Genomic DNA, 144179 nt, shown 5'->3' with positions numbered 1-144179 from the left:
ATTTATCGTTAGCCATTGAACCAGTTTGGTTTGGAATTAACAAAAAACTGGTTTGATTAGATATTGAAACTACACTGACTCGAAGCATTGTGTTCATGTTTTAGTTATTTGTTTGACCATTTTCTTCTCATTATAAGGAGATGGAGGGCCAAACACATCTATAATATAAGAAAAGTTGTTGTTCTTGAGTTCACAAAAATACTCTTTTGTTAACTTAATCTAAATTAATATTTTGGGGGCAAAAAAAGTTTATTTTTTTAAATTTTTTTCCAACTCACTTTTTCACTTTCAAACTCACTTTTTACTTTTCACTTTCCAACTCACTTTTCCCTTTTTATAACTTTCTTATTATTATTTCTATTAAATTATTAATAAAAAAATTCTGACAAATAATTTTTTAATAAAAAGATTATTATAATCATTTTAATTGATTGTTAATTTACATTTAAAATAGTATTTAATTTGTAAAAATTAACTTTAATAGTTGAATATTAATAACGAAGAAATATAATTTGAAATAATTTTTATTTTTAGATACAATATTTTTTTAAGAAAATAATAATAATGTTAGTTTAAAAAATATTTCAATTAAAATAAATTTAAAAATATACTTGAAAAGGTGTGCTATTGGATAAAATACAAAAATTTGTGTCACTTATCATTAACTAATATGATTCAAAATATTATTATATTAATATATGCCATTAATAAAGTTTATACAATTAAAATAATGTTTCCACAATTAAATATTAGAAAAATTATTTGTTATTGATGTTATATCACAAATATATGTTATCAAAATAAATAAATAATTAATATGTATTAGAAATATAAATTTTAACTTTAACTTTAAAATTTAATGTAACTTCTAAAATTTAAGAAAAGTAAAGCTAGAGTTCACTCCTACATTAAAGTAATTTTAAAAATTTAAAAAAGTTAGGCCAAAAGAGCTCGTGAATTTTGTAAAACCTTTCCTTCCAATTTGAGCTTCAAAACAAGACTGAAATTTGAAGATCTGCACCTGCACGTCGATCCTTTTCTTTGCATGCGTATGAATATTGAAGATATTCGGAAGCTTTTTCAGATCAAGATGGATAAATTGGGAACATTATTGGTTTTCAGTTTCATAACGTTCTCTCTATTACTCATTTTCAGTGTTAAACACCAAATATCAATCTTCAATTTTGTTGCCGGATTTTCCAATCAGAATGTTACTTCTTCTTCAACTGTCTTGAAACAAGGAACTTCAAATATTACGGTAGGTGAGATCAATTTTTGTTTTATCAAATGTCTTCAATTCATCACTAATTTGTATTCTTTGATAATAAGGTGTTGGGAGATAAAGATGATCACAATGTTGTGACAGGCCAGACACAAACAATCTTAGATATTGGTAAAGCTTTAACAAACTCACTTCAAATTTACTGAATTATCTTAGTTGGTGTTTTTATTAATTTCAAAACTGTGCTAATTTTATTTCAACATCTACAGCTCCAAAAAATCATTCTCTTGAAGACCAAAAGAAGAATACCATTGCTACTGACCAATTACTTGACGGACTTCTAGTTTCTGCATTCGAAGAAGCATCGTGCTTAAGTAGGTATCAATCTCATTTATTCCGCAAACCTTCCCCTTATAAACCTTCCGCATATCTCATATCCAAGCTACGAAGCTATGAAAATCTTCATACAACTTGTGGACCTCGTACAGAATCATACAATAAAGTCATGAGAAAGGGCCCAAAACTTGGCAAAAATGATGCAGGCACAAATTGCAAATATCTTGTCTGGACAGCTTCCAATGGCTTGGGGAACAGGATGATAACCTTGGCTGCGGCGTTTCTCTATGCTATCCTCACGGACCGGGTTTTACTTGTCGAATTTGGGACTGACATGTCTGGTCTCTTTTGTGAGCCATTTCCTGATTCCTCATGGTTATTACCAAGGAGTTTTCCTTATTGGAATGATCAGACACATATTGAAACTTATGAAAACATGCTAATGAATAGCAAGAAAAACAGATCAAATGGGCTTTTGCCGCAATTTCTCTTTCTTAATCTACAGCACACCCGTGATGGTCATAACAATTTCTTTCATTGTGATCGAAGTCAAGGTCTTCTCCAAAATGTTTCCGTTCTAATTTTGTCGTCGGATCAATATTTTGTCCCTTCTCTTTTTATGATTCCATCATTTACGCAAGAACTAAACAAAATGTTCCCTAGGAAAGACACCGTTTTTCACCATTTGGGGCGTTACCTTTTCCACCCGTCCAATGAGGCGTGGGAACTAATTAGCAGGTTCTGTGAGGAACACTTATCCAAGGAAAATGAGAAAATTGGTTTGCAGATTAGAGTATTCAAGACTCACCGAGCACCACATGAAACCATTATCAAAGAAATTCTAGCCTGCACCCTTCAGCATAAGCTGCTTCCCGAATTTGGCGTGCAGAAGACAGTAGCGGCATCTGTTTTAAAGAAGCAGACATCAAAAGCTGTTCTAGTGGCATCTCTATATTCCGAATATGGCGAGAAGCTGAGGACTGTGTATAAGGCAAATACAACTGTGACCGGGGAGGTAATAAATGTTTATCAGCCAAGTCATGAAGGGCGTCAAAAATCAAATAATGGCACGCACAATATTAAAGCATGGGCAGAAATATATCTGCTGAGTCTGTGTGATGCACTGATCACAAGCCCCAAGTCTACTTTTGGGTATGTTGCTCATAGTCTTGGAGGTTTAAAGCCATGGATTCGTCAGAGGGCAAAACGGGAAACCATCCCAAATCCACCTTGTCGACGAGCCAAGTCCATGGAGCCTTGTTTCCATTATCCTCCAAAGTATGATTGTAGGGCCAACAGCACAATTGATTATACTTCCCTTTTTCATCACATGAAGCATTGTGAAGATGTATCTACAGGATTGAGGTTGGTTAATGCTGATCATTAGGTAACAAACTATCATCTCACTACTTAACTTCAAAATTCTATGTCAACCATTTGTGTAACATCAGTTCTATATCTTAGTTACTGCATTTTGTGCTACTAGTTTTTGCTAATAGATAGCACTGTGATTATAATTCTTTACTCTTAATAAGATATGGAGTAGTTAGTTCTGGTGCAAGTTGGGATAAAAACATTATGTTCTTAACTTGTCCATTTGCTTAGTGTTTAAATGGTTTTAAGTCGGAGTTTGCAAAAAAAATTGGTTATCCATAACAAAATCAATAACCAAACCAGCCCATATTTTAAAAACCCAATCCCACTTGGTAAACCTGTTTACTGCATGGATAAGGATTTGTGAATATTATAGTGACTATTTGTTTGAGGGCAGAACATGCATTTTGGTCATGTGAAAGACAAATTTTGATATAGTGCAATAAACTAACAATTAAACTAAAGTAAATTCACATGTTAGAAATTTTAACCAGGCACCACTAATTAAACCTAGCACCCCCAATTTTTTATATTGGCCAAAATGCCACTCTCATTATTTTCCCTCTCTTATTTTGACTTTTGGATAAAAAAATTCACCCTCAAAATAGCAGTGAAACACAAAAATCCGGTAGTTTGTTTACAAAATATGATATCACTTTTAATCGGGAAATCCAAAATTTTGTCTTTTTTTACCGGATTATTAAAAAATTGATATATGGTTTTATTGATTTTATAAAAACATGGTTTTGAATTTTTCTAATTTTTTTAAAACATCCTATAAACCAGTAGTTACCTGGATCATATTTAAAATATCCCTAACTTATCAAGATTCAGACATTTTTAGGCCTCTAAAAAAATTCAATAGTTCAAAGTTGAATGTTAGCCTTAGGAGCGCATGAGGTGGTTAGATCTTCTAATTTTACCTTATTATTCATTAATAATGTTGGAGCTTCTAACTTGCCACCCTCCAAGTTGAACCTAGCACCCATTTATATTTTGATAATATCAAAAATATCTCTAGTAAAAAATTGTCCGAACTAAATTTTTGATAGAATATATAAATTTTTTTGTATGCAATCAAATTTCAAGTAGTTCAATTGAAATTTCTAGAAAGTGCCAATTATTTTTGGAAATTTCAAAATGTGTCATTTCATATATGAAATTTAGCTTAATTATGAAATTTCTGGTAGTTCAATTAGTCAAAAAATTTAATGACTAGAATTATGCTAACAATTTTGTACAGTCATGATTGCATTGACAGTTTTATGTGGTCCAGAATAAATCTAAAGTTGTATAAATAGGGTCATAAATTATTGAGAAAAATATCTCAAAAGGCCTTTTCCTCAACTTTTCGATTAAGGAAAAAGTGTACTTCAATGGAGACAACCCTCTTGTTGAGTTCAAACTTCCGGATGGAACCACATCTCTCGCCAACTTGACAGACAAGTTGAATGAATTGTTGCCTGATACCGATAACAGAAAGGTGAGAAAGATCGAGTTTTGTGAAGATTGAATTGATACAAATGGAATGGTGAAATACAACCTTATTGAGTTGAAGATCGATGAAGATTTGACCCGTAGGCTAACTAAGGAGTCGATCGAGTTTGATGCGAAGATTTTAAGATCTATCGACGACATAATCAAGATTCTGAAACGTCTAAAATCATCTGGTAGTGTCTAGGTTTTCATGTTTCCTTATTTTTAATTTATGTTTGTTGCAAAGTTTTAAGTTATGTTCATCATTGAAACATGTAATCGACAAAATATTACCCCCTCCATCCCAAAATAAGTGTCATATTTAGAAAAAAAATGTTCCAAAATACTTGTCACTTTAGATTACCAATGCAATTTTATATTTAATCTTCCAATTGTACCCTCTAATAAAAATACTCTTAATTTATTATTTTCTCACTTAACATTAATGCTAATTTGAATACACCAATAATTAATCAGGATAATTTGGTAAAGTCACTATTCTCTCTCTTTCATTTATTTATATTTCTTAATCTGTGTGAAATGTTCAATTGCGACAAATAATTCAGGACGGATGGAGTATGTAATAAAAAACATTGTACTAAGTAGTCTGAGTCACAAAATATACAAATAATAAAACTATCAAATGAAATAACTAAATACCCCCCCCCCCCCCACAGGCTATGTGTGTTGTCTGAGATAATCCAGTAAAAATATCACCATCTAGGTTCAAACCCATGAGGTTATCCATAATAACTGTTAGAACAAGATTGAGAATTTATGTTCAGAATCTGGTATTGATGATAACAAGCATATATTTTGTGAGTAACAATTTTATTACTATTGATCTCATTGAGTGTGCAGATACTATGATATAAAGTCTTATACGACAACATCAGACAGACACAACATCAGAAGTTCTGGTATAAAGAGCAAGAGTTCAACAAGACAAGCTTCAAGGACTTAAACAAAAATATCAATATATGAGGAGATACGTTACAACAAGAAGATCACATGATTAGAAGATCAGAAGTTCTGATAAGAGCAATGCAGTAACATACAAAAAGCTACAACAGCTAAGGCACACGTGGACAAGAAAAGAAAATACAATTTTAGCATACAAAAGTTCAGAATCAAAAGAAAAGCCGTTACAAACATCATCATTAGCAAAAAGGTTGCCAACAAGTTAATGGAACAACTCCCAAGGTTTATTTAATTAATTAGGATAAATATTTAGATAACATATTTAAGTTAGAATTTAATTTTAAAATAATTAATTTAATTAGTTTAATTAATTTAGTAATTAGTCTCAGGTTAAAATTGAAATAATTTAATTTAGGAATAGTTTAATTAATTATGATAATTAGTTTAATTAATTAGGTAAATTAGGATAAATAATTAGGGTTAACTTTTGATTTAATCAGGATTAGGGTTTCCCTTAATTAATTAAGTCTAACTAATAATTAATTTAGTTTTAGGTTTGTCTAGTCTTGACTTCAAAACCATAGATAACTTAGAAACCTTAAGGTAGGGTTTGTCCATTAACTGTAGGCTTAGGTTTTCACCCTTAGGTTTTCAAGCCATTAGGCTAACCACTAAGATTTAAGATTTATCACCATAAAAACCTTTAACCCTTATTTTCTTTCAATGCGGTCTTCTCTTCTCATCTCTTATTCTAGTGTATGTCGCATGCCTTTAAATTGTTCGTTTATTCATTTTCTGCCATTTAAATTCTAGAAAATGTGTATAGGCTTGCAAGTTTTTTTGTAATAGTTTAGGTTTATTTTCTGCCTTTATTTTCCGCCTTTTATTTTTCTGTCCACGGGTTTTTGGCTATGTAATCCCCCAACCGAAGCCTTGTAATATCGTAGGACTTTATTTTCCGCATTTATATTTCTGCCTTTCTTTTACTGCGTGGTTAGTAATCTAGGGAGTGATAAGATGGCCAATTGAACATAAATCACTAATTATAAGATAAATATCTGAATCCAACTCACGTGATTGATGCACCCACACACCTTTAAGGTAATCCCTATTATTGCTGCCTTTCGATTAAAAAATAGTCAAGTCCCTCGGATACGAGGATACCTTAGCAATGTTGTTCTCAGTTCATTATCATCATCAAAGATCATAAGTCCCTTCGATGTTGCCTACAAATGTATATGATCTTGTCCCTCGAGGTTGCCTACGATAAGATGATGATCGTCCATTTCGAATGCTAAGGTATCCTCATTGGTTGCCTAAAATGACTATTATATCCTTCCCTGAGACTTCCCACCCTCTTTATGGTATGGATAGCCTTATGGCGAATGATAATTCTCGATGACCCTTTTCAAATCCAATGAAAAGACTACCTACCCTTCTTATGGTATGGATAGCCCTTTCAAACGAAAGACTTAAAGAACAGAAAGACACCCTTTTTTCAAAATACTTTCAAAAAGGCTACACTTATTTACAAGTTAAAGTCCTTATTCAAATCTTTTCTAATCACACACTACACCTTTTTCAAACAAACAAACAAGTGAGCTAAGCAATTAAGAGCCCAGGGATAACCATGGATACAAAGGGTGCTTACACCTTCCCTTTGTATAACCTACCCCCGAACTCAATCTCTTTCAAAGGTCTTTCCTGTTCTTTTTGCCTTTCCAATTGGATAAAATAAAAGTCGGTGGCGACTCTTGCTATCCGCAACATTTATAAAAGTCAGTTCTCCACCGTATTACAAGAGGCAAATCACCTGAGGAAGGTGGACTGGAGGTAGCCATATTCAGAAGGTGAACCAGGATAAAAATGAACGTGTCTTTTACTTTCTGCACAATTCAATTAACTCTGAACATTCACGCAGAATATCTTTAGAACTGTACTGAGACAAGTCAGAAGTTCTGATGATATAAAGAAGTTAAATTGAAATATCTCATTGGTTATGCTGTAAGTATCAGATATGCCTAAGAGGGGGGGGGGTGAATTAGGTTTTAAAAAATAATAGGTTTTATGAGAATACTTCTACTAATTTTTGGTTAAGTGTTTGAAGGTTTTTGAATGGTTCTTTTCTTTTATTGGTAATAGTGATGAAAGCGATAAAATGCGGAAAGGTAAAGAACGCAAGGATATATACTGGTTCCCCTCACAATCCGAGAGTACTCCAGTCCCCTTTCAAACACGAAAGAGATTTCACTATAGTTAGAATTATTGTACAAGCCTATGTTTACTATCTAACCTATAGGGTGATCAAAGGTTCTTAACACCTTTAAGATCAAGCAACACTAATGTGAATGAAAAACAATCCTCTTCAAACACAACACTTACTTCCAACAATCCTGGATAGTAAGGAGAAATAATCTTTTGAATTTTATACAAGAGTTTATGATGAAAGATGGAGAGCAATATCAATCTTAGATTGATCTTCTTCTTCAAGTAAACAATTCTCAATAAGTATATAAGTGTTCACAAATGAATGTATGAAACTTTAAAGATTTCTCAATGAAAATGTGCACGATAAGTTTCACCAAAAATTCTGGTTTATATGAACACTTGAAGATATTGAAAGATGAAGAATTTAATGCTTATGAATTGTTAATGAAGAAGGTGATTTATGAATATGAAAGTTGCATAATACATAGTGTGTTAAACACCCTTTGGAAAGGTTATATAATCATGAAACAATGCAATGGTTATGTTAAAAGAATACAATTTCGTTTGGGTTTAAATATGCAAGAAAAAGACACACTGGTTCAGTAGGAACCGGTTCCAGCCTCGGACAACCCGGTTCTTGCTGAACGTTACAGCAGAAATTTGAATTTTAACACATGGGAACCGGTTCCTGCCTGGGACAACCCGGTTCCTAGTAGTAAAACCCAGAGCCATAGTTTTGCTGAAAGCTGGAACCCGGTTCCCAGCTAGGGAGGAACCGGTTCCTGGAACCTTTCCTTAGAATTTTGATTTTGAAAAAGGTTTCAAATGTTTACTAAGGTATGAAACTTTTATAGTATGATATGAAATGCATGTGGAATATATTTGTGAACATTTATATATCAAAGTAAGAATTATTTATACCTTTGACGCTTTAGCTTGATTTAAATCTTCACAATTCTTCAAGACTTGAAATGGTGTGAATTTGCTTAAGACTTGATATTCTTTTTGCACATCCTTTATGAAAGTTGGTATCCACATTGTCTTCATCAAACCCAAGTATGATTGAGAAGCTTGCAATTACATATGCAACTCCATTCCAATCATGCTTCCACAACATTAAAAGCATATCTAGAAGATGAGACACTAAGAGAAAGAAAAGAAATTAAAGAAAGGGAATTTCTAATTGATAAAGAACACAATTCAATCCCCCCTTTCTTGTGTTTTTCTCCACCTTCAGTTGGTATCAGAGCATGACTCTGTTATTGATCTTAAGATCAAACACTTAACTGTGTAGAGAGATCCAGAAGGAGAAAAACCACACTGAGTAGAAAATCAACTTCATATTCCAACACTCAGTATAATCAGAAGATGTCAAGGAAAGATCTCAACACTCTGAGAACCTCATCTACATATTTAAAGGAGTTTTGTGGATCAACGTCAGAAGTTTCACAAGATGCTCAAGACATCATCAAGAAGAATATGTGCTCAATGGAAATATCCAAAAATAAACAAGTGTAGTTGACCCATTCCAAGTGATCTTCTCAAATTCATCAGTGCAAATCAGAGGAAGAAGACAAGGTAGAACAAGATGTTAGAACAAGATTTGTTCTGATCAATATTCTTGTTTTGATGATAGCAATATATATGAATTTTGTATAAGACAATGTGGTACTCTAATCCTTTGCATTTTCCATTTCAGGAAATATATAAAGAGTATGCACAATTCAGCGCTCAGAAGCACTGACTCAGAAGGTTCTGGATGACTACATCAGAACATGCTCTGGCAAGACATCAGAAGATGGTCAAGCAGAATCAAAACATGGACTACGAAGCATCAGAAGAACATGAAGTCAGAAGCAGAAGCACTGATGTTCTGAATGGTATCACGCTCAAGCACTTCAAAGTCATAAGACAAGAAGATGCTCTGCACCAAGATGATTGACTCTGATATTCAAACGTTGTATTCACAAATCCGAGATCAGAAGCAAGTACAAGATGACAGGCTATTAAGTCTAATCTCTGACTGACAAAAGGAACGTTAGAAGCTACAAAAGGCAAAGTCAGTAAAAGCAGCAAAAGCATGGCTCGAGGTAGTTGACAAAAGTGTGAAACATTAAATGCAGCATTGTACTACTCACGCAATGCATTAAATGCAACCCAACGGTCATCTTCTCAAAAGCCTATAAATATGGAAGTTCTGATCAAAAGCAGAAAACCAACTCTTGCAAAAATACTGAAACGCTGTTGAAATCAAAGCTCACGAACTTCATCTTCAACCTCACAAACTCTTGTAATATTTAGTGAGTGTTAAGCTTAGAACTTAAGAGAAATATCACTGTTGTGATTATAGCTTGATAAGAAGCCATTCAAACTCTTGTAATCTTTATTTTACATTGATTGTAAAAGGTTCCTAGAGTGATAAGTTAGATCAGTAGACTCTATAAGACTTAGAGGTTATCTAAGTGGTGATTTCCTAGAGTGATCAGGTTGTGATTAGTATACTCTAGAAGACTTAGAGGTTATCTAAGTGGAAAACCATTGTAATTAGATTGATTAGTGGATTAAATCCTTAGTTGAGGTAAATCACTCTAAGGGGGTTGCAGCGGTAAAAATGTGACTCGAGCGTTATCGCGCGCTCGAAGTACAACAGAGTCGCCACCGAACTTTATTTATTCCAAGAAGGAAAGGGAAAATATCGATAAAATCCACGAATAAAAAGAAATGGATAAGATGGTCATCGCAACCAAATTAGGGTTCGAGAGTCGGTTAAGCAAGGGGAAGGTGTTAGCACCCCTCACCTCCATCGTACTCGATGGGACCCATTTAGTTAGTTTCGTGTTTGAGTGTTAGTGTAATGTTTGTGTTCTTTAGCTTATTAATCGAGAAAAGGTGAAAGAAATGTTTTTTAGGGTTTTTATTATTGTGAAGAAAAAGAAAATATTTTTTATTATTATGCTCGCCAAGACGTTTGTATCTTGTGCCTACGTATTCCCTAGTGCAATGGGAAAGTCAGAGCAATCGTAGTTCGGGCGAAGAATCACGAAAAGTTTTTTGGTTGATTTTAGCGAGAGGTACTCGATCGCTTTCAAATGGAAATACTACACGCACATGGATATGAGGTCACTACAAGAATGGATGACTAAATCAAGGTAAGGCAAGATTTTGGCCATCATCGCATTCGAGTGGAAGATATTCGATCTTCACATGTGGAAGTAAGTTTGCATATGAAATTGACTAAGTGTCTCGTTTATGAAAAGAGTTTTAAAAGCCATAAGGCAAAAAAGGTTTGAATGAAATTGGAGATGTGTTTTAAAGGGACGTTTAGCAAAGGATTGAGCATAGGTGTTCACCTAACGCATCTTTACCCAAGGTATTGAACAGGAGCGAGCCCCATTGTCACTTGTTGTCCTTGTAAATTAATGTATTCAAAAGATCAAGGTATTCAAGAGGTGTTCACCCCTTGTCACTTAACCTCTTGGTTTGCTTAAAGTATTTTGATTCAAAAGATCAAGGTATTCAAGAGGTGTTCACTTCTTGTCACTCGATCTTTCGATTAGATTAATATGTTTTAATTCAAAAGATCAAGGTATTCAAGAGGTGTTCACCCCTTGTCACGTGTTCTCTTGATTTGCTTAGTGTAAGGTTTAAAAAAAGTGTTAATCCAAAAGAATCGAGGTATTCAAGAGGTGTTCACCCCTTGTCACACGATCTTTCGGTATGGTTAAAAAAAAGTTTTCAAAAAGAAGAAGCTCGACGTTGGATCGAGAATTATTTGTAACGACTTGGCGTTGGACCAAGGTTTATTTATTTATTTTTAATAGGAGACTAATTAATTATTAGAGTTGAAAATTAATTTTTGTTCATTAAAGAATTAATTAAATTAAATAAATAAACTACAGAAAGAATTGAATTAAGGAGAAATTGGGCTAAGGGGTGTATAACTCGCTGGAGGGTGAGGCCCACTAAATCAAATAAAAAAAACTATCAGCAAGAAATACAAAAACTAGTTGGGACCGGACCGGGTCGGGTCAGATGGAACCCGAATCCGGCCATTTAACACACCAATGGATTTGTTTGAAGAAACCTAAACAAAAAAAGAAGAAGCCAGCGGCTCCCTCTCCCTCACTCACTCGTTTTCTCTCTGTAACACCTCTCATCTCCACTCTCGCTTGAGTTTTCCTCTCACGAAGCAACAACAACAACATGTAAACTTGAACTCACCCGATCGCCTCTCTCACTCTCTCTCGCCGTCCCGCGTCTCTCTCAAGTTCAAATTGATTTCACAAACACAACAAACTGATAAAGTGCAAAAGCAATCAAACAAATACCCCAACACCCATTCATCCCCAAATTCAGACCCCAATCCATAAAGATTACAGGAAGATTATATGGTGTTGCAAGCATAAAACAAAAAGCTAATGAAAGTAAATACTCTTTACTTTGTTCGAATCTTCTTCTCCTGAGTATGTTCGTTTCTCTTCTGGATTCGCTTTTGAAATTGTTCTGACTCTGCTCCCTGCGGTTCTTGTTTTTGATTTGTTGTGTTGAGGGATGTGAGGTTCGGTTTGTGAGCGTTGAGTTATTGCTGAACTGATGTTTGCAAATAGGTGAAGGGTGAGCTTTACGGGGTGGTGGTTGCCGTGAAATTTGAGAGTGTTATTGGTTGTGTGGGTGGTGTGAATACGAGTGAGTTTTGTTTACTGTGTGGTATTTACGGTGAGAGTATATCGTGAGTTTATACAGGTAGGTGGGAGATAGGTTTTGGAATTTGCAAGTGTTTTCTGAAACTTGGAGGAAGATTGGTGGTTTCACACTATGCAGAGCTTTTTCTATCGTTTTTTTTCGTGTGGATTCCCCCTTTGCTGTTGTGATGATGATAAACTGAAAAGCTTGTTTATTTCATTTGAGAAGTTGGCTATTTAAAAGCCTTACATAACAGAATTAGAGAACAATCTGCACTAGCCTAAAAAATAGGACTTCCTAAAGACTAGGCAACTTATTAACAACACATAAAATAACTCCTACAACCTAGAAAATAACTCCTACAAACTAGGACATTAACGTTAACAAATTCTCCCTTAAACTAAGTAGATTACTTAGTTTACTTCACATACTCCAAGTAAATCTCTAAGTTTCTGAAACTGTTCCAACTTGAGAGGCTTTGTTAGAATATCAGCAACTTGATCCTGTGAGCCACAATGAACTAAACAAATTGCTCCTTCCTTGCATAAATCTCTTAGAAAATGGAATCGAACTGCAATATGCTTACTTCTTTTGTGCATAACCGGATTTTTGGATAATTTTATTGTTGAACTATTATCACAAAAAATGGTTGTGCATTCATCATTTTCACAGCCAAGTCTTTTAAGAACCATTTTCATCCACATTGCTTGACAAGCACATGCCGCCGCTGCTACGTATTCAGCCTCCGTCGTTGACAGTGTCACAATTGGTTGCTTTCTAGATGACCAAGCTACTGCTCCTGAACTGATCATGAAAGCATATCCCGAAGTGCTCTTTCTATCCTCCAAACATCCTGCGTAATCGCTATCGCTGTAGGCAGTCAACATGCTACTTGCTCCTTTCTGATATAAAATGCCAAAGCTGGTAGTTCCCTTCACGTACCTTAGCACCCTTTTTGCAGCATTAAGATGAAGTTCTGTAGGTTGAGACATGTACCTACTAATTAAGCTCACAGCATACATCAAATCTGGACGGGTTGATGTTAAGTAGATCAAGCTTCCAACTAGCTGCTTGTAGAAAGTGCTTTCAACCATAACTCCATTCTCATCTTTTGAAATTTTGAAACCAGGAACTATAGGATTTAAAACAGCATTGCATTCTTCCATTTGAAATCTTTTAAGTACATCACATGCATACTTCTTTTGGCTAATGAAGATTCCATTTTCCAATTGTTGCACCTCAATACCAAGGAAATACCTCATCTTTCCTAAATCCGACATATCGAATTCCTTCATCATTGACTTCTTAAATTCCCCCATCATTGATTCATCATTCCCACAATATATTAAATCATCAACATATAAACTTACAATCAAAAGTTTACCTTGGATGCTAGTTTTAACGAACAGAGTCTGCTCGCTGGAGCACTTCTCAAATCCCTCCCTTAAGAAATATGATTCGATGCGACTAAACCAAGCTCGAGGAGCTTGTTTGAGTCCATAGAGAGCTTTTCTAAGCTTGTACACTTTATGAGGTTCATCTTTCTTTACAAAACCAAGGGGCTGCTCTACATAGACATCCTCCATTAACTCGCCGTGCAAAAATGCAGATTTGACGTCAAGTTGATAAACCTTCCATTCTTTTTGAGCAGCCAGTGCAAGAATAATTCTGACAGTGTCCATTCGAGCCACTGGTGCGAAGACTTCAGCATAATCAATTCCATATCGCTGCACATACCCTTTGGCGACCAATCGGGCTTTAAATTTCTCCACTTCACCGTGCTCATTCAGTTTTGTTTTGAAAACCCACTTTACTCCAATCTGCTTTGCGCCTTTTGGTAAATCAGTGAGGAACCATGTATTGTTCTTTTCTATGCTCTTGATTTCAACCTCCATAGCTTTCTTCCAATGTTCACTTTTCATAGCTTCTTCAAAATTATCAGGGTCTGAATTTGTACCTACAACAAAATTAATTTCATTATCTGAAAAACCTTCTCCACTCACATAATCATTCATCCAGGTAGGTGGCCTCCTGTTTCGTACTTCTCTATCGGAGTGTGAGGAAGTGCTGAAAATTGACGGATGTGTTGTTGCATCACTTGTCTCAATTTCATCTTCAAAAACAGCAGCATTATCATGGAAATTTTGATGTGCAGCCTCCAAGTCCCCATCAATTTCCTCTTCTACAGTTATTTTATCTTCACTTTCTCCCCATTCAAGCTCATCAAGTATCTGCTGCTTATCCCAATCCCATTTTTTCTTCTCTTCAAACACAACATCCCTGCTAATTACTACCTTCTTTGACACGGGATCATATACTTTGTATCCTTTTGATTCATCACTAATTCCCAACAGAATCCCACTTATACTTTTGCTTTCCAACTTCGTTCTTTTTGCATCTGGTACATGTATGTGGCACACACACCCAAAGACCCTAAGGTGTTCAACTGATGGCTTTGCTCCACTCCAAACTTCTTCTGGGGTTGTATCTTTTAAGGCTACAGTGGGGCATCGATTAAGAACATAAACTGCCCACTTCACTGCTTCAGGCCAAAAAGGTTTTGGAATACCTTTTTCAGACAACATGCTTCTTACACAGTTCATCACTGTACGATTTTTCCTTTCAGCGACTCCGTTTTGTTGAGGAGTGTACGCCGTCGTCAGTTGTCTTTTAATTCCATTGTCTTTACAGAAATCGTTGAACTCAATAGAGGTGAACTCCCCCCCTCGATCTGTTCGTAGGCATTTGATAGAAAGACCGGTTTCTTTCTCAACAAATGTCTTAAATATTTTGAATACAGCAAATGTATCTGACTTTGCATGCAAAATATACGACCAAACTTTCCGGCTATAATCATCAATTAAGCATAACACATATTTTCTTTCACTATTAGAAATAGGTGAAATTGGACCACACAAATCAGCATGAATAAGTTCTAACCTTTGTGTTGCTCTCCATGTGCTTCTTTTTGGAATGGGCTCCCTGTGTTGCTTTCCTTTCAAACAGTCTACACAGACTTCATTTGAGATTGTCAAATGAGGCAAACCTTGCACCATTTTCTTACTCTGCAACATTTGGAGATTTGTGTTGCTGATATGTCCCAATCTGCAGTGCCAGAGGTGTGTGAGGTCCTCACTTGCTGCATTGAAACATACCTCCTGTTTTGGTTGGAGGGACATTGACAACATCTTGGCTACCAAGATGAACATCCGATTTGCCGTCATTTTAGTTTGAATGATCAAACCTCTCTGTGGATGAAAGATTTTGCACATTCCAGCTTCTATAAGGATGGAAAGACCTCTTTCCTGGAGTTGCCCAATGCTTAGAAGATTATTTTTGAGTTCAGGAACACAAAATACATCACCGACAGTGAAATTAGCATTATCAACCTCCATTTTGATGCTTCCTTTGCCAGAAACTTGCATTCTAGTGTCGTTGCCCAGCTTCACAGTTTGTTGAGAGACACTTCCAAACTCATAGAATAGAGTTTTGTTACCACACATGTGATTACTACAGCCGGAATCCAAGAACCAGATGTCTTCTCGCTTTGCTCCAATTTCATCGACATAGGCCATCAGCAACATCTCCTCCTTCTCGTCTAGCTCTGCATAATTTGAATGCTTTCCTAATGTAGGGCATTCATATTGGAAGTGGCCATAATTGTGACATCGGTAACATTCAACATTAGCTTTGTTTAGATATGTTCTCCCTCTTCCTCGACCTCCTCTAATTTCTCCTCTTCCTCTGCCTCTCCCTCTTTCAGATCTCCCTTCATGAGTCACCTTCAGCAATACTTGTTCTTCTCCGTCAACATTCTTCATTCTCTGCTCATGGATCAACAAGCTACTTTGAAGTTCATCAACGGTAAGAGTGTCGACGTTGTTGGATTCTTCAATGGAGCAAACGAAATAGTTAAATTTTGGTACAAGGGATCTGAGAATCTTCCCTGTAATATCCCTTTCTTGTACGGTTTCTCCACACGCTTTCATCCGTTTGGCAATGGAAAGAGTTCGCCCAAAATAGGCATTAACAGTCTCTCCCTCCTTCATTCTGAGTATTTCAAACTCAGACTTCAATGTTTGCAATTGAGCCCTCTTCACCCTCGTGGAACCCTTGAACTTTTGTTTCATAGAGTCCCAAATCTGCTTGGAAGTATCATCATTGAGTATGGTCTCCAAGATTTCTCTATCAATTGCTTGATAGAGATAATTCTTTATCTTCATATCTTTTAACCGTTGCTCCTCTATCACCTTCATTTGTGCTTCTGTCGCTTGAGTGCCTTCTGGAACTGTGTCGAGTCCCTTCTCAATTAGCGTCCAATATTCCTTTGCACGAAGGAAATTCTCCATCAGTTTTGCCCAGTGCTCATAGTACCCATCGAATCGTGGAATTGCCGGTTGCACGAACTTTCCGTTGGTACTGCTACTCTCAGCCATCTCTACTCTCACACGGTGTTTCACTCTTTGCTGAAGCTTTTTATCAGGCCCTAATCGTTGAGCTCTGATGCCAAATGATAAACTGAAAAGCTTGTTTATTTCATTTGAGAAGTTGGCTATTTAAAAGCCTTACATAACAGAATTAGAGAACAATCTGCACTAGCCTAAAAAATAGGACTTCCTAAAGACTAGGCAACTTATTAACAACACATAAAATAACTCCTACAACCTAGAAAATAACTCCTACAAACTAGGACATTAACGTTAACAGATGAATCTCTGTTATATAGGCTGAGATTAGGGTTTTAGATGTAGAATTGGGGGGAAATTTGGGATGAAATTTGAACTTTTATGGAAGTTGAATTTGGTGTTTTCTTGATGCAGGTTTGTTATGGCAACTTTGGTGAAATGTTTGGCTTGTTCTTGCAGCAATTTTGGGACAGCATTGTGCAGGTTTTTTGGACTAATTTTTTTATTGTTTTGTGCATGCTTCAAAAAGATGATAGTGATGGTGCAAAGGAACGTGAAGGACCAATTTTTTGGTTACTTTTCTTTTGACTTGTACTATATACAAAGACACAAAATACAATAAAAGTAATAATAATAATGATAATAATAAAATAAGTAAAATAGTTAGTAACAAATAATCAATTAAATAATAAAAAATAAAAAGTAAAAAGTAAAAAAGACAATCGTTAGTAGTAATAACCAAATTAAAGGATATAAGAATAAAAGAAAGAAATTAAAATTATAATGGCCAAAAGAATTAAAATGAAAAGATATTAAATATATATATATATATAATTTTTTATTTAAGAGTTAGTAGACATAACATGAGAAAACGCAATGATGCAAATGACATGAAAATCGTAGGGTAAAAATTGGGGTGCGACAGGAGTGGACTGGAGTAGTTTCGTTAACAACGAACCAGGATAAAAATAATTGTGTTCATTGTTTTTATCTTAAGAGTTTTTAAAGTCACACTTATTCAAACCCCCTCTTTCTAAGTTTTTTTCTATCCTTCACAAGATTGTAAAGCTAAGTCTCTGAAGCAAGGAAAGGAAGAACTTCTGCTCAAGAAGTAGCTCTCTCTCAAGAAAGACAGAAGAAAAAGTTATCTTCAATACGATCAGATCTTTCTAAAACTCTCTCCTTTATAATTTATTTTTAATATACATAAATCTTTCTTGCATGCCTAGTTATAGTTGTCACCTACTCAGCTACCTGTCATATTCTCCATGCATGTGCTGTATCTCTGAGTTAACTTTAATTACTGCATTCATTTCGTATTTATTGGCTAAACAACCATTTCTTAAATGAATCTAAGTCAAACTAAAATCTGTCTATAGACACTAACGTATGTCAGTATCTCTTGTCTGCTCCTGCATGCTCACCAAAGTTATGAGAAAAGACTAGTCTCTTAAGAGTGCTTTAGTGTCCTGTCATAGTATAATCGACATCTTTTCTTTATCATTTACATATACTAACATGTGATCTAAATCAGCTCTCAAACTTTTTCATCTATCAACATTAAGTATCCTTCATCCCTTCCAAATCGTCCTCATCCTCGTTTCAAATATGTCTGCCATGACTTACCAAGGAGATGAAAATCATCTGAAGGTCATCTCAGAGAAGGACCCAAATCTTTCCTTTCTCTTGGAAGATGCAAGAGAATTAATATGGAGCTGTCAAGTCCAGTACTGGGCAAACTACTTTACCATGCTCCGAAGTCCTGTTTACCCTGGATTGGTAAAAGAATTTTGGAAATTTTCCAGAATAAGTGATAATGGAAATACAATTCTCTCCGAAATTTTCAAACTCCCCATTTTTGTTACCATCCCATCAATTGTTAAAGCCATAGGGTGTGTCTCAACTGGAGCCAGTGTTGAAGATTTTCAATCTGACTTAAGATTAGTAAAATCCTTCAAAACCCTGTTTGATGACTCTGTTCCTTATGAACCAAACAATCCTAAACATCTCCTCCAATATCCTAAGATCTGGTTCTTATTCTCCCTAACAAACCTTCGTCCTAGAATGGCATTAAGAAATGTCATGACTCATGATGATAGAGTGCTGGTATTTCTTCTAACACAACATCATAGGATTGACCTCCCTAAAACTATTTTCAACCATCTCAAGGATGTAACACTCCATATTTTCATAATTTAATTTAAAATTTATTTAATTGAATTATGGAAAATTATTTGGAATTATTGAGAGCTATTGAGAAATTAAGCAAATGGGCTTGAGTTGTAATTAGTAAAGAGGGGGGGTGCATTGGTAGGCCATATTACTAATTAAAATAGTTTTATTTTATTTTTCACAAAATAGAGGGATTGGGAGAAAAGAGGAATATAACCAAGGAGAAGAGAAAAAGCTTGAACGTGAAAGAGAAGAGAAGCAGAGAAGTGCGACAGAGGAAGAGCGAAGAATCAACCTTCAGGTAAGGGGGGACTCTTCCATTTATCTTCTATTATGGGGTTATAGGTAGTAGGATAGAATTGAACATGTTGTTTATGTCAATTGAGTTATGCTTAGGTTGTAGAAATGTTAGGTTTTGGGAAAATTGATTAATAATGTTGTATTGATCATGTATGGTGTGAATTGGATGATTGAAATGTGTTATAAATGTGTTAATTTGTGTTGGTAGTTGATGTTTGGTGTTATAATACATTTGGGTGCAAATTGGTATGGATTCGGGTCTATTCGGTGTTGGAAAAATGGTGTTTTTCTGCTACAGCAGCGTAGGAATCGGTTCCCAGGTGGGAGGAACCGGGTTCCCGTAGTGAAAACCAGAAGCGAAGGAATTCTGTACAGCAGGAACCGGTTCCCATGTAAGTACAACCCGGTTCCTAGTAGTAAAAACCAGAGAGGAGTTTCTGAAGGATTTCAGGAACCGGTTCCCACGTACGGAGGAACCGGGTTCTGCGTAACTTTTTCTAAAATTTCTTAACTTTGAAAACTCCTAACTTTTAAACCGTAAATTGGATTTTGGTGCCGTTTTGAGCATAGTAAAGCTAATCAAATGATTTGCATAATAAAATAGTGTTTTGGGTCGTGATTCGAAATTATTTTAAAAACACTCAATTTTATTTAGTTGTGGTGGTTTATGCGTACATGTACATTAATGAATGTTTACCTGTTATGAAGTTGTGGTTGTAATTGGTGTTTGTTATACATATATTGTTGATGTAAAATATGTATTTTATTTGGTTGAGAATAACATAACTGTGTGTGGCTATTGTTTACTGTATTGGTTGATGATTATGACATTTGGATGGTTTATGTGGATGATGAGCATGTTATGGTTGATACATGCATTTCATAATCATTATGTGGCTGATCCTTGACGATGGTGGATCAGTGGTAGCTAATTCCCATTGTGTGGAATTAGTGAGTGGGTGTCGCCGTATCCTTGACGATGGTAGATCGGTGAGATGAGTTATCCCAGATTTTGGTACCACATGCATGTAGTTGCATTGCATTAGGCTACTTGTGTTATTATAACATGAATGGAAGATTGTCCAATGTTATAATACGTGTGATTGTGTATTGGTTGTGACTAATTGTGTGGTTTTGAATCTGATTCTAACTGTAATTGGGTGAATAATGTGTGATTGATATTTTATTATCTATATCCTATAACATTGGTTAAATGTGAATGAGACTCACCCTTACTGTTGTTATTTTTCAAATTAAGGAGTAGCTCTTGTACTTGGTGAGGATTAGCTCGTCAAGTAGTTCGTTAGAGTCAGTTGGGTCCGTGTCATGCTCTGGTCGTGTAACACTGGGGACGTTGTTTAGAGTTACCTGTTAAACTCTTTTTATTTGGGTGGATTGCTTATGTTGGCGTTTTAAGTCCATGACTTGGTTGTTTTATTATTCAGATGTTAAATATAATTCCGCTGTGTTAACATGATGATCTGAATAAGTTTGGTTTGACGTTCTCTTTTATGGCATGACATGAGTATTGTTCAATTATATGGAAGTTGTAATGCTCTTTTTTCATGTTTACTCTGATTATTGTTAAATATTTATGCGGGGTATTAGAAGGGTGTTACAAAGGACACCATCAAAATATCCAGAAATCAGTCAAATTTTCACATTCTTTATGGAAGAGTATTATCTGAGCTAATCATGAACAACGATATATGGAGATTTGTTGGATTTGCAGGACCTAAGCGGGAACTTATTTCAGAAAGGTGTGACAGAGTGAAAAAGATTGAAGAACTCGAGGACTAATTTCTCTTACGGAGAAACTCACTCAGAAATTTTGATTAAGTCACACAGTGTGCTTAATCTTGGAATCAAGTGGAAGAAGTATTAGTTAAGTCTAGGTTTGTAGTAATGTGTTTATCAATGTTGCCTCTATATCTTAACTTCTAATTGAAAATCCTTTCTGCTCTAACCATCTTTTGAACAACTAAAGAAAAAAAATAAGTTATCTCCATAAAATCTATTAAAATTCCAATAATGAAAATGTGTTAGAAAAACCCAACCACATTCGTTTTGTCTAAACTAACACACAATCAAAAGCATTTATTACTTTTCTTAGAAACTATGCAGAATACTTAATAATAACCTCGAGAATATGAAAAATCAAACCCTTAGACTTCCCTCCACGCGTCTCTATGCAATGATTATCTCTACACTCTAGGTTCATCTCTTCTGTAAATCATTACCCTAAAGACCTAACCATCACTCCATAAATCTTTCCACTCCCCGACTCTCTCTATAAAATCCCTCAGCCTTCAGCCCAAGAACCTCACTGCTCCTCTCATCATAGACATTCCTCCCTATCTAACCCAGAAAAACTTCTGTTCCATGGCTGTCAAAACCTTCCTCGGTGCTACCAAGCGTTCTCAGACATTTCTACAATAAACCAAAGAATCTAAAACCCATAAGCAGATCCTGGGCTGAATTTGTCATGACAAATATTATTCCTCGAGAAACCTGCAAAAATGTTTTGTCTTCTCGAGATAGACACCTTGCTCGATGTCTCTTTATAGGTCACAAAGTGAACTTACCAGCCATCATCTTCACTCATCTGAAGGAAGCTATTAGGTTTTCCAGAATGTCTCAAGAAACTTTCTATATACCCTATGGGCGAGTTATCTCTGAGCTAATTAAAAAAGCTGGAATTCTTGCTCACCTTAGGCAAACCGCGTTAGCTAGGAGTAACATTCTGTCTAGATATAGGTGTGAAGATTTTGTGTTTAATTATTCGCAGCTGTAATGTTTCAAAGTATTTTCAAATATTTTACTTGTTAGAATTGCATGATATGCTTATTAAATGCTCTATCTTATTAATGAAACAAAAGAAATATCTGAATCCTATAAAATAAACATATAAAAGTGGAATTAAAAGATATACATCTAAAAGAAGAAGAAAACTTGAAAATAGATATTATGGAATTATAACATGTTCTGATATAATATTTTGACTTGACACAAATGAAACTAAAATTCTGAATACATTCCTAACTTGTGTACCAGAAGTATTTGCTTTATAAGAAAATCTAAAACTTAAAGGAATTCTCCATTAGAACTTTCAAGTGATGCTCACATTCATAGCTAAAATATCTATAAATATTCTGAAGAAACAAACTGAAGAAATTATTTCAGGGGGAGCCTTAAATCAGATATTAATTCATAGGGATGTACTTTTCAGGGGGGGACTATACATCTCAGGGGGAGATTTTTTTTTAATCTCATTCAACCCTCTTAAACGCTTTTTGATTATGACAAAAAGGGGGAGAAATAATAGTAGATTTTGATGAAATATAAGTTGCTTGATTGAACATATAAAAAGGGATGAAATATACTTGCTTAATTATTATCATCTCATAAAATTGTTCCATCAAAATACATGATTTTTGTCATCATCAAAAAGGGGGAGATTGTTAGAACAAGATTGAGAATCTATGTTCAGAATCTGGTTTTGATGATAACAAGCATATATTTTATGAGTAACAAATTTATACTAATGATCTCATTGAGTGTGCAGATACTATGTTATAAAGTCTTATACGACAACATCAGACAGACACGGCATCAGAAGTTCTGGTATAAAGAGCAAGAGTTAAACAAGACAAGCTTCAAGGACTTAAACAGAAATATCAATAAATGAGGAGATACGTTACAACAAGAAGATCACATGATTAGAAGATCAGAAGTTCTGATAAGAGCAACGCAGTAACATACAAAAATCTACAACAGCTAAGGCACACGTGGACAAGAAAAGAAAATACAATTTTAGCATACAAAAGTTTAGAATCAAAAGAAAAGTTGTTACAAACATCATCATTAGCAAAACGGTTGCAACAAGTTAATGGAACAACTCCCAAGGTTGATTGAAGAAATAACCCACATGCAGCGCGTTGAAAGAGGCAAGTTTAATCAAGGAAACACGCTACCAACTTCATCATCACGCTAAGGATAAGATTCTGCCAAGAACAACACTTGTCATTCATGATTCAATCGAGACGAAGCATTAAAAGCAATATTCAACAAATCTCAACGGCTAGATTCCAACGGTAACTCATCAAGCTATATATATATATATATATATATATATATATATATATATCAAATTTAAAACTTGAGTGTGTGCCCATTTGTACACCAAAATGCATTGAATATGCATCCAAAGTGTGAACCCATGATGCAACTATAGAGTGCAGAAAAAGAGAAACCTTGAGAGAAAATCTGTAGAGAGAAGCTGACATGAAAGTATAAATGAAGAAATGTGAAATCATGTATCAGAAGTTACACAAGAGGCAACACATACTCAGTATGTGATAAATCAATTTACAGTATTGCACTAACTATAAGCCTAAGTGAAGAAATCATAAAAGAATTGAAAAAGAAATCTCTGTTGTTTAGCAGTATTCTGCACTGGAGTTATTAGAAGTTCACTAATACTTGATCAGCTCATACATTGCTCACATTGAATGACTTGAGAAACTGAATACACTGAGTTGTTGCTCGAAGAAGTGTTTCATGTTTGCTTATGATTATTAAATGTGTCATCAGCTGTAACAAGCTTCATGATCAGTATTCAAGAAGAAGACAAGCATTGGAAGAAGCAATTCAACATAGAGTTGTTGCTCTAAATCCGCTTGAAGAGGAAATTGTAACACCCTTCTAAACCCCGCGGAAATTAATAAAATAATTCAGAGTAAAACATGAAAACAAGGGTGCCACAATTCAATTTAAAACAAATTATCATAAATCAATTGTCATGCTTCACTTAGGGGAAAATCATCCATTTAACAAAATCATGTTTCTATACAGCGGAACATTAATCAACAGATAAGCATAACATCACCTATGCAATATCTCACAAAATTACACCAATAACAACAAAATAGAGTATCATCATAAACTCTAAACTAACGTTCCCCCAGTGTTACAATATCAGAGCATGACACCGACGCTATACCAAATAAACTGACTCATGAGCTAATCCTCACCGAGCCAAAAGCCGCTACTCGCCAATCTGAAATCATCAAAGTAAGGGTGAGTCTCATTCACAATTAACAAATGTTATCGAATCATAAACAATAACACATCATAGTCACATTATTCATCCAATTTCGTTATATTCAGATTGTCAGGAAGTACTCATCAACACACAACACAAATAGAATACATTACGAAGGGCAACACCATAATTCATCCAAACAAATCATAACCATTACACAATCATCACATATTATAACATTGGACAATCTTCCATTCATGTTATAATAACACAAGTAACCTAATGCAAATGCAACTATATGCATGTGGTACCAAAATCTGGGATAACCCAACTCACCGATCCACCATCGTCAAGGATACGGCAACACCCACTCACTAATTCCACACAATGGGAATTAGCTACCACTGATCCACCATCGTCAAGGATCAGCCACATAATGATTATGAATGCATGTATCAACCATAACATGCTTATCACCCACATAAATCAACCAAATGTCATAATCATCAACCACCACAATAATCAATAGCCATACACAGTTATGCTATTTCTCAACCACAATAAAATACATATTTTACATCAACAATATATGTATAACAAACATCAATTACACCCACAACATCATAACAGGTAAATCATTCATTATACAGTGCAACAACGATAACACCCCTCACAATCGTGTACCAAGTACAACAAAGCAACTCATCAACGACAGAGTATTTACCTCATCATTCCTCAAAACACATGATAACCATATTTACCATGAACAACACCCATTTTCACAATTAACAGAAGCAACCATATTATCACAACATACATCATTGCACATATTCAATTATGCACACAACAACCATTGCACCTCATCAGCTATGCAAAACCAGAATAAACCACATTTGAAGAAAATGATACTTTTTAAAATAAAATCAAGTTGTTATTGTTTTATTTGTTTCATATGGTAGAACATTCAATTTAAGGAACAACGTCCAAAACGGCGTCTAAAACGGACTTACGGTTTGAAAGTTACACATCTTTAACTTTTTACAAGAAAACAGTTATCGCTACAGCACGCGGCGCAACCAGAGTTCGCGGCGCGACCTGAAGCATACAAACACGTTCGCGGCGCCAACCTATGCACGCGGCGCGATGCGAGAAAACAAGTACGCCTTCGCGGCGCGCACCTACCTTCGCGGCGCGAACTGGCAAAAGTCAGAGCTTTCATCGCATTTGACAGCATTACGGGATTTACCCCAAAATCCCCAAAACCAAACCAAGTTATGTTATGAACCTCAAATACCACCATATCAGCCACATACATGTTATAACACAAATATAACACCCAAGGAGGATCATTTAATCATCATAACAATCCTATAATCATACAATTCATCAAATCATACAATTCCCCTCAAAATCATCCCAAAACCCCAATCCATCATACAACCAATTGACACAAACAATGCATCTAAATCAGTCCTATTATCTACAATACGATAAAAGATATTAACCGGAAGAGTCCCCCCTTACCTTAGCCAAAGATCTTGATTAGCCCTCTTCCTCTTCTGTTCCTCTTTCACGTATCAGCTTTCCAATCTCTCATCTCCTCTGCTCTGCTTTTCACGTTCCTTTTTCCTTTTTCCCAATTTCCTTATTTCCTTTATTTTATGAAAACATAAAATAATTAGTAATGGGCTTACTCCCTTAGCACCCCCATACTACTAATCTCACCATTCTAGCCCAATGGCCCTTAATCCATAATTTTCCAATAATTCAACAAAATACCAAATAATTCTAAATAATAATTTAATTTCCGATTAAATTAAAATTAGAAAATATGGGGTGTTACAACTCTCCCCCACTAAAAGAGTTTTCGTCCTCGAAAACATACCTCAAGTAACCAACTCGTATAAGAGTCCTTCACCTGAGTCTCCAGCTCTCAATTAACATTACCATCAGTCAATCCCCAAAAATCCATCTAACATAACCAACAGGAAACATGTTTCATACATTCAAATCCCAGTTCTTGCGTCGCATTTGACTATCCAAAAGTATACCACTCGCTTTATCTCCAAAAAGGTTAACAACAACAGAACATTGAGGTACAACCTATACAATACGCTCAACAACCGAGTAATACAATTAAACAATTTATAGTATGATCACACTTGATCAACAATACAGTAATGGATCCCTTCTACCAAACATACCAACCTTAGACACGCTTTTCCATCTGAGCGATAAGGTAATACTTACACTTTTCACCAACCGCTTCCTTCAAGAAACTCAATACTCATATTCCTACACCATTGAATTCCAATTATCTGACTCCTCTTAAATCACACCAGTAATTATCCAACACGTTACATTCCGCTTTTTCCGCACTACTCTGTCTACTCATCACAATCATCTATACCAAATAGATTTCTGAGTTTTACCCGATTCCGACTCTCTTTACTCATTCGTTTCAAGAATCATTCTTCATCATTCATGGTACTAATCTACCATTTAGCAATCCTTACTCGCATCCAACGAACCAATTCCTGATTTACTTCCTCTATTTAAACATCCTAACCATCAGAACAAGTACACATTCATCAGCCTCAGTATACCATCGCTTACAAAAAAGCTCAACTAAGTCACTCTCTCTACTAAGAATCAGATCAACTCCGTCCTTCATAGAGTGTAATTCCTCATTATATATGGAATTTACAATATCACCTCAATAACAGCACAAAATTATTACAGCATCATATATTATCAATCCTTCATTTTAATTTCGCCGAATACATACTCGTTAACTACGTACAACCGTAATGACATATTCATCATCTCAGAAATTATTCAAAAGAGTTATAATTCTTCGACACGACATCCTTACATCCACTGGATTCTAAATCCAACATATAGATCAATACATATTCTCTATGTAGGCTTCCGACATATTAATTCCTTACTTCTCGCGAGTAGTACTCATAACACTACTCCACATCACACTTTCGCTGCGCGACTCTGATTACCCATCTTAAGTCATCATCCACCATGTTGCACTCTTTCATATTCACTTCTTCATAAGTTCACACAACATAGTGAGTGATTATTCTCACGGCTTAGTATTCATCACATCTTAAACCATTAAGGTAACAAAACAAGCTTATCTCTTCTATATGATTCCATCTACTACCAACAAGAGATTTAGGGTGATCAAGTCCTAAATTTGTCAATATTAGTTGACAATCATATTTAAGCATAAACCGTCGTTACTACATAATAGTGTCCATTTCCGAGTTTGCACCCAAACTCATTAACATCGTCATAGTTCAATAATCCACTACGGTGTCCTTTCTTCTAGAATATTCTTCCGAAGCTCAAAACATCAGTTACACAAATCCAATCACTCAACCTCATTATATTATTCCCGTCGATTCTGAATTCACCGCCTTTACCTTGGTAATTCAAAGTCAACCTATCGATCAACTCAACATCATCTTTCTGACCTTCTCTAATCTCGTTAAGAATACCACTAGTCATCTTCTAGCATACTCAATCTAACACTATTAGGATCACCTTCACATACCAACTCAAGTCTCTAAATTGTCCACTTAAATCCAACTCATTCATCCTTAGCACCGACATATTTAAAGACTTCCTACGCAACACAATAGCACAACATTCATAACTCGTGGTTTTAATCCAAATTCTATTACATCCTTCACGTCCAATTATCATCCCACTTGAAATCTCAACAAAGTCTCCCTCACGTCAACAATGTTAGAAATTCCCTACAATCCTTCTTTTATACTTATCGTTACCTTGCCATCACAAATACGATTCCAAGGGTTCTAAAGTTTGTCCCATCTTTACTACTAATTTACTCATTCACTAAAATCCATCGGTATTCAAATCATCTTTGTGACCGAACATCTCATCGACTTATTCATCAACAACATGTTCTACTCCACGTCGTTTCAAACAATCGCGGTAGTAGGCATTCTTATTCACAAGTTTCACGCTTCTATAACCGACTTCAGAACCTCTCCTCATAGGGTCACTCTACCGTATTTATAACTCTTCCATAAATTAGAACACAATCCCTTCTCCTCGTAGGTTCAAACGGCACATTAATCCGACACTCGGAACCCAAGATATGAATTTTCCAATCATTGTCCGAAAATGCAACACTGACATCATGCAGCGACACTCTATACAATATATCCAAAACTCCTCAATTGGTAAATTCAATTCTTAAAATTACTTCTCAAAAAAACCTTCCAAGTATTCCTTCGATCCATTCAACACTGACACTGACATCCCGTGCAGTACCAATAAACAAGTCTAGTTATAAGAACAAGAGTAACCGTAACTCTACCTCTTTCCAACGTCATCCTGTCACAATTAAATATTTTACAGCTGCTGCAACTATTTTTATAACAAAGTTCATCTCGTTAGCTTTCCGACGCTTCAAACGGAACTCAAATCGGATGTCCAGAACTCCAGTTATGAATTTTCGAAGTTCCGCAGCTATTCAGCAATTTTCCTGCGTTTTGCTTACGAAAATCTCTCTCCAAAACTCATTCTCTTCAACTCTATCACATTCCAAACAGCCCCTTATCATATCTCTTTACTTCCAAACATCATTATAACTTGAGCAACACTTCCCATCGCCGAAGCGCAATTTCTGGAACATTACTACATCAATCCTCTTCGCAAACTTGCAGCTGAACCTCTTCTGAGTCGTAAGGCTACTCAACTGACAGCTTCGCAGCACACCAGCAGAGCTGACACATTGCAACTTTCCAATTTCCTTCTCTTACAATAACTGTCAATTACCTCTAATCATCTTCCTTCAAGATGTTCCAACTCAATTCCTAGTGAAGTCTTAATTCCAAGTCACCTTCAATTCGGAAAACAACAAACTCCGACAACGCTCGCACTGTTGCCAACAACAGCCTACTGAATCAATCTTCTTGCAACTGAAACATAACCGAGAAGCGAAGCTTCTCCCCCACTTGTTTCAATCCAACACCTGCAACAAACAACCAAGTACCGACAGTGATTCACTCACATGTCGCGTACCAAGGAATAAAATGCCGACAATATACAACTGTCGCGCAACTCAACTGACTCAACAATTGGCCGGACGGACCGACCTGCTCTGATACCACTATTGTAACACCCTTCTAAACCCCGCGGAAATTAATAAAATAATTCAGAGTAAAACATGAAAACAAGGGTGCCACAATTCAATTTAAAACAAATTATCATAAATCAATTGTCATGCTTCACTTAGGGGAAAATCATCCATTTAACAAAATCATGTTTCTATACAGCGGAACATTAATCAACAGATAAGCATAACATCACCTATGCAATATCTCACAAAATTACACCAATAACAACAAAATAGAGTATCATCATAAACTCTAAACTAACGTTCCCCCAGTGTTACAATATCAGAGCATGACACCGACGCTATACCAAATAAACTGACTCATGAGCTAATCCTCACCGAGCCAAAAGCCGCTACTCGCCAATCTGAAATCATCAAAGTAAGGGTGAGTCTCATTCACAATTAACAAATGTTATCGAATCATAAACAATAACACATCATAGTCACATTATTCATCCAATTTCGTTATATTCAGATTGTCAGGAAGTACTCATCAACACACAACACAAATAGAATACATTACGAAGGGCAACACCATAATTCATCCAAACAAATCATAACCATTACACAATCATCACATATTATAACATTGGACAATCTTCCATTCATGTTATAATAACACAAGTAACCTAATGCAAATGCAACTATATGCATGTGGTACCAAAATCTGGGATAACCCAACTCACCGATCCACCATCGTCAAGGATACGGCAACACCCACTCACTAATTCCACACAATGGGAATTAGCTACCACTGATCCACCATCGTCAAGGATCAGCCACATAATGATTATGAATGCATGTATCAACCATAACATGCTTATCACCCACATAAATCAACCAAATGTCATAATCATCAACCACCACAATAATCAATAGCCATACACAGTTATGCTATTTCTCAACCACAATAAAATACATATTTTACATCAACAATATATGTATAACAAACATCAATTACACCCACAACATCATAACAGGTAAATCATTCATTATACAGTGCAACAACGATAACACCCCTCACAATCGTGTACCAAGTACAACAAAGCAACTCATCAACGACAGAGTATTTACCTCATCATTCCTCAAAACACATGATAACCATATTTACCATGAACAACACCCATTTTCACAATTAACAGAAGCAACCATATTATCACAACATACATCATTGCACATATTCAATTATGCACACAACAACCATTGCACCTCATCAGCTATGCAAAACCAGAATAAACCACATTTGAAGAAAATGATACTTTTTAAAATAAAATCAAGTTGTTATTGTTTTATTTGTTTCATATGGTAGAACATTCAATTTAAGGAACAACGTCCAAAACGGCGTCTAAAACGGACTTACGGTTTGAAAGTTACACATCTTTAACTTTTTACAAGAAAACAGTTATCGCTACAGCACGCGGCGCAACCAGAGTTCGCGGCGCGACCTGAAGCATACAAACACGTTCGCGGCGCCAACCTATGCACGCGGCGCGATGCGAGAAAACAAGTACGCCTTCGCGGCGCGCACCTACCTTCGCGGCGCGAACTGGCAAAAGTCAGAGCTTTCATCGCATTTGACAGCATTACGGGATTTACCCCAAAATCCCCAAAACCAAACCAAGTTATGTTATGAACCTCAAATACCACCATATCAGCCACATACATGTTATAACACAAATATAACACCCAAGGAGGATCATTTAATCATCATAACAATCCTATAATCATACAATTCATCAAATCATACAATTCCCCTCAAAATCATCCCAAAACCCCAATCCATCATACAACCAATTGACACAAACAATGCATCTAAATCAGTCCTATTATCTACAATACGATAAAAGATATTAACCGGAAGAGTCCCCCTTACCTTAGCCAAAGATCTTGATTAGCCCTCTTCCTCTTCTGTTCCTCTTTCACGTATCAGCTTTCCAATCTCTCATCTCCTCTGCTCTGCTTTTCACGTTCCTTTTTCCTTTTTCCCAATTTCCTTATTTCCTTTATTTTATGAAAACATAAAATAATTAGTAATGGGCTTACTCCCTTAGCACCCCCATACTACTAATCTCACCATTCTAGCCCAATGGCCCTTAATCCATAATTTTCCAATAATTCAACAAAATACCAAATAATTCTAAATAATAATTTAATTTCCGATTAAATTAAAATTAGAAAATATGGGGTGTTACAGAAATGAAGATGGTCTTATAAGAAGGAATTAATTTCAAGAGTTGAAGCTCTAATATCCTTACTCTAATAAGAAAAAGACCTAGCTGAAAGAAGCAATTAATACAAGAGCTGTTGCTCTTAATCTGCTTTCAGAAGAAGATGAAGATCACTTGAAGAAGCAACTCAAAATAGAGATGTTGCTCTAAATCTGCTTTCAGAAGATGAAGATCAAATCAGAAGCAATCAACAATAGAGTTGTTGCTCTTAATCAGCTTAAGATTTGAAGACAAAGATCAGCATGAAGAAGCACTTACTATTTGGAGCTGATGCTCATATTCTGCTTATCAACAGACATGCAAGGATCTCATCCAGAAGTTGAAAACTAGAAGACTGCAAGATATTTTGTTTCTTGTAATAATATGTAAAAACACATAGAGTTGTTGCTCGTAGTGTGTTATATCTTAGAAACTTCTTATAGAATGTTTAGGCACCAGAAGTGACTTCTAGTCAGTGTGTCATACACTACAAAAAATCGCATAAATTGTGGCGGTTAGTTTAAAACGCCGCAATTTACGGATGGTTACGGTGGTTTTAGTAGACGTCGTAATTTTAGTAACCAAATGGCAACTATTTTATTTTATTTTTTATATAGATAACTCGCAACTATTTTATTTTACTCATATAATCTATGGTTCCATTTCAAGCCTTGTATACATTTTATGATTTATGCTTTCAGAGTCTAACTATTTTTGTACACAGGAAGTTTGAAATATGGTGAGTGTCCATGTCACTGACAAGTTGGAAGTCGGCATCGACTTCCATAATAGAACTCCAAATTAACTTTTTGTTTATGTTAAGCTTTATAATAGCGGCTAGTATAACTTTCAACTGGTCTGAATTTCATTATGAAATGGCTTCACCAAATTAACTCAGTATGAATTAATGACTCGCCTGTGGTGCTATCATATGAATCCAGCGTGTGAGACAAATGAGGGTGAGGGAAGATGAATTTGAAGGGTTGAATATTCTTTTGGTGAAACCTGATCTTTCTCATGTAGACATCACAAGGCTATTAAGAGATTGGGGTACCTCTGAATGGTAAATCGGTCAAGTAAAACAACATGGTATGATATTTAGAAGTATATATTCAATAGAGGATTTGAGGTGAGTTGACCCAGGTCGGGACGACTCTCCTGGAGCAGTCTTATCTGAGTTCGATGTTTGTTCCCGATCAATTCAAACTGTTCACGCTCAGTCCTGTCACTCGGAAACGCCATTGGTTCGATAAGTTTTCTTCTCCTTTTTCGATTTGTAAACGGAGAATTAATCTGATTCAGAATTTACTATTCATTAATATATCTGGTCTGTTAATCCATATCAGTATTGATATTCTGACTTCCAAGGTTCTAATATATAATTCTAGTGAACTCAAATTACATGTTTAGAACAAAGGCAGCAAGGTTTTAATAATTATTGGGAGCATGCTTTTGTCAAATACTGATATGGAGAATGTATACAATATGCATCCCAGTAGCCATTTTTGGTTTCATCAACTATTAGGAATTAAGTGATGTTTGCCCAAAATAGGATTGGATAGCGTTGCCGATACCGATAATGAAAGATAAGCGATTCTTACATATTTTACTAATCGATCGCAATTGACCGTCATGATTGTATGTGATGTTCCTCTTTATGGTATCTATAAATATTGCGAGTTATGATTAGTTGATAAATCGCTTCCATGTCAACTGTGAGATCAACGGATTTTGGTCCTTCCTGCCTCTGATAATACTCGACAGGACCGATCCATGCTTTACGACGAGATCAGTGTGTTATGAGGAAACCTCAGGAAACCTTGCAGTTATTCATTAATAATGGCTTTGCATCCGTAATCCAGCAGAAATATATTTTGATTAATCCAAACCAATATTTAGATAATAGCAACAAATTAAACACAATTTTGAATTATAAGCAATAACAATGAATCTTTGATGTTTGGTGTCGACGATGAGATCTTTCCATTGCATCCCTAACTGCTATCATATCTTGTTCCAATAATCGAATTGAAGTCTCGTGGAACAATCGGTGCAATTGTTCGTGCGCGAATGCTTTGGAGATAAAGAACTCAAAGGAGTAGCAATATCAAAGAGTCAATTGGCTTATAAATGACTTATGTAGATTGCAGAGAGAAGGTACTTTTAAGAAATTTACAAGATATATCTAAAGAAATATAAAGGAAGAGGTAATCAATGTCATCTCTTCTTTCTTTTTTTTTTTTGGTATTGTGTCATCTCTTCTTTCTGTATGTTGCTTTAGTACTATATTTCAACATTGACTATGCAGTTGATTATTAACATTAAATGTGGTAAAATTAAAGATACAAAAGTCCAAACTTACATTAAATGTGTGTTTATCGCAATGTTTCAAAAAGATTCTACAAGTTATTTTAGTAAAACTGATTGTTCTTATTGTTTATTTAATATACTACTAAAATCTTTTCATACAAGCAACGTTAACCCGTAATTTTTTTAGTACTATATTTTTTAGTTGAGTATCAACAGCATCATCAGCACCAGATTCTTTGACGAATGTCTCCAAATTCTGAATCAGTCCAAATGATTTTTTTGCACAAAAACAAGATGCAAGACTTTTATGAAGTTCATGAACTACATATTTATATAAAAATGTTGATAGATCAACATACATTGTCAATGCCCTCTTGTTTTTTACTTGGTAACCTTCCACTTGGCACACTGAACAATTTTTTAGTCAGGCCAGGAAAAATGTTATCAACATGCTTACCAAAATAACAAGGACAAAATGTACCTCATTAAGGTTCTATCTCAGAAATTTTTTGTCATTGAAGATGGGTTCTCATATTCTCTCGAATCCCTAGTTATTAAACTTAGAGGCTATGAGTTTTCGATAAATAATTTGTTGAAGTCTGATTTTCCTTCGCCAATATTCATGCGTACCATTTCTAAAAAGCCTAGGGAAGCATCCTGGCCAAAATGTAGAAACATTATTTCAATAACAACAATCAATAATAACAATTCAGCATCATAATTCATAAGAAACATAAGCGAAAAATAAAAAGAAATTTGGTTGAGGCAATTTACCGATCACTTTTTGAGCTACAATCTTTAAGCTCTGAAGACCATCAAAATTTTCATTTGTATAATTAAAGTACTCAAGTAACCCCTATCTATACTATCTCAATACTTTCACTTTCTACACAATGATTAAAAAATAATAATGCAATTTTGTTAGAAATCAATTGGATGAATGGTAAACTGCCTAAAAATGTTTTTTTTGTAACACGTCCCTTTCTTGTGCAACTTCGAGAAAATCTTTGCAACAACTTTCCTTTTGCGAAGATCAATGAAAAATTGAGAGTCTACGCTTATAATCACGTCACGTAATAAATCTTTTAACAGTAATTGTATGATCGAAGAAGATGAGACATGTTATTCACTCTTATTAGTTTTCTTCTATAATCTTATTTTTGATGATGACATAATTCAAAGATTGCAATATTAAAAAGAAAAACTAATTAAAAAACTAAGCTTTGATAGAGTTATGGGTTGATGGCTTAATAATATAGGGACTAATTATGTGTTTTGGTTTGACAGTGTATTTCTGAGTTTTCAAAATATAAAACAAAATATTTAATTTTTATTATAATATTTAGGGCTGAATTCATTAACTTCAATTTAAGAGTGATAAATATAATTCAAATTCTTATCTAGGAACGACTTTTCCATTTAGGGTTGATATATGACTGATATGATTCTCTTAATTTCAATTTAAAAATTGTTAAGTTATAATAAATTATTAGCTATGCTAGATATTTAGGCTCGATTAATTAATTACAAAATTTATTTTATAAATAATTGTTAGCTACTGTTGGATTTTCTATCAAGGTTGATTTAAGACCAAATCTTTTAGTTTGGATGTTATAACTTATAACTGACGTGCTAAAACTAAATCTGAGTAAGGTTGATTTAATACTAATTCCATTAATTCAGTTTTTAAATTAGAATGTTATAATTAATAGTTTTACTAATTGTAATATGTGAACTTTAATGTTTTACTTAATTTAACTTTCAAAAAAGAGAAAAATGTCCTAACATATTTAAAAACAATTACATCATAAGTGTCGCGGTAAGAAAAACATCCAAACGAAGAAATGCTCCAAACCAATGAAGTTGTACCTAGAGTATTGTTTTTAAAGTAAAAACGTCAATAAAACCCTAAAAGAATATATAATTATCGCAAGCAAATTTAAATCGGAAATTATTATGCACGAGGAAGGTATTAACATTCTACGACATCCGTTGTAAACAATAGTTACATATAATTAATTTCGCAAATGAAAATAATGTTAGTTTAAGATATTTGATTTCTTCTATATACTATGACATATTTATAGGAAATAAAAATAAGTTTTTCTTGACTGCTTCTTCATAATAATTATCCCTAAAAAAAGTATTGAATAAAATGAAAATTGAGTTATACAGAATGTACTACATATTTTAAATATTTTTTAGATTAAGGTATGGTTTTGGTTTCATGATTCCCTTCACCAATTTCTGGTGGAAGACCATGAAATTTCATGCGACATAATTTCTATCAATAGAACCCTAAGCATTATGACAAAACCTTAAACCATATTGGCCAAACTGAATCTTGTCTAAATAATGCACAAGAATCAATGCACAACAAAGCATATATGTGCACTATGTAATTAACACAAACTTCTCTCTTTAATCTTTTTAAAAAACACAGAAAATTCGACAGAAGTGATGTGAATGGAAAAATGAAAAACAATCGTTTAGTAACCAATAGTTTCTCTTTTTAGAACTAATGAACATTAAATAAATTATAAAATGAAAAACACAAACTTCTGTTTTTGAGATCTATATTTTAATTATTTATATTAAATTATTAAGTATTTAAAGATTCTCTAATATATTTATGTTTTTTTTTAATTTATATATATATATATAGGGGATGTATCAAGTAGGAGGAATTTTTAAATAAGAGATAAGAGCATTCAATCCTAACTATTGGATTAATCAAGAGAGAGAAATTAAATTATTAATTAAAATATTAATATAATTATTATTTCTCTCTCTTGATTAATCTAATGGTTAGCATTGAATGCTCTTATCTCTTATTTAAAAACCCTCCTACTTGATACATTCCCTATATAAATATATATATATATATATATATATATATATATATATATATATATATATATATATATATATATAATATGTTTCGTCCCTTTAACTATAAATTTTAACTAAAAGGAAGTTAAACAGATTCATGCATTCGGCATGATGCTTTATGTTAAACACATGATCTTAGATATCTCGTTCAAATTAAATAACTCTTATTTAGAGCTTATTTCCTTAAAGTTTGTGTCTCCTCCAAAGGAACATTAGGGACTATAAGCCCTACATACATGTCAAAAACAGAATAATATCATACGCACTACTAGAAATACTCGTATTACCTGCGGAATTTTCTGCGGAAATTATTCCGCAGGTATACCTGCGGATTTTTCTGGAACTTTATAAAAAAAATAAATTTCCTGCAGATCTGGTGTTGGCAGCAAATTCCGCAGGAATACCTGCGGATTTTTCTGCGAAAACTTATATTTTAAATAAAATAACCAACTAAAAATAAAATCTGCAGGTATTTTCGCAGGAAACTTTCCTGTGGATTTTGCTGCGAAATCGATTTTAATAAAACCAAGTCACAATACAATATTCGCAGGTAATTCCGCAGGAAAGTTTCCTGCGGATTTTGCTGCAGATTGATTTATTTAAATTTTTCTAAAAATAATTGTAATTTTTGTTTAAATTTTTTTTAAAAAATTAATCATATTTTCTCTATTACATCTTTCTAGCATCCTAAAGATCACTTGCAAGTTGCATCAACCATGGAAACAGATAACTGATATTTCTAGATTCTAGATGCTGTACCGAATATTGACATCTAAAATTGCTCGACTTTGACATTTTGACTGAATCTCTAAGGTTTCAGCGGCTAAAAGAAGGAGATTTAAAAACCATTTTTGCTGTACTGATTTATTTCATATCGATGTGTCTACAGCGTTGATGTTGATTCGTCCGAATCCTTTCTCCACGGAGGCAAACTCCCTTCTCTCATTGTTCAGTCCACTGGCCATGCTGTGCATGTTTTTATCAATGGTCGACTTAATGGTATGTAGTTAATTTTCTTCTTTAGTAGATCACGCTTCCATAGAAAAGGGAAAAGAAACATGATATATATGATTGAAAACAGGCTCTGCCTATGGAACGAGGGAGGACAGGAGATTCAGACATATTGGCGATGTAAATCTTCGTGCCGGAACAAACACTATAGCTTTGCTAAGTGTTGCTGTTGGACTTCAGTAAGTTTTGTTTTCCACCCTTATTTTCAGAAGATCATTCTACTATGGATTTTATTCTTCACCTACTACTTAGTGCTTACTGATATCATTCTTTTCTAATAATGTTTCAAAAGTTTATAATTTTTTTTAATTTGGGATAGAAATTACCTGCGGATTTACCTGCAAATTTTAGTTTGCTGCGGATTTGCCTGCGGAATTTTCCTGCGGATTTACCTGCGGAAATTTCCTGCGGATTTACCTGCGGAATTTTCCTGCGGATTTATCTGCGGAAGTTTCCTGCGGATTTACCTGCGGAACTTGCTGCGGAAAATATTACCCACGAAGGTTGGACGTGAAACCGCAGGAAAATCCGCAGGAAACATGTTTCCTGCGGAAATTTGGCTAAAATCTGCAGGTAAATCTGCAGGAAATTTGAGTATTTTAGATGCTTTCAGCAGTTATCCGCTCCGCACTTGGCTACCCAGCGTTTACCGTTGGCACGATAACTGGCACACCAGAGGTACGTAAGTAGTGCAGTACAATGAAATAGTATTAATATATAATATTCTATCATTTCAATTAGTCTCCCCATAAACACTAATGTCTTTTACAATTGGACTGTAATAAGTAAACAATGCAATTGGAGTTGATAGTTCTGGAACAGCTAGAAAAATTAACCATTCAAATTTTCACAAATAATGGTTTTAGCTAGATAACAATGCACACGGAAAGTAATATCCTGCCAAACTAGTTTCAAAATGGTTTCATAAAAATGTACCTCCTTCAACATAGAAATAATATAATCAAAATGGATCCCTCTTCCTAAATATCTCTAGAAGCAACCTGAAGTCAGATAAACACATAAAATCAATTAGACAGTGATAAACACCAACAATAATATGATAAGATACAGAAGTCTTAAAATTAGTTAAATGTCTGAGTTTTTAAAAAATAAAGAAAAATATTGAATTTTTATTTATACGACCTGGTTCTCTTAATTTAAATTTTAAAATTGTTAAATTATATTAAATTACTATTTATGCTTGATTTAGGTTCGATTCCATTAATTACAAAATGTATAAATGGTAATTTATAAATAATTGTTAAATTTTGTCTAATGGTAATTTATAAGTAATTGTTAAATTTTATAAATGGTAATTTAATAATAAATATACATAATTGTTAAATAGTTGTAAAATTTATAAATATATATAATTGTTAAATAACTATATTTTTCCTTTTCATCGTTAAAAAAAAAAAAAACCTAACATGATATGTTTTCTAAACCTTTATGTATTTCATAAAGCTTTTAGATTTTTTTTAATGATTTGTTAACTAAATTGTGAAATTGATTGAAGGTTTTGACTCTTAACTTTCAGTATTTTTTATTACAACTCTCTAACTAATGGTGAAATTGATAATTAAATCCGATAAAATTGAAATTTTATACAATATTTATATGTATTTAGTTGTAATCATATTTTTTAAGTTTAATTTTAAATTGTAAATAGGATTATAACTGATATATGAACAAAAAAAAGTATTTTATTAATATACATTTTTTGGGATAAATATTTATATGCATTTTTAATTTTTTATATTAAATTATTAAGTAATTTTAGGTTTCTAATATATTTTATTGTTTTTTTAATTGATTCTCAAATTTGGAAAGCTTTTGTTAAAAACAATTCCCCTTTCTCCGAACAGCAAGCTATTTACTTTTGATAATAATTAAAAGATGCAGAAAGAAAAGAACATGATATTTTTATACTGGTTCACTTGACAAATATCAAGCTAGTCTAGTCCACCATTCCCAGGTGATTTTGCCTTTCTCCGTCGAGGACGTAACTCACTAAAACCAAACCGATTACAATCGCACGGGCCAACAGTTTGTGACTAACCTTGCACAGACAATCCCGCGACTAACAACCTGCACAAGCAACTCTTGTGACTAACAACCTGCACTGGCACCCCTGTGACTAACAACCTCTAAGACTCTCTAGTCCTAGACTTCTCAAGACTACCTTCACTCAATATATCAAGGAACAATCAAATAACCTTTGATCAGGGATATTAACAATATATTTCTTCTACACAAGCTAGATGTAAACGTTTCTATTTCAAAACTAAGACTTAAAGAAGTATAAAGCTATTAACAGACTATACAGAGAATATGATTGTTGATGTGCTAGCTGTGTGTGTAGCTTCTTCTTGGAGTCTTCAAGCCTTTATATCACCAATACAATAATATAACCATTGGAGGGCAAATTCTGAATCTTGCAGAAATTTGGCGGCTTGAACGTAGTGGGAAACAAGATAGTATGCAACGTTTATCTTTTCTTGGTAGTGGAGCGAAACATTTGTCTGTACCTTGTACTTTGTACTACATAGTAACATTATCTTATTTCCTTCTTGAACTTTAGAGGCTTTTAGCATGAGTTGGAAGGAAAGAATATAATCTTTGAATTCTTCAGAACTTCAAGTCTTCAGAGTCATATCTTCAGAGTGATATATATTATTATAGGGGAGTAACTTGTGCACTTAGGGGATACAAGATATAGTTTTTAACATTTCAAAGGGGTGTTCTAAAAAAATTACATGGGGTCAAGAAAATTTATCCTATATTACAGGGGATATTATATATTTAACCCTTAAGTTAATAAATGGGATCAAGTATAAGCTATTGGCATTTTAGTACATTTGATAAAGTTGCAAGGGAAAAAATAGTAAATACTTACCAAAGCTCTATTTAAGTGAATTGATTCTTTTCTCCCATTATCATACACTTTGCATCAAGAAATCAGAACTGGGAGAGAACATGGAGTGAGGAAGAGAGGTCATGAATATGGAGGAGAAAGGAGAAACATCAAGATTCATCATCGACATGCATGTGCACATATTTGACAAGTTTGGATGAAGAACTATGATCAAGTAGCAAGACCATCATCGTCATCATCTCCATTTTCATCATCAAACTCATAATTTCCTCTTAATCAAGATGAGTTCCATAATTAGATACTTGGGTAGGAATGGGAATGAATTTCATATTAATGGGGTATTGGGAAACTTTCATGAAACTTGTCAGTGATGTATTGCATGTTCGATTAATCGATCAAATTTGTAATCTTGTGATGCCATTACATATTTTAGGTGTCGATACATGTTGGGGAAGAATAGGTGATGAATTGGGATAAAAGGGGTGTTAGAATCCTAATTTTCGTGAAAGTTACTATCATGTTTGTAACACCCATATATAAAAACATACATCAAAGCATATAATTATATATGAATCCAAGTATTTGGTACTGAAATACCAATAAGTTCCTAGTCAACACATTATACATATTAATGCCCTAATACAAATATTCTACATAATGGCATAATACATACATGATGTTCAAAATGAAAATACTAAGAACTAGATCAAACAATGATCTCAAAAGAACTCCACAACGGAAGCTTCGTCATATCCAAAAGAAGCATAAGGAATAAGGAAATCAAACTGCTTTCTCCTTACCCTTCACGGAACCTGTAGTACCTGAAATCAATATATAATGGGGTGAGATACAAAATCTCAGTGAGTTCCCTATCCTATGGATCCTCTCGGCTTTACAAGGTTCTAGCCTATAAGTCTCAAGTCATAAAAGGAACTAGACCTTGAGTTCACACACTAACATTATATGGAATCATACTTAGAGTTCAACAACTCAAACACAAGATTACTAATCGGAAAACCGTTACCAAGGTATCCCTCTATTCCCGTCCCCTTCTACGTCTAGGAGGTGGCACGAGTCATGGATCCTTTGGAAAATCTTGACATACGAAATGGATTCGGATTCATGAGCCTTCCCCCATGAATCGTCACTTCACATGGCCCGTACACCATCACAAGTCTCTACCCTTAGGTTCCATTCGTACATAAAAGCGGGAATCAAACCTGCCAAGATTATTAGTGCCTCTCTGCACAGTGCCTCTCTGCACATAGAATGCCTATTAGCATTCAAAAGAAAAGAAATAAACAAAAACAATGGTTCCGATTAGTACTTCACACAATGGTGATTGCTCATGCAAATCACTAGGCCTGTTAGCCCTTCTCTAGGCATGTTAGCCTTTTCTCATAAAAATCTAAATAAACGTATGTTCCATATAATGTCTCATCCTAGGTTTTCTTTGTTAAGTTACACATACCTAACAAATCCTAGTTTCATCACTTATTCTTTATTCACATAACAATGAAGTTATCCAACCCTCTTTGATATAAACATATATAACAAAGGTATACCAATCCACCTGCAATAGAACTCAACCAAACAATTATCATCATTGTCCGTAAAGTGGCAATTTATCACAATTATAGAGTACATATTCGTCATACCAAAAGCATACCGTTCACATGGTTCCGAACGATAAATAACCTAAGTAATCAAGCAAACTACCGACTCTCGATTAAGTAATTCTCCTTTTGATCCCAAAACCTACACTACTAGAAAGTACACGCTTCTAGCTTCCTAACACTTCGAACGGTGATTAAAACAGAGTTTTGGTTCAAAAGTTATGATCTAAACGGTTTATCTCATTAAACTAAAGAATTGGCTAAGAAAGCTTCAGTTCGCGCCGCGCAACAGCTAGGTCGCGCCGCGAACCCTCTGGCAGTAGCAAACCTCACCAAAATCTCATGGTGTTCGCGCCGCGAACCCTTGTACGCGCCGCGTACTGATGGCAGAACCAAACCCCATAATTCTTCAGCATGGTTCGCGCCGCCACCTACCGTTCGCGCCGCGAAGCGCGCGAAAACAGAAGTTCCAGATCTGTTTTCTTGCTTTTCCCATGGTTTAATCCAACCATTTTCACATCTGAACCTGTTCCAGATCACACTAATGCATAGAAATAACATAACCATAATATCCTTATAGCTTACAACTCCTATCCATGAACATCTGAAAATAATATTAAATTACTATTTATGCTTGATTTAGGTTCGATTCCATTAATTACAAAATGTATAAATGGTAATTTATAAATAATTGTTAAATTTTATAAATGGTAATTTAATAATAAATATACATAATTGTTAAATAGTTATAAAATTTATAAATATATATAATTGTTAAATAACTGTATTTTTCCGTTTCATCACTCAAAAACAAAAAAAAAAACCTAACATGATATGTTTTCTAAACCTTTATGTATTTCTTAAAGCTTTTAGATTTTTTTTAATGATTTGTTAACTAAATTGTGAAATTGAATGAAGGTTTTTACTCTTAACTTTCACTATTTTTTAATACAACTCTCTAACTAATGGTGAAATTGATAAGTAAATCCCAAAAACTTGAAATTTTAAACAATATTTATATGTATTTAGCTGTAATCATATTTTTTAAGTCTACTTTTAAATGGTAAATAGGATTATAGCTGATAGATGAAAAAAAAAAGTATTTTATTAATATACATTTTTTTGGGATGAATATTTATTTTCATTTTTAATTTGTTATGTTAAATTATTATGTTTTTTGGGTTTTAAATATGTTTTATTGTATTTTTAATTGATTCTCAAATTTGAAAAGCTTTTGTTAAAAAACAATCACCATTTCTCCGAACCGCAAGCTATTTACTTTTGATAATAATTAAAAGATGCAGAAAAAGAAAAAAAACACGATATTTTTATACTGGTTCACTTGACAAATATCAAGCTAGTCTAGTCCATTATTCCCAGGTGATTTTGCCTCTCTCCGCCGAGGACGTAATTCACTATAACCAAATCGATTACAATCGCACGGGCCAACAGTCGGTTACTTACCTTGCACAGACAACCTCGCGACTAACAACCTGCACAAGCAACTCTTGTGACTAAAACTTTTTATTTAAGATGTACCTAGATAGCTGTTTTTCATAAATGTAATACATTTTAACATTTCAGGAAACTAGAACTAATGAACATTCAATAATTTATAAAAGAAATCTAATTCATAATCCCATCTACAATTTTCACACAATTTTGTATCATCGTCTTCATCATCCAATAAAGACCATCGACCATCTTTGACTCTCCAACCATGACACATACCCTGAGAGTTGCATATGGGAGTTTGATTGCGCACCAGCATGCCATCATTTTTCCACAAAGAGTCTATGAAATTTAGTACATTCATTCTTGAACTCATAATACACTTCGACTTTCTCAAAAAACGCATATGTTCAATTCCCATTTTTCTTGAGTCGTGATCTTCAGAACACAATAAAATCATTCCATATACATATATCGCTTCCTTATGACCTTTTTGAGCTGCAATCTTTAAGCTCTCAAGACCGTCAATATTTCCATTCGAATAATTAAAGTACTTAAGTAATCCCTCTCTATACAAGCTCTCAATATTTTCACTTTCCACACAATGTTTAAAAAATAACAATACATTTTCGTTATGAATCCACTGAATGAATGAGAAACTGTCCAAAGATATTTTTTGTAGCACGTACCTTTCTTGTGCAACTTCGAGAAAGTCTTTGCAACATACTTTTATTTTGTGAAGATCAACGAAAGACTGAGAGCCTACATTTATAATCACGTCACGTAGTAAGTCTCTTGGAAGTGATTGTATGGAGGAAGATGACACATCTTCACTCTTATTACTTTTCTTCTCTAATTTTATTTCTGATGATGACATGAATCAAGGATGCAATATTGAGAAAAAAAAACTTTGATAGAATAATGGGTTACGAAATTGTAAAGAAAAACTAATTAATAAAAAAAAACATTGATAGAGTTATGAGTTGATGGTTGAATATATATATAGGGACTAAATGTCTGAGTTTTTAAAAAATAAAGAAAAATATTTAATTTTTATTTATATGACCTGATTCTCTTAATTTAAATTTTAAATTTGAAAATAATATTAAATTACTATTTATGCTTGATTTAGGTTAGATTCCATTAATTACAAAATGTATAAATGGTAATTTATAAATAATTGTTAAATTTTATAAATGGTAATTTAATAATAAATATACATAATTGTTAAATAGTTATAAAATTAATAAATATATATAATTGTTAAATAATGTATTTTTCCGTTTCATCACTAAAAAACAAAAAAAAAAAAACCTAACATGATATGTTTTCTAAACCTTTATGTATTTCTTAAAGCTTTTAGATTTTTTTTAATGATTTGTTAACTAAATTGTGAAATTGAATGAAGGTTTTTACTCTTAACTTTCACTATTTTTTAATACAACTCTCTAACTAATGGTGAAATTGATAAGTAAATCCCAAAAACTTGAAATTTTAAACAATATTTATATGTATTTAGTTGTAATCATATTTTTTAAGTCTACTTTTAAATGGTAAATAGGATTATAGCTGATAGATGAAAAAAAAAGTATTTTATTAATATACATTTTTTGGGATGAATATTTATTTTCATTTTTAATTTGTTATGTTAAATTATTATGTTTTTTGGGTTTTAAATATGTTTTATTGTATTTTTAATTGATTCTCAAATTTGAAAAGCTTTTGTTAAAAAACAATCACCCTTTCTCCGAACCGCAAGCTATTTACTTTTGATAATAATTAAAAGATGCAGAAAAAGAAAAAGAACACGATATTTTTATACTGGTTCACTTGACAAATATCAAGCTAGTCTAGTCCATTATTCCCAGTTGATTTTGCCTCTCTCCGCCGAGGACGTAATTCACTATAACAAAATCGATTACAATCGCACGGGCCAACAGTCGGTTACTTACCTTGCACAGACAACCTCGCGACTAACAACCTGCACAAGCAACTCTTGTGACTAAAACTTTTTATTTAAGATGTACCTAGATAGCTGTTTTTCATAAATGTAATACATTTTAACATTTCAGGAAACTAGAACTAATGAACATTCAATAATTTATAAAAGAAATCTAATTCATAATCCCATCTACAATTTTCACACAATTTTGTATCATCGTCTTCATCATCCAATAAAGACCATCGACCATCTTTGACTCTCCAACCATGACACATACCCTGAGAGTTGCATATGGGAGTTTGATTGCGCACCAGCATGCCATCATTTTTCCACAAAGAGTCTATGAAATTTAGTACATTCATTCTTGAACTCATAATACACTTCGACTTTCTCAAAAAACGCATATGTTCAATTCCCATTTTTCTTGAGTCGTGATCTTCAGAACACAATAAAATCATTCCATATACATATATCGCTTCCTTATGACCTTTTTGAGCTGCAATCTTTAAGCTCTCAAGACCGTCAATATTTCCATTCGAATAATTAAAGTACTTAAGTAATCCCTCTCTATACAAGCTCTCAATATTTTCACTTTCCACACAATGTTTAAAAAATAACAATACATTTTCGTTATGAATCCACTGAATGAATGAGAAACTGTCCAAAGATATTTTTTGTAGCACGTACCTTTCTTGTGCAACTTCGAGAAAGTCTTTGCAACATACTTTTATTTTGTGAAGATCAACGAAAGACTGAGAGCCTACATTTATAATCACGTCACGTAGTAAGTCTCTTGGAAGTGATTGTATGGAGGAAGATGACACATCTTCACTCTTATTACTTTTCTTCTCTAATTTTATTTCTGATGATGACATGAATCAAGGATGCAATATTGAGAAAAAAAACTTTGATAGAATAATGGGTTACGAAATTGTAAAGAAAAACTAATTAATAAAAAAAAACATTGATAGAGTTATGAGTTGATGGTTGAATATATATATAGGGACTAAATGTCTGAGTTTTTAAAAAATAAAGAAAAATATTTAATTTTTATTTATATGACCTGATTCTCTTAATTTAAATTTTAAATTTGAAAATAATATTAAATTACTATTTATGCTTGATTTAGGTTCGATTCCATTAATTACAAAATGTATAAATGGTAATTTATAAATAATTGTTAAATTTTATAAATGGTAATTTAATAATAAATATACATAATTGTTAAATAGTTATAAAATTTATAAATATATATAATTGTTAAATAACTGTATTTTTCCGTTTCATCACTAAAAAACAAAAAAAAAACCTAACATGATATGTTTTCTAAACCTTTATGTATTTCTTAAAGCTTTTAGATTTTTTTTAATGATTTGTTAACTAAATTGTGAAATTGAATGAAGGTTTTTACTCTTAACTTTCACTATTTTTTAATACAACTCTCTAACTAATGGTGAAATTGATAAGTAAATCCCAAAAACTTGAAATTTTAAACAATATTTATATGTATTTAGTTGTAATCATATTTTTTAAGTCTACTTTTAAATGGTAAATAGGATTATAGCTGATAGATGAAAAAAAAAGTATTTTATTAATATAAATTTTTTGTGTAATACCCCGTATTGGTCTAAGCATGATTATTCATATAATTATGAAGTGCTAAGAGGGAAATAATGGATTATGATAAATAAGAGAAGTTAGTTGGAATAGAAAGATGTTGGTTAGAAACCAACTAATGGCAAGATTGTAGTTATGACTTAGTTGGGGGACAAATTGGACTTTGAACACATCTTGCATGAACTTAAGGCATTGTTTGGTAGTAGCTTTTCCAAAATCAGAATTTATGAGGGAGAGAGCTTAGAAGCATAGAAAGAAAGGAGAACTCAAGTTCATCAATTTCCATTTTCGCAACCCATGATACAGCTCCACTAAATCAGGTATATCTCTCAACTCGTAACTCCGATCGTAACGATTCTGGTCCCATTGGATAGCTAACGAATTTCTCTTCGATTTACACCTATGGTTCGCGTTCATAGCTTCTGTTTCGAAGGAGAAAACTGACCTTGAAGTTGTGTCAGTGATGCTGAAAGTGGGTACAAGTGTGATTACGGATTTGATGAAGATGGAGTGAAACTTTGGCTATGGTGGGAGTCCAATGGCAGCAAACATCATCTTTCTAAACCTCCATTTTAGCAAGGTGAGTCCTTTAGATAGAACTTGGGTAGGATTTGGGGAAGAATGCATGTCAAGGGTTTAGATTGAGATAAACATATTGCATGCTTAAATGAATGATAAATGTGATAAATTGCTAATTGGTAATTTTATGTAATGCATGCTTGATTAATGCTTAGATTGTGTTTTATGTATGTAATGTGTACATTAGATCACTATTGCATGTTGGAAATTCGTTCAGAATTGAATCATGATGATTGGAATTGATATAGGACAATTGGGACTGGTTTAGAGCTCCTAAAAATGCAGAAAAATAGTTCTGGTTCAGTGTAATCGGTTACGGTTGTTGGTGTAACCGGTTACGCTGCTGAAAATGCAATTCTGGGCTGTTTTTCGTGCCCGTAACCGGTTACGGTTTTGGCGTAACCCGTTACGCTGGGCAAAAGTGCAAAAATCAGCAATCTTTAGAAAGTCATAACTTCCTGCTCGGGTATCGGAATTGCGCAAACTTTATATCGTTGGAAAGCTAGCGACGTGTACTTTCTAATTAAATAGGTCCCCAAACCAGAATTATTGATTTAATAATAGTGGAGCCCCACTTAGTGAATCAACGAATTAGTATGGGAACTTATGTCTTTACCAATTGAATAATAATTCTTGTGTTAAGCATGGCATGGTTGTTTATTGCTTATTGTGATGTGATATCCATAATTGAGAATGTTATGCCATTATGTTTTATACATGAAAATCCTGCTAACACCGTCGTTTTGGTTAAACGATCGGTATTGATTGTATTTTGTGATTGACGCTTGTTATGCGTGTGGTATGCTAGAATCGAAGTAGACCCGGTACTAAGTTACGATTCGGACCGTGGGTCCTTGAGTTGTCTGTGGGACTGCCCTGATCTTGGATCCCAGAGGCACATACCTGAACTACCGTTGCAGTGTGCTTGTGAGGGCCTGAAGGCGTTTTACTCCCTTGCTGTATACACACTCGCGTGCTCGGTATGATGGCGTTATGCGGCTAAGTAAGCCTACGCATAACAGGTAAACCATCTCTAATGATGCCATGTAGGCTACATCATTAGGTTCCTATCCGGATGGGCTCATGCGTCAAGACGGCGTGTTGCACTTGCTGTTAACACCACGTGCGTACAGATGGTTAATGGGACGATGTCGCCTCTTAGGCAAGGTCATCTCGCAGCCATGTAGGCTTGTGCGAACCCATTTAATCATTCTTGCAGGGTGCTTGTGTAAGTCTCTTGACAAATAGGCATGGGTGAACCCACCGAGGGTGTGTTAGTAACTTAGTCTAGTGGTATTAACGTACTTCTGGATTCCCCGTATATGGATGCGGGTTTTGCATACTTGGTTGCTTATATAATTGTATATCTGCATTAATCGTCCAATGGTGGATGATTCCTTGTTTTCTCCGTGCTTGTACCGGACATGAGGATAAACCCCGGATCAATGGTGGATTCGATTTTGTTGATGCATGTACCCTGTAGAACCGAGTGGACCCATAGGATAGGAGGACTCACTGAGATTTAGTAATCTCACCCCAATCAACTTATATTTTTTTCAGGTGCAGTTAGTAGCGTTTGGTCAGTAACAGGTTTGGACTGAAGACTTGGAAGTGGTGTTGGCTCGAAGACCTCGTTGGTTTTGTCATTCCGCCGTGCAAGATCCATTGAAGACTCATGTATTATGCTTCTTAGTAGAATTTCATGTTGTATTTTATATGGATCTTTCTATAACTATAGCTTTTGTATGTACTCAATATCAATTTTAACGTTTCATGCATAATATACTAGTCAGTTATGTATGGGGTGTTACAGTTGGTATCAGAGCAGGTCGATTCTCGGCCGAGCCATGAGACATCACTAGCAATTCCTTTTCCTCCTCTCAAGTGTGCGTTGCTAGCCTGATTTTACTGATATCTCATTCAGTTGTTGAACTTGATCAACTCATCGACTGAGTGTGAGACAGTAGGATTACGGCAGAGCCGCCACGAGGACTCGTAAGCCTGTAAGGTTGTGAACCTAAGTTGTTGGAGTGGGATGAGTAATGAATTGTTGGACGTTTAAGTGGATGATATTGGAGTCGTCAAGCTTAAGGAGAGCGTTCGACACAAGTAGTAATACCCAAACTGTCAAGGTGTGGATGGAGGCAGCTTGAACCCCCAGGATTTTGATTGGACGAAGTGAAGATTTCTCTAAGTCTTGGTAATAGCAAGGGAAATCCAAATAGGAATGAGTAGGAGCCTTGTAAGTGGGATTCTCCGAAGGTGTTGAGCTGAGAATTAGTAAGATTCAGTACTGATGATGCTGCTGGTGTTGAGTGCGACTGATGAGCTGATAGGACAGAATAACCCTTGGAAATGCGAACAGAGGAGTCAGACCTTTCTGTTTGTGCTAGTACGGACAGTAATTGGATGGATGAAGTAATAGATCCTGATCCAACTTGAAGCACCCTAATCGAGAGTAGTTACCTAGTAGATGTTGGTGGAATGTATGAGTGTGGTAACTTAAAATTGGCGAAGCTTGAATACCTTGTCGGTGGAAGAGGGCATGCACTTCCGTTCTTGTCATTTTTATTTAAGTTCTAGAACTACGCTAGATGGAATATGAAATGATGTAGAAGCGTGAAATGCAGTGACCTAAGCTCTTGTTAGTTGTTGTTTGTCTGACCCCGAGTGAAGCCATAGAACTACGCTTGGCGTTGGGCGTTCAAGCGAGTAAGAACTAAGATCTATCCGAAACGTCAATAGGATGATCGCAGTTGAGTTGGTTTTTAGGAACCATGGTATTCCTATCTGGACGGAATAATCCTTGGAATCTCATGCATGCGTGGGACGAGTGGGTACCCGCACTGCATGGTAACCCGAAGTTGAACTTCAATTCTTCGTGCTTAGCGTTTTGGCTTTCTGAGTAAGTAAACCTTGATGTGTAGTACTCTCAGGTTTTAGCATCCTGAGGAGTGTGATTCTAAGGACTTGAGGAACGACGAACCTATTGGAGGCCTGTTCAGACACTTGTCGGTTGCAACTATAGGATACGCGTGGGGATCATTATACGCCACTGAGGTAGGTTACCTGGATACATGGCCTCGGAGTTGGACCACCATGTTGGTACTACCAGACGGGTATAATGCCACAGTATCGCTATTGTGCACAAGATGCGTGAGTCATCCTTTTTCCGACATGTGTGAGACAAAGGTGATCTGAAGCTCAAGGTAGAATTTTGATTTGGCACACATGAGACACAGATCCAGACTCTCATAAGGTATGTGGGATAAGGATCCATGCGTCGCACTCAATAGTAGAGGAATAACTAGACAGCCGATGGTGAAATGGATCAAGATCCAATACTATACTTATGGAGACCCTGAGTGATCGTGATTGCGTGAGTTAGTATCAGATTGTACCTTGGAGACGTTCTCGTTTCATGAAGTGTTAGGTTGGCAATTTTGCATGAGTGTCTAGAGTGAGACTCATGTGCGGTCATGATATCCTGGTCAGCATAGTGAGTGGATATCATGTACCAATGGCGACCGGTGATGGAATATGCAGGTTGTATCTTGGATCGGCTCGATGTATGATGTGTCCGGTAAGGTATTGCTAGATACTCTGAATGGAGAAGTGTTAATCTTGGTAAGGCATGGACATTTTGGTTTAGGAACTGCTAAGGAGTTTATAAGAGAGATGTTCGAAGTGCAAAGTGCAAAGTGCAATTTCTTGCATTGTGGCTACACTCAGACTGTTAGAAGCACCACAATGAAGGATGCAGCCGCCAAGGAAGACAGTTTAGGTCAGAGGTGGAACATACGTTAGATGACTGTGTGGATGGAGTGTGGCTATGGGAGGATCGTTATATCAGTAAGTCGCACGAGTTATCAGAGGTAAAACTACGCTAAGAGAATGAAGGTGTGTGGTTGGGTAGAAGTCGTGTAAAACTGCTAGAGTTATCATGAACTGCAGTATATCGTGAAGGATTCGATATACCGGTTGAGCAACAAAGATTTGTTGGAATTAAAAACATAGCAGATATACACTGTGGAAATCAGCGACAAGGACGAACCTCTAAGTCAGTGAGTGTTTGGGTTTCAATGTCCTGAGGATGAAACGTGTACCTAAGTTGTGGTAGATGAACTATATGGAATGGCAGGGTAAGTAGAAGCTTGATTCTGGAGAGTATGCAACTTTGACGAGTAGTAGTTGATGATGGATGTATATGGAGTTCTGGAACGTGTTGTAATTGGATAACTGTGGATAAGGAACTGTTGTGTAGTAATGGAAACTAAATGAATTATGGATATAACGTGACTCAGAGGATTTCAAGGTGTGTGACTTGATGGGATCAGAGTAGCGCAACGGATCAAGGAAGAATCAGATAAGTCTGAGGTAGGAACGAATAGACTTTTGTAGGATTTTATGTTGGGATGATAGTATCTTCCTAAGGGAAATTGTCGGAGCAGCGTTTCGTCCATTCCAGTCTCTCAAGGATCACCATAACTCGAGAGGTGTTGTCAATGGACCAGCTTGGGAATACATTTTTGTGGATGGCATGCGGTCCGATGTTCGTAGGTCATCAGTTTAGCTTGCGAGTCACAAGGGTTGGACTGAGTATCAGACCGTCGAAATGCTGAAGGCTAGAGAGGGCATTCAGTTGGCGCAAGCTCTTTGTAGTTATGCCTTGTGTACTATGATTGTACAGGAAGACTGGTACAATGGTTACAGGTCAGTTGTTGAATTTCGCGTCTTATCAGTAGAATCTTGTTCGAAGTTGTCGGATGACAAGGCGATAGTTGCAAGACGATTACACCTTCGTGGTTTGCAGTGACAGTTGTTATGTCTAAACTGGAGTAAGGGTTAAAGCAAGGAGATTAAGTATATAGATAAAGGTAAATTTGGGACAATCATCCTAAGACTTTGGAAACCAGAAGTTAAGACCAAGACATTTGGTTAACGCCTAGCGTCATTGTTTGGACTTTGGTGGAGAATAATTTGAAGTGTCGTCATAGAGAGGAATACTGTAGCAAGAATGCTTGGATGGGAAGTAATTCAAGGAGCCAGAGTGAATTAGTAATGTGTGTTGAGCAAGGATAAGTTCAGCGAAGATTGAAACTAAGCACGCCCGACACAGATAGAGTATTACGGCTTTCGAAGGCATGGAAGTCCAGGGTAGGTCAGCGGAAATTAAGGATATTTGACATGAGTGGATTATTAGAGTTTTTGAAGTTCTGGAGATTCAGTGCAGAGGAGTGAAGGTCAAGGACCCTGGAAGGATCTTTCCCCAGATATGTCGAGACGAAGTATCTGGATGGACATGTTGCTTGAGAGTCAAGGTTCTAACCATGCATAGTGGGACGCAGATGTTTTGGCAGATTATGTTTCTTCGTATGGAATGACCCTCATACAGAGTAGTGAGATTATCAGAAGAGAAATGTAAGGAATATTTCATCCCCTGGTTGGTATAGATTTGGACACGTGGTTTCCGTGGTGATCAGAAAGAATTCGAGGACGAATTCATTTTAAGGGGGGGAGAATGTAATACCCCGTATTGGTCTAAGCATGATTATTCATATAATTATGAAGTGCTAAGAGGGAAATAATGGATTATGATAAATAAGAGAAGTTAGTTGGAATAGAAAGATGTTGGTTAGAAACCAACTAATGGCAAGATTGTAGTTATGGCTTAGTTGGGGGACAAATTGGACTTTGAACACATCTTGCATGAACTTAAGGCATTGTTTGGTAGTAGCTTTTCCAAAATCAGAATTTATGAGGGAGAGAGCTTAGAAGCATAGAAAGAAAGGAGAACTCAAGTTCATCAATTTCCATTTTCGCAACCCATGATACAGCTCCACTAAATCAGGTATATCTCTCAACTTGTAACTCCGATCGTAACGATTCTGGTCCCATTGGATAGCTAACGAATTTCTCTTCGATTTACACCTATGGTTCGCGTTCATAGCTTCTGTTTCGAAGGAGAAAACTGACCTTGAAGTTGTGTCAGTGATGCTGAAAGTGGGTACAAGTGTGATTACGGATTTGATGAAGATGGAGTGAAACTTTGGCTATGGTGGGAGTCCAATGGCAGCAAACATCATCTTTCTAAACCTCCATTTTAGCAAGGTGAGTCCTTTAGATAGAACTTGGGTAGGATTTGGGGAAGAATGCATGTCAAGGGTTTAGATTGAGATAAACATATTGCATGCTTAAATGAATGATAAATGTGATAAATTGCTAATTGGTAATTTTATGTAATGCATGCTTGATTAATGCTTAGATTGTGTTTTATGTATGTAATGTGTACATTAGATCACTATTGCATGTTGGAAATTCGTTCAGAATTGAATCATGATGATTGGAATTGATATAGGACAATTGGGACTGGTTTAGAGCTCCTAAAAATGCAGAAAAATAGTTCTGGTTCAGTGTAATCGGTTACGGTTGTTGGTGTAACCGGTTACGCTGCTGAAAATGCAATTCTGGGCTGTTTTTCGTGCCCGTAACCGGTTACGGTTTTGGCGTAACCCGTTACGCTGGGCAAAAGTGCAAAAATCAGCAATCTTTAGAAAGTCATAACTTCCTGCTCGGGTATCGGAATTGCGCAAACTTTATATCGTTGGAAAGCTAGCGACGTGTACTTTCTAATTAAATAGGTCCCCAAACCAGAATTATTGATTTAATAATAGTGGAGCCCCACTTAGTGAATCAACGAATTAGTATGGGAACTTATGTCTTTACCAATTGAATAATAATTCTTGTGTTAAGCATGGCATGGTTGTTTATTGCTTATTGTGATGTGATATCCATAATTGAGAATGTTATGCCATTATGTTTTATACATGAAAATCCTGCTAACACCGTCGTTTTGGTTAAACGATCGGTATTGATTGTATTTTGTGATTGACGCTTGTTATGCGTGTGGTATGCTAGAATCGAAGTAGACCCGGTACTAAGTTACGATTCGGACCGTGGGTCCTTGAGTTGTCTGTGGGACTGCCCTGATCTTGGATCCCAGAGGCACATACCTGAACTACCGTTGCAGTGTGCTTGTGAGGGCCTGAAGGCGTTTTACTCCCTTGCTGTATACACACTCGCGTGCTCGGTATGATGGCGTTATGCGGCTAAGTAAGCCTACGCATAACAGGTAAACCATCTCTAATGATGCCATGTAGGCTACATCATTAGGTTCCTATCCGGATGGGCTCATGCGTCAAGACGGCGTGTTGCACTTGCTGTTAACACCACGTGCGTACAGATGGTTAATGGGACGATGTCGCCTCTTAGGCAAGGTCATCTCGCAGCCATGTAGGCTTGTGCGAACCCATTTAATCATTCTTGCAGGGTGCTTGTGTAAGTCTCTTGACAAATAGGCATGGGTGAACCCACCGAGGGTGTGTTAGTAACTTAGTCTAGTGGTATTAACGTACTTCTGGATTCCCCGTATATGGATGCGGGTTTTGCATACTTTGTTGCTTATATAATTGTATATCTGCATTAATCGTCCAATGGTGGATGATTCCTTATTTTCTCCGTGCTTGTACCGGACGTGAGGATAAACCCCGGATCAATGGTGGATTCGATTTTGTTGATGCATGTACCCTGTAGAACCGAGTGGACCCATAGGATAGGAGGACTCACTGAGATTTAGTAATCTCACCCCAATCAACTTATATTTTTTTCAGGTGCAGTTAGTAGCGTTTGGTCAGTAACAGGTTTGGACTGAAGACTTGGAAGTGGTGTTGGCTCGAAGACCTCGTTGGTTTTGTCATTCCGCTGTGCAAGATCCATTGAAGACTCATGTATTATGCTTCTTAGTAGAATTTCATGTTGTATTTTATATGGATCTTTCTATAACTATAGCTTTTGTATGTACTCAATATCAATTTTAACGTTTCATGCATAATATACTAGTCAGTTATGTATGGGGTGTTACATTTTGGGATGAATATTTATTTTCATTTTTAATTTGTTATGTTAAATTATTATGTTTTTTGGGTTTTAAATATGTTTTATTGTATTTTTAATTGATTCTCAAATTTGAAAAGCTTTTGTTAAAAAACAATCACCCTTTCTCCGAACCGCAAGCTATTTACTTTTGATAATAATTAAAAGATGCAGAAAAAGAAAAAGAACACGATATTTTTATACTGGTTCACTTGACAAATATCAAGCTAGTCTAGTCCATTATTCCCAGGTGATTTTGCCTCTCTCCGCCGAGGACGTAATTCACTATAACCAAATCGATTACAATCGCACGGGCCAACAGTCAGTTACTTACCTTGCACAGACAACCTCGCGACTAACAACCTGCACAAGCAACTCTTGTGACTAAAACTTTTTATTTAAGATGTACCTAGATAACTGTTTTTCATAAATGTAATACATTTTAACATTTCAGGAAACTAGAACTAATGAACATTCAATAATTTATAAAAGAAATCTAATTCATAATCCCATCTACAATTTTCACACAATTTTGTATCATCGTCTTCGTCATCCAATAAAGACCATCGACCATCTTTGACTCTCCAACCATGACACATACCCTGAGAGTTGCATAGGGGAGTTTGATTGCGCACCAGCATGCCATCATTTTTCCACAAAGAGTCTATGAAGTTTTGTACATTCCTTCTTGAACTCATAATACACTTCGACTTTCTCAAAAAACGCATATGTTCAATTCCCATTTTTCTTGAGTCGTGATCTTCAGAACACAATAAAATCATTCCATATACATATATCGCTTCCTTATGACCTTTTTGAGCTGCAATCTTTAAGCTCTCAAGACCGTCAATATTTCCATTCGAATAATTAAAGTACTTAAGTAATCCCTCTCTATACAAGCTCTCAATATTTTCACTTTCCACACAATGTTTAAAAAATAACAATACATTTTCGTTATGAATCCACTGAATGAATGAGAAACTGTCCAAAGATATTTTTTGTAGCACGTACCTTTCTTGTGCAACTTCGAGAAAGTCTTTGCAACATACTTTTATTTTGTGAAGATCAACGAAAGACTGAGAGCCTACATTTATAATCACGTCACGTAGTAAGTCTCTTGGAAGTGATTGTATGGAGGAAGATGACACATCTTCACTCTTATTACTTTTCTTCTCTAATTTTATTTCTGATGATGACATGAATCAAGGATGCAATATTGAGAAAAAAAACTTTGATAGAATAATGGGTTACGAAATTGTAAAGAAAAACTAATTAATAAAAAAAAACATTGATAGAGTTATGAGTTGATGGTTGAATATATATATAGGGACTAAATGTCTGAGTTTTTAAAAAATAAAGAAAAATATTTAATTTTTATTTATATGACCTGATTCTCTTAATTTAAATTTTAAATTTGAAAATAATATTAAATTACTATTTATGCTTGATTTAGGTTCGATTCCATTAATTACAAAATGTATAAATGGTAATTTATAAATAATTGTTAAATTTTATAAATGGTAATTTAATAATAAATATACATAATTGTTAAATAGTTATAAAATTTATAAATATATATAATTGTTAAATAACTGTATTTTTCCGTTTCATCACTAAAAAACAAAAAAAAAAACCTAACATGATATGTTTTCTAAACCTTTATGTATTTCTTAAAGCTTTTAGATTTTTTTTAATGATTTGTTAACTAAATTGTGAAATTGAATGAAGGTTTTTACTCTTAACTTTCACTATTTTTTAATACAACTCTCTAACTAATGGTGAAATTGATAAGTAAATCCCAAAAACTTGAAATTTTAAACAATATTTATATGTATTTAGTTGTAATCATATTTTTTAAGTCTACTTTTAAATGGTAAATAGGATTATAGCTGATAGATGAAAAAAAAAAGTATTTTATTAATATACATTTTTTGGGATGAATATTTATTTTCATTTTTAATTTGTTATGTTAAATTATTATGTTTTTTGGGTTTTAAATATGTTTTATTGTATTTTTAATTGATTCTCAAATTTGAAAAGCTTTTGTTAAAAAACAATCACCCTTTCTCCGAACCGCAAGCTATTTACTTTTGATAATAATTAAAAGATGCAGAAAAAGAAAAAGAACACGATATTTTTATACTGGTTCACTTGACAAATATCAAGCTAGTCTAGTCCATTATTCCCAGGTGATTTTGCCTCTCTCCGCCGAGGACGTAATTCACTATAACCAAATCGATTACAATCGCACGGGCCAACAGTCGGTTACTTACCTTGCACAGACAACCTCGCGACTAACAACCTGCACAAGCAACTCTTGTGACTAAAACTTTTTATTTAAGATGTACCTAGATAACTGTTTTTCATAAATGTAATACATTTTAACATTTCAGGAAACTAGAACTAATGAACATTCAATAATTTATAAAAGAAATCTAATTCATAATCCCATCTACAATTTTCACACAATTTTGTATCATCGTCTTCATCATCCAATAAAGACCATCGACCATCTTTGACTCTCCAACCATGACACATACCCTGAGAGTTGCATATGGGAGTTTGATTGCGCAGCAGCATGCCATCATTTTTCCACAAAGAGTCTATGAAGTTTTGTACATTCCTTCTTGAACTCATAATACACTTCGACTTTCTCAAAAAACGCATATGTTCAATTCCCATTTTTCTTGAGTCGTGATCTTCAGAACACAATAAAATCATTCCATATACATATATCGCTTCCTTATGACCTTTTTGAGCTGCAATCTTTAAGCTCTCAAGACCGTCAATATTTCCATTCGAATAATTAAAGTACTTAAGTAATCCCTCTCTATACAAGCTCTCAATATTTTCACTTTCCACACAATGTTTAAAAAATAACAATACATTTTCGTTATGAATCCACTGAATGAATGAGAAACTGTCCAAAGATATTTTTTGTAGCACGTACCTTTCTTGTGCAACTTCGAGAAAGTCTTTGCAACATACTTTTATTTTGTGAAGATCAACGAAAGACTGAGAGCCTACATTTATAATCACGTCACGTAGTAAGTCTCTTGGAAGTGATTGTATGGAGGAAGATGACACATCTTCACTCTTATTACTTTTCTTCTCTAATTTTATTTCTGATGATGACATGAATCAAGGATGCAATATTGAGAAAAAAAACTTTGATAGAATAATGGGTTACGAAATTGTAAAGAAAAACTAATTAATAAAAAAAAACATTGATAGAGTTATGAGTTGATGGTTGAATATATATATAGGGACTAAATGTCTGAGTTTTTAAAAAATAAAGAAAAATATTTAATTTTTATTTATATGACCTGATTCTCTTAATTTAAATTTTAAATTTGAAAATAATATTAAATTACTATTTATGCTTGATTTAGGTTCGATTCCATTAATTACAAAATGTATAAATGGTAATTTATAAATAATTGTTAAATTTTATAAATGGTAATTTAATAATAAATATACATAATTGTTAAATAGTTATAAAATTTATAAATATATATAATTGTTAAATAACTGTATTTTTCCGTTTCATCACTAAAAAACAAAAAAAAAAACCTAACATGATATGTTTTCTAAACCTTTATGTATTTCTTAAAGCTTTTAGATTTTTTTTAATGATTTGTTAACTAAATTGTGAAATTGAATGAAGGTTTTTACTCTTAACTTTCACTATTTTTTAATACAACTCTCTAACTAATGGTGAAATTGATAAGTAAATCCCAAAAACTTGAAATTTTAAACAATATTTATATGTATTTAGCTGTAATCATATTTTTTAAGTCTACTTTTAAATGGTAAATAGGATTATAGCTGATAGATGAAAAAAAAAAGTATTTTATTAATATACATTTTTTGGGATGAATATTTATTTTCATTTTTAATTTGTTATGTTAAATTATTATGTTTTTTGGGTTTTAAATATGTTTTATTGTATTTTTAATTGATTCTCAAATTTGAAAAGCTTTTGTTAAAAAACAATCACCCTTTCTCCGAACCGCAAGCTATTTACTTTTGATAATAATTAAAAGATGCAGAAAAAGAAAAAGAACACGATATTTTTATACTGGTTCACTTGACAAATATCAAGCTAGTCTAGTCCATTATTCCCAGGTGATTTTGCCTCTCTCCGCCGAGGACGTAATTCACTATAACCAAATCGATTACAATCGCACGGGCCAACAGTCGGTTACTTACCTTGCACAGACAACCTCGCGACTAACAACCTGCACAAGCCACTCTTGTGACTAAAACTTTTTATTTAAGATGTACCTAGATAACTGTTTTTCATAAATGTAATACATTTTAACATTTCAGGAAACTAGAACTAATGAACATTCAATAATTTATAAAAGAAATCTAATTCATAATCCCATCTACAATTTTCACACAATTTTGTATCATCGTCTTCATCATCCAATAAAGACCATCGACCATCTTTGACTCTCCAACCATGACACATACCCTGAGAGTTGCATATGGGAGTTTGATTGCGCAGCAGCATGCCATCATTTTTCCACAAAGAGTCTATGAAGTTTTGTACATTCCTTCTTGAACTCATAATACACTTCGACTTTCTCAAAAAACGCATATGTTCAATTCCCATTTTTCTTGAGTCGTGATCTTCAGAACACAATAAAATCATTCCATATACATATATCGCTTCCTTATGACCTTTTTGAGCTGCAATCTTTAAGCTCTCAAGACCGTCAATATTTCCATTCGAATAATTAAAGTACTTAAGTAATCCCTCTCTATACAAGCTCTCAATATTTTCACTTTCCACACAATGTTTAAAAAATAACAATACATTTTCGTTATGAATCCACTGAATGAATGAGAAACTGTCCAAAGATATTTTTTGTAGCACGTACCTTTCTTGTGCAACTTCGAGAAAGTCTTTGCAACATACTTTTATTTTGTGAAGATCAACGAAAGACTGAGAGCCTACATTTATAATCACGTCACGTAGTAAGTCTCTTGGAAGTGATTGTATGGAGGAAGATGACACATCTTCACTCTTATTACTTTTCTTCTCTAATTTTATTTCTGATGATGACATGAATCAAGGATGCAATATTGAGAAAAAAAACTTTGATAGAATAATGGGTTACGAAATTGTAAAGAAAAACTAATTAATAAAAAAAAACATTGATAGAGTTATGAGTTGATGGTTGAATATATATATAGGGACTAAATGTCTGAGTTTTTAAAAAATAAAGAAAAATATTTAATTTTTATTTATATGACCTGATTCTCTTAATTTAAATTTTAAATTTGAAAATAATATTAAATTACTATTTATGCTTGATTTAGGTTCGATTCCATTAATTACAAAATGTATAAATGGTAATTTATAAATAATTGTTAAATTTTATAAATGGTAATTTAATAATAAATATACATAATTGTTAAATAGTTATAAAATTTATAAATATATATAATTGTTAAATAACTGTATTTTTCCGTTTCATCACTAAAAAACAAAAAAAAAAACCTAACATGATATGTTTTCTAAACCTTTATGTATTTCTTAAAGCTTTTAGATTTTTTTTAATGATTTGTTAACTAAATTGTGAAATTGAATGAAGGTTTTTACTCTTAACTTTCACTATTTTTTAATACAACTCTCTAACTAATGGTGAAATTGATAAGTAAATCCCAAAAACTTGAAATTTTAAACAATATTTATATGTATTTAGTTGTAATCATATTTTTTAAGTCTACTTTTAAATGGTAAATAGGATTATAGCTGATAGATGAAAAAAAAAAGTATTTTATTAATATACATTTTTTGGGATGAATATTTATTTTCATTTTTAATTTGTTATGTTAAATTATTATGTTTTTTGGGTTTTAAATATGTTTTATTGTATTTTTAATTGATTCTCAAATTTGAAAAGCTTTTGTTAAAAAACAATCACCCTTTCTCCGAACCGCAAGCTATTTACTTTTGATAATAATTAAAAGATGCGGAAAAAGAAAAAGAACACGATATTTTTATACTGGTTCACTTGACAAATATCAAGCTAGTCTAGTCCATTATTCCCAGGTGATTTTGCCTCTCTCCGCCGAGGACGTAATTCACTATAACCAAATCGATTACAATCGCACGGGCCAACAGTCGGTTACTTACCTTGCACAGACAACCTCGCGACTAACAACCTGCACAAGCCACTCTTGTGACTAAAACTTTTTATTTAAGATGTACCTAGATAACTGTTTTTCATAAATGTAATACATTTTAACATTTCAGGAAACTAGAACTAATGAACATTCAATAATTTATAAAAGAAATCTAATTCATAATCCCATCTACAATTTTCACACAATTTTGTATCATCGTCTTCATCATCCAATAAAGACCATCGACCATCTTTGACTCTCCAACCATGACACATACCCTGAGAGTTGCATATGGGAGTTTGATTGCGCAGCAGCATGCCATCATTTTTCCACAAAGAGTCTATGAAGTTTTGTACATTCCTTCTTGAACTCATAATACACTTCGACTTTCTCAAAAAACGCATATGTTCAATTCCCATTTTTCTTGAGTCGTGATCTTCAGAACACAATAAAATCATTCCATATACATATATCGCTTCCTTATGACCTTTTTGAGCTGCAATCTTTAAGCTCTCAAGACCGTCAATATTTCCATTCGAATAATTAAAGTACTTAAGTAATCCCTCTCTATACAAGCTCTCAATATTTTCACTTTCCACACAATGTTTAAAAAATAACAATACATTTTCGTTATGAATCCACTGAATGAATGAGAAACTGTCCAAAGATATTTTTTGTAGCACGTACCTTTCTTGTGCAACTTCGAGAAAGTCTTTGCAACATACTTTTATTTTGTGAAGATCAACGAAAGACTGAGAGCCTACATTTATAATCACGTCACGTAGTAAGTCTCTTGGAAGTGATTGTATGGAGGAAGATGACACATCTTCACTCTTATTACTTTTCTTCTCTAATTTTATTTCTGATGATGACATGAATCAAGGATGCAATATTGAGAAAAAAAACTTTGATAGAATAATGGGTTACGAAATTGTAAAGAAAAACTAATTAATAAAAAAAAACATTGATAGAGTTATGAGTTGATGGTTGAATATATATATAGGGACTAAATGTCTGAGTTTTTAAAAAATAAAGAAAAACATTTAATTTTTATTTATATGACCTGATTCTCTTAATTTAAATTTTAAATTTGAAAATAATATTAAATTACTATTTATGCTTGATTTAGGTTCGATTCCATTAATTACAAAATGTATAAATGGTAATTTATAAATAATTGTTAAATTTTATAAATGGTAATTTAATAATAAATATACATAATTGTTAAATAGTTATAAAATTTATAAATATATATAATTGTTAAATAACTGTATTTTTCCGTTTCATCACTAAAAAACAAAAAAAAAAACGTAACATGATATGTTTTCTAAACCTTTATGTATTTCTTAAAGCTTTTAGATTTTTTTTAATGATTTGTTAACTAAATTGTGAAATTGAATGAAGGTTTTTACTCTTAACTTTCACTATTTTTTAATACAACTCTCTAACTAATGGTGAAATTGATAAGTAAATCCCAAAAACTTGAAATTTTAAACAATATTTATATGTATTTAGTTGTAATCATATTTTTTAAGTCTACTTTTAAATGGTAAATAGGATTATAGCTGATAGATGAAAAAAAAGTATTTTATTAATATACATTTTTTGGGATGAATATTTATTTTCATTTTTAATTTGTTATGTTAAATTATTATGTTTTTTGGGTTTTAAATATGTTTTATTGTATTTTTAATTGATTCTCAAATTTGAAAAGCTTTTGTTAAAAAACAATCACCCTTTCTCCGAACCGCAAGCTATTTACTTTTGATAATAATTAAAAGATGCGGAAAAAGAAAAAGAACACGATATTTTTATACTGGTTCACTTGACAAATATCAAGCTAGTCTAGTCCATTATTCCCAGGTGATTTTGCCTCTCTCCGCCGAGGACGTAATTCACTATAACCAAATCGATTACAATCGCACGGGCCAACAGTCGGTTACTTACCTTGCACAGACAACCTCGCGACTAACAACCTGCACAAGCCACTCTTGTGACTAAAACTTTTTATTTAAGATGTACCTAGATAACTGTTTTTCATAAATGTAATACATTTTAACATTTCAGGAAACTAGAACTAATGAACATTCAATAATTTATAAAAGAAATCTAATTCATAATCCCATCTACAATTTTCACACAATTTTGTATCATCGTCTTCATCATCCAATAAAGACCATCGACCATCTTTGACTCTCCAACCATGACACATACCCTGAGAGTTGCATATGGGAGTTTGATTGCGCAGCAGCATGCCATCATTTTTCCACAAAGAGTCTATGAAGTTTTGTACATTCCTTCTTGAACTCATAATACACTTCGACTTTCTCAAAAAACGCATATGTTCAATTCCCATTTTTCTTGAGTCGTGATCTTCAGAACACAATAAAATCATTCCATATACATATATCGCTTCCTTATGACCTTTTTGAGCTGCAATCTTTAAGCTCTCAAGACCGTCAATATTTCCATTCGAATAATTAAAGTACTTAAGTAATCCCTCTCTATACAAGCTCTCAATATTTTCACTTTCCACACAATGTTTAAAAAATAACAATACATTTTCGTTATGAATCCACTGAATGAATGAGAAACTGTCCAAAGATATTTTTTGTAGCACGTACCTTTCTTGTGCAACTTCGAGAAAGTCTTTGCAACATACTTTTATTTTGTGAAGATCAACGAAAGACTGAGAGCCTACATTTATAATCACGTCACGTAGTAAGTCTCTTGGAAGTGATTGTATGGAGGAAGATGACACATCTTCACTCTTATTACTTTTCTTCTCTAATTTTATTTCTGATGATGACATGAATCAAGGATGCAATATTGAGAAAAAAAACTTTGATAGAATAATGGGTTACGAAATTGTAAAGAAAAACTAATTAATAAAAAAAAACATTGATAGAGTTATGAGTTGATGGTTGAATATATATATAGGGACTAAATGTCTGAGTTTTTAAAAAATAAAGAAAAACATTTAATTTTTATTTATATGACCTGATTCTCTTAATTTAAATTTTAAATTTGAAAATAATATTAAATTACTATTTATGCTTGATTTAGGTTCGATTCCATTAATTACAAAATGTATAAATGGTAATTTATAAATAATTGTTAAATTTTATAAATGGTAATTTAATAATAAATATACATAATTGTTAAATAGTTATAAAATTTATAAATATATATAATTGTTAAATAACTGTATTTTTCCGTTTCATCACTAAAAAACAAAAAAAAAACGTAACATGATATGTTTTCTAAACCTTTATGTATTTCTTAAAGCTTTTAGATTTTTTTTAATGATTTGTTAACTAAATTGTGAAATTGAATGAAGGTTTTTACTCTTAACTTTCACTATTTTTTAATACAACTCTCTAACTAATGGTGAAATTGATAAGTAAATCCCAAAAACTTGAAATTTTAAACAATATTTATATGTATTTAGTTGTAATCATATTTTTTAAGTCTACTTTTAAATGGTAAATAGGATTATAGCTGATAGATGAAAAAAAAGTATTTTATTAATATACATTTTTTGGGATGAATATTTATTTTCATTTTTAATTTGTTATGTTAAATTATTATGTTTTTTGGGTTTTAAATATGTTTTATTGTATTTTTAATTGATTCTCAAATTTGAAAAGCTTTTGTTAAAAAACAATCACCCTTTCTCCGAACCGCAAGCTATTTACTTTTGATAATAATTAAAAGATGCGGAAAAAGAAAAAGAACACGATATTTTTATACTGGTTCACTTGACAAATATCAAGCTAGTCTAGTCCATTATTCCCAGGTGATTTTGCCTCTCTCCGCCGAGGACGTAATTCACTATAACCAAATCGATTACAATCGCACGGGCCAACAGTCGGTTACTTACCTTGCACAGACAACCTCGCGACTAACAACCTGCACAAGCCACTCTTGTGACTAAAACTTTTTATTTAAGATGTACCTAGATAACTGTTTTTCATAAATGTAATACATTTTAACATTTCAGGAAACTAGAACTAATGAACATTCAATAATTTATAAAAGAAATCTAATTCATAATCCCATCTACAATTTTCACACAATTTTGTATCATCGTCTTCATCATCCAATAAAGACCATCGACCATCTTTGACTCTCCAACCATGACACATACCCTGAGAGTTGCATATGGGAGTTTGATTGCGCAGCAGCATGCCATCATTTTTCCACAAAGAGTCTATGAAGTTTTGTACATTCCTTCTTGAACTCATAATACACTTCGACTTTCTCAAAAAACGCATATGTTCAATTCCCATTTTTCTTGAGTCGTGATCTTCAGAACACAATAAAATCATTCCATATACATATATCGCTTCCTTATGACCTTTTTGAGCTGCAATCTTTAAGCTCTCAAGACCGTCAATATTTCCATTCGAATAATTAAAGTACTTAAGTAATCCCTCTCTATACAAGCTCTCAATATTTTCACTTTCCACACAATGTTTAAAAAATAACAATACATTTTCGTTATGAATCCACTGAATGAATGAGAAACTGTCCAAAGATATTTTTTGTAGCACGTACCTTTCTTGTGCAACTTCGAGAAAGTCTTTGCAACATACTTTTATTTTGTGAAGATCAACGAAAGACTGAGAGCCTACATTTATAATCACGTCACGTAGTAAGTCTCTTGGAAGTGATTGTATGGAGGAAGATGACACATCTTCACTCTTATTACTTTTCTTCTCTAATTTTATTTCTGATGATGACATGAATCAAGGATGCAATATTGAGAAAAAAAACTTTGATAGAATAATGGGTTACGAAATTGTAAAGAAAAACTAATTAATAAAAAAAAACATTGATAGAGTTATGAGTTGATGGTTGAATATATATATAGGGACTAAATGTCTGAGTTTTTAAAAAATAAAGAAAAACATTTAATTTTTATTTATATGACCTGATTCTCTTAATTTAAATTTTAAATTTGAAAATAATATTAAATTACTATTTATGCTTGATTTAGGTTCGATTCCATTAATTACAAAATGTATAAATGGTAATTTATAAATAATTGTTAAATTTTATAAATGGTAATTTAATAATAAATATACATAATTGTTAAATAGTTATAAAATTTATAAATATATATAATTGTTAAATAACTGTATTTTTCCGTTTCATCACTAAAAAACAAAAAAAAAACGTAACATGATATGTTTTCTAAACCTTTATGTATTTCTTAAAGCTTTTAGATTTTTTTTAATGATTTGTTAACTAAATTGTGAAATTGAATGAAGGTTTTTACTCTTAACTTTCACTATTTTTTAATACAACTCTCTAACTAATGGTGAAATTGATAAGTAAATCCCAAAAACTTGAAATTTTAAACAATATTTATATGTATTTAGTTGTAATCATATTTTTTAAGTCTACTTTTAAATGGTAAATAGGATTATAGCTGATAGATGAAAAAAAAGTATTTTATTAATATACATTTTTTGGGATGAATATTTATTTTCATTTTTAATTTGTTATGTTAAATTATTATGTTTTTTGGGTTTTAAATATGTTTTATTGTATTTTTAATTGATTCTCAAATTTGAAAAGCTTTTGTTAAAAAACAATCACCCTTTCTCCGAACCGCAAGCTATTTACTTTTGATAATAATTAAAAGATGCGGAAAAAGAAAAAGAACACGATATTTTTATACTGGTTCACTTGACAAATATCAAGCTAGTCTAGTCCATTATTCCCAGGTGATTTTGCCTCTCTCCGCCGAGGACGTAATTCACTATAACCAAATCGATTACAATCGCACGGGCCAACAGTCGGTTACTTACCTTGCACAGACAACCTCGCGACTAACAACCTGCACAAGCCACTCTTGTGACTAAAACTTTTTATTTAAGATGTACCTAGATAACTGTTTTTCATAAATGTAATACATTTTAACATTTCAGGAAACTAGAACTAATGAACATTCAATAATTTATAAAAGAAATCTAATTCATAATCCCATCTACAATTTTCACACAATTTTGTATCATCGTCTTCATCATCCAATAAAGACCATCGACCATCTTTGACTCTCCAACCATGACACATACCCTGAGAGTTGCATATGGGAGTTTGATTGCGCAGCAGCATGCCATCATTTTTCCACAAAGAGTCTATGAAGTTTTGTACATTCCTTCTTGAACTCATAATACACTTCGACTTTCTCAAAAAACGCATATGTTCAATTCCCATTTTTCTTGAGTCGTGATCTTCAGAACACAATAAAATCATTCCATATACATATATCGCTTCCTTATGACCTTTTTGAGCTGCAATCTTTAAGCTCTCAAGACCGTCAATATTTCCATTCGAATAATTAAAGTACTTAAGTAATCCCTCTCTATACAAGCTCTCAATATTTTCACTTTCCACACAATGTTTAAAAAATAACAATACATTTTCGTTATGAATCCACTGAATGAATGAGAAACTGTCCAAAGATATTTTTTGTAGCACGTACCTTTCTTGTGCAACTTCGAGAAAGTCTTTGCAACATACTTTTATTTTGTGAAGATCAACGAAAGACTGAGAGCCTACATTTATAATCACGTCACGTAGTAAGTCTCTTGGAAGTGATTGTATGGAGGAAGATGACACATCTTCACTCTTATTACTTTTCTTCTCTAATTTTATTTCTGATGATGACATGAATCAAGGATGCAATATTGAGAAAAAAAACTTTGATAGAATAATGGGTTACGAAATTGTAAAGAAAAACTAATTAATAAAAAAAAACATTGATAGAGTTATGAGTTGATGGTTGAATATATATATAGGGACTAAATGTCTGAGTTTTTAAAAAATAAAGAAAAACATTTAATTTTTATTTATATGACCTGATTCTCTTAATTTAAATTTTAAATTTGAAAATAATATTAAATTACTATTTATGCTTGATTTAGGTTCGATTCCATTAATTACAAAATGTATAAATGGTAATTTATAAATAATTGTTATTTTATAAATGGTAATTTAATAATAAATATACATAATTGTTAAATAGTTATAAAATTTATAAATATATATAATTGTTAAATAACTGTATTTTTCCGTTTCATCACTAAAAAACAAAAAAAAAACGTAACATGATATGTTTTCTAAACCTTTATGTATTTCTTAAAGCTTTTAGATTTTTTTTAATGATTTGTTAACTAAATTGTGAAATTGAATGAAGGTTTTTACTCTTAACTTTCACTATTTTTTAATACAACTCTCTAACTAATGGTGAAATTGATAAGTAAATCCCAAAAACTTGAAATTTTAAACAATATTTATATGTATTTAGTTGTAATCATATTTTTTAAGTCTACTTTTAAATGGTAAATAGGATTATAGCTGATAGATGAAAAAAAAGTATTTTATTAATATACATTTTTTGGGATGAATATTTATTTTCATTTTTAATTTGTTATGTTAAATTATTATGTTTTTTGGGTTTTAAATATGTTTTATTGTATTTTTAATTGATTCTCAAATTTGAAAAGCTTTTGTTAAAAAACAATCACCCTTTCTCCGAACCGCAAGCTATTTACTTTTGATAATAATTAAAAGATGCGGAAAAAGAAAAAGAACACGATATTTTTATACTGGTTCACTTGACAAATATCAAGCTAGTCTAGTCCATTATTCCCAGGTGATTTTGCCTCTCTCCGCCGAGGACGTAATTCACTATAACCAAATCGATTACAATCGCACGGGCCAACAGTCGGTTACTTACCTTGCACAGACAACCTCGCGACTAACAACCTGCACAAGCAACTCTTGTGACTAAAACTTTTTATTTAAGATGTACCTAGATAACTGTTTTTCATAAATGTAATACATTTTAACATTTCAGGAAACTAGAACTAATGAACATTCAATAATTTATAAAAGAAATCTAATTCATAATCCCATCTACAATTTTCACACAATTTTGTATCATCGTCTTCATCATCCAATAAAGACCATCGACCATCTTTGACTCTCCAACCATGACACATACCCTGAGAGTTGCATATGGGAGTTTGATTGCGCAGCAGCATGCCATCATTTTTCCACAAAGAGTCTATGAAGTTTTGTACATTCCTTCTTGAACTCATAATACACTTCGACTTTCTCAAAAAACGCATATGTTCAATTCCCATTTTTCTTGAGTCGTGATCTTCAGAACACAATAAAATCATTCCATATACATATATCGCTTCCTTATGACCTTTTTGAGCTGCAATCTTTAAGCTCTCAAGACCGTCAATATTTCCATTCGAATAATTAAAGTACTTAAGTAATCCCTCTCTATACAAGCTCTCAATATTTTCACTTTCCACACAATGTTTAAAAAATAACAATACATTTTCGTTATGAATCCACTGAATGAATGAGAAACTGTCCAAAGATATTTTTTGTAGCACGTACCTTTCTTGTGCAACTTCGAGAAAGTCTTTGCAACATACTTTTATTTTGTGAAGATCAACGAAAGACTGAGAGCCTACATTTATAATCACGTCACGTAGTAAGTCTCTTGGAAGTGATTGTATGGAGGAAGATGACACATCTTCACTCTTATTACTTTTCTTCTCTAATTTTATTTCTGATGATGACATGAATCAAGGATGCAATATTGAGAAAAAAAACTTTGATAGAATAATGGGTTACGAAATTGTAAAGAAAAACTAATTAATAAAAAAAAACATTGATAGAGTTATGAGTTGATGGTTGAATATATATATAGGGACTAAATGTCTGAGTTTTTAAAAAATAAAGAAAAATATTTAATTTTTATTTATATGACCTGATTCTCTTAATTTAAATTTTAAATTTGAAAATAATATTAAATTACTATTTATGCTTGATTTAGGTTCGATTCCATTAATTACAAAATGTATAAATGGTAATTTATAAATAATTGTTAAATTTTATAAATGGTAATTTAATAATAAATATACATAATTGTTAAATAGTTATAAAATTTATAAATATATATAATTGTTAAATAACTGTATTTTTCCGTTTCATCACTAAAAAACAAAAAAAAAACGTAACATGATATGTTTTCTAAACCTTTATGTATTTCTTAAAGCTTTTAGATTTTTTTTAATGATTTGTTAACTAAATTGTGAAATTGAATGAAGGTTTTTACTCTTAACTTTCACTATTTTTTAATACAACTCTCTAACTAATGGTGAAATTGATAAGTAAATCCCAAAAACTTGAAATTTTAAACAATATTTATATGTATTTAGTTGTAATCATATTTTTTAAGTCTACTTTTAAATGGTAAATAGGATTATAGCTGATAGATGAAAAAAAAGTATTTTATTAATATACATTTTTTGGGATGAATATTTATTTTCATTTTTAATTTGTTATGTTAAATTATTATGTTTTTTGGGTTTTAAATATGTTTTATTGTATTTTTAATTGATTCTCAAATTTGAAAAGCTTTTGTTAAAAAACAATCACCCTTTCTCCGAACCGCAAGCTATTTACTTTTGATAATAATTAAAAGATGCGGAAAAAGAAAAAGAACACGATATTTTTATACTGGTTCACTTGACAAATATCAAGCTAGTCTAGTCCATTATTCCCAGGTGATTTTGCCTCTCTCCGCCGAGGACGTAATTCACTATAACCAAATCGATTACAATCGCACGGGCCAACAGTCGGTTACTTACCTTGCACAGACAACCTCGCGACTAACAACCTGCACAAGCAACTCTTGTGACTAAAACTTTTTATTTAAGATGTACCTAGATAACTGTTTTTCATAAATGTAATACATTTTAACATTTCAGGAAACTAGAACTAATGAACATTCAATAATTTATAAAAGAAATCTAATTCATAATCCCATCTACAATTTTCACACAATTTTGTATCATCGTCTTCATCATCCAATAAAGACCATCGACCATCTTTGACTCTCCAACCATGACACATACCCTGAGAGTTGCATATGGGAGTTTGATTGCGCACCAGCATGCCATCATTTTTCCACAAAGAGTCTATGAAGTTTTGTACATTCCTTCTTGAACTCATAATACACTTCGACTTTCTCAAAAAACGCATATGTTCAATTCCCATTTTTCTTGAGTCGTGATCTTCAGAACACAATAAAATCATTCCATATACATATATCGCTTCCTTATGACCTTTTTGAGCTGCAATCTTTAAGCTCTCAAGACCGTCAATATTTCCATTCGAATAATTAAAGTACTTAAGTAATCCCTCTCTATACAAGCTCTCAATATTTTCACTTTCCACACAATGTTTAAAAAATAACAATACATTTTCGTTATGAATCCACTGAATGAATGAGAAACTGTCCAAAGATATTTTTTGTAGCACGTACCTTTCTTGTGCAACTTCGAGAAAGTCTTTGCAACATACTTTTATTTTGTGAAGATCAACGAAAGACTGAGAGCCTACATTTATAATCACGTCACGTAGTAAGTCTCTTGGAAGTGATTGTATGGAGGAAGATGACACATCTTCACTCTTATTACTTTTCTTCTCTAATTTTATTTCTGATGATGACATGAATCAAGGATGCAATATTGAGAAAAAAAACTTTGATAGAATAATGGGTTACGAAATTGTAAAGAAAAACTAATTAATAAAAAAAAACATTGATAGAGTTATGAGTTGATGGTTGAATATATATATAGGGACTAAATGTCTGAGTTTTTAAAAAATAAAGAAAAATATTTAATTTTTATTTATATGACCTGATTCTCTTAATTTAAATTTTAAATTTGAAAATAATATTAAATTACTATTTATGCTTGATTTAGGTTCGATTCCATTAATTACAAAATGTATAAATGGTAATTTATAAATAATTGTTAAATTTTGTATAATGGTAATTTATAAATAATTCTTAAAGTTTATAAATGGTAATTTAATAATAAATATACATAATTGTTAAATAGTTATAAAATTTATAAATATATATAATTGTTAAATAACTGTATTTTTCCTTTTCATCACTAAAAAACAAAAAAAAAACTAACATGATATGTTTTCTAAACCTTTATGTATTTCATAAAGCTTTTAGATTTTTTTTAATGATTTGTTAACTAAATTGTGAAATTGAATGATGGTTTTTACTCTTAACTTTCAGTATTTTTTAATACAACTCTCTAACTAATGGTGAAATTGATAAGTAAATCCCATAAACTTGAAATTTTAAACAATATTTATATGTATTTAGTTGTAATTATATTTTTTAAGTCTACTTTTAAATGGTAAATAGGATTATAGCCGATAGATGAAAAAAAAGTATTTTATTAATATACATTTTTTGGGATGAATATTTATTTTCATTTTTAATTTTTTATGTTAAATTATTAAGTATTTTTGGGTTTTTAATATATTTTATTGTATTTTTAATTGATTCTCAAATTTGAAAAGCTTTTGTTAAAAAACAATTACCCTTTCTCCGAACCGCAAGCTATTTATTTTTGATAATAATTAAAAGATGCAGAAAAAGAAAAGAACACGATATTTTTATACTGGTTCACTTGACAAATATCAAGCTAGTCTAGTCCATTATTCCAAGGTGATTTTGCCTCTCTCCGCCGAGGACGTAATTCACTATAACCAAACCGATTACAATCGCACGGGCCAACAGTCGGTGACTTACCTTGCACAGACAACCTCGCGACTAACAACCTGCACAAGCAACTCTTGTGACTAACAACCTGCACAGACACCCCTTTGACTAACAACCTCTAAGACTCTCTAGTCCTAGACTTTTCAAGACTACCTTCACTCAGTATCTCAAGGAACAATCAAATAACCTTTGATCAGGGTTATTAACAATATATTTCCTCTACACAAGCTAGATGTAAATGTTTCTATTTCAAAATTAAGACTAAAAGAAGTATAAAGATATTAACAAACTATACAGAGAATGATTTTTGATGTGCTAGCTGTGTGTGTAGCTTCTTCTTGGAGTCTTCAAGCCTTTATATAGCCAATACAATAATATAACCATTGGAGGGCAAATTCTGAATCTTGCAGAAAGTTGGCGGCATGAACGTATTGGGAGACAAGATAGTACGCAACGTTTATCTTTTCTTGGTAGTGGAACAAAACATTTGTCTGTACCTTGTAATTTCTACTACATGGTAATGTTATCTTATTTCCTTCTTGAACTTTAGAGGCTCTTAGCATGAGTTGGAAGAAAAGAGAATAATCTTTGAATTCTTCAGAACTTCAAGTCTTCAGAGTCACATCTTCAGAGTGATATATATATTATTACATGGGAGTAACTTATGCACTTAGGGGATACAAGATATAGTTTTTAACATTTCTAAGGGGTGTTCTAAAAAAAGTTACAGGGGGTAAAGAAAATTTATCCTATATTACACGGGATATTATATATTTAACCCTTAAGTTAATAATTGGGATCAAGTATAAGCTATTGGCATTTTAGTAAATTTGATAAAGTTGCAAGGGAAAAATAGTAAATACTTACCAAAGCTCTATTTAAGTGAATTGATTCTTTTCTCCCATTATCATACACTTTGCATCAAGAAATAAGAATTGGGAGAGAACATGGAGTGAGGAAGAGAGGTCATGAAGATGGAGGAGAAAGGAGAAACATCAAGATTCGTCATCGACATGCATGTGCACATATTTGACGAGTTTGGATGAAGAACTATGATCAAGTAGCAAGACCATCATCTTCATCATCTCCATTTTCATCATCAAACTCATAATTTCCTCTTAATCAAGGTGAGTTCCATAATTAGATACTTGGGTAGGAATGGGAATGAATTTCATATTAATGGGGTACTGAGAAACTTTCATGAAACTTGTTAGTGATGTATTGCATGTTCGATTAATCGATCAAATTTGTAATCTTGTGATGCCATTACATATTTTGGGTGTCGATACATGTTGGGGAAGAATAGGTGATGAATTGGGATACAAAAAGGGTTTTAAAATCCTAATTTTCGTGAAAGTTATTATCACGTTCGCTTAGTGAAATCTGGTTCACTAAGCAAAAATGGTAAGCAGAACCAAAATCGTGTTTCCATTAAAAAAGTGTATCTTGAGTTTTACAACTCGAAATGGAGCACGGTCAGAAGCGTTTGAAAGATCTTTCAATTATCCTTCAAAATATGAATAAATATCATGCTTTTACTTCAATTTATAATATGTGACAATTTGATGATTAATTTCATGATGGTGGATAAGTATGAATTGCTCAATAACATGTATAAGAAATGCTACTCCTTGTGTTAATCTCATGCCCTGGTGTCAAGCCCTTGTTCTATACATGATGTTTTCCCACTAGACCTAATTGGTGGATGCATGTTGGTGGCTATCAAGTCTGATATATTTTGGAATTCTGGTTTTGTGGACTGCAGAACCTTCTCTTAGTGAATTAACATTTCCAAAACTGAGTTTGCTTCGGCCAGAATTCGCTAGAAGCTCGCTTGCCCTCACTTAGCGAAATTGGATTCGCTACTAATTCGCTTTGTGAAAAGGTCTATACTATTCCTTTTACGTCAGGTTTCACTAGGACTTTGCAAGGTCTCGCCTAGCGAATCTTATTGGGCATAATTTTATATTTTGTAGTAAGGCCAAAATAATAGTTTATAAAGATTAATTGGTATATACCGTCAGTGTAAAAGGTTTTACATGATCTATGCATCACAAACATTTTATAAATTACACTTTAGACAAGATTAAAGAAAAAAATACACAAAATAAAATTTATCGGTACTGATTAAGTGACAGTGTAAAAGCATATCAATTAAATTCTAGTCTTTATATATTAATTTAAATAATATTTTAAATTTTATAAATTCAAAATTTAAAAGAAAAACTTCTTAAATATTTTACAAAATGTAAAAAGATTTTTCTTTTTATTATATATATATATATATATATATATATATATATATATATATATATATATATATATATATCACACATTAGTCGATTTTATTTTGAAGAAAAAAATTAGAAAATGGCTTACTTGAACAAACTTAAAAATATAAAATATTTCAACAATAATACAAATAAAAAGTAAAAGAAAAATAATTTTTTATATTTGTGTACTATCATTTTTTATTTAAGATTGTACCTAGATAACTGTTTTTCATAAATGTAATACATTTTAACATTTCAAGAAACTAGAACTAATGACCATTCAATAATTTATAAAAGAAATCTAATTCATAATCCCATCTACTATTTTCACACAATTTTGTATCATCGTCTTCATCATCCAATAATGACCATCGACCATCTTTCACTCTCCAACCATCACACATACTTTTAGAGTTGCATATGGGAGTTTGATTGCGCACCAACATGCCATCATTTTTCCATAAAGAGTCCATGAAGTTTTATACATTCCTCCTTGAACTCATAATACACTTCGACTTTCTCAAAAAACACATATATTCAAGTCCCATCTTTCTTGATTCGTGATCCTCAAAACACAATAAAATCATTCCATACACATATATCGCTTCCTTATGACCTTTTTGAGCTGCAATCTTTAAGCTCTCAAGACCATCAATATTTCCATACGGATAATTAAAGTACTTAAGTAACCCTTCTCTATACAAGCTCTTAATATTTTCACTTTCCACACAATGTTTAAAAAATAACAATACATTTTCGTTATGAATCCACTGAATGAATGGTAAACTGTCCAAAGATATTTTTTGTAACACGTACCTTTCTTGTGCAACTTCGAGAAAGTCTTTGCAACATACTTTTATTTTGTGATCAATGAAAGGCTGAGAGCCTACGTTTATAATCACGTCACGTAGTAAGTCTCTTGGAAGTGATTGTATGGAGGAAGATGAGACATCTTCACTCTTATTACTTTTCTTCTCTAACCTTATTTCTGATGATGACATGATTCAAGGATGCAATATTGAGAAAAAAACTTTGATAGAGTAATGGGTTACGATTCCATTAATTACAAAATGTATAAATGGTAATTTATAAATAATTGTTAAATTTTTTATAATGGTAATTTATAAATAATTGTTAAATTTTATAAATGTTAATTTAATAATAAATATACATAATTGTTAAATAATTGTAAAATTTATAAATATATATAATTGTTAAATAACTTTATTTTTTCTTTTCATCATTAAAAAACAAAAAAACCTAACATGATATGTTTTCTAAACCTTTATGTATTTCATAAAGCTTTTATATTTTTTTTAATTATTTGTTATCTAAATTGTGAAATTGATTGAAGGTTTTTACTCTTTAACTTTCAGTATTTTTTATTACAACTCTCTAACTAATGATGAAATTGATAAGTAAATCCCGTAAACTTGAAATTTTAAACAATATTTATATGTATTTAGTTGTAATTATATTTTTTAAGTTTGATTTTAAATGTTAAATAGGAATTATAGCTGATAGATGAAACAAAAAAATATTTTATTAATATACATTTTTTTTGATAAATATTTGTTTGCTTTTTCAACTTGTTATATTAAATTATTAAATATTTTAAGGTTTCTAATATATTTTATTGTTTTTTAATTGATTTTCAAATTTGCAGTGATTATCCTCCTTTATTATAATCAAAAAGATAAAAATGATAGAAGCACATATATCCCATGTAAAAGGAGCAATTTATCTTATAGAGTTGAATAAGAGCAGTCCAAAAAAAAAAAATAGGATCTAACACAACTACGAAAATGGCATTTAACAATAGTTGGAAAAGATATATAATTAAAAGGGATGATCGTTTGATAATTGTAATTGCCAAAGTGATGGCTATTTATCGATACAAGAGTGAAACAAAACTCCAAATATTAAGGGAGCCGTTCCTTGAGACTAGGGATGTATAACACTATCAGTTCCTATTAGATAGGAAACTAACTACTACTTCTAAGAAATATTATACGGCAAGTAAACACACCTAAGTTGTAGTTAGAGATGGAAAGTAGACCCAAACCCGCGGGGCCCACCCGCACCCGAACCCGAGTTGACTGGGTTTGAGTTCGGGTGCCACCCGATATTTCGGGTTCGGGTTCGGGTTTGGGTAGTGTGAAACCCGCACCCGAAACCCGAAATCACACCCGCTTATATATATATATATATATATATATATATATATATATATGGAGCATATCAAGTGAGAGCATTTTTAAATGAGAGATGAGAGGAAGAAATATCAATCATTGGATTCATCAAAAGAGAGAATGGTAATACATTAATGAGGCTATTAATTTCTCTCTTTTGATGAATCCAATGGTTGATATTTCTTCCTCTCATCTCTCATTTAAAAATGTTCTCACTTGATATGCTCCCTATATATATATATATATATATATATATATATATATTTATATATATATTTATATATATATATATATTTATATATATATATTTATATATATATATATATATATATATATATATATATATTTATATAAATATATATATATTGTGGAAAGTTGTAGGAAAATTGTAGGAAAAATGTATTTTGTGTATTTTATTACGGGTTCGGGTTTGGGTGAAAAAACCCGAAACCCAGCGGGTGTGGGCGTAGGTGTTGTTTTGCCACTCAACAGTATTTGGGTTTGGGTTCAGGTTCGGGTGCCGATTTCGGGTGCGGGTTTGGGTTGTGTGAAACCAGCACTCGATCCGACCCGTTGTCATCCCTAGTTGTAGCAACTAGTTATATCCATCTATTATGCCCCCTCAAAATTGGGTCACAGTCAAGGACACCAATTTTGTCTTTAAGATGTGTGAACCTACTACGATGTAAGGGTTTTGTGAGAATATCTGAGAGTTGGTCCTTTGTAGAGATACGAGAGCCTGTAAGTTTTCCAAGTTCACCTAAAAGATTTGAGGCCACATAATTTCTATTGTAAAGTTGGCAGCCGAACTGTATTCTGCTTCTGTCGATGATCTCGCGACTGTTCTTTGGCATTTTGATAACCCAGAGACAGGATTACCACCGAAATAAATTATGTAGGCTGAAGTTGATGTTTTGTCATCATGATTACCACCCCAATCCGCATCGGTATATGCTTATAATTTCAAATGAACTGGTTGTGCAAGTTTCAAGCCATGGTTTATAGGGAACTTGAGATACCTTAATACCCTTTTAAGTTGCTGAAAACTCAATTGAGTTGGTTGGTGCATGAATTGTGACAATTTGTTTACGGAAAACGATAGATATGGCCTGGTTAAGGTGATGTATTGAAGAGCTCTGATTATGCTACGAAACAGTTTTGAATCAGCGGGAGCTGAGCCATCCTATAACTTGAGGGGAGTAGTCATACACAATGGAGTTGTTGTAGATTTATCTCCTGACATATTAAACTTATGCAATAGTTCTCTGATGTAACCATGTTGTGACAGAAACAAACCAGTTTTGAATGAAATGAGTTATATGCCAAGAAAATAATATGGAAACCCAAGTTATTTGAGAGAATTTTTTTTTGAAAGCTCTGTCATGAACTGATTTAAGAAGGAAGTGTTGTTACCTGTCAGCAGTAGATCATCAACATAGATAAATAAGAAAGCACAAACACCATCTTTGTTGTAGATGAACAGTGGTTGATCACTGAGGCTTGTAGAGAAGTCAACAGAAATCACAAAGTTGATTTGCACACATGATTTGGAAATTCTGAATGGATAAATCCAAGGGGTTGTTGCATATATACATTTTTAGATAATTTTCCTTGCAAAAACGTGTTATCGACATCCATTTGATGTATACTCCACCCTTGTCTGAGTGCAATCATTATGGCTACTTTAATTGTTTGAGGTTTTACAACGGGGGCAAACATTTTCTTGAAATCGAGACCCGGTGTTTGAGTGAATCCCTTTGCAATTGACCTGGCCTTATATCGTGCCACACTTCCATCAGGATGTCTTTTAATTCTGAAGAACCACTTGCAGTTGACTAAATTGGTATGTGTGTCTCGTGGAACTAAGGTCCAAGTGCCATTATTCATTAGTGTGAAGGATAGAAAAACACTTAGAAAGGGGGGGATTGAATAAGTGTAACTTTAAATCTTGGACGATAAAAATAAATTGCACAATTATTTTTATCCTGGTTCGCTGTTAACGAAGCTACTCCAGTCCACCCCCGCAGAGATGATTTACCTCAACTGAGGATTTAATCCACTAATCGCACGGATTACAATGGTTCTCCACGTAGTCCGCAACTAAGTCTTCCAGAGTCTTCTGATCACACACTGATCACTCCAGGAACAACTGCTTAGATACCCTCTAAGACTTTTCTAGAGTCTACTGATCAACACGATCACTCTAGGCTTAGTTCACTCCTAAGACTTCCCTAGAGTATTCTGATCAACCTGATCACTCTAGTTACAAACTGCTCAGCCAACTGCTAAGACTTCCTAGAGTATACTGATCACACGATCACTCTAGTTCCTTACAACTTAATGTAATTCTAAGAGTATTACAAATGCTTCTTAAAAGCGATAATCACAACTGTGATATTTCTCTTAACGTTTAAGCTTAATCTCACTAATATATTACAACAGCAATGTAGTGAGCTTTGATGAAGATGAAGATTCTGAGTTTTGATTTGAACAGCGTTTCAGCAAGTTAATTTGAATTGTCTTTTTTCAGGATCGTTAACCTTGCTTCTCATCAGAACTTCATATTTATAGGCGTTGAGAAGATGACCGTTGAGTGCATTTAATGCTTTGCGTGTTCCGTACAGCATCGCATTTAATGTTATACGCTTTTGTCAACTACCTCGAGCCTTGTTCACGCTGTGTCTACTGACGTAGCCTTTAGTAGCTTTAACGTTCCTTTTGTCAGTCAGCGTAGTCTGCCACGTGTACTTCCTTCTGATCTGATGTTTGTGAATACGACATTTGAATATCATCAGAGTCAAACAGCTTGGTGCATAGCATCTTCTGATCTTGAAGTGCTTCTGTTGCGTGATACCATCTTCTGATCTTCAGTGCTTCTGATCTCATGTTCTTCTGATGCTTCCATAGACCCATGTTCTGATTCTGCTTCGACAATCTTCTGATGTCTTGCCAGACCATGTTCTGATGTTGCATGCTGAACCATTTGAGACACAACTTCTGAGCGCTGAATTATGCGTACTCTTTATATATTTCCTGAAAAGGAAATTGCATTGGATTAGAGTACCATATTATCTTAAGCAAAATTCATATTATTGTTATCATCAAAACTAAGATAATTGATAAGAACAAATCTTGTTCTAACAATCTCCCCCTTTTTGATGATGACAAAAACATATATAAATGATATGAATTTGCGATCAGAAAGAGTAGACGGCAAAAGACAAATTACACAGTTATAGCATAAGCATATGAATATGTCTCCCCCTGAGATTAACAATCTCCCCCTGAGATAAATAATCTCCCCCTGAAATAAATACTCGAAGAACTTTGATAAAAGACTTCCCTGATTATTTCGGTAGAGACGATCATATAAGCTTCTGTCTTCAGAGAATTCATAGCTTCTGACTTCTGCTTCCATTGGACAGCTTCAGAACTTGAATTTCTTTAGATCTTCAGAACATTCACAGCTTCTGACTTCTGCTTCCATTCAGGACAGCTTCAGAACTTGAATTTCTTTGATCTTCAGAACATTCACAGCTTCTGACTTCTGCTTCCATTCAGGACAGCTTCAGAACTTGAATTTCTGGATCTTTTAGAACATTCACATCTTCTGATTTCTGCTTCCCTCGGATAGCTTCAGAACTTTGAATGTCTACCAACATCACTTCATGCTAGATTTGTATCAGAACATTGTTGAATGTACCAGAGCATCATCAGAGCATCTCTACATCCTGAAATGTTACAGAACAAAAACTAAACGACAAAAGTCAGCATGAACGAGTTAGAACATAAAAGGTATGTTTTGAACACATTATATGTATCAGAGCCATATAGGCTGAAATAATGTATCAGAGCAAATAATGTATCAGAGCCATAACATTATATGTATCAGAGCAAATAGAATTTTGTCAGAACAGGATAGACAATGATATTCAAATTCTATTATCAGTGCTTCTGATTCATTCTTCTTTCTTGCTTCTGATCTCTGAAGCTTGACAGCACTCAGCTTGCTTCAGTATCCAAGAGCTTATTCCTTTTACAGAATAACGCTTCTTATGGTTTTGCTTCTAGTGTTTGCTTTGAAGATTTTCTTCACTTCTCTGTACCTGCAAAACACTTAAACCATATAGAACTTGCAGTTCTTGTTAGTTAATGCACTGATTAAATCAAATCATTTATCACAGTATTTCTCCCCCTTTTTGTCATATCATCAAAAAATAGAAAAGATTCAGATGAATAAAACAGAACACATGGAGGAAGAAGATGATTTCATTAAGGTTCAACCAAAGGGTACAAAAGTACAGGATGAAAAAATCAGATGCACAGAAACAAAACAGATGCAAAGAAAAGAAAGAAACAACACAGACTCAATCTAAGATGGCCCTAGTCTTGACAAGATCTTGGCCAGCATCTCTTTAACATCGTTGTTGTGTCCTTCTTGACTTTCAATGAAAGCATCATACTTGTCATTGAGTGAGCTTTGCTCATCCTGTCTCCTCTGAATCGCTTCTAGAGTCCTTGCAAGACGAGAAGGTTCATCAGAAGAAGCTTCACAGCTTTGATCCACAGGAATGACAACTTGATCTGCAGCTTCCATAGAAGTATCATTTGCTGGGATATCCTCAACAGGGTCTGATTCAGCAGCATGATCTTCAGCATCTGCTTCTTGCATAGAAGCATCTCCATACTCTGCAGCAGGAATTTCAGAGTCTCCATTTTCTAGTGCCTGAAGAATGGCAGCTAAATTCCTGGGAGCAGAGGGACCTTCAACTTCTGGTGGGTCAACAACTTCTGGAATGACCAAGCTAGGGTCTTTCATAGAAGGGTTTTCCCTCAGAAAGTCAAATAAGGTCTTGAAGTCTCCAAGCAGAACAGGATACTCAGGAATCCAGATAACCATATCCCTGCATGGGTTTGCTTCCATTGCAGCAGCCAGTCTTAACTGTTCCATCTCATCCACAAAGGGCTTCTCCTCAGCAGCAACACAATTTCTGAGAGGATGGTAGTATATACCATTATCTTCCTCCAGAAGGTAACCAGGGTAACCAGGGGCAGCAGCCACTAGTCTTTTCTGAACTCCCATTGCTTCTACTTGAAAATCCTTGCGAAATCTTCTCCAGAGATTTCTTGTAGATACATCATCCAGACCATTTAGGAATGCATCCTTCAGAAGGTCTAGACTGCTAATCACCTCATGTCTGAAGAGTTCCAGGTATGTAGAAGGTTCAGGTTCAGGCGGATTGAAGGTGAATTTGTAGTCAGGATAGAGAAGACAGTAGGGTTGGGATTTTCTGGTAGGTAATGGATGAGATATAGAAGGTGGAGGTGCTGTGGTTGAGGAGGAGGGGATATCTGAGAGAATGATTGATGAGGTTGGAGTGTCAGATGGGATGGATTGAGGAGAGGGTGGAGTATTTGTAAAGGGAATTGGTGAGGGGAAATTATCAAAAGGAGTTGGTGGAAGAATGCTCAACGGTGTGGGGTTTAGAATGGGAGAAGAGAAGGATGATGGAGAAGGATTTTGTAAAGTGAAGTTTACTTTTGGTCCAGAAGGAGGTGATTGGGGAGAAGGTTTAGGGACAGAAGGAGGTGGAGTATAAACCTGCCTTGAAGATCTGGTTCTGTGTAGGGAGTCTCTGATCCTCTTATTTCTGTATTCAGAAGATCCCACCTTGTCAGGATCATAGGTGACCCTTAACTTCTTGGCTCTTTCAGCCTCATCTTCTTCAGCCTTTCTTTTTAACCTCGCCTGTCGTTCCTTCTTATCCTTCTTCAGAATATCCTCTTTAGACGGAAGTACTCTGCCACGGATCCAAGCAGGATCAACATCTGATTGCTTCCTCACGCAATCTTCCAAGTAAAACTTGACAACTTGATCAAGTTCTTTATGAAACAGAGAGATGAACCCTTTAACAGCAATTCTTCTAGACAGAATGTCAGGAAAGCTCGTGCACATAACAGGTACATTCTTAATGACTTCCAGTCCGAACAGATCAACACCATTGAAGATGGGACCTTGAGTTACTCCAAGAAAATGCGAGGCATTACGATTTCTGATGGAGTCCACCACTTTGCTTTCAATCAGAATGTCTGAAATCATCCTTCCGAAAGGAATGGTTGTTCTTGGAATATGAGGGTACTTCGCCCTTTCATCTTCTCTTGACTCAAAGATAGAGGTTTTCAGATTCTCAAATAGAATATGGGAGATGTTGATCTCTATCTTTTTGCCAATGCAGAAAAGAGTATACTTGTGAGTCGGACTGATGTAGGAGGAGCAGCGCATCTTTTTTCTATGGTGAAGAGAACCCAGAATAATCTCAGCCCATACTTTATAAAAAGGCCTTAAGTTGCCTGTGAAGTGAGAATCAACTCCAACAGCTGTAGAGATTTGTTTTTCAACTAGAGCCCAGTCAATTGTATGTGGTTGAAACTCAGACCAACCTTCTTCATCATCAAGATTGTACAGCTTTCTGATGAGTTTCTCAGTGATAGTCACTTCATGCCCTAGCACGAACGAAATGATGGCAGTTGGGGTAACTGTTGCATGTACCCAAAACTCCTTTACAAGTTCAGGATAAATTGGACCAACCAATCTATCAAGATATTTAGACCATCCTTGCTCAAAGATTCTTGCATCACACTGAAAGCCATTTGCTTTAAGGTTGTTGACGTCCACAGCCGATTCACATAGAACTTCCAGTTCTTTCGTGGGTATTAAGCATGTTTTCAACGGAGCATCATTTTTGCTTAAACGGTTCTGTGTGGAAGTGATACTATCTTTAGAGATTGATGAACGAGAAGATGGATTCATTATGATAATGCTTTGTGATCAAATCAAGAACTAGGGTTTGAAGAGAGATGCAACGAGATGAATGCACAAAAGAGAGAGAAAGAGAGAAAAAGTGGGAATGAAGATGAAGCGGGTTATTTAAAAGATTTAAAAAGAAATCATTATGCATTTAATGAGAAATGACATTAGGAGAGAGAACACAGTAAATGAAATGATTTAATACAGTTACCTAGGTCGGCGTCTTTTCAACTGCACGCTTTGTACAAACCGTACAGACACGTGTTCATCATCAGATAATAGATGACAGCTGTAAATATCAGAGAGATTTTACGCCTTCAAATTCTGATTACTGCTTCTGAATTGATCTAATTTCTCTTCTGGAAATACTCCTTCTGAAGTGTGCTGATATAAGTCTGAATGATCTTCTGATCCATTACTTCTAATGTACACAGCTTCTGGAGGTTTACTTCTTTGTTCTGCAGCTTCTGATAAGACAAAACTGTATCTGCAGAAATTCTTAAGCTCTTTGTTTCATCAGAAACAAGTTTATCATCAAAACAGATGTTTATTGATTTGTCCACAATCAATGTTTCAATGTTGTATATTCTGTAGCATTTAGAGCATTCAGAATAATCAAGAATGAAACATCAATGCTTTAGAGACAAACAAAACAGATGGTTCCAAGACTAATAAACTTTCTTTTCTGAATTTCTACAAACATAGTTTCTTCAACAGATTTAAGAACCAGAACTTGAAAGACAATCTTTCTTCCCTTCAAGTGTTGAGACCAACTTGAATCCAGGTGTCATGTCATGTTGAATGTTGTCTTCTTTGTTATCAAGAGAATCTGCAAAAGAAATAATCTTTTTCTTTGGTACCCACATTTTCTTGGGTCCTTTCTTGTTAGATTTTCTCAAGTTCTGATTGAACTTGGGTTTGACATTATAAGCAATAGGAGGAACAGCATGATAATTTTTAATATGAGTTTCATGATATTTCCTAGGTTGTGTCACATGCTTCTTGGTGTGTGTTATGTGAAAACTTTGTGCATGTGAAGTGTGCCTAATATCATGAGAGTGGCCATACTTGAACTGATCATACAATGGCTTGTATGTGAGTTTCATTTCATCAACAGGTTCAAGTTTGTATGGGGTTTCACCCTCATAACCAATGCCAACTCTTTTGTTTCCAGACACAGCATATATCATAGAAGCTAGCTGACTTCTGCCAATACTTCTAGATAAGAACTTCCTGAAACTTAAATCATATTCTTTCAGAATATGGTTTAGACTGGGAGTGAATTTTTCTGAATCAGAAGGAGATCCAACATTATTGGATAATTTTAAAAGTTTATCTTTCAATTCAGAATTTTCCAATTCAAGCTTCTTTGTTTCAAATTCAAATTGCTTTTTCAGCTTTTTGTATTTGAGACTAATCTGAGACTTGAGTTCCAGAAGTTCAGTTAGACCGGAAACTAACTCATCTCTAGTAAGTTCAGAAAATACCTCTTCAGAATCTGATTCTGATGTAGATTCTGATCCGTCATCTTCTGTCGCCATCAGCGCACAATTGGCCTGCTCATCTTCTGAATCATCTTCTGACTCATCCCAGGTTGCCATAAGACCTTTCTTCTTATGAAACTTCTTCTTGGGACTTTCCTTCTGAAGATTTGGACATTCATTCTTGTAGTGTCCAGGCTCATTGCATTCATAGCACATGACCTTCTTCTTGTCAAATCTTCTTTCATCAGAAGATTCTCCACGTTCAAATTTCCTTGAACTTCTGAAGCCTCTGAACTTCCTTTGCTTGGTCTTCCAGAGTTGATTTAGCCTTCTGGAGATCAGGGACAGTTCATCTTCTTCTTCAGATTCTGATTCTTCAGGATCTTCTTCTCTAGCCTGAAAAGCGTTAGTGCATTTCTTGATATTAGACTTTAATGCAATAGACTTACCTTTCTTTTGAGGCTCATTTGCGTCCAGCTCTATTTCATGACTTCTCAAGGCGCTGATAAGCTCTTCCAGAGAAACTTCATTCAGATTCTTTGCAATCTTGAATGCAGTCACCATAGGACCCCATCTTCTGGGTAAGCTTCTGATGATCTTCTTCACATGATCAGCCTTGGTGTATCCTTTGTCAAGAACTCTCAATCCAGCTGTCAGAGTTTGAAATCTCGAAAACATCTTTTCAATGTCTTCATCATCCTCCATCTTGAAGGCTTCATACTTCTGGATTAAGGCAAGAGCTTTTGTCTCCTTGACTTGAGCATTTCCTTCATGAGTCATTTTCAAGGACTCATATATATCATAGGCCGTTTCCCTGTTAGATATCTTCTCATACTCAGCATGAGAGATAGCATTCAGCAAAACAGTTCTGCATTTATGATGATTTCTGAAAAGCTTCTTTTGATCATCATTCATTTCTTGCCTTGACAGCTTCACGCCACTGGCATTTACTGGATGTTTGTAACCATCCATTAGAAGATCCCATAGATCACCATCTAGACCCAGAAAGTAACTTTCCAGTTTATCTTTCCAGTATTCAAAGTTTTCACCATCAAATACCGGCGGTCTAGTATAACCATTGTTACCGTTGTATTGCTCAGCAGAGCCAGATGTAGATGCAGGTGTAGGTGTAGACTTTTCACTTTCATCAACCATCTTTTAAAAGAAGCGTTTTTCTCTTCCTGAATCTTTTCTAAACACGGTTAAGTGCTTGCACCTTAGAACCGGCGCTCTGATGCCAATTGAAGGATAGAAAAACACTTAGAAAGGGGGGGATTGAATAAGTGTAACTTTAAATCTTGGACGATAAAAATAAATTGCACAATTATTTTTATCCTGGTTCGCTGTTAACGAAGCTACTCCAGTCCACCCCCGCAGAGATGATTTACCTCAACTGAGGATTTAATCCACTAATCGCACGGATTACAATGGTTCTCCACTTAGTCCGCAACTAAGTCTTCCAGAGTCTTCTGATCACACACTGATCACTCCAGGAACAACTGCTTAGATACCCTCTAAGACTTTTCTAGAGTCTACTGATCAACACGATCACTCTAGGCTTAGTTCACTCCTAAGACTTCCCTAGAGTATTCTGATCAACCTGATCACTCTAGTTACAAACTGCTCAGCCAACTGCTAAGACTTCCTAGAGTATACTGATCACACGATCACTCTAGTTCCTTACAACTTAATGTAATTCTAAGAGTATTACAAATGCTTCTTAAAAGCGATAATCACAACTGTGATATTTCTCTTAACGTTTAAGCTTAATCTCACTAATATATTACAACAGCAATGTAGTGAGCTTTGATGAAGATGAAGATTCTGAGTTTTGATTTGAACAGCGTTTCAGCAAGTTAATTTGAATTGTCTTTTTTCAGGATCGTTAACCTTGCTTCTCATCAGAACTTCATATTTATAGGCGTTGAGAAGATGACCGTTGAGTGCATTTAATGCTTTGCGTGTTCCGTACAGCATCGCATTTAATGTTATACGCTTTTGTCAACTACCTCGAGCCTTGTTCACGCTGTGTCTACTGACGTAGCCTTTAGTAGCTTTAACGTTCCTTTTGTCAGTCAGCGTAGTCTGCCACGTGTACTTCCTTCTGATCTGATGTTTGTGAATACGATGTTTGAATATCATCAGAGTCAAAACAGCTTGGTGCATAGCATCTTCTGATCTTGAAGTGCTTCTGTTGCGTGATACCATCTTCTGATCTTCAGTGCTTCTGATCTCATGTTCTTCTGATGCTTCCATAGACCCATGTTCTGATTCTGCTTCGACCATCTTCTGATGTCTTGCCAGACCATGTTCTGATGTTGCATGCTGAACCATTTGAGACACAACTTCTGAGCGCTGAATTATGCGTACTCTTTATATATTTCCTGAAAAGGAAATTGCATTGGATTAGAGTACCATATTATCTTAAGCAAAATTCATATTATTGTTATCATCAAAACTAAGATAATTGATAAGAACAAATCTTGTTCTAACATAGTGAATTAAATTTTACCGAGCACACATCTCTACAGTGTGAGAGTTGAAGAGCTTGAATGGTGGTGGACAGTTTAACATTTTCTTGTAAATCATGTTTGGTGGCAACAAATATAATCTTTGGTTTAAAGATATTAAGGTGAGACTTTGTAGGTGCATCAGATCTATTGTTGACGATAGAAGATGTTCATAACTTAGATTCTGATCGTGGAAGCTCATTGACCGGTATAGACGTTGAAGTTCACTCAGGAGGAGAGAACTGCTCGGGTGATTGTGTCTCAAGCATAGATGGTGTAGGTGTGGGGACATGACTCATAACATTTTCGAATGACAACACCGATGACTCAAGAAGCTGGTAGTATATGGGAGTTTGACTTGGCACAGGTACAACGGAGCGACTTGAACCAGCTTGGTCTTGTATAGATGTTACTGGAACAGAATTTGGAGGTGCATGTGGAACATTTATAATACTATGAATGGTAGAATCATATGTGGGAATTTTTTAAACAGGTGATGGTGTTACTATTGATTGATAAGGAAATGAATTTTCCATAAAGTTAACATGTCTAGAGAGATAAACCCTATTTGACAATTGTTCTAGGCAGAAGTAGGCATGTTAAGACATAAAGTATTCTAGGAATATACAAGGTTTAGACCTGGGTTGGAGTTTATTTTTCATGTATGGTTTTAACCATGGATAACACAAGCATCCAAATGAGTGAAGTTTGCTATAGTCTGATTTCATGTGAAACAAGACTTCAAAAGGAGATTTTATCTCAATGATTGGTTTTGGCATTCTGTTGATGAGATAAACTGAAGTAGTAAATGCAAAAGATCATAATTGAGGTGGTAGGTTAGCATGATTCAAGAGAGAACGACTTGTCTCAACAACATGTTTGTGTCTCCTTTCAGCTGTACCATTTACCTCAGGTGTGTGTGTGTGTGGTGTGGTTAAATGAGAGATACCATTGTTAGCAATAAAAGATCTTAATTTTAGAAATTCTCCACGATTATTAGAGAAAATTGAGACAATAGGCAAGTTAAACTTTTTTCAACAATGGACTTAAATTGAACAAAGATGTTAGATATATATGACTTATGATTCATTGGATTCAACCAAACATATTTGGAAAATGATCTACAATGATTATAAAGTACAAGTAACCATCAAAAGACCTAACAGAAGTTGATCTGCAAACATAATAGTACAAAAGTTCCAATGGTTTGCTACTTGTGATGTCGTGATTTGAGAAAGGAAGTTTGTGACTTTTGGCACAATGACATGAACTAGACTCATGAGATGCTGGAAGCTTTATTGGTAGATGATGACTATCAATCAGATATTTTATGATTTTGAAAGAAGGATGACATAACTTATGATGCCATCTAGATGCAGAGTGGATGCTTGTATGTAGTGCTTGAGGTGGACGTGATGACATGACAACCGCGGGTAGTTGATAGATATCTTGTTTAAGTTGACCTTGGAGTAGTGCTTGACCTGAATTCAAGTGTTTGACCGCAAAATGGTTTGGAAAAAATTCAACAGAACAAGAATTAGATTGACATAGTTTGGAAAGAGATAATAAATTGGACTGAATTTTTGGAACACACGGGACTTGTTTGAGATAAAGGGGCTTAACAAGGGTGTGAATGATAGAGTTACCAGTATGAGTAATTTTCAAACCTGTTTCATCACCGACAACGACCTGATCTGCTCAAGGATATGAATTAGCTAAGTTAAATTGTTGTAGATCTTGTGAAATATGATGAGATGCTCCAGTATCCATGATCCAGTTGGGCCGCTGATTTTGAGCCAACTTTGCAGTCGGTATAATGTCATTCCTTTTTAGAAAGCCCTTAATTGTGTAGCATTACTTCGCAACATGTCATGGCTTGTCACAAAACTGACATACAATTTTGCTTTCTCCATTTCGTTGAGTAGTGGAGGAGCCGCAGTTGTTGTTGATCCTTTATTGATACCCTTTATTTATTGTGACAACATTAGCAGTGGAAACAATATCATCAGTTGTAAAATATGCACTAAGATGAATGGTTTCAAAGTCCATAAGATTCTCATGTAATTCATCAAAAAGCAATTGGAGATTCTCGATTTCTAAGTGTGGTGTCGTTTTCTTTACCTCCCCGTTTCACTTGGGAGGACGGCACGCTAAACCCTTCACGCGAAATTTGGAAGGAGAATGCGCCCGTGGTGGGATGAATTTTGTTTCAGTTCTTCCTACGATATCACACGAACTTTCTTATTGGTCCTACGAGTAGGAAAGGGAAAAAAAGATCTCAACTAAACCCTAGGAGTTTGCTAAGTGTGGGGATTTCACCTAGACTAGAAATTCTGGAGTTCGGGGGGTCGGTTATACATAGGGAAGTGTTTAAACACCCTACATATCTGTAGTACTCTACAGGAACCTTCTCTGTGTCATTGTGATTGTGTTTGCTGCTAATAATTGGGAAAGTTTCTCCTTTGTGTTAGGAGAGAGAATTGAATTGATTAAAGAAAGACAGACAGATAGACAGACTGACTATTTTTGGTATTTTATTAGCTCGCTGAGATTCCTTGTGAACCTCATGCCTACATATCCCTAGTGGAAGTCAGAGCTTAATGTAGTTCGGGGAACTAACTAGGGAAATTACTTGTTTTTGGTGCCTTGCTTGAAGCTCAAGGTTGGAGCTTGGAATTAAATCTCTGTTTACAGTAAAGAGACATGAAATCATCTTTACAGAGAGGTATTTGTACTATTCTACCACAAACATTTAAAAGTGACAGAAAAGCTAAAAAAATGATGTTTCATTAAGAGGGGAGTCTACTTGGTTGATCAAGTATGACAGCCATCGTGCCTCTAAAATGAAAGAAAGATGCTCATCCAAATTAGGGAAAGTGTACAAGTCTGGGGATGTGCCAGAGCATGTCTTTCAGAGTCCTAAATGGGAGACTTTGAATGAAATTGAAATTGAAATGTTTGTTTGTTTGAATGTGGTAGATGTTAGGGACCAAATAGTACTAATTTTCATATATTGTTTTTGGTCCCTTTAACCACTTTTCATTCAATAATCACACTTTTATTGTACAATTTAATAATTTTGCAATTTTGTTAAGTTTTAGTTCATTTGAATTGTTATTTCACATGTTTGTTAGTTTTGTAGTGCTTTAATTAGGTGTGAAGCTCATGGAAGCAAAGAGGAATTACTTGAAGACTTGGAATAGCAAAAGAAGTGCTGATGAAGCCTGTTTGCCCCGCAAACATCCTTTGCCCCGCCAACTGATAGATGCTGAACAAGTCCAGTTTTGAAGTGAAACTGATGTGGCAAAAGATTCCCTGTTTGCCCCGCAAACATTGTTTGCCCCGCAAACAGTGCGCTGCAGAATTTGTTCTTTTATTTGGTTGCCACTTGTCATGAGAGAGGGTTTATCTTTTGAAGATTAAAAGTTAGTACGAATTAGGGGTTATTTAGGGAGATAAAAAAATGGAATTTAGAACATTCTATTCTATTGTAAACCACACATTGAGACTAGGGTTTTGGAGAGAAAAGCTTGCACCTTTGTGAGAGATTGATGCTCATAGCTTCTTCTTCATTCTTCTTGTTGTCAACCATGGTGATGAGTAGCTAAATCTCACTTTGACAAGATTGGAGGTAGTAGCTATCCTTGTTAACTATGTATTTCCTCTAACACTTTTGTATGAACTTCCTTAGTATTGAAATGGATGAATGTTGTTGTTTTATATTTCATATTTAGATTTGATTTATGATTGAGAAATATATTTCAAGTCTTGCTCTACAACATTTTATCAAGTAGTGAATAAATGCTAGAGATAGATTTATTTGCCACTTTTCTATTTGTATCAATCAATCAAGCTTAATGTATTGATAGTTAGAGTGAGAGATCATCTAAAGATTAATATATTAACTTTCACAACTTTGTTTAGACATAAACATTGTTGAGAGGATACTAGAACATTGCATTGCTATTGAAGTATACTTTAGTTGTTAAAGTCACATAGGAGATAGGGATAGTGAAACCAAAACCAATCTTGTCAATCTTTTATCTTTGAACAAATCTTATTTTATTACTTGTTTTACCTTTTGAATAGAAAAATAGAAACTCAACTTAAACCATCTTTGTTACAACTTAAACTTAAAGCGATAGTAACTATAGAACGGCGGTAATATCACCCAATCTCTGTGGATACGATTTAAAAATATTTGCCTTGAATATACTATTCAACAAATTGGCGCCGTTGCCGGGGATTGGCGTTTGATATTGCAAGCATTGCAATAGTTCATTGTTTTAAGTTTGTTACTTTATTCTTAATTCTTTTGCGTTTCACTTGGTTTACTAGTTTTGTAGATCCTTGTGTATGCGAGAAAAAGCTACCGAAGAGCAATTTCATTTCGATCCCGAAATTGAAAGAACACTCCGAAAGCTCAATAGCAAGACACGAAGAAGAAGGAAGTTAGCCCAAGAGAAGCGACAAAGAGAAGAGGCATCTACTTCTTCTAACAATCAAATTGAAGAGGTAGTTGTAGACACTTTTGAAGGAGACATGGCGGGTGTTGTTCCAACCGAAATGTCCGCCAATAGTCCAAGACGCACCGCCCAATTTGCACGCAATGCTCAAGGTGGAGCAAATACGGAGATGAAGACCGGAATCCTCCAACTTGTTTATGCAAATCCATTCACCGGAATGGATCATGAGGATCCTTTCGCACATCTCACCAAATTTTACGAGATTGCGGGTTCAACAGGGGTTGATGCGGTGAATGAAGAATCATTGTTCAAGAGGCTATTTCCACATTCATTAATTGGGAAAGCTAAAGAATGGTATCTTGATCAATTACCAAATGTGATGACGGATTGGAATCTATTGGAAGAGAAGTTTTTAGAACGATATTTTCCTCAATCCCGATTCATGGAGGCCAAAACGGCAATCGCGGTGTTCAACCAAGGAAGCAACGAATCTCTTAATGAAGCGTGGGAAAGATTCAAATCCATGCTTAGAAAATGCAAGGGTCATGATTTTGATGCTCTCACACAAATTCACATCTTCCGCAATGGGCTTCAACCGGTGCACAAGACACTTTTGGATGCTACCGCGGGTGGATCTTTAATGTCAAAAAGCGCAGAGGATGCAATAATGATAATTGATCGTATGGCACTCAATGACCTCCAAACTCAACATGATAGGAGTCCATCACAAAGAAAGCCGGGTGTTCTTGAATTAAACACCAATGATGCCATCCTTGCTCAAAACAAGATTCTCTCTCAACAAGTTGAGTTACTCACTAAGCAAATGTCGAAGCTTCCACAACAAATGAAGGAAATTTATGGGATGCAAATGACTTCTCACGTAGCAAGTTGTGAACTTTGTCAAGGTGACCATCCTACCGGGTTTTGTCCTCCTCCCGAGGGTGAAGAAGTGAATTATGTCAACAATCAAAATCAAGGTTATCAAAGGCAACCTCCACCTCACAACAATCCTTACCAAAGAAACAACCAAGGATTCCATCCTTCAAGATTCAGCAATCAACACTATCAACATCAAAGTCCTTATCAAAGTTCAAATCCACAAGGCCAAGGTCAACAATCTCAAGGTGGAAGCTCAAAATTGGAAGACACTCTTACACAATTCATGCAAGCATCCATGGCTAACCAAAGGAGCAATGAAGCGGCCATAAAGAATTTAGAAAATCAAGTGGGCCAACTTGCAAAGCAATTGTCCGAGCAACAACCGGGAGCATATTTTTCCGCCAACACCCAAACCAATCCAAAGGAGCATTGCAAAGCCATTATTACAAGAAGTGGGAAAGAGGTGAATAGTGGTGTAAATGAAGAGTTTATAGTGGAAGATGAGGAGGAAGTAATAGTTGAAGATGAAGAGGAGGAAGTGATAGTTGAAAATGAGGGAGAAAAGAGTGAGGAGAAAATTGAGGAAGAATTAGCTGAAAAAGAGCGGAAAGAAAAAGAAGAAAGAGAGAAGAATGACAAAAAGGTGAAGAGGAATAAAAAGAGAAATGAGAACGTGAGCACAATTCCTCTCCAATATCTACCTTACCCGCACGTGCAATCAAGGAAGGAAGACGCAAGGCGCTACACTCGATTTATGGATATATTTAAACAACTTCACATAAATATTCCATTTTCCGAAGCATTGGAGCAAATGCCCAAGTATGCTAAATTCATGAAGAAGATGCTCACAAAGAAAAAGAAGTACACGAATGAAGAGACAATTGTGCTTGATGCTCATTGTAGTGCAATTATTCAAAAAACTCCCCCAAGAAAGGAAGCCGATCCGGGACGAGTCATTTTACCGATCACCATTAGAGGTAACTACATTAGTAATGGTTTGGTTGATTTGGGGTCTAGCATCAATTTAATACCTTTATCCGTTGTCAAGAGATTGGGGAACATTGAGATGAAACACACCAGGATAACTTTGCAACTAGCCGATAAGTCTATCATTTCACCATATGGAGTTGTACAAGACATGCTGGTAAAGGTGGACAAATTTTTGTTCCCGGTTGATTTTGTGGTAGTCGACATGGAGGAGGATCGTGATGTGCCATTAATACTTGGAAGACCATTCATGAAGACCACCCGAATGATGATTGATGTCGATGATGGGATTATGAAAGTAAGGGTGCAAGATAAAGAGGTAATTTTTACTCTTTTTGAGTCTATGAAGCCTCCTAAGGATGAGCATGACAACTTCCGAATCGATGATGAAAAAGGAGAAATCATTGAGGTGGAGAATCAATTTCACAAGGAAAAGGACAAGGCAAATCATGAGGGAAAGACTCATCACAAAAACTTTAAAGTTGGACAAATGGTGCTTGTGTGCAATTCAAGACTCAAGGTGTTTCCTAGCAAGTTAAAGTCAAAGTGGTCGGGGCCATTTGTTGTGAAAGAGGTGCGAAATTATGGAGCCATTGTGGTGGAGGACCCTAAAACACAAGAAAGATGGACTGTAAAGGAACAAAGACTCAAAGTCTACCACGATGGATAAGCAAGCCGTGGTGGTGTGTCATTTCGCCCGTCGAGCCGTGATGCATCATCGAACCGTCGAGCTCGAACGACGTTAAACAAAGCGCTTATTGGGAGGCAACCCAACGTCGTAAGTAGATTTTGTTATTTTCATGGATTTTCTGTTTTGTAGGTGTTAGATACTTGTTTTTGTAAGGAGGTGGAAGTTAATTGTAAAAATTGGCATTTTTCAAAAATTCAAGTCTGTTTGCCCCGCAAACATTGTTTGCCCCGCAAACAGAGCACAAACAGTGAGCAAGCCTATTTTACAAAGAAATTTTTTCCTGTTTTCCCCGCAAACAGGTCAGCCAATTTTTGGAAAAGAAATTTTCATCAGCTATTGCGCCGCAAACATTGTTTGCCCCGCAAACAGAGTACAAACAGTGAGCAAGCCAATTTTGCAAAGAAAATTTCATCTGTTTGCCCCGCAAACAGGTAAGCCAATTTTGCAAAAAAAAAAAATCATCTGTTTGCCCCGCGAACAGATGTTTGCCCCGCAAACACTGCAGTACAGGAATTCCACTTTCTAAAACATTATCATTTACTTTAACCTAGTTTTTTATTTTTTATTTTTACTTCTCTCCTATCACTCTTCCAATCTCTTCCTCACTACACTCTCATACCCTATCTTCACCCACATTCTTTGGAAGCGGAGTATGATGCATACGTTAATTGGCCTGTGGACAGGCCACTTTTCATGGGGGGTGCAGGAGGCAGCGGTACCAGAAATGAGGACGACACAATGGAGGATGTGATCGGGATAAATGGTGGTGGTGATGAAGAAGAGGATTGAAGTGGTGTTGTAGCAAAATTTTTTTTTTAGTTTATTTTTATTTTATTTTAGTCGTAATTCTGTTTTGTTTTGTTTAGTTATGGTTGCACCTTTTGATTTTTAACTGTGTACTTTATGGTGGCTCTCGTTTCACCATTTGAACATCTTTAAGAATTGCAATTTTATTATTGTGGTTTAATTGTGTGTTTGGGCGGAAAATGATTACCCAACTTTTCAAATTGTTGTTTTTGTTTGATTGTTCTTGTACAAAGGAAGCTTGAGGAATCAATGGGAACGGACAAGAGTTGATGTTGTGAACACTTCGAGTGGCAATGATGAGAATCGGTATCAAGGAAAATTAAGGTACACTTTGTCGCTCTCTAGACTTAACATGATTAGTTGATGGTGTGTGCAAATTGCTTAGCATAAATTCCTTAAGTCACATGTCATTTTTGAATCAAAATGTAGAACTTAGCCAAGTGAGGAAACTTTCCATTGTGCACTAAATGCGGGATGCCGAAATTTATTTCAACTCATTTTTATCATGCTAAACCATGCATTATTCTTGTTTGTGAAAAGTGTGAAAGTGATAGAGGCATTGTTTGAATTTGAGAAAAACCACTTGACCAAAAAGTTAAATCAATTAACCTTGTGAGGAGTGATTCTTAGTTAACCCCTTTGAGCTTATATTAGGATTCATGTGATTATTGAACATGTGTTGTATGTGAATCCTAATCTTTTTTTTTTCATTGAAACCTTCAACCGCAATGGTTGCAATTTTGCCTTGTGCCTATGTCTATGTAGGGAGCATTGTTGTATCTAATATGGTTTGAATCCTAAAGTTGGGGAGAGTTGATTGAAAAACAAATGAAAAAGTGGTACTTAGGAGTTTTGTGGTAATAAGAAAAGAGCAACACATTTTGAAAGTATGGGGCAAGAAAAAGAAATAAAATCGTTCCAGTTATGTGTTGTTGAAAAATAATGAAAAAGAAAAGAAAAAAAAGAAAAAAAAAGAGAAAAAGAAAGAAAAGGCGATTCAAGCAAGTGTTGTTGTTAAGTGAATTGATAGGAATGCTCCCTTAGGATAGGCATTTTTGTTTAATTTCCCTTTAATAAAACCCTTTCTTTGTAACCCAAGCCACATAACAACCTATGAAAGCCCTCTTGATTCTCACTTTGCACTTAATTTTGAACTTGTTGTGGTGAAAGCATGATTTGAGTTGTTGTTGATTTAAATGCCCGGATGAGTGAAAGTGGACCCTTTTGTATTCATCATTACTTTGATGTGTGTGTAGGTTTGATTCAATTTTGACATGTCCCTTTTGGAATTTCTTGATAATAATTTGCACTTTGCCATCATTCTTTCTCATGCTTTGTTTTAGCATTATGGTGAGTGTACTTTGGAAAGACTTATACTTTTGAGCCACTTGAGTGTTCGATTACCTTGCCATCATTCTCTTGTGCATTGCTCTTGCTACTCTTGTGAATTTTTGTTTAGGGACAAACAAAATGGTAAGTTGGGGAGAGTTGTTAGGGACCAAATAGTACTAATTTTCATATATTGTTTTTGGTCCCTTTAACCACTTTTCATTCAATAATCACACTTTTATTGTACAATTTAATAATTTTGCAATTTTGTTAAGTTTTAGTTCATTTGAATTGTTATTTCACATGTTTGTTAGTTTTGTAGTGCTTTAATTAGGTTTGAAGCTCGTGGAAGCAAAGAGGAATTACTTGAAGACTTGGAATAGCAAAAGAAGTGCTGATGAAGCCTGTTTGCCCCGCAAACATCCTTTGCCCCGCCAACTGATAGATGCTGAACAAGTCCAGTTTTGAAGTGAAACTGATGTGGCAAAAGATTCCCTGTTTGCCCCGCAAACATTGTTTGCCCCGCAAACAGTGCGCTGCAGAATTTGTTCTTTTATTTGGTTGCCACTTGTCATGAGAGAGGGTTTATCTTTTGAAGATTAAAAGTTAGTACGAATTAGGGGTTATTTAGGGAGATAAAAAAATGGAATTTAGAACATTCTATTCTATTGTAAACCACACATTGAGACTAGGGTTTTGGAGAGAAAAGCTTGCACCTTTGTGAGAGATTGATGCTCATAGCTTCTTCTTCATTCTTCTTGTTGTCAACCATGGTGATGAGTAGCTAAATCTCACTTTGACAAGATTGGAGGTAGTAGCTATCCTTGTTAACTATGTATTTCCTCTAACACTTTTGTATGAACTTCCTTAGTATTGAAATGGATGAATGTTGTTGTTTTATATTTCATATTTAGATTTGATTTATGATTGAGAAATATATTTCAAGTCTTGCTCTACAACATTTTATCAAGTAGTGAATAAATGCTAGAGATAGATTTATTTGCCACTTTTCTATTTGTATCAATCAATCAAGCTTAATGTATTGATAGTTAGAGTGAGAGATCATCTAAAGATTAATATATTAACTTTCACAACTTTGTTTAGACATAAACATTGTTGAGAGGATACTAGAACATTGCATTGCTATTGAAGTATACTTTAGTTGTTAAAGTCACATAGGAGATAGGGATAGTGAAACCAAAACCAATCTTGTCAATCTTTTATCTTTGAACAAATCTTATTTTATTACTTGTTTTACCTTTTGAATAGAAAAATAGAAACTCAACTTAAACCATCTTTGTTACAACTTAAACTTAAAGCGATAGTAACTATAGAACGGCGGTAATATCACCCAATCTCTGTGGATACGATTTAAAAATATTTGCCTTGAATATACTATTCAACAGTAGAGTAGTAAAAATATCTCTCTATAGAGATAAGCTATGTTTATTTACTATATGAAAGATTTGACTTTAGCTGGCTTGAATGAGGCCCAAGCTTGAGGCTTTTTGATTGATTTTATTGACTTATTGAAATGATAACTCCACTGGGGAGTATTTAAACTAAAGATTTTTTGGTGTTCTGTACGAAGCCCAGAATTGAGGCTGACTCTACTTAGGGAGACTCTATTTGGGGAGATTATCTCCTAAGAGAATGAATCTTTGATTTTTTGAAAGACTGATTTTGGAGGCTAACCCTTTCCAGGGGTTTTGACTCAGCTGGAGAAATTGTCTGTTAAAAGACTGACTTTATCATGTTTTTTTTGTTGGAGGCTGACCCTTTCCAGGGGTCGTGACTCTTTTTGATTAATTGACTTTGGAGGCTAACCCTTTCCAGGGGTTGTGACTCTTTTTGATTAATTGACTTTGGAGGCTAACCCTTTCCAGGGGTTTTTATTGAAATGATGGATTGATTTGGAGGCTAACCCTTTCCAGGGGTTTTTATTGAAATGATGGATTGATTTGGAGGCTAACCCTTTCCAGGGGTTTTGACTCTTTTGGTGAATGGCAGAAAGATTATCTAGTGGAGACTTCTTGTTTAAAGCCCAAGATGAAGGTTGACTCATGCTGAGGATAAGCAAATATGGATCCTAGACTCTGCTAAGGAAGATTGATGAAGATAAGGGTGACAGAGACTGTCCATGTCTCTCATTCCAAAAGGTGTACTCAATGCAAAATTGAGACAAACTTGGCTTGTTAAAAGTCTGGTTTAAATTGGAAGAAAACTCACCAGGGTAGGCTAAAAGGTGACTAAAGACCTGTTCCTATGTTTATAAGAAACCTGATGGGTCCTTGTATACAAGCTCAAGAGGAAGCTGGAAATGCTTTTAAGAAGCCTGTGGGTCCTTGTACAAAGCCCAAGAGGAGGCTAATCGAGGGTCCTTGTTATAGCACAAGAGAAAGCTATGTAGTTTTGAACTTATTTTGGCTCTAAGCAAATGGGTAAGAGGTTTCACCGGGAATAATTCCTCTTTGGGCAGATGTGTCCTATATTTTTGGATTCTAAGGTTTTTGCCAAGATGTTTCACCGGGAATAATTCATCTTGGGGGTTTGAACTACAGATCTCTAATTAGGAAAGAGCCTTCACCGGGAAGACATTCTCAATCCTAGGTCATATTCCTATAATATATATATATAGTTTAACTGTCCTAAGGTTTATACTCAAACGTAGTTCTAAACTAATATATATGCACAATTTATTTTTGACAGTAATTTAAATAAAGACTGTAAATTGAAAGCTTGTAAAGCCTAACCTGGATGGAGTGGAGGCCTTTGAAGAAGTATGTACAAAGCTTTACCAGCAATTGATGGATAACAGTTGAATATATATATGATAAACAGTTAATGGTTTTTGAAAACAGAAGAAGTGAAGATGGACAAAGGTCACATAGGTATTTGAAGAGTTTCACCGGGAATAATGCCCTTCAAATACCAGAAGAATGTTTTGAAAACAGAAAGAAGATTTTGAAAATACAGTTTTGAAAACAAGCTAAGAAGAGAAGGTGTTTGGGACTTACACTCTATTAGAGGCCCAGTACTTTATAGTACTGGTGTAAAATTAGTTTTGAAAATGATTTGAAATAATATAAGGTTTTGTTGTTTGAAAACCTTAATTATTCGATTTATTCGGAGATTGAAAACAGTTTTGAAAATTGACAGAAAGTCAACTTAATTAAGGTAAAGAAAAAAGATCTATGCCTAATTAAGACCTAAATAATTAGGGTTTTATCATAAACTTTATTCACAAAAATAATTAGGTTAAAACAAAATGAATATATGCATTTAAAGTATTTAAGAAAACACTTAAAACATACTATTTTAAACCTAATAAAAATATATGAAATAAATAATATTTTTATGATTTTTTTGATTATTCATAAAATAGATATATTAAATAACAAGTGTGTGAAAAATGAAGTGAAAATGATTTAATTTGATAGGTTAATTAATTGTGTAAAGTTGTGAAGAAATCAAATGGGAAAAGTGATAAAAAATAAGGTTTTGTCACCTAGAGGGATTGAACTCACGCCCTCCAAGTCACACACCCAAAACCAAACCACTGGGCCAGCGCGCGCATGGTAATAGTAAACTGACTCCTTTGCAACTCATATGTTATTCAAGTGTATAGAAGCAAAAAGAAAATAAAATCAAAAGGTCTGGGGCGAGGGGGATTCGAACCCCAGACCTTGGGCACGCGCAACACACAAACACTCTTTACCACTGGGCTATCACGTTTTAGTCGTTTATGAAACAGGTATCATTCAAAATAAAATAAACTCAACCCTGAATTTGAAATTTGCGCGCCACCACCATTGTCATCTTCAACCTCAAGTTCTCAGATTTTGAATTTATGAACTTGCTCATTTCTCAACCATTTGCAAAGATGTAAAGATGAAACTTATTCTAAATTCACTCACGATTCTAAATATGTAACTAACATAAATTTATATCAACTATATCTAACTAATTTACCAGAAATCGTGAAGAACCCTAAATTTTGAAAATCAAATTAAATGACTATACTGAAAGATAAATGAATGATGATAGAGGGTTTTCAATCCTCTGACGATGCTTAACAAGATAGAATCGAGCTTTATCACAAAGAGTGCTTAAATTAAAGAGGTAGAGTTCAGAAACTTACCTCTGAAAATGGAGGTCGTGAGGATGATAGAGAGCACCTGGGCTTGTATGAATGATCCCAAAAGCTTCCTTGTGGTTCAGTGATGCTAACTGAATGCTTGTTGTAACCTCAATCCTCCTGAATTGTTCTATGGACCTCCCTCGATTTGATCTTCAAGTGAACATGGAGGGTGATGATTCTTGAGTTACAGATGAGCTGCAGCCATCTGAACAGCTTCACTACCTCCTATGGAACATGCCTGGATGCTTAGCTTGATTGGAAACCTTCTGAATTGCACTATGGACCTCCAACTGCAACTGCTCCAAAGTGAGAGCAACAATGGTGTTCCTCCACTTACAGAAGTGATCCAGGTGCTTGGATCACCTCAAATGACCTCCCTTGAGATGTTAGAATGCTTACTTTCCAAAGATGAGCTCTGGTTTGAAGAAAATGATTCTTCTTGCCAAAGAACTTTGAAAAACAATAAGCATGAGAAGAGAAAGAGAAAGCAAGGAATTGAGTTGCTTTGGTGTGTTTTTCTACTGAAGTATGCTCCCCTATTTATAGGTAAATGGTTCAGTACTGATTGAGGGAGTGAGCTTGCTTAATGAGAGAGTTTTGGTTTCTTAGCCAAGAAGAAAATTTGAAAAGATCCTAAATGCAATGATGCATTTTCGGGCTAGCTTCCCCAACCATTGATCTTGTATGATCCAAGGGAACATTTCTGATTCAGAGGAGAGTTCTAATTGGCTTAGAACAAGATTCCTTGATGATTCATCATTTGCCATAAATTCAAAAATGCAATCATTACATAATCACATGCCTTTGTTTTTGGGAATCTTCTCTAATCCTTATGCAATGATGAATTTGGATGTGTGGTATGGTTTCAGATGTATTAGAGGTCGTGTAGCATCACTTAGTGAAGCAAAATGCACAAAATTGCAAAGTTTCAAATTGTACATGACCTATAATTTCACTTCATGAGGCCAACTTTGAACAAGCATAACTCTTAGCTCAAAATGAATTTGGAGAAGGTTGAACACAATTTGGAAAGCCCTAAACATCTACTTCAAATCATTAGTTTGGAGTTTCTTCAGAATCCTTTGGCAAATTTGTGAAAAATGAGGCCAAAGTTGGAAGAAAACTAGGTTAAAACACTTAGAAAAATTTCTAAGTGTTTATGACCTAAAACTCCAAAATTTCCAAAACTCTTAAATGATTGATCTTTTGAAAAAAGTTCCTTTGTAAGATGTTGTTTTATTTTGCAAGATCTACAACTTTCATGTTGGAAGTTTTTTGAGTTGTGTAGGTGAAATTTTGAGTTCTCACCATGCCTTAAAAAACCCTAATTCCCGACTTTTTGCTCCTTGATGAATTTCTTTGAATTTCTTTGGTCAAATGACTTTAATATCCATATATTGATGATATTGATCCTTGAAAGTCATGGTTTGACCAAAAATCTCAAAAGTCAATGGTGATCCCATACAGTTGACTTTTTCCAAATAAGGTGAGATTTTGGACTTTTGTGTAGAAACAAGATCTTCTCCTTAAATGAATGATGTGTTAGAACAAGATTTGTTCTTATCAATTATCTTAGTTTTGATGATAACAATAATATGAATTTTGCTTAAGATAATATGGTACTCTAATCCAATGCAATTTCCCTTTCAGGAAATATATATAAAGAGTACGCATAATTCAGCGCTCAGAAGTTGTGTCTCAAATGGTTCAGCATGCAACATCAGAACATGGTCTGGCAAGACATCAGAAGATGGTCGAAGCAGAATCAGAACATGGGTCTATGGAAGCATCAGAAGAACATGAGATCAGAAGCACTGAAGATCAGAAGATGGTATCACGCAACAGAAGCACTTCAAGATCAGAAGATCAGAAGATGCTATGCACCAAGCTGTTTTGACTCTGATGATATTCAAACGTCGTATTCACAAACATCAGATCAGAAGGAAGTACAGGTGGCAGACTACGCTGACTGACAAAAGGAACGTTAAAGCTACTAAAGGCAACGTCAGTAGACACAGCGTGAACAAGGCTCGAGGTAGTTGACAAAAGCGTATAACATTAAATGCAATGCTGTACGGAACACGCAAAGCATTAAATGCACTCAACGGTCATCTTCTCAACGCCTATAAATATGAAGTTCTGATGAGAAGCAAGGTTACCAATTCTTAACAACTCTGAACGAAAATAAACTTGCTGAAACGCTCTTCAATCAAAGCTCAGAATCTTCATCAACTCACTACATTGCTGTTGTAATATCTTAGTGAGATTAAGCTTAAACGATAAGAGAAATATCACAGTTTGTGATTATAGCTTTTAAGAAGCATTTGTAAACTCTTGAATAGATTACATTAAGTTGTAAGGAACTAGAGTGATCGTGTGATCAGTATACTCTAGGAAGTCTTAGCAGTTGGCTGAGCAGTTTGTAACTAGAGTGATCAGGTTGATCAGTAGACTCTAGAAAAGTCTTAGAAGTTGTCTAAGCAGTTGTTCCTGGAGTGATCAAGTTGTGATCAGAATACTCTAGAAGACTTAGTCGTGGACTAAGTGGAAAACCATTGTAATCCGTGCGATTAGTGGATTAAATCCTCAGGTTGAGGTAAATCATCTCTGCGGGGGTGGACTGGAGTAGCTTCGTTAACAGCGAACCAGGATAAAAATAATTGTGCAATTTATTTTTATCGTCCAAGATTTAAAGTCACACTTATTCAATCCCCCCCCCCCCTTTCTAAGTGTTTTTCTATCCTTCAATTGGCATCAGAGCGCCGGTTCTAAGGTGCAAGCACTTAACCGTGTTTAGAAAAGATTCAGGAAGAGAAAAACGCTTCATTTAAAAGATGGCTGGTGAAACTCCGACAAATCCACCTGCATCTACATCTGGCTCTGCTGAGCAATACAACGGTAACAATGGTTATACAAGACCGCCGGTATTTGAGGGTGAAAACTTTGAATACTGGAAAGATAAACTGGAAAGTTACTTTCTTGGTCTAGATGGTGATCTATGGGATCTTCTGATGGATGGTTACAAACATCCAGTAAATGCCAGTGGCGTAAAGCTGACATGGCAAGAAATGAATGATGATCAAAAGAAGCATTTCAGGAATCATCATAAATGCAGAACTGTTTTGCTGAATGCTATTTCTCATGTTGAGTATGAGAAAATATCAAACAGGGAAACAGCCTATGATATATATGAGTCCTTGAAAATGACTCATGAAGGAAATGCTCAAGTCAAGGAGACAAAAGCTCTTGCCTTAATCCAGAAGTATGAAGCCTTCAAGATGGAGGATGATGAAGACATTGAAAAGATGTTTTCGAGATTTCAAACTCTGACTGCTGGATTGAGAGTTCTTGACAAAGGATACACCAAGGCTGATCATGTAAAGAAGATCATCAGAAGCTTACCCAGAAGATGGGGTCCGATGGTGACTGCATTCAAGATTGCGAAGAATCTGAATGAAGTTTCTCTGGAAGAGCTTATCAGTGCCTTGAGAAGTCATGAAATAGAGCTGGACGCAAATGAGCCTCAAAAGAAAGGTAAGTCTATTGCATTAAAATCAAATATCAAGAAATGCACTAACGCTTTTCAGGCTAGAGAAGAAGATCCTGAAGAATCAGAATCTGAAGAAGAAGATGAACTGTCCATGATTTCCAGAAGGGTAAATCAACTCTGGAAGAGCAAGCAAAGGAAGTTCAGAGGCTTCAGAAGTTCAAAGAGATTTGAACATGGAGAATCTTCTGATGACAGAAGATCTGACAAGAAGAAGGTCATGTGCTATGAATGCAATGAACCAGGACACTTCAGGAATGAATGTCCAAATCTTCAGAAGGAAAATCCCAAAAAGAAGTTTCATAAGAAGAAAGGTCTTATGGCAACCTGGGATGAGTCAGAAGATGATTCAGAAGATGAGCAGGCCAACTGTGCGCTGATGGCGACAGAAGATGACGGATCAGAATCTACATCAGAATCAGATTCTGAAGAGGTATTTTCTGAACTTACTAGAGATGAGTTAGTTTCCGGATTAACTGAACTTCTGGAATCCAAGTCTCAGATTTGTATTAAATACAAAAAGCTGAAAAAGCTATTTGAATTTGAAACAAAGAGGCTTGAATTGGAAAATTCTGAATTGAAAGATAAACTTTTAAAATTATCCAATGATGTTGGATCTCCTTCTAATTCAGAAAAATCCACTCCTAGTCTAAACCATATTCTGAAAGAATATGATTTAAGTTTCAGGAAGTTCTTATCTAGAAGTATTGGCAGAAGTCAGCTAGCTTCTATGATATATGCCGTATCTGGAAACAAAAGAGTTGGCATTGGTTATGAGGGTGAAACCCCATACAAACTTGAACCTGTTGATGAAATGAAACTCACATACAAGCCATTGTATGATCAGTTCAAGTATGGCCACTCTCATGATATTAGGCACACTTCACATGCACAAAGTTTTCACATAACACACACCAAGAAGCATGTGACACAACCTAGGAAATATCATGAAACTCATATTAAAAATTATCATGCTGTTCCTCCTATTGCTTATAATGTCAAACCCAAGTTCAATCAGAACTTGAGAAAATCTAACAAGAAAGGACCCAAGAAAATGTGGGTACCTAAGGATAAGATTATTCCTATTGCAGATATCCTTGGCTGCAAGAAGGACAAAGCACAACATGTCATGGTACCTGGACTCTGGATGCTCACGACACATGACAGGAAGAAGGTCTATGTTCCAAGACCTGGTGCTTAAGTCTGGAGGAGAAGTCAAGTTTGGAGGAGATCAGAAGGGCAAGATAATTGGCTCTGGAACTATAAAGTCTGGTAACTCTCCTTCCATTTCTAAAGTACTTCTTGTAGAAGGATTAACTCATAACCTCTTATCTATCAGTCAATTAAGTGACAATGGTTATGATATAATCTTCAATCAAAAGTCTTGCAAGGCTGTAAATCAGAAGGATGGCTCAATCCTATTTACAGGCAAGAGGAAGAACAACATTTATAAGACAGATCTGCAAGATCTTATGAGTCAGAAGGTGACTTGTCTTATGTCTGTTTCTGAAGAGCAGTGGGTCTGGCACAGGAGATTAGGTCATGCTAGTTTGAGAAAGATCTCTCAGATTAACAAACTGAATCTTGTCAGAGGACTCCCTAATCTGAAATTCAAATCAGATGCTCTTTGTGAAGCATGTCAGAAGGGCAAGTTCTCCAAACCTGCATTCAAGTCTAAGAATGTTGTTTCTACCTCAAGGCCATTAGAACTCTTGCACATTGATCTGTTTGGACCAGTCAAAACAGCATCTGTCAGAGGAAAGAAATATGGATTAGTCATCGTAGATGATTATAGTCGCTGGACGTGGGTAAAATTCTTGAAACACAAGGATGAGACTCATTCAGTGTTCTTTGATTTCTGCATTCAGATTCAATCTGAAAAAGAGTGTAAAATCATAAAGGTCAGAAGTGATCATGGTGGTGAATTTGAGAGCAGATCCTTTGAAGAGTTCTTCAAAGAAAATGGTATTGCCCATGATTTCTCTTGTCCTAGAACTCCACAGCAAAATGGGGTTGTAGAACGAAAGAATAGGACTCTGCAAGAAATGGCCAGAACCATGATCAATGAAACCAATATGGCTAAGCATTTCTGGGCAGAAGCAATAAACACTGCATGCTATATTCAGAATAGAATCTCTATCAGACCTATTCTAAATAAGACTCCCTATGAATTGTGGAAGAATAAAAGGCCCAACATTTCATATTTTCATCCTTTTGGATGTGTATGTTTTATTCTGAACACTAAAGATCGTCTTGGTAAGTTTGATTCCAAAGCTCAAAAATGTTTTCTTCTTGGATATTCTGAACGCTCAAAAGGCTACAGAGTATACAATACTGAAACATTGATTGTGGAAGAATCAATCAATATCAGGTTTGATGATAAGCTTGGTTCTGAAAAACCAAAGCAGGTTGATAATTTTGCAGGTTATGATATTGACATATCAGAAGTTGTTGAGCCAAGAAGCAACGCATCAGAAGCAGAGCTTCTCAGAAGCAAAGAATCTGAAGATCAAGTATCAGCTTCTCTGGAGGATCTAAGTATTTCTGAAGAACCATCTGTCAGAAGATCATCCAGACTCATCTCTGGTCATTCAGAAGATGTCATTCTTGGAAAGAAGGATGATCCAATCAGAACAAGAGCATTCCTTAAGAACAATGCAGACTGTCAATTAGGTCTTGTATCTTTGATCGAGCCAACTTCTGTTGATCATTCTCTAGAAGATCCAGACTGGATAATTGCTATGCAAGAAGAACTGAATCAGTTTACAAGGAATGATGTTTGGGATCTTGTTCCTAGACCAGATGGATTCAATATAATTGGTACAAAATGGGTCTTCAGAAACAAGCTCAGTGAGAAAGGTGAGGTGGTAAGGAACAAAGCCAGATTGGTGGCTCAGGGTTATAGTCAGCAAGAAGGGATTGACTATACAGAAACCTTTGCACCAGTGGCCAGGTTAGAGTCTATTCGTCTATTAATTTCTTTTGCCACTCAACATAACATCACTCTCTATCAGATGGATGTTAAGAGTGCCTTCTTAAATGGTTATATAGATGAAGAAGTTTATGTCCATCAACCTCCTGGTTTTGAAGACTCTATGTCTCCGAATCATGTGTTTAAACTAAAGAAATCATTATATGGATTGAAGCAAGCTCCCAGAGCTTGGTATGAACGCTTAAGTTCTTTCCTTCTAGATAATGGTTTCACTAGAGGAAAAGTGGACACTACTCTCTTTTGTAAAACCTTTGAAAAGGATATTTTAATCTGTCAAATATATGTAGATGATATTATTTTTGGAACATCTAATGCTACACTTGGAAAGGAGTTTGCTAAGTCTATGCAGGCTGAGTTTGAAATGAGCATGATGGGAGAACTCAAGTATTTCCTTGGAATACAAATAAATCAAACATCAGAAGGAACATATGTTCACCAAACCAAGTATGTGAAGGAACTTCTGAAGAAGTTTAATCTTCTGGACTGCAAAGAAGCCAAAACTCCTATGCATCCAACATGCATCCTAGGTAAGGATGAGGTAAGTAAGAAGGTAGATCAGAAGTTATACAGAGGTATGATTGGATCTCTTCTATATTTGACTGCTTCTAGACCTGACATTCTGTTCAGTGTTTGTTTGTGTGCTAGATTCCAATCAGATCCTAGAGAATCTCATTTAACTGCTGTTAAGAGAATTCTAAGGTATCTGAAAGGTACTACTAATGTTGGTTTAGTTTACAGAAAATCTAAAGAATACAACTTAGTAGGATTCTGTGATGCTGATTATGCTGGAGACAGAATTGAAAGAAAAAGTACTTCAGGAAGTTGCCAATTTCTTGGAAGTCATTTGATCTCTTGGTATAGCAAGAAGCAAGCAACTATTGCTCTATCAACAACAGAAGCAGAATATGTCGCTGCTGCTGGCTGTAGTACACAGATGCTCTGGATGAAGAGTCAGTTGGAAGATTATCAGATATTTGAGAGTAACATTCCTATATTCTGTGATAATACTTCTGCTATATGTTTATCTAAGAATCCTATTCTTCATTCAAAAGCTAAACATATTGAGATTAAACATCATTTCATAAGGGACTATGTTCAGAAGGGTGTTATTTCTTTAAACTTTGTGGATACAGACCATCAATGGGCTGATATCTTTACAAAACCCCTGGCTGAAGATAGGTTTAAATTCATTCTGAAGAACATCAGTATGGATCTATGCCCAGAATGAGAAGATGAGAAGTTCTTATATATGAGTATCTTCTGAAATGAAATGTGATTTTCCAATCAGAAGTTCTGATTGAAATCTTTTAGAAATTATGATTCGGTTATTACTAACGTTTCATTGTCTAAGTTGATTCAGAACCTCTTTTAAAGCAAAACAGCTGTTACGTTTTATCTCGGGATGGTAAACCTGTAGTTACTATTCATGGATAAACGTGCGTGCAGTTGAAGGGACGCCGACCATAGGTAACTGTGCTAGTCACCTCATTTGTCTTTATTATCTCTCCTCACGTCACGTAACATTAAATGCTAGTCATCATTCGTTTCATTTTATTTCCTTTTAAATACTCTTCAAAATGGTTTTTTGGTTTCCTATCTCTCTGTTTTCCTCTTAAAGTTTTTTTTCTTCTCTCTCTCTCTCTCTCGTTTTTTCATTTCTTCTCTCAAAACCTAGCGTTAACCCTAAGCCTGTTGTAGCTCCATGACTCAAAGGCGACAGATCTCTGTGCATCTCGGGATGGCTCTTCTAATACCTCTCAAGTCAGATCCTTCTTTGATGTTGTTATCAACTTTCATCCAAAGACAGAAGACTTTCTTGAGTTGTGGGAAGATAGGCTCAACGTCTATGTTGAGGGAAAGTCCCGTTTGCAACATTAGCTCTCTGTCTGTGAACTGTCCCTCACTTCCTCCTTGGTTCTGGGATCTCTCCTACAGTGGAGGTTTCAGTCTGGAAGACAAGAAGTCCTCCGGGATTCTTGATGGGTTGACACAGAGCGTGTCTAGCTAGGGTTCTGTTTTTAATTTTTGTAGTAATTTCCTCTTTGGAAATTCTACTTTGTATTTGCTAGGAATGTTTCTCATCTTGTTAAACATAGGAACCTTTTGTAATATCTTTTGATTATCAATGAAAAGTTTCTTTGTGTTTTACATTCCAGTAAATGTTTTCTTTTGTCGTTTTTTGCATCTGAATCTTTTTAAATTTTCTTTTTGATGTTATGACAAAAAGGGGAGAAGATAAATGATAAATGATTTGATTAATCTATCAGTTGCTGGGTAAAGGCTCCCACACATTCACTAACAAGAACTGCAAGTTCTATATGGTTTAAGTGTTTTGCAGGTACAGAGAAGTGAAGTGAATCTTCAGAAGCAAACACTAGAAGCAAAACCATAAGAAGCGTTATTCTGTAAAAGGAATAAGCTCTTGGAAACTGAAGCAAGCTGAGTGCTGTCAAGCTTCAGAGATCAGAAGCAAGAAAGAAGAATGAATCAGAAGCACTGATAATAGAATTTGAATATCATTGTCTATCCTGTTCTGACAAAATTCTATTTGCTTTGATACATATAATGTTATGGCTCTGATACATTATTTGCTCTGATACATTATTTCAGCCTATATGGCTCTGATACATATAATGTGTTCAAACATACATTTTATGTTCTAACTCGTTCATGCTGACTTTTGTCGTTTAGTTTTTGTTCTGTAACATTTCAGGATGTAGAGATGCTCTGATGATGCTCTGGTACATTCAACAATGTTCTGATACAAATCTAGCATGAAGTGATGTTGGTAGACATTCAAAGTTCTGAAGCTATCCGAGGGAAGCAGAAATCAGAAGATGTGAATGTTCTAAAAGATCCAGAAAACTCAAGTTCTGAAGCTGTCCTGAATGGAAGCAGAAATCAGAAGTTGTGAATGTTCTGAAGATCAAAGAAATTCAAGTTCTGAAGCTGTCCTGAATGGAAGCAGAAGTCAGAAGCTGTGAATGTTCTGAAGATCAAAGAAATTCAAGTTCTGAAGCTGTCCACGATGGAAGCAGGAATCAGAAGCTGTGAGTGTTCTAAGGATCTAAAGAAATTCAAGTTCTGAAGCTGTCCAATGGAAGCAGAAGTCAGAAGCTATGAATTCTCTGAAGGCAGAAGCTTATATGATCGTCTCTACCGAAATAATCAGGGAAGTCTTTTATCAAAGTTCTTCGAGTATTTATTTCAGGGGGAGATTATTTATCTCAGGGGGAGATTGTTAATCTCAGGGGGAGACATATTCATATGCTTATGCTATAGCTGTGTAATTTGTCTTTTGCCGTCTACTCTTTCTGATCGCAAATTCATATCATTTATATATGTTTTTGTCATCATCAAAAAGGGGGAGATTGTTAGAACAAGATTTGTTCTTATCAATTATCTTAGTTTTGATGATAACAATAATATGAATTTTGCTTAAGATAATATGGTACTCTAATCCAATGCAATTTCCCTTTCAGGAAATATATATAAAGAGTACGCATAATTCAGCGCTCAGAAGTTGTGTCTCAAATGGTTCAGCATGCAACATCAGAACATGGTCTGGCAAGACATCAGAAGATGGTCGAAGCAGAATCAGAACATGGGTCTATGGAAGCATCAGAAGAACATGAGATCAGAAGCACTGAAGATCAGAAGATGGTATCACGCAACAGAAGCACTTCAAGATCAGAAGATCAGAAGATGCTATGCACCAAGCTGTTTTGACTCTGATGATATTCAAACGTCGTATTCACAAACATCAGATCAGAAGGAAGTACAGGTGGCAGACTACGCTGACTGACAAAAGGAACGTTAAAGCTACTAAAGGCAACGTCAGTAGACACAGCGTGAACAAGGCTCGAGGTAGTTGACAAAAGCGTATAACATTAAATGCAATGCTGTACGGAACACGCAAAGCATTAAATGCACTCAACGGTCATCTTCTCAACGCCTATAAATATGAAGTTCTGATGAGAAGCAAGGTTACCAATTCTTAACAACTCTGAACGAAAATAAACTTGCTGAAACGCTCTTCAATCAAAGCTCAGAATCTTCATCAACTCACTACATTGCTGTTGTAATATCTTAGTGAGATTAAGCTTAAACGATAAGAGAAATATCACAGTTTGTGATTATAGCTTTTAAGAAGCATTTGTAAACTCTTGAATAGATTACATTAAGTTGTAAGGAACTAGAGTGATCGTGTGATCAGTATACTCTAGGAAGTCTTAGCAGTTGGCTGAGCAGTTTGTAACTAGAGTGATCAGGTTGATCAGTAGACTCTAGAAAAGTCTTAGAAGTTGTCTAAGCAGTTGTTCCTGGAGTGATCAAGTTGTGATCAGAATACTCTAGAAGACTTAGTCGTGGACTAAGTGGAAAACCATTGTAATCCGTGCGATTAGTGGATTAAATCCTCAGGTTGAGGTAAATCATCTCTGCGGGGGTGGACTGGAGTAGCTTCGTTAACAGCGAACCAGGATAAAAATAATTGTGCAATTTATTTTTATCGTCCAAGATTTAAAGTCACACTTATTCAATCCCCCCCCTTTCTAAGTGTTTTTCTATCCTTCATGATGTAAAGGGATTATATTGAGGTAATAGAGACTCTTGGATCATGTCTTGAGTTTTAGATCCATGCCCTGATTAAAAGTCAACTATCTTGGGGAATTAGGTCAAAAACCCTAATTGTCGACCAGAGGACAATGATGACTGTAGACTTTGAATTGAGGTGTAATGTCCAGTGGATCTTGTCATATGAGTTATTTGAAGATGATTGATGTCTTTGAATGGTCCCCTAGGGCTTTTTAGGGTTTCCCAAAAGTGTTCCCTGATTTTAGTCCTTGATAAGCCTCCAAACCCTGGTCTGTTGATCTGAGTAATTCTGTACTTAGATGACTGGGTGTCTAATCAATCATAGGTGAAATAATGAAGCTCTTGAGTCTCATGATTGTGTTAGAGACTAATCCTCCTATTGATTGATCCTTTGCCTGAGTTTTCTTGTCTTTGAACACCCTCGATTGAATGTCAGACTGCTCTGGGTACTTACTTTGACTTGATGAAAATCCTGAAGATATGTCATCTCAGGGGGGTCAAAAATTAGGGTATGACACTAAGTGCAGCAAAAATTTCACGATACTCATCGGGCAAGCCATTGAGCACGTGAATCACAAGATCAGTCTCATCAAGGGGGTGATCTATGATTGGTAATTCATCTGAGATGGCTTTAATTCTTAGTTGAGTGCCATAATATGCACGCGAAAGCGACCAGCATACATGGTTTTCAAACTCTCCCATGCTTGATTTGAGGTTTTGACGGTGCCTAACTATGTGACCACTGTTGAAGCCATAGAGGAAATGATGTTATGTAGAATAAGTTGATCTTGTCTAATTGATCGCGACTTTACGTGTCTATTAATCTGATAACTGCAAGTGCACAGTCGTGTCGTGTAGTTTTAAAAGATATCGAATCCACAGGGACTATGAATCGATCTACCGTTATCTAAGGTTACTATGTAAAGCTAAGGCTATTGATATTTTGATTGTTCCTAAGGGAAAGTGATTGAGAATATTAAGAAATATAATAATAGACGGATATCAGTATGTATTTCGTTTAACTTAAGGTGATCCGAAGGTCCATTGGCTAATGCATAATTCGATTAAAAATCTTTATTAATTCAATTGATTAAAAATCCTCCTCTCAAACTTTCGCTCTGTTGATTTAGATTACTATCCTAACTCGTAATGTACGCTTTCGCCATCCCATTAGTTATTAGAAAAGCTTTTTGGAAACAACGTAATTAATAAAATGCTTGTTTTATGAAGTCGTTATCTATTTAAATCCCCTAATCTCAAACTTTCGCTCTGTTGACTCGGAACACGCTAATATCCCTAACGTACGCTTTCGCCATCCCGCTCGGATGTAAAAACATTTTTTGAAAATAAATAAGTTCTAATTAGTTTTAATACGCTTTCGCCATCCTTAAAACTAATGTCCTATGTCTACTATCCAGTTAAATATCTCAAACTTTTGCTCTATTGATTTTAACCTTTGACCGTCTTAACCCCTCAAACTTTCGCTCTATTGGTTTTAAGACTTACTAATTAAATTAGACATACAAACCAAAAACAAGTGATATTTAATAAAATATAATTAAGCCAATTTATTTCGGATCCCACAGTTAACTTACTTTACATACCGATATCTTAGTTAATTAGCCAGACATATTAATACGGTTAAGCATGCATAAATTAATTTGGCTTATAATAAAAGGCATGTTAAATGGCATATAATATATCATGCAATAATAGTATAAATAAAGGCGGTAAATAATAAACCTGAATAAAATAAACTGCAATTGAATCTTGAAGTATCGAACTTCCACCACAGGTTGGCTGGATCGTTCTTCGGAATTAAACGGACAGCAATTAAAAACAAGGAATTAAAACGATAAATCTAACGTAAGGCTAGATTTATAAAAGGTTCACTACAATTTCCGGTGTAGAAATTGTTATGAGAAAATAAGACTGTTTAAATGAAAGCAGGAAGAAAATAGCAAATGCGGTACAATTTCGGCAGCACTTCGTTAGCAGGAAATCGGACAGTTTGAAGTGAAGTGGCTGCCTCTATTTATAGGCGAGCCTTTGCAGTTGGAATGCGTGAAAGTAGGGACTTCTCATACTGGGACTTGGAGACGTGCGTCTCCACTTCTTTAGGGAGACTCAGCACACGACTTGAGACGTGCGTCTCAAGTGGAGAGAATCTAGGAGTGGTTGGAGATGGGCGTCTCCTCTTGGTGACGTGGCAGAAGAACGTTGGAGACGTGCGTCTCCACTTGCTTGTGTGATTTGGGCCACGCACAATTGATCCTTCATGGGCTGGGTCATTAGCTTTGCACATTTTGGGTCTTATTTGCACCTCCTTTTCACTTCAGCACTCATTTTTCATCTTTTAGGCACAAATAGTGGTCATTTTAGCTCCATTTCCTCTCCTTTTCACAAATAGTCTCAATAAGATGGTAAAACCTGAAACAAAGCAAATACTCGCATAATATCATAATAAAACAATATAATAAACGGAAAATGCTATAAATATCTACGGATTTCAAGCTAAATATACGATATAAAATCGTGTTATCAAATTCCCCCAGACTTGAACCTTTGCTTGTCCTCAAGCAAAATAATAAGATAAAGATAGGAGGACAGCGAAATGAAATACACTTCCACCACGTCGTTCGGTCATACTCAGCTACATAGTGTTTTTGTTTTGAAAATAATGTTGCAGATCCTAGCAATAAACTTATAGTAGCGACACTAGACAACTCCCAGTATGCATACCAATCCGAATCATGCCATTATAGCTTGACCTTGACTCGTCATCATGTTTTACCCTTTTCATTCGCGCGCAATCACATTAAGCCCATTATCTTGACATGCACATAGCATAGTAGTCGGTTAGTGACTATGATCCTTCTCATGGAGTTCTGGCACATTTATGTGGTATACTCCTTAGCGCTCATTTGTAGATTGTGGGGAATCGGACAATAGTCCTTCCTACCAAGTTCAGTACCAGATATCTTCTGAACCAATCAACAATGAGTTTTTAAATCCTTTGTATTTGAGATTTGTGACCGTTAGGTTAAATGATCTTGTGAGGATCACCTTACTTAGTAGGCACATTTCTATTGGCGGTTAAGCACATAATTATTATTATAAGGATCATACACTTATATTCATCGACTCTCTGCGTAGTTGGTATCTAAGACGGTGCCGACTGCTAGAATAAACTACTAAGGGTTACTTCAAAAATTAAAGTCGATGGTTTTGGTATAAAGGGTATTCAAATCGGTTACGAATACTTGGGGGTTTTAGAGTGTCGGGACAATAAGGGTATTATCTTGAATCTTTATTGTGATTTCTATGCGTTAAGTATTTGAGTAGCTTCGTATTTCTTGAACGTGTGGGGTTATGCGTTTATCGTTTTGTAGTAAAAATTTTGTTATGGCTCAAGAAAATGGAAGAAATTGTAATAGCCACAGAATTATACATATAAGACTTGAAATTCCATAAATATTCTTTATTGAATTTGAAAAGGAACATTACAAGGAAGGGAAATACAAGGAAAGGAAATAAACTAAAAGGAAATAATAAAGCGAGTAATACGACTCCCCCAGACTTAAATGATGCAGTGTCCTCAATGCATGTGAACTACTCCTCATTGTTGCGGTTGCGGGAACTGCTTGCGCCTCTTGTACGAACACGGCGACGTATATCAGTAGGAGAGCCAGTTACACGAATGTTAAGATCATGCAATTGTGTAGAAATTTCGGTGTATTGGCCTTCGTTCCTAATGGCGTAGCCACGGTGCTCTTGTTGCATCTCTCGAATGAGCCTTAGTGTTTCGTTTTGATTTGTCTGCATAGCTTGAAAGAGTTGGTCTTGGCGTTGAATAGCAGCATACATGGCATCAAGAGTAATAGGCGGAGGGTTGTTTGGAGGAGGTTGGTTGACATCAGCTTGTGCTTGGTTGAATTCTTCTTCCATTGCATCTTCAGGCTCATTATGATGTTCAGGTTGGTTATCTTGAGGATTATCATTAATAAGCCTCCAACGCTGAACATAACGGATGTTGATTTTCTCTGGGCATGGCAGGATGACGTAAGGAATTAGAACTTTATTGACGACCAAAGTGTAGTGGCCATCATGGCGGGGTGAAACCAAGTGAGAGTCACGGCAGTAAGTGAGATCGAGTGATTGAGCAGGCATCATGAGATGAGAGAGGGAGATGAGGACATCACAAAGACCTAAGGCACAGGCCAAGGAAGTAATAATTCCGTTAAATAGGAAGGGGTTTGTATCTGGGGCGTTGATGCAACCTTGGATGTGTTGGAGCATAAAAGGTGCGGCATTGAAACGGATATTGTTAAGCACACAGTATAAGAAAAATAATTCATTTTGGTTTACCTTGTGGTTGTTGGATCTTGCAAAAATAGTGTGCCCCAAGACACGTTGAAAATAACGTATAGCGGGGTTTTGAATATGAGAAGCATGTAGAGATCTCCAACCGGTAGGAATTTCGCCAGTGAGATTGAACCAAAATTCAAAAGCGAGTTCCTCCCAAGATCGACCATTGAGTTCTTGAAAGATTGTGAGGTGAACATTTGGAGCATTATTAAAATTCAAATACGTAGCGACCGTTTCTTGGTCCAGAGTAAATTCACGGTTAAACATCCGAAATTGGATGCTACCGGTTAAAAATGGTTGATCAGAAGGAGTGTCGTAATTGAAAGAGCTCAAGAACTCTAAGACGAGCGGCTCATAAGTTGGTACGGGTTCGGTACAGAGATGATGTAGGCTAGATTTAGTGAGTAAACGGGTGACACCATCTATGAGACCCAGAGTTTCTAGACATTCGATGTTCACAAATTTCGTGGGAACAACCGAACGTTCATAGAATGCGAGGTATTTGGTTCTTTGAGCATCGTTGTCTTCCTCTCGAAAGATGATATGTGAAAGGTCGGGAGGTGGCCTCTCAGGATGCATACTACGGATGATTGAACGTGGAGGCATGATGTGTTTGGAAAGAAAAATAGTATGGAGAGTAGAAGAGTAGAAAATGGTTTGGAGGTTGTGAAGAAGAAGTGTGGTGGTGGTGTGGTTTTATAGTGAGGTTTGAAAATGGTGTGGTTAATGTAGAATTAAAATGGAGTTATGGTGGTGTTTGAAGTTTGAATGGAATGGAGAAATGGGAAATGATGTAGAGTTAAAGAGGTGAATGATGGAGGATGAATGAGGTTTATGGTGTTTAAATGGAAGAAATAATGGGGAGAATGAAGAGTATTGAATGATGAATTTTGAAATTCAAATTCAAAATTCAAAGAGGGAGTAAAGATGCTTCTGCGTGGTCAAACAATGCAGCGCAGACTACTGCCCTTGGGAGACGCGCGTCTCAGGCAGTCAGTCTGCTGGGGGACAGAGTATGGAGACGTGCGTCTCCTGTCCTTTGCATGCTGAGGTCTGGTCCCACAGAGGTGGAGACGTGCGTCTCCTAGCCTAGGGACATGCCAGTTTCGCATGTGGTGCTGTAGTCACGTGTTGACATATACGAAATTATGAGAATAGCACAGATTTGATATGTGATGTTACTATAAACAGCAAAATACCAGACTGAGTGAGTTATATGCATTCATAAATATATAGTAATCAGACAGCAGAATAATATAACACATTAGGAGTAATGAATAAAATAATGCATTTCGAATTAAAACTAGTACTGAATGTTGATATAGAAACAGAATGTAAAAATGCAGAAAATTAAATTCTAAACTAGGAATTGGAAATTGCTAAAACTAGAAATAAAATCTAATATCCTAAGTGTTAACATCTAGCCACGTCTATTGTTGTGCACATTAGAATAAATGTGTTTGAAAACTTCGTCGAACTGAGCATTGACGGTGTCGATGAAATCGAAGAAGTGCATTTGCAGAGTGTGTAACTCGTTGCGCACTGTAATACGGTGAACTGACTTTTTATAATCGAAAATGTTCCGGTAAGCAAGAGTCGCCACCGACTTTTATTTTATCCAAATTAATTAGAAAGGCTAAAAGAATAGAAAAAAACCTTTAAAAGAAAACGGGTTCGGGGGGTAATTATGCAAAGGGAAGGTTTAAAAAGCACCCTTTACATCCATGGTTTTCCATGGGCTCTTAATTGCTTTGCTCTTTGTTTTCAGAAATGTAGAAGAAAAAGAAAGAGGACTTTAGCTCGTAAATGAGCGTAACCATTTTGAAGAATTATGAGAAAGAATATAAAATTTAGAGCAAAGCAAAGCAATTAGGGGCAATTACCTTGAACTTAGATGATAGGTTTCTTTTAGCCTTTCAGGGTGAAAGGGTCCATCCTTGCCATAAGAGGGCAGGAAGCCTTTCATTTGGAGGTTGAAGGGTCATCGCGCATTATCGTTCGCCATAAGACTGACCCATGCCATAGAGAGGCAGGTAGTCTAAAGGAAGGATCATAATAGCCTTTTTCGTAGGCAGCCAGAGGATACCTCAACCTTTTCGTAGGCAACTTCCGAGGGTCGAGACCATGTATATCGAAGGCAGCATCATTAGGGACCATGATCTTTTAATCGAGGCAACATGGCTGAGGTATCCTCGTATTCGAGGGACTGGCTATTCTGCAAAGAAACACAAGGCAACAAGGCAACAGGCAACAGGCAACAGAGAGGTTTACCCAAAAGTGTGCGTGTGTGCACCAATCACGTGATTATGTTCAGTTATGTTATCTTGTAAATTTACGTGATGCTAATTCAGTTAATAAGTTGCACTCCCTAGAATTACTAACCACGCAGTTCAATATAAACAGTAATAACGGGGAAGGGAAATTGTAACCAGCGGAGGAGAGGGGAATTGAAACCAGCGGGATATAATTAAAAATTAAAACAGACAATATTAGAGTTTAGGGTTCAGGGTTACCGATACGCGTAGCTTTGGCGATTGACAAACCCTGAGGATTGGAAAAGAAAGAATAAACAGAAAAATGGGTGAGTGCATTATCGGTTCGGAGGCAATCATAATTAACCCTAAGAAGATAAAGAAATTAAGAATAAGTAAATAAATAAAAAGGCACTTAGCTTTGCATTTGATCTGATATGGTTGGCGGTCGGAGGTTGCCTGAAGCATTGACTCTGACCCTCGGAGAATTGACAGAAAAATAACATGAAGCAGTGTAAGTGTAGGAGGAATTCTATTGACGAGGGCACTAAACCCTAATAAGGCAAATAAATATTTAAATAAAAGAGGTTAAGATTTAGCTTCGTATTTGACGTGGCGCGTAGTCGGAAAGCATTTGAAAAGTAACCCTGAAAAGAGGCATAGAAAAAGAGGAAATATTTTTCAGTGTAGGGGATGATCGTCATAAACCCTGATTAGGGTACCAGTTGAATAAAAACGTAAACGATTTAATTAATTATTGGTCTCGCGACCTTAATTAATTAAATCGAGAAATTCAAACACAAAAGTATTTTTATGAATTTTTGAAAATATAAGTAATTAAATAAGAAAATAAATGTATACAATAAAAATAAATATATATGACAAATATTAAATAAGAATGTAAAGATAATTTAAATATGTATATATATATATATATATATATATATATATATATATATATATATATATATATATATATATATATATGAACTTAAATAAATAATATAAATGTTAAAAGAAAATAAAATAAATAAATTATTAATTATATAAAAAAAGGTTTTAAAAAATAAAATATATAATAGTTTTATATAATGAAAAAAACAATTAAAAGTAATGTATATTAATATATAAATAAAATAGTTTATATAATAATAAATAAATAAAAAATAATTATCAAATAAATAAAAATAAAAAAAGAATATAACTCTTAGCTTGCAATCCAGTGTGGTGCATGGCTGAGGATCAATGGTGAGGCCTTGCTTCCAGGTGTGTTGGATCTGCATCTCGGGTGATCGAACGGTTCCACTACGAAGGCATATGATGTTCCCTCGGGAGTCAAGGGCACTGGAAGGAAATAGAGCAAACAAATAGACAAAAATTGAAGCCCGACGCTGGGATCGAACCCAGGTCTTCTTAGTTAATGGCAAGCGCGCTTTACCACCAAACCACATCTCATTCGTTGGCAATAGTGCAACCAGTAAAGGAAATAAACGAATTTAACGTTTCAGAAAAATAAAAAAAAAAAGAAAATCGAACGCCGCCCAGCTTGTCCTCTTCTTCATTCGTTTTTTTTGCAAAAGGCAAGGACCTTCGGCCATGGTTTTCACCTTCTACCTCAAACCTACAAGCAAACCATCAATCGATGCAAAAGGGCAACCCAACCCAATCGTACATGACCCTTCGAATTCAATAGTATTATTAATTAGACTTGCCATGGCTTCTACATAAAACCCCTTATCTGAAGAACTTGAGACCTAACAATGGCCAAACGTAGCTCCTGCACTTAAACTTGGTAATACCAATCCAGAACCATTCTATACATCTGTACAAATGCAATCAGGTAACTAAAACGTGCTTCATGGTGCATAGATTAATATAATTGAATCTGAGAAAAAACAAACAAACCGTAACACCATGAAGGTGATTCACGAAGCGGCCAGGCCTGAAGATGATTGGGAACGTGAATGTGGTTTGTTGTCAATTGTGGAATTGGCCTCAAGAGTGTTAGAAGTATATACGTGAATGTGGTTTGTTGTCAATTGTGGAATTGGCCTCGGGAGAGAATAAGTCTTGGAGAAAATCAGGGTTTCTTGTTTACAAGATAGAGTCCCTTATTTATAATGAAAAAAAATTAGGTTAGACTAAAAAAAGACTCAATCACAACTTTGATGATAATTAACCAATAATAGTTGAAATTTAAGATCAAATTTGATTTGATCTCTAAATTATAACTATTTTGATCAATTTTCATCGAAACTTGCCTAAAATAAAATGGAATAAAATCAATTCAAATATTTTTGTATTTTGGATTTTTTTGACTAAAAAAAGCATGAAATGAAAATTTAAATAAAAATTGATATTTTGAAGATTGGTTAAAAATAAAAACGAAAATATAATAAAAAAACAATTTTGTGATAAATAAAAATAAAGTTACTAGCAAAATAAAATATGGAAAAATGTCAGAAGTGGGATTCGAACACGGGACCTCGCGCTATTGTACCTTTTTGCACTCAAATTCTTACCAATTGTGTTATGTCAATTATTCGAAATAAAATGACATTTGTAATTATATGAGGGCAAATTTTGGGGTATGACACGCACATGTTGTACATCTTGTTGCAGTGCATTGATGGCTTGCTCATGTGTGTTTTGATTAGGAGTTCTTTGGTTCACTGATTCGGTGGACGCAACAGGTTGTTGTGGTTCAAGCTCGACACCAGTCATATCTTCAGTAGGAGTCCCAGGCTCATTCTCAAGAATGGGTTCATCTTCAGGAAGAGGTTCATATTCAGGAATATGATCATCCTCGTATTCAGGTTCAAGGTAATCCATGGGTATATTTCCATGTTCATAGTATCCAGGAGGAGTGTCAGGCTCAGATTCTGATGCTTGCATTTCTTTATCAAAATGTTCATAAGCTTGTGGGGTTTCAGGTGAGGATTCTCTCTCAGGAATCTGACCATAGTAAAGCCAGTTAGCAGGGTTATGTACACTCGTCCTTGGACTTGGTAAGGTGAACTGATCCAGTACTTTGTTATCAATGAGTAAATCAAACTGATCAGGTCCAAGGTTACCAATGATACCTCGATTAAAGCAGAAGTGAATGTCCATAGAATTGTGGGAACCAAAAGGTGTCAATCTAAGTAGAGGTGTTCTCAGACCTATGGCATTTGCAATCATAGTGACAAATCCGCCGATCAGAATAGGTGAAACTTCGTCTTGTGTGATGCGCTCGAAGTTTGTTAGCATAAATGCGATGGCATTGACCGGACGATTCTGAGAGGTGCAGAACATAATGAATAACTCTTCTCTAGAAACTTCAGTAATATTATCGGGTTTATCGAAGATGTAGTGAGCGATGATCTTGTGCAAGTATCTGAAAGCAGGGTTATGGATGTTCTCGGATTGAAATTCGTTCTCTTCAGGGTTATCGTTTCCAGTGATCTTGCCCCAAAATCTTTCCAACTCCCAGTATGCAAGACTGTCTTCAGCTACTGTGGTGTATGCATCTGATCCATTAGGTAGTTCTAACATTTCAGCAAAATCTCGGATGCAAAACTGATATTCCAAACCAAAGAGTCGAAAGAGGATAACTCCTTTCCTCAGCCCTTGTCCACAGTTAGGAAGATAAGTCAAAGAGCTCAAGAATTCCAGAGTGAGCTTTCGGTAAGTACTAAACTTGCGGAACAGGTGAGAACCGGTCCAACCGATTTGGTTCAGCAAGTGCATGACGCTTTCTGCGATACCTAGCCTTTCCATGGTCGGGTGGTGAGGATAGCGAGTCAAATCCATTTGCCTCTCAGCCAGCTTAGCATATCTCGCTTCTTGTCCTCTACCACGGAACACAACTTCCATATTGTCAACTTCTTGCATCTTGATGAGTTAGTAATTAAGAAAACCTAGAAGTTGAAAATATTAAGATTAAGTTAGAACTAGGCTAGTGTTGTCTTAAAAAGGAAAAAAATAAAGAGAAAAATAATATAAAAATGTAACAAGTTATAATAATAAATATAATTATAAAAGGAAAGATTTTCACGATTTAAAAATAGCGGTTATAATTATAGTAATTATTATAAAATGTAGGAAAAATATAAAAATATAGAGAAATTAAAATGATTCAAAAATAGAATAGAATATTAAAATAAAAATGAAATTAAAAATAATAATAATAACTGTGGGTTGTCTCCCACCAAGCACTTTGTTTTATGTCGTAAGCTCGACGATTTTAAAATAGAAAATTATTTTTGCGAATGAGCGGGCAGCTCGTTAAGTTTAAGAATTTGAATGTTTTCATCGTGTTCAAGATGGTGGTAATACTTAAGACGTTGCCCATTTACGACAAAAGGTTTGACGATTTCTCCTTTGATTTCTATCGCTCCGCTCGGAAATATGTTAGTAATTTCGAAAGGACCAGACCATCTAGATCGTAACTTTCCAGGAAATAATTTTAATCTAGAATTAAATAGAAGTCCTTTATCGCCTATGCTAAAATTTTTCCTAGATATACGCTTGTCATGCCATTTTTTTCGTTCTCTCTTTATAGATTTTGGCGTTTTCGTAAGCGTCTTGTCTAAGTTCGTCTAATTCGTTTATGTCTAGAAGTCGTTTCTCACCAGCGGCAGTGTAGTTTAAATTTAGATTTTTAATGGCCCAATAGGCTTTATGTTCTAACTCTACCGGAAGGTGGCATGGTTTTCCAAAAACGAGTTTGAATGGGGTGGTTCCAATTGGAGTTTTGAAAGCTGTTCTATAAGCCCATAAAGCTTCATTTAACTTGGATGACCAATCCTTTCTGGATATGGCAACAGTTTTCTCCAATATTTGTTTTATTTCGCGGTTGGATACTTCTACTTGTCCGCTTGTTTGTGGATGGTATGGTGTAGCTATTCGATGATTTACTCCATATTTTCGAAGGAGTTTCTCAAGTATCCTTGAAATGAAATGAGACCCACCATCGCTAATTACCAGTCTTGGCACACTGAACCTAGGAAAGATGACGTTTTTGAAGAGTTTGATAACTACTCGTGTATCGTTTGTAGGAGAAACGATAGCTTCTATCCATTTCGAAACGTAATCGACAGCTACGAGTATATATTGATTTCCGAATGATGATGGAAACGGACCCATAAAGTCTATTCCCCAGACGTGAAATATTTCTACTTCTAGAATGCCCTTTTGAGGCATTTTGTCACGTCTCGAAATATTTCCGGTTCGTTGGCATCTATCACAGTTTAATATAGCAAAATAAACGTCTTTCCACAGGTTGGGCCAGAAGAGTCCAGATTGAAGGATTTTGGTGCAGGTTCTAGATGTGCTATGGTGTCCTCCACACGGTGCAGAATGACGGTGTGTTATTATGCTTCCTATTTCTTCCTCGGGTACACAACGTCTAAAGATTCCATCGGGGCCTCTTTTGAAAAGTAGGGGGTCGTCCCAATAGTAATGTTTTAGGTCATGGAAAAATTTATTCTTCTGTTGGTAACTTAGATCAGGAGGAAGTACACCAGCAGCTAGGTAATTTACGAAGTCTGCATACTAAGGTGTGTCAGAGCGGACTAAAGCTACATCTGTGAAGTTATTGGTTTCAGTGATTGGATGGTATGGTTCTAATTTGTTAGCTTCTAACTGAGCGATGAGTCTTTCGTAAGGGAAATCATCGTCGATTGGTACTTGTTCGGGTTTCAGATTTTCTAGTCGAGAGAGGTGATCTGCTACGACATTTTCAGTTCCCTTTTTATCTTTAATTTCCAAGTCGAACTCTTGTAATAACAGGATCCATCTTAACAGTCTCGGTTTGGCGTCCTTCTTTGTTAGGAGGTACCTAATAGCGGCGTGGTCAGTGTATATGATTATTTTGGCTCCTACCAGGTAAAAACGGAACTTATCTAACGCAAATACGACAGCTAATAATTATTTTTCTGTCGTGGCGTAATTCATTTGAGCTTCGTCTAGGGTTCTACTCGCATAGTATATGACATGTAGTTTCTTATCTTTTCTTTGCCCTAGAACGGCTCCTACAGCATAATCGCTTGCGTCGCACATTATTTCGAAAGGCTCGTTCCAGTCGGGAGGTTGCATAATCGGCGCTGAGATTAATGCTTGTTTAAGCGTATGGAATGCTTCAGTGCATTTGTCGGTAAAAATGAATTCGGCGTCTTTCATCAGTAATTCAGTTAAGGGTTTGGTTATTTTAGAGAAATCTTTAATGAAACGTCGGTAAAAATCAGCGTGTCCTAGAAAACTCCTTATTTCTCTAACTGTTTTGGGAGGTTGACGGTTTTCGATAATTTCGATTTTAGCTTTATCCACTTCGATCCCTCTATCGGATACTATGTGTCCAAGTACGATTCCTTGTCGAACCATGAAATGGCATTTTTCCCAATTAAGGACTAGGTTAACGCTTACGCATCGTTTAAGTACCAATTCAAGGTTCTCTAAACCTGTTTCAAAACTTCCTCCACAGACAGAGAAGTCGTCCATAAAGACCTCCATTATTCCATCCAGGAAGTCGGCAAATATTGCCATCATGCATCTCTGGAAGGTTGCGGGTGCATTGCAAAGTCCGAAAGGCATTCGTCTATAAGCGAACGTGCCATAAGGACAGGTAAACGTGGTCTTTTCTTGGTCGTCAGGGTGGATAGGAATTTGGAAAAATCCGGAGTATCCATCCAGATAACAGAAATGTGAGTGTTTAGCTAGGCGTTCGAGCATTTGATCTATGAATGGTAAAGGGAAATGGTCTTTTCGGGTGGCTTTGTTTAGCTTCCTATAGTCAATACACATTCTCCATCCAGTTTGGGTACGTTGTGCTACAGATTTGCCTTTTGCGTTAGTGATTACAGTAACTCCTCCTTTCTTTGTGTCATACCCCAAAATTTGCCCATACCATTTCCCATATGCAATTTCAAAATCAAGACATAAAGCTCCAAAACACACTCTCCAGTACAAAAGCTCTGAAACTAGGGTTTGATTTATTCAAAGGAAAATCAGTGAATCAGGGGCTCCAAAGCATCTCATATGGCTCAATACTTTTCACACTATCTCTATGACAAATATCAAAGCTCATCTCAAAGAATTAGACACTCAATTGTTTAGAAAGTCAACAGTCGACTCTCAAGGGCAAAACAGTCATTTCAAGTCAAAATACAGTCAAAGTTCAAGATATTTGGTCAACAACATCCTCATAACCCTAAAATCATCATTTGATCAAGGGTTGATCATGATGATGCAAGGAAAGATCAGAAAAGTCAAAAGTCAAAAGTTACTATTTTGGGCATGAACTGAAAAAGTCAACCAAACTTTGAAAATTCACCAAATATTCATACTTCATCAGAAAAATTCCCACCAAAGCTCATTTTGAAGGGAATTCATTCCTCTACCCAAGGGTCCAAGAATCAGAGCCCATAGGTCAATGGTTTAAGAGATATGGACCAAAACATTATAGGTCCTTTTCAAAAGTCAACAAAAAGACACTTTTTGCAAAAGGTCATAAAATGAGAATGGAAAATGATTTTGATATGAGACCAAAAACACTGGTTAGAGGACTCCTTAAGGTTTCCAAAAAGTCCACAAGCTTGAAAAAATATTGAGATATGGAGAAATGGCATGATGTACAAGTTCACCTATTTTCAAGAGGTGTACAAAGAGAAATATGGTCCAAAATGATTTTTCTTCTAAATGAGCTTGATTTCTTTTGGCCCTAATATTATTTTAAGCCCATCCACGACCATGGGATATATCTCTTACATTTTTATTATTTTTATTTATTATTTTATAAATTTTTATTCATTAAAATCATAATTTAATCAAATAAAATTATAAAAATAATAGAAGATTTGATTTTGCTTCAAAATTGATTTAATTAATTGTCAAATATATCACATTAATCAAGGAAATTCTTGGCATTTGGTTTAGGGAAGATTGAGTGCAAAAATAGAAGGAAATCATTCAAATTTTCAATCAACTTCTTTTCTCCAATTACATGATATATTTCCTAAACCATTGACCTAATTCTTTCACATATATATACATAACTCATTCAGCATTGAAGGGGACGAAAATTGGGGGGAGAGACCAAGAACTAGGGTTTCTAATTGTCAAAAAAATCAAGAAAAGTGAAGAATTCGTGGAGACCATTCCAAGAGTTTTCAAAGCCCTTCAATGATCCCATTCATCTCACAAGGTAAGAGAAGGTAAGAATGGAGCAAGAACCGTGTCTCATGCCTCTTGGAATACGTCGTTTTTTGTTCATCATATTCATTCACTTTTTGATTTTCGTATTTCGCATATTACCATATTTTATTGCAAACTAACGCTGCATATGAGTTTCTGGGATTGCTTAAGGAAGGTTTGAATCGTTGGGAAGGGGTTTTAACGTGTGCAACATAAATCGCCATTGTTAGGGCACAAGTATGTGCAAGTTTCGTGTACCATGGTGCAGGGCGTTTGAAGGGAGATAAATACCCCCATGAAGGTCGCAAGACTCCGTTTAGATAATCTGGTCGCTTTATCTCTTGTTTAAACGTTTGGTTTTGTAGGGTTCGAAGGTGCAGATGCATTCATGGGAAATCGCAGGAAGTTTCGCAATAAAACCCACAAGTAAATCCGCAGGAAATCTGCGAAGAAGATGATGAACAATGCTGGGAATCTTGGACTCATGCGTGGGATGTTTGATTGGCCGGTCAACAAATCATTTGCCTCTCTCCACCAACAATTGGCTGCAGAGTTACACCGTGGGCCCAGTTGACTGTTCCTTTGAAATTCCCATCTGACTTGCGTTTTTTTTACTTATTGATTGTTGACGAAGACTTAAACAACTAGTTACCGCAGCGCAGTTGGTAAACGTGACGAACAGGTGACCCAAAGGACCTGGGATCGAATCCCAGCGTCCTACCCCTTATTATTAATTTTTGAATGATTGTTTCTTATCACAGATTTAGTACAAGCAGATCCCATGCGTCCATAATGCACTTGCGAATAGCAACCGTCAGATCTCTTCAAATCTGAATCCAACGCACAGCAAATTGAAGGTGCATCCCATGGACCCTCAGTTCTACCACACCAGATCCAGAGCTAAGTTCCTTTCTATATATATATATATATATATTTTTTTTTTATTTATTAGTTTATTTTTAAATCTTTTAATCTATTTTCTTTTCTATATTTTTTCTTATTATTATTAAAAAAAAAATTGTTTTAAACATGTTATTTATTTATTAAATAAATATTTCCATGGCTCTTTAATTTATTTAATCGAACCCTCGATTATATATATATTTTTATATATACATTAATTTAGTCACTTTACATGTTTAACCCATGACTTTAAAATCTTGATTTTATTTTGGCATGATAATTAATCACTGTCATCAACTGTTGAACCCTAAACAAAGGTTTACAAACAATGTGCCTACACTAAAAATATTTTCCTATGTCCTTTTCAGGATTAATCTTCATATACCTTCCGACGGCGCGCCACGCCTCTCATAAAGCTAAGTTTTCTAAATTTTGCTGTTTTAATATCATTTTTTTATATTTTATTTTGTCTTGTTTTGCCTTTTAATAGGGTTTGCCTCGAATTGTTATACACTCACTACTTTCTCTTTCTTTTTTGTCAACTCTTTAATGGTCAGGGTCAATGCTTCATGCTCAAGGCAAACCTCTGTCCATCAGCCTTCATCAATCGAAGCTAAAGGTTTGTCAAGTTGCCAAAGCTACATTGGTAATCCTAAAACCCTATTTGCCTTCATTATTACTTATGTCAAACCCTATTAAGGGATCCGCTGGTTTCATTGTCCCCTTCCCCTATTATTATGTAACTGTCTACTGGTTGTATTGATTGGCCTTGAAGGCACTTAAACTGTGATGTTATATTATTATATTACTGCGTGGTTAGTAATTTAGGGAGTGCAAACCATGAATCAAACGTTAGATCACTAACATTACAAGATAAAATATTCGAATATGACCACGTGATTGTTGCACCCACACACCTTTAGGGTAATCCCCCTGGTTGCCTTTGTTGCATGTTGCCTTGTTGCCTTTAAGTGTACTAAATAGTCAAAGTCCCTCGATTCCGAGGATACCTAAAGCAAAACAACTGTTGCCCTAAGTTCATTATCATCAATCTTGTCCCTCGAAGTTGCCTCGGTAAAAAAGATATGATGATTGTCCAATTGCTAAGGTATCCTCGCATGATGCCTAAAAAGATTAATGATTATTATATCCTTCCCTCAGACTACCTGCCCTCTTTATGGCAAGGGACAGTCTTATGGCGAACGATTACTCGATGACCCTTCAACATCCAATTGAAAGGCTTCCTGCCCTATTATGGCAAGGATAGATCCTTTCGCCTGAAAAGCTAAAAGAACGCACTTTCAAACTTAGGGTAGTTGCTACTAATTGCTTGCTCTAATTCAAACTACTTTTTATACCTCTTGTTCAAATCAAGTTCAAAAAGACTACGCTTATTTACATGCTAAAGTTCTTCTTCGAAAATCTTTTCAAACAATTCAAACATTTCAAACAAAGTGAGCTAAGCAATTAAGAGCCCATGGATAACCATGGATGCAAAGGGTGCCTTACACCTTCCCTTTGTATAACTTACCCCCCGAACTCAAAATCTTTTTTTTTAAAGGTCTTTTTCTGTTCTTTTAGCCTTTCCTAAAATTGGATAAAATAAAAGTCGGTGGCGACTCTTGCTATCCGCAACATTTCAATATAAAAGTCAGTTCACCATATTACAGAACTGGCGACTCCACTGGGGACGCTTTCGATTAAAAGAGGGGTTACCTTAGAGTTTAGGATTCACTTTAATTGTTTGATTTGTCTGCTTTATATTTCAAAGGCTGTTTTGGGTATTTACTTGTGTGAAAGATCCTAACCCGGATCTGAGAACCTTAGGTAAATGGCATGAGACCAAGGAGACTGCACAGCGTATACTGATGTGGTTGATATGGTGGCCATCGTTAGTGTGACACATTTGTTTGTCCTGGTGTTCCTTGGGATCCGACTTGAGGAAACACTTGGCTGCTGCGTGGTGTCATTAAACACTAATTTGCCCTAGAACCCTAGTTGAACTTGACTTTAGCCTATTAGAAAGTAGCGAGATGGCCGGCTTTGGTTCCGACTGAAGTTGGTTGATACTCGAAGCTACACTCATATGGACTGGACTTTCAGGACCTTCTCGGTCGGTGATTCGATTGCCGAACTGAGATAAGCGCCTTCGAGAAAGGTCAATGATATGAGCTCCCTAGAACCCGATCTTTATATAGGACAGGTTGAACCAACTAAACTTCAGGGGGAGGGTACGTACCTTTGGACCACGTGCAAGCCTAACCATAAGGAAAAATTGTGTGACTTGTGTGACTGGTGTGACTTGTTTGTGTTTGCTACTAACCTTCATTTTCTCGCAGGTTTTGTTGAAAGGACCTGTTTGTCCTTACTATCTCACACTAAGTCTAATAAACTGCATTCGCATAACATCAGGACATCATAAGCATAACATGATCAACTAACCCTTTCAAGGATCTTAGGAATTTAGGGCGCACAATTTCAGGTGCTCTTATCAAGAACTGAATTCCTATCTAGGGGCAGAGGATTTATTTTCCTCTGGCCACGTACCTTCCAATCCAGAGACTCGATACCTATCAAGGGGCAAGAGGATTTATTTTCCTCTAACCATGTACCTTCAAATTCAAAAGTATCCCGAATCAGAGGCGATGACCCAATGAGTAGTGTTATCGCGTTCGCATGTCCTTTAGGATTGGGTTGTGGTTGAGCAGGAAATGTGCCAGCAGGGGCAGCAGTAGGTGCTTGTTGTTGGGCTACTTGTGAAATTTGAGTTTCTAACATTTTGTTATGCGTAGCTAAGGCATCTACTTTGTTCGATAATTGTTTTAGTTACTCGCTATTGTGGATGTTTTGATTTAGGAAGTCCTTATTGGTTTGTTGTTGGGAAGCTATAAAGTTTTCCATCATGATTTCTAGATTCGACTTCCTAGGGGCGTTTTGAGCAGCTACAGGCGCTTTTTAATAGCCAGGTGGGACAGCAGGTGCTTGTCCAGGCGCGTACAACGCGTTGTTATTCTTATACGAAAAGTTCGGATGGTTTTTCCATCCAGGGTTGTACGTGTTAGAATAAGGGTTTCCTTGAGCATAATTTACTTGATCAGATGAGATTCCAGTCAAGAGTTGACATTCGGCAACAGCGTGTCCAGTTAATCCACAAATCTCGCAGTTAGGTGCTACGGCAGCAGCGGTGGCTGAAGGAGTGATGGTTAAGTTTTCGATCTTTTGAGTTAAAGCGTCTACTTTAGCGTTAACGCGGTCTATACCACTTATTTCGTACATTCCTCCTTTGGTTTGGGTCTTCTCTAGAGCGGCTCGTTCTCCACCCCATTGGTAATGGTTTTGTGCCATGTTCTCTATGAGGTTGTATGCTTCATCATGGGGTTTGTCCATTAGTGCTCCGCCAGCAGCGGCATCTATAGTCATTTTAGTGTTATAAAGGAGACCACCATAGAAAGTATGGATGATCAGCCATGGTTCGAGTCCATGATGAGGGCATAGTCTAAGCATGTCCTTGTATCGTTCCCAAGCTTCGAAGAGTGATTCGTTATCTTTCTGGGTAAATCCGTTGATTTGACCTCTTAGCATAGCAGTTTTGCTAGGCGGAAAGTATCTCGCTAAGAATACTCTTTTCAGTTCGTCCCATGTAGTTATGGAATTAGAAGGCATGGATTGAAGCCACGCTCTAGCTCTATCTCTCAAGGAGAAGGGAAAGAGACGTAATCGAATAGCTTCGGAACTAACGTTGTTAGCTTTGACAGTGTCGGCATATTGCACGAACACAGATAAATGGAGGTTGGGGTCGTCTGCAGGGCTTCCATAGAATTGATTCTGTTGAACAGCTTGTACCAACGAAGGTTTCAGTTCGAAATTGTTTGCCGATACTTGAGTGCGGTTCAGCGCGTGAAGGAGCGGCATAGTCTCTAAGAGGACGAATAGCAGCCATCTCTAACTTCGGGGTAATTTGGTTTATTTGATCAGTAAAGATCAATTCCTGATTAATCGGAATTGGTGCTACTTCGGGAAAATTGCGAGCTCGACGTTTGACGTTAATGAAACGTTCGATCTCGTTAATTCGTTGTATTAAATCTCCTCCTTGTGAACGAGTATTTGGGATACAATCGTCCAGAAAGAAAAGAAAGAATTGCCCTAGTCTCTACGGTGTAACAGTGAGTTACGATATCGACTTAAATAGTCCCCGGCAACGGCGCCAAAAACTTGATCGCGACTTTACGTGTCTATTAATCTGATAACTGCAAGTGCACAGTCGTGTCGTGTAGTTTTAAAAGATATCGAATCCACAGGGACTATGAATCGATCTACCGTTATCTAAGGTTACTATGTAAAGCTAAGGCTACTGATATTTTGATTGTTCGTAAGGGAAAGTGATTGTGAATATTAAGAAATATAATAATAGACGGATATCAGTATGTATTTCGTTTAACTTAAGGTGATCCGAAGGTCCATTGGCTAATGCATAATTCGATTAAAAATCTTTATTAATTCAATTGATTAAAAATCCTCCTCTCAAACTTTCGCTCTGTTGATTTAGATTACTATCCTAACTCGTAATGTACGCTTTCGCCATCCCATTAGATATTATAAAAGCTTTTTGGAAACAACGTAATTAATAAAATGCTTGTTTTATGAAGTCGTTATCTATTTAAATCCCCTAATCTCAAACTTTCGTTCTGTTGACTCGGAACACGCTAATATCCCTAACGTACGCTTTCGCCATCCCGCTCGGGTGTTAAAACATTTTTTGAAAATAAATAAGTTCTAATTAGTTTTAATACGCTTTCGCCATCCTTAAAACTAATGTCCTATGTCTACTATCCAGTTAAATATCTCAAACTTTCGCTCTATTGATTTTAACCTTTGACCGTCTTAACCCCTCAAACTTTCGCTCTATTGGTTTTAAGACTTACTAATTAAATTAGACATACAAACCAAAAACAAGTGATATTTAATAAAATATAATTAAGCCAATTTATTTCGGATCCCACAGTTAACTTACTTTACATACCGATATCTTAGTTAATTAGCCAGACCTATTAATACGGTTAAGCATGCATAAATTAATTTGGCTTATAATAAAAGGCATGTTAAATGGCATATAATATATCATGCAATAATAGTATAAATAAAGGCGGTAAATAATAAACCTGAATAAAATAAACTGCAATTGAATCTTGAAGTATCGAACTTCCACCACAGGTTGGCTGGATCGTTCTTCGGAATTAAACGGACAGCAATTAAAAACAAGGAATTAAAACGATAAATCTAACGTAAGGCTAGATTTATAAAAGGTTCACAACAATTTCCGATGTATAAATTGTTATGAGAAAATAAGACTGTTTAAATGAAAGCAGGAAGAAAATAGCAAATGCGGTACAATTTCGACAGCACTTCGTTAGCAGGAAATCGGACAGTTTGAAGTGAAGTGGCTGCCTCTATTTATAGGCGAGCCTTTACAGTTGGAATGCGTGAAAGTAGGGACTTCTCAGACTGGGACTTGGAGACGTGCGTCTCCACTTCTTTAGGGAGACTCAACACACGACTTGAGATGTGCGTCTCAAGTGGAGAGAATCTAGGAGTGGTTAGACGGGCGTCTCCTCTTGGTGACATGGCAGAAGAACGTTGGAGACGTGCGTCTCCACTTGCTTGTATGATTTGGGCCACGCACAATTGATCCTTCATGGGCTGGGTCATTAGCTTTACACATTTTGGGTCTTATTTGCACCTCCTTTTCACTTCAGCACTCATTTTTCATCTTTTAGGCATAAATAGTGGTCATTTTAGCTCCATTTCCTCTCCTTTTCACAAATAGTCTCAATAAGATGGTAAAACCTGAAACAAAGCAAATACTCGCATAATATCATAATAAAACAATATAATAAACGGAAAATGCTATAAATATCTACGGATTTCAAGCTAAATATACAATATAAAATCGTGTTATCACTAACCCAATGTGTAAATACCAGATTAACAGTCACAATATTATTCTCCAACACTTTTGATGGACATGGTTTACTTCCATCAATATAGCACATGAGATCATAGCCTGTTAAGAGAGCCATGAACTGAATTCTCCAAGCGGGGTAATTGTCTCCATTAAGCTTGATGCAGAGTTGAGAACCAACATTCAAAACAATTAACTTGGCAGCCGATGATGACATAGTGGGCGTCCCTTGGGGAGTTTCGACATTACAATCTGGTGATGCCATGAATGAAGGATCGAAAAAAAAATTAAGCTAATTTGCTCTGATACCATAAAAGGGATGATCGTTTGATAATTGTAATTGCCAAAGTGATGGCTATTTATCGATACAAGTGTGAAACAAAAACTCCAAATATTAAGCGAGCCCTTCCTTAAGACTATGGATGTATAACACAATCATTTCCTATTAGATAGGAAACTAACTACTACTATTAAGAAATATTATAAGACAAGTAAATACACCTAAGTTGTAGCAACTAGTTATATCTATCTATTAATAATCACGCAGATCCTAGCATTGTAAATGTGTTACTTACAATCATGGTCCTGGAACCATTGTAGTATACTCGAAAGCTCCCGCATTATCACAAAGGTTAGTTAACTCAACTATTGTTATAAACCTAAAGGTCTCAGGTTCTATTCTCAACAACGAAATTTTGGAACATAAATTACAATTCATCATAGTTAAATTAAATAACTGTTATGGAAAGCACCCATAGTTTATAATATACTACGTAGATTGCTTGTTTTTCCCTACACCTCATTAAAGAAATATAATCATTCAAATTGATGAAGAAGTATATAATCTGAAAATTAAACTATTCTTGAAAACCAACTTCAACAAACCACTGTTTTCCAAATTGCATGCCTCTCGCCATTCATTTTCTGCTCTTTAACACATAAAATATGGTTTAATGGTATGATTCATTCATTGCATTGATTCCTTTGATTCTAGTTTAATTTGAACAACATTAATTTATTGGCTAGGTCTACTACATCATTGTCGCTTATCATCGTGATTGTTATGATAACTTATCATCATAACAATCACGATGATAAGTGACGATAATAAGGTAGACCTAGCCAATAATTAAATTTTATTCAAATTAAACTATAAGAGAAGATATCGATGTATTGAAGGAATTATGTCATTGAATCACATTCTAAATGCTAAATAACATGAAATGAATGATGAGATGCATGCAATTCGAAAAACATTAATTTATATAAGTTGATTTTCAAATACAACTTAATTTTAAGATTATAAGTTTCTATGTCAATTTAAATGAATGTATTTTCAGTAAAAGGTTAATGAAACAAACAATCTACATAGCATTAACATGTATAAGAACTTAAAGAACAAAACATTGGTAATTCACAAGAAACCTCTTTCCCGTGACTTAACAATGTATTATTCTTGTTTTAAGAATATTTGTCAATAACAACAACATACGGCAACACAACAAATACATGCAACAAAATAAAAAACATACATTTTAGAAACAAATCACTAACAACATACAACATCACAATATATATTAACTTGTTTCAAGAATGCACCTTTTATTGAAAATAATCGTGGAACTGGAACAAATTATGAAGTTCATCTAGTTTGTGAAGCTATGAAAAATAAATATAACGTGGATAAAGTTCCACAATTACTTCATACTTCTTATATTTTTTCCATAGCTACGCAAACCATATATATGATAGCCATGCATGCGCTTTGTTAAGATGGTGAAAACGAAATTGTAAAAATGATTTGTCAGCAACAACAAACAAGAATAAAATATGTGAAACCGAAGTAAATAATATGAAAATCATGTCAATAGACATTTATATACATTTATCAACAATAACAGCAAAGCTAGTAACGATGAAGGAAAAAAATCATATGAAAATCATATGAAACATAACAACAACATACACAAAAACGAAAGAATAAGAATACCTTCATGCATGAAGAACAAGATTGACAGGTATTCTGCAGAATATGAAAGCTAATGACGAAGAAGAAGAGAAAAAATGGGTGATAGGGTTTTGTTGTGAAAGATATGGCAATACTATCAAGAAGGGATAATTAATTTGCTTATATATAAGTAAATGTTTTCCCAATTATTTTCATTACCAATCTTGGTGATAGGTTTTTATATATATATATATGTGTGTGTGTGTGTGTGTGTGTGTGTGTGTGTGTGTGTGTGTGTGTGTGTGTGTGTGTGTGTGTGTGTGTGTGTGTGTGTGTGTGTGTGTGTGTGTGTGTGTGTGTGTGTGTGTGTGTGTGTGTGTGTGTGTGTGTGTGTGTGTGTGTGTGTGTGTGTGTGTGTGTGTGTGTGTGTGTGTGTGTGTGTGTGTGTGTGTGTGTGTGTGTGTGTGTGTGTGTGTGTGTGTGTGTGTGTGTGTGTGTGTGTGTGTGTGTGTGTGTGTGTGTGTGTGTGTGTGTGTGTGTGTGTGTGTGTGTGTGTGTGTGTGTGTGTGTGTGTGTGTGTGTGTGTGTGTGTGTGTGTGTGTGTGTGTGTGTGTGTGTGTGTGTGTGTGTGTGTGTGTGTGTGTGTGTGTGTGTGTGTGTGTGTGTGTGTGTGTGTGTGTGTGTGTGTGTGTGTGTGTGTGTGTGTGTGTGTGTGTGTGTGTGTGTGTGTGTGTGTGTGTGTGTGTGTGTGTGTGTGTGTGTGTGTGTGTGTGTGTGTGTGTGTGTGTGTGTGTGTGTGTGTGTGTGTGTGTGTGTGTGTGTGTGTGTGTGTGTGTGTGACGGTTGAACAAAACAACTGTAGTGATATCCCTTTTAATTTTTTTAAAAATAAATAAAAAATAAAAGGTGTGCCTTAACGTTCAAGGAATGAATAATTTTAGGGCACTGAGGTTCCAATCCATGAAAGTTTGATTGTATCACCGCGGTGAGCTTAACAACCGTTATTATATCCTAACAATTTTTTATTTAAAAAAATGTTAGCGTCTGAGATTAGAGATGTCACCACGGTGTTTGGAAGAATCGTGGTGACTTAGGTGTTATTGTTTGCGTGTTTTGTAGTAGTGTAAGGTCTTATTTCTCTCCACAGGAGGTAGCATTCAAATTTGCAATCAACGGTAGGTAAGCTTTGGAGAACTTCTTCCCTTGATTCTTTTTTTAGCATAACCCAGAGATCCTTAAAACTTTATAAACTGAGAGGAAATTTTTGGAGTCTACTTCTCTCTTTCTCGGGTTTCTCCAAGAGATAATTAATTCTCCCTGGAAGTCTTTTGGACAAGAAATTTTTAGTCTCCTTGAGCCTTATACTAGTATTGGGCTCTAGGTGTTTGACACCACTTTTTCTCCACAAACTCTCATATTCTTAAGATAGCTTGAGAAAACTCCCCCTTTCAATGGAATAACATTAATGACTTGATCACATCCGTTGAAGAAGACTGCCAATGACTTGATTAAATCCATCAATATTGACAAATTTAATCAGGCAACCACTTCTTATTGTATACCCAAGAAAGTTCAAAATAATCTCTCGTCTTTTGATTTTAGTCGGCATCATATCATAAAAGTCCTTGCACAAGGACTAGTTAGTATCATTGAATTGATAAAAAGAACATGCACGAGAAGGAAATGCTTGGTTTAACCTTTGTTATCAACTATTATTTCTATCAAATTGATTTAACATTTCTTGCATAGCAAGAAGCCAATATTCTTTGATGATAGCTTCATCAATTTCCTTTTGCACAATTTGTGAAACAAAAGGCATATGGTTACATACCTAGCTAATAGGTTGTTGATATGGAATTTCCTTAGAAATGTCTCCATTAACATTATGAATGGAATGGTCTTTAATGATCGTTTGTTCTTAAGATAGATTTTCCTAAGTTGATTTCTTTAACTTGAAATTATCTATTTGAACTTTGAACTTCCTCTTGTCTTTGTTATTTTTATTTCCCTATATTTTATTGTTTCAATGATGTTTTTAAGGGATACCTGCAAAATTAGCAATCTCTACTTCTACCTACTAAGTATTAGTTCACCAAAGGTAATATGTATGAGTTCTTCCATATGCATGGTCTTTTCAAAATAAGTTAAAAGGATTTTATATCAAGATTTTATAGAGCGTGCATATATAGGAGTTAAACATACTTTATTGCCTTTGTTATACAACTTAGTTCATATTAAGTAACTTGTGCATAAAAACTCTAATTAATTAAAACATCTAAATTGTAAGATTAGGAATCTTACCAAAAATAAAAAATTAAATGATTTTGTCTTGTTGTTTATCATGAAAATAAATTTCTTCCTTCGTAGGAGTGAAAAAATAGAACATATTTTATTTTTCAAATGTTTCAATTTAAGAGCAACTATCGGTATCGACATCTGCATCACAACTTGAATTTTCTACCTTTGATACTCATATCTTTTTGGTTCATTTGATGTTAGTGGAATACATAGTATAAGCAGACATATTTCTATTTTTACGTTCACAATTCTCTTTATAAAAATGTGAAGGAGGATTTCCTTCTTTGCTCTCATGACTCTTTTTGATAAAACAAACATGGAAACATGGTCATCTTTATTATAGAAATTGCATTTTAGGATTTTTTTTTAGATGTTTGTTTGGTATTACAAATATTGCTAAAGATTTTACTATTGTTCTTGGCTTCATAACCAAGACTAGCCCTATTGTAAGATGCTTTTTGGTTATCTTACAGAAGATTCAGATTGTCTCCTCCTTTAGTGAACTTATTAAGTGTGTTTTGAATATCTTAAATTTTATGAGACATGGAAGAGTTTAAATTAGATCATATTGTCTCTCTCTAAGATTTTTTATTTCTTCCAACATATTTTTATTTTTTAAATTCAAGGAAAGATATAGTGTTTTGGAGGTAGAGATGATTTGTTCTAATTTACTCGTATCTTTTGTTAGCTTCTTACAATAACAAAATAAATCTTGATAGAAAAAGTGAGAGGTTATCTCATTGTATTGATGATTTTTCATGACACTAAAGTTTACTTCCTGTTTACCTAAAGATTCCATTTCATTGTTATCTCAGGGTATGTAGGCGCTCTTTTAGGATTTCTTGAACTTTTTTTTATTTTGGTTTCTTCTCGAGTTTTGAAGAGAATTTGTTCTTATATATCTTTCTCTCCGAATTGATGACATGTAGGAATGGATGAGGAATTTTCTTCATTGTTCTTCTAGAACCTTGAGATTTCTTTTTCATGTTTTAGGAATTCTTTGAATTTATGAAACATGATTTCCATGAATTCATTACTTTTACTTTGACATTCTTTATCTTCTGGATCCATATCTTTAATGCTTCTGACTTTTAGTGAGATGTTATTTTCTTTCTTCTTGTCATCTTCTTCGTTATCAGCAAGTCTTTTAAGTTCAACCTCGTGTTCCAACAATTTTCAAAAAAGAGTGTGTATGTCCATAGTCGCTAAATCCTTAGATTCATAATCCGCGGTGAATTGGGTTGCCAAGTACGATTTAGGCATCTCAAAGTTTTTATTACTATATATTTTGCCATTTGAAAATGTTTTTCTAGAGTTCTCATATGACTTATGATATGGGTGAATCATGTTTTCATTTGATTTATGCTCTCTTCATATTTCATTATGAAGAATTAAGAGAGAGATATGTCAATCAAAAATATAATTTAAAATATAATGTTTTCAAGGATGACACTTTGCCCTACATCAAAAAATCTATGTTTTACAATAATCTAAATATTATGATAGAAAAGTACAGTGAATATTAAAAAATGAATTGTATATAATTATTATTTTTGGTATAATTATAATAGTTAATATCAAACATATCTAAACATATCTAAACAAATGACTATAGACATATTAAAATACCCCAAATGCTACTAAATTTACCATTCAATTCTAGTTATTGTGTTGAATAAAAAACTAGAAAAAGTATTACATTGAAATAAAAATCAAAGATAAATTATAATAAAAATTTATTTTTTATGTAAAAACATTTTTTATTTTGGATTGTGCAAAAATAAATGTTTCTTGAAAATTTAATACACTCCGACATTTCAAGAAATTAAAAATAGTTAATATTAAATAATTTATAAAAGAACTCTAACTCATATTCTCGTCTGGAATTTTCACATAATTTTATATCATTGTCTTCATCATCAAATAACGACCACTGTTTCTTCACTCTGATCCATTGCACGTAGTTTCATATAGGAGTTTGAGTGCGTATCAACAATTCATTATTTATCCATAAAGAATTTTGTTAAATATTATACCTTTTTTCTTAAACTCATGATACATTTAAACTTTCTCAAAGAACGCATATACTCAACTCTTTATTTTCTAGATTCCTGATCCTCGAAACACAACAAAGTCATACCATACCAATATATTGCTTCTTTACGATCCTTTTGAACTGCAAATTTAAGCTCTTTAGACCACCAATATTTCCATTTTGATAACTAAAGTACTCCCACAATTCCTTCCTTTACAAGCTCTCAATATTTTCATTTTTGACACAAATTTTAAAAAATAACAAATGCATTTTTGTTTAAAATACATTGACTGAATGAAAAAATTTCAAGGGAAACTTTTTGTAACACATAACTTTCTTCCGTGATTTCAAGAAAGTTTTTGCAATATATTTTCATTTGGTGAAGTTCAATGAAAGATTGAGATCCTACACTTACAACCACATCAAACAATAACTCTCTTGAAAGTGATTGTATGTTGGAGGAAGATGACACATGTTCACTCATATTATTTTTCTTCTCCAATATTATTTTTCTGATGATTGAATTCAAGGATTAAAATTTGGGAGAAAAAAAATTATAAACAAAGGCTTTCAAAGTTTACCCTAGATGAATTAAAATATATGGGTTTAATATTTTGTTTTCCTTGTGTTTTTTAGTTTTGTTTTTCCAACACCATAAAATCTTTAAGTATATACGTAAAATAGTTAGAATCATCAATTTCCTTAACTTTTCATTTTAAAAATGATAATACATATCTAGTATTCTTATCTATTAATACCATTAAATCACACACACGCATTCACATTTAATCGTGACACTGTTTTTATGAGATTCCAAACACCGTCCAAACAATTTTGGTTAATGGACTAACATAAATTAGAAACAGTTATTATTTTTTAACTTATAGGGTCGTTCAAGCATGTTTTTGACTTCATTATTATTATTGTAATTATTATGATTATTACTATTACTATTTTTACTGCGGATCACTTACGGGTTATTTATTACTATTGAGGACTAATTACGGGTTATTATTATTATTATTATTAGTCAAAATCCAGTTTTAGTCCCTATAAAATTATTTTATTGATTGCACCAATTACGGGTTATCTATTATTTTATTGCAGTGTGAAGAAGAAGGGAAATATATGAATCAAGACTTTAATTAATACTGATATTTGTAGGTAAGAAAAAATTGGAATGTAATAATTTTAAAAAAAATATCAAATTTAGGGAGGTTTAAAACCCCCGCAATCTAACATATTTTTTTACCGTGTTGACTTTTAGTGACGTGGCGTGCCACGTCTGCTTCCGTTAGAGCAAATAGACGGCAAGGACTAAAAATGGGGACGGAAAAATTTAAGAAGACCATTCTTTGAATGAAAATTTTATAGGGACTAAAATTGAATTTTGACTTATTTATAGGGACCAAAAACATATTTAACCCTTATTATTATTATTATTATTATTATTATTATTATTATTATTATTATTATTATTATTATTATTATTATTATTATTAATATTAATACAACAAACATATCAAGGGTCTTATATGTAAGAATTCTAGTAGAAGTGGACATAACCCAAAACCTAGTAGAAAGCGCATGAAGCAACCAGTGGAATATGAGTGGAAATCTCTATTCTGTGAGACATGGCAAAAATTAGGACACAAATGCATGAAAAATTCATAAAAGCAAGTCAACAAGCACTGGATACCAAAGCCAACTCAACCAGAAAAGCAGCAGGGGAGCAGAAGTATAGCCAAAACTACTGTACAACATAATAGAACAATGAAGATAACTGGACAAAGGTGAATAAAACTGGAAGAGAAAAAAGGAAAGGAATTATGTGTTTTTTATCTGGTGATCTCTTGCTTCCACTTGGCACACTGAATAGTTTTATAGTCAGGCCCAGGAAAAATGTTATCAACATGCTTACCAAAAGAACAAGGACAAAATGTACCAGAAATTTTTTGTCACTGAAGATGGTTTATCATATTCTCTCAAATCCCTACCTAGTTATTAAACTTAAAGGCTATGAGTTTTTCGATAAATAATTTGTTGAAGTCTGATTTTCCTTCACCAATATTCATGCGTACCATTTCTAAAAAGCTTAGGGAAGCATCCTGGCCAAAATGTAGAAACATTCTCTCAATAACAACAACTCAACATCATAATAGATTGAGACACGTAATAAATCTTTTAGCAGTAATTGTATGATTGAAGAAGATGAGACATGTTATTTACTCTTATTACTTTTCTTCTATCATCTTATTTCTGACGATGACATGATTCAAAGATTGCAATATTGAAAAGAAAAATTAATTAAAAAACTAAACTCTGATAGAGTTATGGGTTGATGGCTTAATAATATAGGGACTAAGTGATACATAGAATTCAAATTATTATCTAGGAACGACTTTACCCATTAGGGTTGACATATGAGTGATATGATTCTCTTAATTTTAATTTAAAATTGTTAAGTTATAATAAATTATTAGCTATGCTAGACTTAGGTTTGAATCATTAATTACAAGATTTATTTTATAAATATTTGTGAGCTACTCTTGGATTTTATATCAAGGTTGATTTAAGACCAATTCTTTTAGTTTGGATGTTATAATTGGCCTGTTAAAACTAAATCTGATATAAGGTTGATTTAGTAGTAAGTCCATTAATTCAGATTTTAAAATAGAAGCCCCTTCTAAGTGCTGCTGTGTTTTCTGCTTCAGGGAAAGTTCTAACCATCTGTTTGTTGATTGCCCTATATTGGAAAAAGTTTGGGAGAAAGTAGGAACTTGGATTGGTAATTTCTTTTCTTTATCTAACCTTGAGCTAAGAAAGTATCTCACTTTCTTTGACAAAATTAAGGTTCTAGAAGAAAGATTAACTATTGGTGTAATTTGGATGGCGGTTGTGTGGAACATTTTGATTACGCGGAATGTAATTTTATTTAAGGGAAGTATTTTTAATTTGGGTTAATACCTATTTTCACCCCTGCCATATGAGGTTGGTTTGAAAAATCCCCCTGCCAAAAAAAAAGTTGCAAGA

The 144179-nt window shown here is 34.7% G+C and overlaps 13 protein-coding genes, 2 long non-coding RNA genes and 1 other non-coding gene across 16 annotated transcripts; 5 read left to right on the top strand and 11 right to left on the bottom strand.

Moving 5' to 3' along the window:
• Positions 1-972: 972 nt before the first annotated feature.
• On the top strand, positions 973-2974 carry LOC131648299 (probable fucosyltransferase 8). Its single transcript, XM_058918076.1, has 3 exons — positions 973-1258; positions 1330-1393; positions 1492-2974. The coding sequence occupies exons 1-3, from the start codon at positions 1046-1048 to the stop codon at positions 2943-2945; spliced, it is 1731 nt and encodes a 576-aa protein (XP_058774059.1). The 5' UTR covers positions 973-1045; the 3' UTR covers positions 2946-2974.
• A 40837-nt stretch (positions 2975-43811) lies between these two features.
• LOC131651406 (putative F-box protein At1g67623) lies at positions 43812-44546 on the bottom strand. Its single transcript, XM_058921073.1, has 2 exons — positions 44359-44546; positions 43812-44262 (listed from the first exon to the last, which is right to left on the bottom strand). Exons 1-2 carry the CDS (start codon positions 44544-44546, stop codon positions 43812-43814), a joined length of 639 nt encoding a protein of 212 aa, XP_058777056.1.
• Positions 44547-45751: 1205 nt separating this feature from the next.
• Positions 45752-46486, bottom strand: LOC131651405 (putative F-box protein At1g67623). Its single transcript, XM_058921072.1, has 2 exons — positions 46299-46486; positions 45752-46202 (listed from the first exon to the last, which is right to left on the bottom strand). Exons 1-2 carry the CDS (start codon positions 46484-46486, stop codon positions 45752-45754), a joined length of 639 nt encoding a protein of 212 aa, XP_058777055.1.
• Positions 46487-47454: 968 nt separating this feature from the next.
• Positions 47455-49429, top strand: LOC131648298 (uncharacterized). The gene is made up of 3 exons (XR_009298092.1): positions 47455-47548; positions 47648-47808; positions 49368-49429. It is a non-coding gene; the product is annotated as an uncharacterized LOC131648298 (long non-coding RNA).
• Positions 49430-53264: 3835 nt separating this feature from the next.
• On the top strand, positions 53265-55682 carry LOC131648297 (uncharacterized). Its single transcript, XR_009298091.1, has 3 exons — positions 53265-53658; positions 53758-53918; positions 55478-55682. It is a non-coding gene; the product is annotated as an uncharacterized LOC131648297 (long non-coding RNA).
• Positions 55683-56203: 521 nt separating this feature from the next.
• On the bottom strand, positions 56204-56938 carry LOC131651404 (putative F-box protein At1g67623). The gene is made up of 2 exons (XM_058921071.1): positions 56751-56938; positions 56204-56654 (listed from the first exon to the last, which is right to left on the bottom strand). The coding sequence occupies exons 1-2, from the start codon at positions 56936-56938 to the stop codon at positions 56204-56206; spliced, it is 639 nt and encodes a 212-aa protein (XP_058777054.1).
• A 1204-nt stretch (positions 56939-58142) lies between these two features.
• Positions 58143-58877, bottom strand: LOC131651403 (putative F-box protein At1g67623). Its single transcript, XM_058921070.1, has 2 exons — positions 58690-58877; positions 58143-58593 (listed from the first exon to the last, which is right to left on the bottom strand). Exons 1-2 carry the CDS (start codon positions 58875-58877, stop codon positions 58143-58145), a joined length of 639 nt encoding a protein of 212 aa, XP_058777053.1.
• Positions 58878-60081: 1204 nt separating this feature from the next.
• Positions 60082-60816, bottom strand: LOC131651402 (putative F-box protein At1g67623). Its single transcript, XM_058921069.1, has 2 exons — positions 60629-60816; positions 60082-60532 (listed from the first exon to the last, which is right to left on the bottom strand). The coding sequence occupies exons 1-2, from the start codon at positions 60814-60816 to the stop codon at positions 60082-60084; spliced, it is 639 nt and encodes a 212-aa protein (XP_058777052.1).
• Positions 60817-62020: 1204 nt separating this feature from the next.
• On the bottom strand, positions 62021-62755 carry LOC131651401 (putative F-box protein At1g67623). Its single transcript, XM_058921068.1, has 2 exons — positions 62568-62755; positions 62021-62471 (listed from the first exon to the last, which is right to left on the bottom strand). Exons 1-2 carry the CDS (start codon positions 62753-62755, stop codon positions 62021-62023), a joined length of 639 nt encoding a protein of 212 aa, XP_058777051.1.
• Positions 62756-63957: 1202 nt separating this feature from the next.
• LOC131651400 (putative F-box protein At1g67623) lies at positions 63958-64692 on the bottom strand. Its single transcript, XM_058921067.1, has 2 exons — positions 64505-64692; positions 63958-64408 (listed from the first exon to the last, which is right to left on the bottom strand). The coding sequence occupies exons 1-2, from the start codon at positions 64690-64692 to the stop codon at positions 63958-63960; spliced, it is 639 nt and encodes a 212-aa protein (XP_058777050.1).
• Positions 64693-65893: 1201 nt separating this feature from the next.
• On the bottom strand, positions 65894-66628 carry LOC131651399 (putative F-box protein At1g67623). The gene is made up of 2 exons (XM_058921066.1): positions 66441-66628; positions 65894-66344 (listed from the first exon to the last, which is right to left on the bottom strand). Exons 1-2 carry the CDS (start codon positions 66626-66628, stop codon positions 65894-65896), a joined length of 639 nt encoding a protein of 212 aa, XP_058777049.1.
• Positions 66629-67829: 1201 nt separating this feature from the next.
• LOC131651398 (putative F-box protein At1g67623) lies at positions 67830-68564 on the bottom strand. The gene is made up of 2 exons (XM_058921064.1): positions 68377-68564; positions 67830-68280 (listed from the first exon to the last, which is right to left on the bottom strand). Exons 1-2 carry the CDS (start codon positions 68562-68564, stop codon positions 67830-67832), a joined length of 639 nt encoding a protein of 212 aa, XP_058777047.1.
• A 1199-nt stretch (positions 68565-69763) lies between these two features.
• LOC131651397 (putative F-box protein At1g67623) lies at positions 69764-70498 on the bottom strand. The gene is made up of 2 exons (XM_058921063.1): positions 70311-70498; positions 69764-70214 (listed from the first exon to the last, which is right to left on the bottom strand). The coding sequence occupies exons 1-2, from the start codon at positions 70496-70498 to the stop codon at positions 69764-69766; spliced, it is 639 nt and encodes a 212-aa protein (XP_058777046.1).
• Positions 70499-71699: 1201 nt separating this feature from the next.
• Positions 71700-72434, bottom strand: LOC131651396 (putative F-box protein At1g67623). The gene is made up of 2 exons (XM_058921062.1): positions 72247-72434; positions 71700-72150 (listed from the first exon to the last, which is right to left on the bottom strand). Exons 1-2 carry the CDS (start codon positions 72432-72434, stop codon positions 71700-71702), a joined length of 639 nt encoding a protein of 212 aa, XP_058777045.1.
• Positions 72435-93318: 20884 nt separating this feature from the next.
• Positions 93319-95778, top strand: LOC131651394 (uncharacterized). The gene is made up of 3 exons (XM_058921061.1): positions 93319-93784; positions 94220-94794; positions 94963-95778. The coding sequence occupies exons 1-3, from the start codon at positions 93319-93321 to the stop codon at positions 95776-95778; spliced, it is 1857 nt and encodes a 618-aa protein (XP_058777044.1).
• Positions 95779-132381: 36603 nt separating this feature from the next.
• LOC131654370 (small nucleolar RNA R71) lies at positions 132382-132488 on the top strand. Its single transcript, XR_009299411.1, has one exon. It is a non-coding gene; the product is annotated as a small nucleolar RNA R71 (small nucleolar RNA).
• Positions 132489-144179: the final 11691 nt, after the last annotated feature.

The sequence above is a fragment of the Vicia villosa genome, linkage group LG2 (genome assembly GCF_029867415.1).
Source record: "Vicia villosa cultivar HV-30 ecotype Madison, WI linkage group LG2, Vvil1.0, whole genome shotgun sequence".
Lineage (NCBI taxonomy): Eukaryota > Viridiplantae > Streptophyta > Magnoliopsida > Fabales > Fabaceae > Vicia > Vicia villosa.
This window is presented reverse-complemented; position numbering and strand designations above follow the sequence as displayed.

Bases quoted from the DNA above. Each gene is read 5' to 3' on its own strand.
- LOC131651402 (XM_058921069.1), bottom strand. From the start codon at position 60,816: ATGTCATCATCAGAAATAAAATTAGAGAAGAAAAGTAATAAGAGTGAA. The intron at 60,533-60,628 runs GTACGTGCTACA...TTGTGTGGAAAG, and splicing joins CTCGAAGTTGCACAAGAAAG to TGAAAATATTGAGAGCTTGT.
- LOC131651398 (XM_058921064.1), bottom strand. From the start codon at position 68,564: ATGTCATCATCAGAAATAAAATTAGAGAAGAAAAGTAATAAGAGTGAA. The intron at 68,281-68,376 runs GTACGTGCTACA...TTGTGTGGAAAG, and splicing joins CTCGAAGTTGCACAAGAAAG to TGAAAATATTGAGAGCTTGT.
- LOC131651397 (XM_058921063.1), bottom strand. From the start codon at position 70,498: ATGTCATCATCAGAAATAAAATTAGAGAAGAAAAGTAATAAGAGTGAA. The intron at 70,215-70,310 runs GTACGTGCTACA...TTGTGTGGAAAG, and splicing joins CTCGAAGTTGCACAAGAAAG to TGAAAATATTGAGAGCTTGT.
- LOC131651394 (XM_058921061.1), top strand. From the start codon at position 93,319: ATGGCGGGTGTTGTTCCAACCGAAATGTCCGCCAATAGTCCAAGACGC. The intron at 93,785-94,219 runs GTCATGATTTTG...ATCAAAATCAAG, and splicing joins CATGCTTAGAAAATGCAAGG to GTTATCAAAGGCAACCTCCA. The intron at 94,795-94,962 runs GTGAGCACAATT...TTCATGAAGAAG, and splicing joins ATAAAAAGAGAAATGAGAAC to ATGCTCACAAAGAAAAAGAA.
- LOC131651404 (XM_058921071.1), bottom strand. From the start codon at position 56,938: ATGTCATCATCAGAAATAAAATTAGAGAAGAAAAGTAATAAGAGTGAA. The intron at 56,655-56,750 runs GTACGTGCTACA...TTGTGTGGAAAG, and splicing joins CTCGAAGTTGCACAAGAAAG to TGAAAATATTGAGAGCTTGT.
- LOC131651399 (XM_058921066.1), bottom strand. From the start codon at position 66,628: ATGTCATCATCAGAAATAAAATTAGAGAAGAAAAGTAATAAGAGTGAA. The intron at 66,345-66,440 runs GTACGTGCTACA...TTGTGTGGAAAG, and splicing joins CTCGAAGTTGCACAAGAAAG to TGAAAATATTGAGAGCTTGT.
- LOC131651396 (XM_058921062.1), bottom strand. From the start codon at position 72,434: ATGTCATCATCAGAAATAAAATTAGAGAAGAAAAGTAATAAGAGTGAA. The intron at 72,151-72,246 runs GTACGTGCTACA...TTGTGTGGAAAG, and splicing joins CTCGAAGTTGCACAAGAAAG to TGAAAATATTGAGAGCTTGT.
- LOC131651400 (XM_058921067.1), bottom strand. From the start codon at position 64,692: ATGTCATCATCAGAAATAAAATTAGAGAAGAAAAGTAATAAGAGTGAA. The intron at 64,409-64,504 runs GTACGTGCTACA...TTGTGTGGAAAG, and splicing joins CTCGAAGTTGCACAAGAAAG to TGAAAATATTGAGAGCTTGT.
- LOC131651406 (XM_058921073.1), bottom strand. From the start codon at position 44,546: ATGTCATCATCAGAAATAAAATTAGAGAAGAAAAGTAATAAGAGTGAA. The intron at 44,263-44,358 runs GTACGTGCTACA...TTGTGTGGAAAG, and splicing joins CTCGAAGTTGCACAAGAAAG to TGAAAATATTGAGAGCTTGT.
- LOC131651401 (XM_058921068.1), bottom strand. From the start codon at position 62,755: ATGTCATCATCAGAAATAAAATTAGAGAAGAAAAGTAATAAGAGTGAA. The intron at 62,472-62,567 runs GTACGTGCTACA...TTGTGTGGAAAG, and splicing joins CTCGAAGTTGCACAAGAAAG to TGAAAATATTGAGAGCTTGT.
- LOC131651405 (XM_058921072.1), bottom strand. From the start codon at position 46,486: ATGTCATCATCAGAAATAAAATTAGAGAAGAAAAGTAATAAGAGTGAA. The intron at 46,203-46,298 runs GTACGTGCTACA...TTGTGTGGAAAG, and splicing joins CTCGAAGTTGCACAAGAAAG to TGAAAATATTGAGAGCTTGT.
- LOC131648299 (XM_058918076.1), top strand. From the start codon at position 1,046: ATGCGTATGAATATTGAAGATATTCGGAAGCTTTTTCAGATCAAGATG. The intron at 1,259-1,329 runs GTAGGTGAGATC...TTTGATAATAAG, and splicing joins AAGGAACTTCAAATATTACG to GTGTTGGGAGATAAAGATGA. The intron at 1,394-1,491 runs GTAAAGCTTTAA...CAACATCTACAG, and splicing joins ACAAACAATCTTAGATATTG to CTCCAAAAAATCATTCTCTT.
- LOC131651403 (XM_058921070.1), bottom strand. From the start codon at position 58,877: ATGTCATCATCAGAAATAAAATTAGAGAAGAAAAGTAATAAGAGTGAA. The intron at 58,594-58,689 runs GTACGTGCTACA...TTGTGTGGAAAG, and splicing joins CTCGAAGTTGCACAAGAAAG to TGAAAATATTGAGAGCTTGT.